Genomic DNA, 144,179 nt, shown 5'->3' with positions numbered 1-144,179 from the left:
TGGAAATGGTCTAAACTCACGGTGGTGCATGTCAACTGTGGATGAAAATGTGTTTGCTTTAATTAGATTGCAGATAGGAAACCCTGTCTATCTAGCTGGCATAGGGTCATTTTTAATCATTGATTGATTGATTGACAGATTATCACTTAAAATTCAGGACATTTCTCTATATACAGTATATTTTCCAGCTTAATTCGGGGATATGTTTAACTGTAGGTGCTTTTGTTGTATGTATATACTGTATGTGCACATCAGCTACATCAACCCACTATCCCTAGGAATCACATCCACATTGAATGACTCTGTACCTCGTGATTCACGTCCACATTGAGTCTTGATGTAGGGAAGTAGTGTGCCCCATATGTAGGAAAGTAAGGATGTTTTAAATAAGGTGGTGGAAGGACTTCTTAACTTTCTGAATTTGCACTGCATCAGTGCTGCAATGAACATTTACCTTTAAATTAAACACAATGTTTTAGTCACTTAAGCTTAGTAGCTGCAATGTGCCCATACCATAGAAAGCAAGAAAAAAAAACCCAATATCACTCTGTTGTGATATTGGGCTATACAAATAAAATTGAATTGAATTGAATTGGTAGGGTTGCCTTAGTGTATGTATGTGGGCCATAACAGCAATATCAGTGACAAAACTGAAAGCGAAGCCATTCTTTTACTATGAATATGTACAAGGACAATATGTGATAATGTTGTTGAATGGTAAGGAACGATAGAGTGTATACTATATACATGCACCATATTCTATTGCATAGAGGTATAATAAGATAATATACAGTGAATATGCTCTATATGTACACAGGTGTGTGTAGGTAGGCCAGTGTATTATGATTTTCAGGTATGTATGGAATACATAATGAGATGAAACTGAAGTGAGTGGTTTTTTTTTTCGATATTTAGAAACTTTTCCCACACTGTTATCACACTGGCTACTGTTGTAGCCACCTTGCGGCAGTGGGGGAAAAAAAATGCAATGTGCTAATATCTCTGCAAACATGTCAATACGTGTTTTATTGTTTATCCATAAAGCATGCCTCATCACAGCTGTTCAGGATTTACTGCGTTAGCATCACAGCGATTCAGCCAGTGAGTCACAGCTACAGCCAAAGCACACCAGACACACCTTGCCTTTCCTGTTACAGTACGTAAGCACATTACTTCCCAGCCACAGATGGATCCGAGTCAGAGTAGACAAGTGAGTAAGGAAGGGATCATGCTGTGAGACATGTCATACATGTATTAGCTACTGTGGAGTAAGAACGCAGGTCCAGACAGGAGCAAAATACAAAGTCAGACATTCGCACCTCGGAAAAGCTGATGTGATGTATTTCATGTTACACAGATGAGGGATGTAAACAGGGTGTAGCAGTCTGCTCCTGATGACAGGATGCATGGTGCACCACTGAGTACTTGGGGGGGGATTTGAGTCACAGGTGGGCAGAGCAGCTAACTGGGCTGTTATCTGTGTATCCATTTAACCTGCTGGGAGAACTGGGGAGGGAAGTCCTGAGAGTACCGAGCCCTTCCCCTGCCTGCCATGTAGCAGGCCTGTAGCTCAATAAACAGCTCTCGTCCTTCAGGCAACCGGCTTCCACTGGTCGAGCCCAAACAAACAAAGGAAGTGTTGTGGGAGGAGGGGCGGGATGCTTATTGTCGGACGCACATTCTCCTTTCCTCACTGTAAGACATCCTGAATGCCTCACAGCTTTAATAGCTTGAACCATATTCAGATTCCATCATTTTAAATCAAGGTTTATAAGTAATATACTCATAAGTGAATGAAGAGCAGGGAATTCCTCTGTGAATAATGTGATTTTGCATATTCTGGTGCACTCATTAATTCCAAGCACATCTGCAAAATCTGATATCAAAAATGTGAATAAAATGATGATTTGTTCCACCTGTCAGCAATAAAAAGAAATATAGTTATCGCCAGCGATTTACAATTATCTTTGTACTGTCTACCAATAATACTGTGGTAGTGGTTATGAATAATAATAGTAGTCACTCATGCCATTTTAACAGGGCATGTTAGAATATTATGGGTTCTGGGGCAAAAATGTGGACCCCTACCACTCTCCCCCTGTTTTTCACTGTACAATATGTACGCATTAATTTGCAATTTGATTGCGGTCAAATCATGAAAGCTAAGTATATTCTATAAAAACAAAGGTCTTCAAACTAGTTTTTAACTCAAGACTGCTCTACAACATGGGACTTCTGGATTACATAACCAATGCAGGTGTTGCATAAAGCCCCCTATCACCAACAAAAAGCAATTATTAAGTGTTTGATATGCAGTGAACCTCTGAGGCTCTGAGGTAAGTGCCCTCTTTGTGAGTGATAACAATCAAATATCAGAGTGACATTTGCAAAATTTGGTTCACTTTCAAGTTCAACAACTATTGAGCATATTGACATCCTCTATCGTGAGCTGAATTAAGCACAGAACACGATACTAAATAAAGGGTGTAACGTGAAGAGGAAGCTAAGATCGATGCTGCCCCTCCCAAATTTCATGCAACATACACTATTGATCCACTGCGAGTGTAAAATAAATGCACTTGCATGTGTCTGCGTTGTGGGTGCTTTTTCAGACCGAAACAGTAGAAAATGTCCAAACGGACACTGATCACACTTGTCACCTGAAAAGCTATGAGCTAAAAGAGACGCTCCAATCCTCTGAAGCGTAAACTGCACTATTGCTGTTCACAGGGCTGTCAACTTTTCAGTTTAATTTTCAGTGAAATTGGGTATCAGTGAAGTCAATAAAATTTGTAAAACCCAATCAGGGTATCTGGGGACCTTCCCCCGAGAAAAACGTTCATTTCAGACAGGTTTCCTGCATTCTAGTGAATTTATGGAGTAATGTTGTAGCTGAAATGTGGAGTCAGGAAGACAAGGGAAAGGGGGCATTTACAAATAGGGCTCTCAGTAGAATCTGGAGGGTTGGCAAATAGCTACAGCCACAAACCGTAACACTGTATGAAAAGTAAATGAAGCATAAAAACACATTGTTCAAAGACAGTAGATCCCTCAGCATTTTCTCAACAAAAAAAAAAAAAAACGACCCACAAATGATCTAGATTTTATCAAACTAGAGAGCCAACATACAGATAGAGGAGTGGGACAGAGTTCTGACCTGAGAAATTAAATGTGTGGCATGAATGCATATATAAACTGTAATAATCCAGAAAGAGTTGCACCAAATATGCCCTTTCCTGTCTTTGTGTACTTTTCAACCATTAGGGTTATGTTGGTTAGGTGGTTGATTATTTGATAGGGATGTGATAATATATTAAATTTTGTAATATTGTGATAAAAAAAAATGTCTTGATGTCTGCAAAATGCACCTCAGTATTATTTGAAAAGCCAGACTTTTACATATAAATGAATGTCTGTTACGTTCAAGCCCCACACAATGCTCATTAAAGCCTATCACTGCCAGGTAATAAGTCTGTTTCTCTGTATACCAGAGTTTCAGAGTCCCACGCTACCTCACTGGTAGTTAGTGGTAGTAACCCCTCTGGGTTCATTCTCTGGGGAGCATTAATGTGCTCAGTAATGTTATTTTGATCTACCAATTAGAAATTTTAGCCTGACAATGATGCTGCAGAAAAAGAATTGTCTTCTGGGGACTATTAAAACCTATATCATATTTCAGAGTAATCTGGCCATGTGTTGTTGAGACTTCTTGATCACAACAACAAAGTCTTGGATGGACGGACGGACATCACATCCTTTTTTCAGAAAGTAATCAACTCACTTTCCTCTGAGAACGGCATCATATCTCCGTGAAATGCAGGCGCCTCTGTAGCAGTGCCCCTTTCAAAGATCATTTTCAGATCAAATTGGAAATACAGCAACAAAGGTCTGAAGCTGAATTTGTACTTTACATGTTACAATACTGGGCCAGAAACAGAGACATCCCACCTCTCTTTTTGAGCATCGTGGCCCCTCTCCAGTCCATGGCTTGCAAATAAGTGCCTCTATTGATGTTTGAACACTGCCTGAGCAGTTGAGTAGATGTTTGGTATTTTCCAGTGAAACATGACCTGGAATGAAATCTAAAGTGAAAAGAGGAAAGCTACATCATCTATACCTGTGCTCTCATTCTTGTGATGACAAACTGGAGGTAGAAATAAAAGTTGACAGAAATCTGATGGGATGTCTGAACTGCTTAGTATTGTTCGACATCAAAAGGACGAAGGATTGTATTTGACAGATGTCAGCATGGGATATGTGGTATTCTAAACAACTGCTTATGAAATGCAATGAAAGATAAATAGGGAAAGAGAAAGAAAGGAATCCCATCTGTGTGTTCAGTAAAGTCTGTGGGTGGGACATACAAAAAGTTGACAGTTGACAAGTTGCCCCCTCTCACAGGTTGAACTTTTCATGCTCAAGTCTTGGTGACAGGTCATGAAAGGAGAGAAAGGAATGCTGAGAGAGACATTTATCAGAATCGAAAAGCATAACAACAATCAGGACAGGGAGAAAAGAAGAAGATGGTGACAACAAGACCGGGTTAAAGGAAAAATCTTGTGAAAGTGCTCATGACTCCAGGCTTAAATGAAATAAGATGAATAAGTTAAAGCGACTCTTTTATTAAGCAACAGCCTTTTAACCATCCATGTGGTGGGTCCACAGGGCCGCGGCTCCACGTTATTCCATCAGGCTTGGCCTGGCCGGGCCCCATGGATCCAGGCCAGGCCACCAGGCAAGGGAACATTCTTCTTTTGGCTCTGCTTCATACAGGGGTTTTTTGAATCACTCTGTCTGGTCTCCCCCCGAAACCACTGTACCTTGGCAGACCCTACCAGGGGGTATAGCTATAGCCCCCTACAACACAGCCGCCAGGTGCACAATCTCCCCCACCACGATAATGTGGCGATTCTTTGGTTCTCTGCCTGAAAATGGTTGATTGCCCAGAGTTGGGAGCAAGTTGCTGCCCCAAGTGAGGGAGTTCAAGTATTTTGGGGTCTTGTTCACAAGAGAGGTTAAAATGGAGCGCGAGATGGACAGACAGACTGGTGTGGCATCAGCAGGCGCTGTACTGGACCATTGTTGGGAAGAAGGAGCTGAGCCTAAGGGAGAAGCTCTCGATTTACTAGTCGATCTACGTTCCAACCCTCACCTATGGTTATGAGCTCTGGGTGATGACCGAAAGAACGAGATCACAGATACAAGAGGCCGATTTTAAAACACTGTATTCACTGTATCAAATTCTGCATAAAAGTTTTTTTGAGTCTGAGATACTGCAGCGGAGACACTAATGGGATTATCACGACACATCATGTGGTGATGTGGCAGCTACACTGATGACTAGCCCAAGGCTGTGGAAAACAATTATTGTGTAAAGCCACTATGGGGAAAAGAGGGACCATTTAAAAAAAAAAAAAAAAAGCAATGCATTTTCACTCCCCACATCTTCATAAACCTGTGTGGAGCGGGATGCTCAGGAGCGATGTGTTTTAATAGCTGTCACAGGATGTCACTCATGTTTCAGCAGTTTTGACAGCTCGCACATTATCCCTCAAGCCACAAAAGTGTCGAGCAGCACGCACATCAGCGGCTACTGTAAAGTTGATGAGCTGTTAAAGTGACTTATTATGATTTCAGTAGCCTTATCCATTATGTCAAGGGAACAGGATTTCAATTTAACGGCAAATATAACTTAACAACATCTCCTACCTATAAAGTGCATTTTTCACACTTCCTTTGTTATATGGCGGCTATTATTAAGCAAAGCTCTTGAGATGAGGAGTAAGTGCTTCTCTCATTCTAATAATCCTCTAATGTTGTGAAATGTCTAGAAATAAAGCGCGCGTCTCTTCTCGCGCGCACTGTGGCTGCTGCTGTGGCTCAGAGGTGGAGTGGGTCGTCCATCAATCGGAAAAGGTCGGCATGTTGAAGTTTCCTTGGGCGAGACGCTGAACCCCAACTTGATCCTGCTCCTCAGCGTGCGACTGACTGCGTGTGAAAGAACAGTCTCCTCCAACTTAGATTCCTCCGGATTGTGTGAATGAGGATGTAGCGTTATGATGCCGTGAGTGGTCGAAGTGACCAGGAAGGAGCTACACAAATACAGACCACTTACCATTTATCACCTTTTTCTGTGTGGGATTGACAGTTTTGATTTCACATGTTGGATCAGACATGTAAGAAGATGTGAGGCACAATTGTTTAGAGATTCAATTATCTGATAACATTGTATGGAGTATAGCTTTTCCAAATACTGTAAATATGTGCGGTGCCCTGTCTTGTTACTCCTGACTCCGGTCAAGCTTTCGCTGTCTTTTCTGAACATCTTTTGGATCATAAACTGATTGCTATCTTTATTTCATACCGTGTCTGACGTCTAAGACCTCATATTTATCCTCTTAGTCACAAATCATACTGTCACTTTTTTATTGCTTCTATCTTTAATTCCACATTGTCTGCTCCCTTCAGGTCCTTCTTTGAAATAAGACAAAACTAATATGTCTGATCTCAGGGGAACAGACTAAGGTTACTGTCATGTAATGTAGAGGCAAACTCTCTGACCTACTGTAGGCATTAACAAGTAAGGCTCCTGAAAGCTACAGCCCTGTTGTTCACAGTTTGCATCTTTTTCAAAAGGGTTTGTTCAACATCAGTGGTGGAAGAAGTTCTCAGGTCATTTACTTGAGTCAAAGTACCACTGTTATGCGGAACTAAACCGGCTGAACCCACAATGCACAAACAGAACAACTGGGTGGTTGGGAGACAGATGGGTTTATTTACACCAACGGATAGGAGCGAGGTCGGGGGAAAAGGGGCTAGCGGGGAGCAGGACCGGGGTGGGGACCAGGGAAGAATACCAGGTGGAGCAGGGAGCAGGAGCGGGACGAAGACTGAGGAAAGACAGGCTGGGGGAACAGGGAGTAGGACCAGGACGGAGACCGAGGGAAGACAGGCTGGAGGAGCAGGGAGCAGGATCTGGACGGCCTGAAGTGTACCAAGTGCAACGGACAGTCTGGCAGAGAGCGGTGATCTGGGCTGGGCTTATGTAGGCAGGGAAGGAGTGGGTGTGGGTGGCTTGATCTAAATAAGATATATTATATTATATAGCATAACATATGCTATATGTATTATTATATTACTAGTTAGTAATGTGAATTTCTTCTCACTTTACTTCCTGCTGGGTAGCTTGTGGATTTAACTAATAACCGCTTGTTGATATGATAATGTAATTCATTTATTGATTATATTTTGTAGTGCTAAACTGAATCTGAAAATTAAAGCTGTCAGATAAACGCAATGGAGTAAAAAGTACAGTACGTGCCTCTAAGATGTAGGGGAGTCAAATTATATGCAGTAGAAAAATAGAAATACTAAAATACAAATACCTCAAATTTGTTCAGTACCTGAGTAAATATACTTGGTTAGGTTCCACCACTGTTAAGGGTAAAATCAAGGCCAGCACATGCCAATTCTGGGCTCTCAGCCATCGACCACTAGGTTGACCAGGTGTCCTGCATTTTTAACCCTTGTTCTGTGTCCCACATATATAGGCGGATGTCCTGCATTTTGATTGGCTCAGCAGTGCATGTTGCACTCCAGACACCTTCTGTGCCCTTCCACCATCAGCAGGACAGCCAGTGCAAGATCAAGGTGCTAAATGCAGTTTTCTCACGCTGTTTTCTCCCTGTCAGGATGCTCAATCCAAGGAAAAGTATCTCTAACCTCGACACCTACTGAATAACTAATCAAACTTTCATTCTTATAAAGCACTTTGAGTGATGCACATTGGAATTTATTTTGCATCATCATTATCATTATCATATTATTATTGTCTCTTAACTGCATATCAATTATATCTTAGCACCTGCAACTTCAAATAGATGTGTTTAGTGGCAGAATTGACAGTCACAGTCTGAAAGCCAATGTCTGCTTTGGTCAACCGCTTTCTGAAATCAAGGATCTATTGTTTCAAAAATGACTACAATTTGGAATGAATCCGCCTCCATTGTCATTGTCAGCTGCATGCATGTCAGGATAGCATTACATTTTTGATAGTCGTAGCAACAGTAACTAAATGGGGCAGGCTCAGGCCAATGGTCAACCAGCTGGTTTGCACTGGGGGAATTTTACAAGGTGTCTAAAAGGTGGGCAATCATGAAATGTATTACATTTATCCACTGTAAAGATTGTTTTCAAAAATTACATCTCATGTGGTGGAAATCACCTGCTTTAGTGTGAACCCCTACATGCATTGTCTCAAACCTTCTCTTTCTTTCTGACACCCCATAACAGCCTTTAATAAACCCATTACTGGTTCCTCTTAGAAATGCTTATTGGTATAGTGGAGGGATTTATGCATGAAACGTGGAAGGTTATGGGCTTCACACTATTTCACACTGGATATGTTTGGTGACAGCAAGCTGTAATGGATTGAAAGGTGTGAATCCGTATGGATTTACTATAGGGAAGTAATAAAACATGTTGGCTCGCTCTTTCAGGGGGAGTGGGTGACCCAGCTGCCGATCTCGCAAGATGAACAGTCTTTCTTTGCTTTGCAGGAACATAGGCAGATTTCACATAATCACAAATGTGTGGTTTCAATCCTCACATCCCATCAAAGACATTAAAAATAGAGCTGCCAAGGTTTTAGGGTTCTTCTTTACAACTTTATTATTAATCAAAAAGTTTCTCCTGTCTCATTTTTCTACTTTTATGATGTTCACCTAGGATTCAAAATAAATGTTTCACCAATGTTAATGTGTTAATTTGTCCATCTTTATTTCCATATCATTTTAGTGACTGTGTGAAAAAAGTCCACTCTCATATACTGATTTCCCAATTACCTGTATCTCTGTTTAATCTCACTTTAATCCTTCCTTTGTGCTTGATTGCTTATTAAACTTTTCTTCTTGTCTTTGCTCTTCTTCTTTGAAATGTTTTTTCAAAAGACCATTGAGGTCTCTGTCTCTCACCCACACTATGGAGCTAATGTGAATTTATTCGTACATACTGTATGTGTGGGGTGGCTGTGGCTCAGAGGTAGAGTAGGTCGTCCCTCAATCGGTGGTTCGATCCCCGGCTCCTATGAGTCAGCTTGTCAAAGTGTCCTTGGGACACTGAACCCTGAATGTGTGTGAAAGAATAGTCTCCGCCAACTTAGATTATACTGTATGAATGGATGAATGAGGATGTGATGTAAAAACACTTTTAGTAGTCGAGATGACTAGAAAGGAGCTGTACAGATACACATCATTTACCATTTATTACAATGTTATGCCGAGTACAAACCAGTAAACATGTAAAGTTGTATGTGGCTAGATAAGAAGAAGTGGAAAAGTCATGTGAGTTCATTATAACCATCAGTTCTATAAAAATGTAAAGAGAAAAATGAAAGCCATGACCTGCAGTTTTTTTTATATTATCCATAAAATCTAAATGCTGTTAAATGTCTGTTAAGGTGTTATTATGTCAGCCAAGGACATAAATTATGTGTTAAGTTACATATTTTCCAGTAACATCTAATACATTTTTACATTTTACACTTTTGTATCTATTGTATCTTTCAGACTGTGAGAACGTCTCCACTCGTCTCCGTCCTCTCTGCAGCCTTCCCTCCCAACTCCACTCTGTATTTACATCAGAGATCAACAAACAAAGTCTTCTGTGGTTCTGACAGCCACATGAAACCTAAAGTCACGCAAGTTAACAAGTGGCACATTTCAACATGCTAATTCAGTTGCTCCGGGAAGTGGGCATGCAAAAGTGACCTCTCTCTGAGTCAAAGTATGCCACTGGCATAATAATGCCAATGTAAACATAGTCAAGTGCTACATTACAACGCTATAACCACTTCTTCTACATAATAAAAATGATAAACTGTTAGGGCTTGATATTTGCGTCCGATGGAGTGTTGTCTAAATCTGAAAGGTCGTTGTGGTGAGTTCAAGCTATAATTGTGAGCAAAGCTTAAGGGTACATCTTACATATCTTTCAAAGAAAGAGTTGGAGCAGGCACTGTATCACAAAGTGACCATCACACTCAGAGAAGATCAGAATGAGAGCATAGCTAAAGTGACAATAAGCAGCCCCACCATGCATCAGGCATCAAACATACAATGACTAAACTTGCAATACTGTGTGTAGTGTCGCTGCTTCATGATCCTTTTTGACAATACCATTAGCTAGCAAACATGCTAGCACTAAATTAAGAACGACAAATACGGTTCCATTTGAACCATCCCGAGATGGATCCCGAGGTGTTCCCAGCCCAGTGGGACGTGCTGGTTAGCCCCCTCCCGGGTGGCATCCTGACCAGATGTCCAGGCAACATCAACTGGCTCCTTTCTACTACTACCACTCCTACTCCGAGCCCCTCCTGGATGTCCGACCGAAAGAATTAAATCACGGATACAAGTGGTCGAAATGAGTTTCCTCCATAGGGTGTCTTGGCTCAGCCTCTGAGATAGGGTAAGGAGCGCAGACCTTGTTGAAGTGGTTAGGGCATCTGGTCAGGATGCCTCCTGGGCACCTCTCTTTGGTGGTTTACTGGGCACATCGCACTGGGAGGAGACTCCAGGGCAGACTGAGAACTCGCTGGAGGGATTACAAATGTCATCTGGCCTGGGAACACATTGGGAACCCCCAGGAGGAGCTGGAAAGCATTACTTGGGAGAAGGACACCTGGAGTGCCCTGCTTAACCTGTTGCTTCCTGACCCCTGATAAGCGGAATATAATGGATGGATGGATGGATGGAGAACTGAATTTAAATTGTGAGAAATTAATGTGGAAGTATAAAGAATGAAATTTATTTTGTTTCAAGTTTGTTTGAATTAAGTTTCAAAACTCGGTTTCAAATTATTTTATTCAGATTCAGTTTTTCAATACACATATTGAAGTTCGATAATACAAATTCAAATGAAGTGATTCAAATTCCGTTTTTTAAATCAATTATTCAACTTCAGCAGTTCAAATTCAATTCTAAATTATTTAAATTCAGTTTCTCATGACACATATTTCTGTCCATAGTTAAATAGGCTACACAGACTGGGAGAAAATGCAAAAGACATACTGTACCATGTAAGCAGAGGCTCAGATTAAAGTGGCACATGCTCTATCTATTCAGGCAGATCTGTTCGTCCTCTGCTTCAAAGCCATGATCCACTCAACATTTCTCCTCCAACCAATAATTATCCCAATCAGAAGATGAAAAAAGAGTGCAGGGGCCGGGGCTAGATGTGGGCCGATCCCTATAAATCTTACATAATCCCCTTTGTTTGCCTAAAGGGCAAAAGGAACTGAATCTGGAGTCAAAAGGGCACACATGGTGTTTTAATGACAGAGACGAGTCGCAAAGTTTGGAGCTAGCCAGTGGCGTCTCATTAATATATACACAGAGGATGGAGCCAATGTTAAAGGATGACTACCTGCTCCCATATTCCACCTCAGTCAGTGTGGATGTACTGCAGCTGAAAAGAGTGGTGATGAGGAAGGAGCTTAAGAGAGACAAGTGGCGATTGATGTTATAATGATAGCGGGTTTCTCCCAAGGCTGCTGCCTCGCTGCTGGAAAGCTGTGGGCCTGACTGAAACCTGCTGAGGATTCAACACATTTTCTTGGACTCCTCAGAGGATGAAGACTTTTTTTGGGGTCAGATGTATGACAGAAGCCTGCGGGACCGGAGTACTTAAGTATGGTCTTGAGCACAAAACTCTCTTCAATTATAATTCATGACACCTCGTAGCAATTTTCTGTTTTTACCATGTTTTTTTCTGTTTGCTAAGCATCTGCCACATTATGCAAAGGAGTGAAAAGGATTATGAATATTCTATACGTGACTAAAATTGATTTAGAGATGTGACAAATTCATTGGACATCATGTAAGGACACTTCCATATTCTTATTGTTAAAGGAGAACTGTGGTATTTTTAAACCTATATATATATATATATATATATATATATATTTAATTTTTTTTGCCTGTTATGACACAGCTCCAATTGAAATCTTTATATATAAAGATTATTTTTGTATGTAAATTTCATTTTAAATAGTGATCAATTACATGTGCAATTGGTATCCAATTGATACCAAATATATTTCAAATTAAACCTTCATAGCAGTGCAGCTACTCCTTCTGGTCACAGAAGGAAAGAAGAAAAAAAAGACTATAGCATTCTTGGCACTAGGTCTGATACTAGCGTGTACTAAGGTCTTGCGTAGCAGAATGTCCGGATGATTCGCAGAGCAAAAGATTTTTGAGTTCACGGTTGCATCCTGACTTGTGTATGCCTCTCAGCAATATTTGTGGATTTCTCTGAGTCAAAAGAACACAGGCAATGAACTTTACTGCATGTTTTTGGTATTTCCAGGGACATTAATATATTTTTATGCCGACGGGTATGCTAATTGTGCATGCCTCACTACAGTGTAGTCATTTCAAAATGGCCTTTGCCTGTTGGATGTTCTTACAAAACAGAGAAAAGCACTAAATTTAACTTTTTTCTCCAGTGGCAAAATGCAGCAAAAATCAAACGTTGGATAGCAGAGCTGGACACATAATTTAATTTTCCCATACCTTCAACAGCATCAGCTGCATATTAAAAGGGTTAGCCCATTGTGTGGGCAGCTGATTAAAAGAGCAATTGTAAAAAAAAAGAAAAAAAGAGGACATCTATTTCTCAGGGGTCTTGAGTGCCAGACAGGCAGCATGGCTGAAGGCTATGTCTGGGCGGAAGACAGCCACTGGACAGACTGCTCGGGGAGACGCAGGCCAAACATTGCCTAAACTGGGAGCTGTCAGCATTGCAGCACAGGCAGCTGGTAAAACAGTGAAATAAAACACCTTTCTCCTGAACATCCTTCAAATTCAAGGGGGCCACTTTCTTCTCTTTCACGCCATGGAAACCCAAACGGACACCGTCGCCCTGTACCCCAAACGCTGAGCTCTCAACCGAAGAGGTTCATTTATAGGAGACAGTCATGTAACTCGACACTGTTGCTACATTTGGATCTTGATGATATACAGTATACTTAACAGCCTGATGTGCTCGGTACCTGACCGAGGCGATATGAGCCCTGTGGAGCCTTGTTAATCCTATTTCACTTTGTAAAAGGAGATTTATAGCTGAACGAGCAGCTGTGCGATCCTATCAGTGAACTGCGTTTCCAGTTGTGACCTCGCATCTCCAGTTGTATGGAACTTCAGAATGGCCAATATCAGTTCTTATTTCCAAGTTTAACTAATTTATTTATTGTTTATTTTAAAATGCCCCATTCAAAATGTAATTTTATTTCACAAAAGCCTGTTTCTAACTAAAAGCAAAGCATTTACAGCACGTACAGAAAGGTTGCTAATGCTATGATTCTGGTATTGAGACGTAGATGTGTATAGTTGAGTGTGTATCAATGCTCAGGCTTTTAATGACTCCATGTAATGAATACAGAGACGGGCTTAACAGGAGCTCGGTCTGGAGGAAAGTAGAGTCGGACTGATCTCAGAACTCACACACAGTTGGTTATACTAGCTTATTTCAGCTAACTTCTGTACAGGCAACAAAGAAAACCAAGTGGTCATGATGAAATGGAATGATGATGCAAAGCAGATCAAAAGAACTTAGGCCGTGTTCCATTTCGCATTATCACTTTTCTTTCATCTGGTCACCACCACCTCTCACCACCACCTCACCTTTCTACCAGCTTATGCAACCAAAGAGAGAAGCTCTCTGTCAGTTTGCTCTTCAGGGAGTTCGCTCTGTGTCTTTCTCTGAGGAACATCTAAAAAATGTACAATGATGCCAAGGTCACTCTGAATTCTCCAGCTTGCCACTCCCATCAGCACTGGCTCTTTACTTTGATGCTGAGTAACACTCCCAAGTATAGCTGGGAAGCCTCTGTTGTGTATGTTTGCTGTTGCCAGTTGCTAGCTACTTCTTCTGGCTAAGAGAAGCTATCTGGTTGAATTTGATGTGAGTTCAGATTGTTATGACAGATAGGGCAGGTGAGATGACCGGGATTGGTGGCAAAAAGTCAATATGACGTTAAGCTGCCACAGAGAGGCGACATCCCGCCCCTTCCAGTGGACCGCCATGGGGGAAAAAAGCATGGTAGTCAACCAAAATTACTAAATAGTAATTTTACACTGAATGACCAAGCACCATGGCCACTTCAGGGATGCACAGGGATGTCTGTAATAAAGCTTTAAAACAAAACTGTGGCCGTTTCCAACTTTCCAGAACTTGTTTCAGCTTCACTGCTGAAACGGAAACTCGTCTATATCAGAAACATGCTGGTGTGCATTGGAAAAATGAAGCATTATTTTTTTATCAATGCAGTAAATATTAAAATGAATTATAAAATGATCATGTTTTTCATCATGTTGTAATTACATTTTTTTGTGTACAGAGGTTTTTACCACTGTATATATTATATCATATTCTGCTATTTAATTTTTCTAATTCTATTATATTCTGCTATTTAATTTTTCTAATTCTTAACTGTGTGCTTTTATTCTTTTTGTCGGTCCCTTTGAGCTGCTGTAACAGCAAAGTTTCCCCACTGAGGGATCAATAAACAAATCTATCTATCTATCTTTTTGAAAGCAGTCATATATATTGCGCACACATTACTCTACTCAGTCTTATTATTCTTTATTTTATAGTGAAATCACATAATTCTTAAGCACTGACACTTTTCAAGTTCCATACCAGCATCAGCATATATTCTGTGCAATGCACCGAGCTCTAATGCCATGTCACGCCGCAAATACGCACAACAACCCATTGTCATAGCATGCATACACTTGTGAATAATGCCATGGAAGCCCGCGTTCCTTCGTGTAACCGTCACACGTGTGCTAAAACAGGCGCTCCTGACTTCCTCCTCTCCTCGTGTTTACTACGGGCTTGTTTTCAGACGTCTTTCTGTCTCGACTGTGGGATTTCTGGGCAAACTGAGGAAGCCATTTTAATCACCTCTAAATAAACAAACAATACTCTTGACGGCGGAGGAGCCAGTCGTGCTGCCACGCACAACTGACGTCGAGTGAAACTGACCACATGTTTCCCATAAATGCAGACGTCTGGCTATCTTCATTTGTCAACAACGATTCCAGCAATCCCACAATTGCACTGAAAAGAGCTGTGACACCGGCAGTCATGAGACTAGCACACTGCGGTGTAATATTTCACAAACTGAAAGGGAGTTTTGTGCGAAACCTCTGTATGAAATCAAAGTGAATGTAGAGCCGTGATCCTGGAATAATTTGAAATTATATATATATATAAAAGCAGTGTCTTATGCCAGCAAGGCCTATTAATTAGCACTTTAATTAGTTTTCATTTGCATGGAAATATCAAACTGGAATTAAAAAGATTGTCTTTACTTATGGTTGTCTTTAATGTGGCTACATAAATTACTACAGTTGCGTTTTTTTTTTACGAACGGGGAGAATGTTGAGTCATTCGAGGCTCCATTAGCTCTGTTTGTGTCTCATTTTACATTCCGGCTGCTGTTCTTCCTGTAATTACAGCCAAAGAAAATATTTTTTCTTCTGTACTGGGGCAAAAAATTAGTTAGTTATAATATCTTGTTCGCTCTGAAGTTGCGATGTCACACTTCCCGTGACCCATTAACTGAGGCACAACAAACCAGTCTTCTGCTGTACCCACATAAAAACTGGAGCAACAAAACCAGACAGAAACGTGCTTAACAAATATAACTGCAAAACTTCTCTCTTTGAATCTCCTAATTGGATCACAAAGAAATGCGGATTTGTGGTGTACTTCCTTGTCTCCTGATGAACCAATTTTCATAATTGTGACCCAAGGCACATGTGAGTTTAAACACAGGGGGAATTTTGTGTGGAATGATTACTCTTTCTCCAGCGCTTTGCATTTTAAAACTTAACTGCAGTCGCAGACAGACTCCGGCAGGAATGTGATTATATCAACAAAACGGTGTCAGGTGCAAATGGCTTTGAGCTGCCCCACAACAATACCAGTTGAGTTTTCAACACTTGAGATTTCCTCTGGGACAGCCATTCCATATTACCGATCTATAAAAAGAAGCAAATTGCCTGCTTGCACAACCAAACTACCATTTGACGGGGCCTCTGGGCTGCTTCTCATGGTCGCTATTAAAGCTCTGGGTGGTGTTTTCCTCCAGGGCCTGACAGGCAGACATCAGGCTGCCCCCACCCTGCCTGCTGGATGCCAGGATCAGCCCCGCCGGCCGTGGATGGCTTGTTCGCTGCTGGCCAACACAGCCTGAGAGGTGCACGGGAACAAGATACAACTGTGTACATAAGTATTTCCAACTTCTTTTACACATCTCAGCAGTCTGTGGGACTCTGTCTAAGAGGTGTAATTCGAGGCCGCAGGGAGGAAACATTGGGAGGGAAGTTAAGTGCTGCCTGCTGATGAGGACACTCGATGAATGTTTAACAGATCTCTCTGGACAGGAAGACAAACTGTAAATGTTTGTCTATGCTTTATTTCACTTAAACTATATAGTGTATACTTGTGTGCCACTTCTTTTGAGAAGAGAAAGACCTTTAAAAACATTTAGAGCATCGCAGGACACCAAAGATGCAGACAGGATTTGACTTATAGAATTGTTTTGACTGTTTAAGCATATTTTTCATTCACAATATATCTACACTGTTGCCCATAAAGTTGGAATAAAATGTTTTTCACCTCTTCTCATAAAATGATTGTGACAATGTGATTTATTCTTGATAAATAAAGTTTATATCTTCTCAACTTTATTAATCAAACTCTTCCAAATATATCACAGTGAAACTTAAACCACAATTAACCTTTGCAGACTGTGTATTCAGGCTTTAACTAAATTGGGGGTATTGAACAATTATTCCAACTTTATGGGCAACACACACACACACACACACACATATATATATATATATATATACATACATACATACATGAAATAAAAGGCAGTGGATGGATCTTAATATTAAGATAATACTCTTTTCATGTCCATTCTTACATGAATATTAAATCTCCCTGCAGGATGGTTATATATGTATATATATGTAAATATATGTATATATATATATATGTTTTCCTGGAGTGCTATGAAGACACCTTTTAGACAACAGTATTTAAAGAATTCAGCATTTATCTAGTATATTCTATCCCTACCCCCCCTCTAATGTTTTCAGTGACCAGTCATTAAATGCCTTCAAATGCTGATTTTCATCTTTAAAAAGCACAACCAGAGGAGGCTGGACTGGTGGGAGGGTGATCTTAGTTTTACTCAGTCATTACCTTTTAATAACTGTGGGTCTGTGGTGGATCTGTCACTAAGCTGCCGCTGTTAACCGGTCAGCTTGTTATGTGCTGTTGGCCAAAACGCACACACTCGCTCGTGGGAACTCATGGGCCCAAATCCACCATGTGCGGAGCGTGGTCCTTATCGCTCTGTGCGTGACCCACTACATAATACCATCAGAATACATCAAATAAATCCCATCAAGATGAGGATAAAGGAAAGTCAGTGACATAAAGGGGTCAGTCTCCAGTCAAAAGGGCCAAAGGAATCAAACAGCAGCGTTAAATTCTTCTGGGGCAAACTACATCGCCACTTGCGAGGGCAGAATTAAGCAAACAATTAAAGCTGTTAATGATGTTAGTAGCACCAGTCTTTCCATCAAGGCTTTAAGATGTACAATAACTCGACAACATGCTGTTCAGGCTGGAGTTTGTTTTACTAAGATTGGTAGGGAACAAAATACAGAAAGAAAACCCAATGATTTCTCCTAAAGTCCCGCAGAGTCGACACCCGGCGGAGCCTCTGAGCTGAACTAAGACATAAAGGAGCTGTTTGGTGTATTACTGAGCATCCAACATGAAGCTGCTGGTTAAAGAGTTAATGCTGAAAATACAGAGACTATTTTTTTTATGCACAAAAATATGGATATAAAAAAGAGTGTGATTGAAGTAGCGTGCATTAAGAATGTTGCTGTTACGCAGGGAAACTATTGTAGTACTATTGTTGCTCTAACACAGGGGTGCCCAATACGCCGATCGCGATCTACCGGTCGATCGCGGAGGTAGTGCGGGTAGATCGCGTGACATCAAAAAAAAAAAAAAAAAAATCGAATTTGCGACTTGATTGACGCCAGTCTGAGATCTCTTCTCTGCTACGGGTCGCCGGCAGGGACCTGCACGCTGTCAAACGCGCTGGCTACCGCAAAACTCTGTGATCAGAGTAAGGTAGTGACCATAAATGTATTAAATGTTCCAATTACTCTTGTTACTTGTGTGCAATATTGATGGTTCCATCACTGTTTGGCACCCATGTGCATTACTGCTGTGTAATACCACCAAGGGTTACATTAGTTGCAGTGTATGCCAACATATATTGTATATTTAAAGTATACTTTAATATATATATATAATATATATATATAGAAATGAATTTAGCATTTTTAATGTAGGTAGATCATTTTGACCTGGTCATTTTAAAAGTAGCTCACGAGCGGGAAAAGTGTGGGCACCCCTGCTCTAACATATTTAATGTTGATTATAAAGGGATTGATGGGTGGCAAATCCAAAACTGGTGATCCATTTGAACTGGTCCAGTGATGAAGTCTACACCACCGGGGAGGCCTTAACACACTGGATGCATTGGGTTGCGTGTCAGTCCACGGTGTACAGTAACACTTTGAAATCCGCTTCTTGTTGCCACGGCTGCGTCTTTTTTTACGGCCACTCCCTCGCCACTGTCGCCTGTCATGACACAGCTCCAACTGAACCTGACGTAGCTCGAATAGGCTTTAAAAGTGTCACCCTAACTGCCCGCCTCTGACCTTCTGACATGTCGTGCGGTTACATTTTTGTGTTAGCCAATCAATTCGGCAACAACAGGGCAAGACAATAGCAGCTTCATTATCGTCAGTGCGGAACATAATACCTTTAATGCTCAGTGTCGCTTCCATATGTGGATAACAAGGAAGCTCTAATTAGAGGATGCCATGGCAACAGTGAGCATGCTTAGATTAGGCACAATGAGGTGAAACAGACAGCTTCCAATTTAGTGAGATATCTCACATTAGTCAGGCAGTTCAAGTTATTGTTAATACAGTCAGGGTGTTAGGAGAATGACATAATGACAAACAACGAGGATACATGAGTACTAAGATGTCTGCCAGGATTCATTTTGTCCTTAACTTAAGAAAAAATCAATACTCCAAAGAGGAAGTGGAACCTGTGCGTGTCACATTGGAGGCAAAGAACAAATACAAACAAATAGTGTTTGTACTGTACCACTGTTGCACGCGCTTCAAATGATAATTCCTCTTCCTCAAAACGTGGGTCTTAATACAACAGTGCTGGCCATCTTTCCCTCGGGGAATAACAAACACCATATGCAGCAGTTGCTGGGATCTAGGAATATGGCAGTATTGCTAAGAAGAAGTCAGAGCGGGCAAGAAACACATGCGGTCACATGATCAACAGCCCTGATTCTGTAACTTCACAGCCAGTCACTGAGAGCGTCGTGATATCTGTTAGGGACTGTTGAAAGTATAGACTCAACACATGACAGGTAATCCTGTTAGCAACATGATATCAGTAACTAAAATAACGTGTTTTTGTTGACCAAGGCGGGTCTCTTCAAGTCCGCGCAAATGATGAAATTAAAAAAATGTCACAAAATGTCTTCGGCACTCACTGACTGGAGTTGTGTTCAACAGCAGCGCCGCTACTGGTGCCCCCCCCCCCGAGATATATTACAGCAACACTGCTGAATAAAATGAAACGTCTTCTTCACATCTTTGGGCCACCGTGTGCAACACAGAGCGCTCTGCAGAACGTGGTTTGTATTGACTTCAAGGGGAACAGACCTTTTCTCGATCATATCGTTCTTGTTAAAGCGCAACGTCTGGTTACACTTTCAAAAGCCAGGATGGGAAATATTTCACATGACAGTCACACCGTTCTTTGTGTTTAGGCACCAAAACGACATTGGTCAGGCTTAGAAGGAGATGATAATGTGGGATGGTAGTTATGGAAGCGTTAAAAGGTACATTGCATATGTGATGTAAAGTAAAATAACAATTCCCTTCATTCTTTGCTGCTGTCATTATTGCCCTCTGCTGCGACTGCATGTTCATGTGTTTAACACACACATGTAATTTGCGGAATTAGGCAAACGAGACAATAACGCGGTATCCTCTAGGGGGTTGTTGGGTCTATTACATGCTTTGGTATGATAATGGCCAGCAAATTTAAAGAGCTGCACACATTGACACATTGTATGAATACACATTGTATAATGTTGGTTGGTTGTGGGGTCATTTGGACATTTCGGGGGCGCTGCCTTTAGGCGAACATGATAAAGTTTCAGATCCCACGGAAACCAATAGTGTCGCGTTTCCAAATATCAGCAATTTCTTTGAAATACAGGATCGTGAACAGGACCTTAAAAATACTGAGGTCACGGATCCAAACCCCCCACCAGTGTATGCCCAGTCCAGTACCACCATTCAAGGTAGACCATTCTGCAGAGTTCCACTTACATCCAACATCAATATTCAGAGCCAACGCAGGAACTAGAACAATTTGAATCCTGCTACCATTATTTAGCAGCCTCTGTAGAAAAAAAAAAAAAAAAAAAACATATCAAAAGGACTTTCCCTAAATATTGGCAGCGAGTTTTGTAAAATCATCCAATATAAACACGCCGTCTGGCAGTACGGTTGACGGAGCCAAAATAAAGTTCATCATTTACATAGTATGACTTGATTTGATCATTTTGTCCGTTTTTCTGTAGTGACGGTCGAAACAGTGTTTCTCCTCACAGCCAAGAAGTGAGTTCTGGAGGACAAATACAAAATCCCTCTGTCTAAAAACAGCCACACTGAAAGATCCTGACTCTAAACATGATTAAGATTAAGATCACATTAAACCTTAAAAACACTCCGTGTACTTTGTAATAATAACGGAACGTCCGCTCCTCCTCTGCCCCTAAGAGGCATTGCCGAGGATACCGGACGTCACGGCAACCTCAGCCCTGTTCCACTTTCCACTATCATGACTGATGGAGACGACGGTCCAAACAGTGAAAGAATGATTGTAATAACTCAGACTGAATCTAGAAGGATGTTCAGCCGCTAAGATGTTGTTATCATCTTGTCCTCAACTCTCAAGAAAACACATTTCCAGAAGGATGAGCTCTTCCTGTGCCTGTCACACAAAGGAGGTAAAGCCAGCTGGGATGGAGGAACACGCACTGATGAATATTCAAACGGCGCTGCCTGGAAAAATAAAAAAAATCCGTGTTTGTGTGCGTACAGTTTAACTGAACCCTCTGAAATCCTGCCCCTCACGCTGACGGAGCCTGGTGTAATTCAGGGTGTCATGAAGACAGTTTATGAGAAAGGTAACATTAATCCAGATTAATTCAACAATCATTAGTTATACACTTCCATGCAGGACCTGACTGTATATCAAGGGCAAAAGGGATTAACGGCAATTTGCATATTAAACAGGCCAAACAAACAAACAAAAACAGAAAAAACAGAGGTAAATAAACCTTGAAGTGAGTCCTTGTCTGCTTCTGTCCATTTGTATGTACACAGTTTATTAATCAATATTTGTTGGCCATAATTACAGCTGTTTTGCTTGTTGGGAGGTAATGGAGATTAATTAGTGACCTGCAACAAACGCTGTATGTATGAAGGGATAATGAGCTCCGCTTTATGCTTTAATTTTTAAAAGATATGCCAAGTCATCCAAGAAAGTGGGGAGATTAACTTTCGACTTTTTAATTGTCTTTTTGTTTATCTTTGTTTGTTATTCAGGACCCCCGACGGTTCCATCTTTACAGTGAAAACCTCTCAAGCAGCAGAGCAATAATGAATCAGGTTGTGTCGCCTCAATGGCCCATCTCAAGGGGACTTTCCCTTACTTAAGGTCACCTTCCACAGATTAAAAACACCATTTAATGTGATGCCACCGAATACTATATTTGGCTCAAACATTAAAGACACTGTCATGGAGTAGGATCCAGGTGCAGAACAGAAAGGCTCTGAAACTCCTCGACTGGGTTTCGTACAGCATCTTTGCGTTTTATTTTGTTAATATTGTCATTCTATTCCTCCCTCGTGTATTTCACTATCCTCTCATAAACCCCCTCCATTACTCTTCCTGAGTTTTCGCCGTTTCATTTTAATTTTACGTGAGTTTTTCCTCATGTGGATCGAGGGTCAAAGGACAGGGGTCGTTGTACGTCGTGCAAATTGTAAAGCCCCGTGGGAGAAATGTGTGATTATGTACTTAAAGAAATAAAATCGACTTGCGATTTGACTTCTGTCTCCGCTACTTTTGTGCTGATGGTGACGAATCTACATCCACCCAGTGGAGGAGGTGCCATCCGGGGGCTGATTATTGTGGCTTCACAGAGCTGAGTGTTTTGGGTCTCTGTTGCCTCACACACACACACACACACACAGTATGTTCAGCTATCGTTGTGGGGACTTCCCATAGACACAAATCATACTGTAACTAAAATGTAAAACGACCCTTATCCTCACCTTAACCATCACCAAACTAATATTTTGTCACTCTTAATTTCGCCAATAACAACAAAAACAACGAAGCCGGAGAATTCTCTCGAGCCATTTGAGAAGATCACCAGATTTGGAGATACGTGGGTTTTCATTGGACGGGATGGGAGCGAACATTTGGAATCTGAAAAGTAACTAAAGCTGTCAAACAGATGTAGTGGAATAAAAAAAAAGTACATTACCTGCCTGTGAGATGTAAAGGTTGTGGAGTAGAGGTTTGAATTGCATAAAATGGAAATACTCCAGTGAGGTAAAAGTACCTGAAGTTCTTATGGTAGCACAACACTTAAGTGAGTAAATGTACTTAGTTACATTCCACCACTGCAAAGAGACATTTCTACTCTAAACTTCTCAAATGGTTAAATAACAGTCTGAGGCCTAAACACGTCAAATGATCCAATATTTCCCCAAAAAGGCAAAAAATGAGTGAAAACATTGGTAAAATGAATAAAAAGCTTTGTCTTCTTTCCTCTGCTGTTGATCGACACATGACCACTCAGATTTCATCTCATCTTTTATTGTCCTAACTGACAATTTGATACAGTTTTACAAAAATATTAATTACTATATAGTTATGACACATACATAGTGTGTTTAAAATAAAATCAGACTTACAGACAACAACAAAGTTTGCATCTGTGACAGTGGGGCCAATCAGACGCCTCCCTGATGGTACTGATGATGGATTAGTATTTCTCAGCATTAAGGACACCATTAACTCTGACCAAATCCCCAACTCCATTTGGAGAAATGCAGCCCCAAACTTGCACTGAACCTCCAGCAGCTTCACTGCTGTCCGCTGTGTCTACGGTCCTCAACGTTTCCCGTTTCTTTGTGCTTCTTCAGAAGAGCTTGAACATCCTGAAACCCCAGTGTGCTCTGAAATCTCTGCCTGGGGGAGACCTTGCTGATGCAGTAGAACCACCTGGTGTCTTGTTGCTGTGCTCAGTCTGAACATGATGACCTGTGACATCAAACTGTCTTCACCAGCCTCACCTTGGTAGCAGAGTTTGGCTGTTCCTCCCCCAGTTTTAATCCTCCTACAGCTGTTTCTGTTTCAGTTTAATCATGCACCTGAATATGATCCTACAAAATCCAAATACAAAAAAAAAAAAGTGTACCTGGAAGGATTGATGCTATTTTGAAGGCAAAGGGAGGTCACACTAAATGTTGATTTAATTGTTTGCTCACTTTTCATTTTGTAAATTGATGGAAAAAAAAAAACAATGAAGATTTTTAAAGCATTCTTACTTAACAGAATTTCCTCACACCTGCCTATGACTTTTGCTCAGTACTGTATATATATATATATATATATATATATATATATATGTGTGTGTGTGTGTGTGTGTGTGTGTGTGTGTGTGTGTGTGTATATATATATGTATATATATGTGTGTGTGTGTGTATACATTTATATATACATTTATATATATACATATATACACTGTTGCCCATAATAATTGTTCAATACCCCCGATCTTGTTAAAGCCTGAATCCACAGTCTGCAAAGGTTCATTGTGGTTTAAGTTTCACTGTGATATGTTTGGAAGAGTTTGATCAATAAAGTAGAGAAGATATAAAGTTTATTTATCAAGAATAAATCACAGTGTCACAATCATTTCATGAGAAGAGGTAGAAAACATTTGATTCCAACTTTATGGGCAACAGTGTAGATATATATATATATATATATATATATATATATATATATATATATATATATATATATATATGTGTGTGTGTGTGTGTGTGTGTATACACATATACATATATTTTATACATTATTTTATATATATATATATATATACACACACACACACACACACACACACACACACATATCTATATATATAAAATAAGTAAAAGATAAAACTAGAACTGGTAGCAATAACAAAGGTCCCTGTTCCAGATGAAATAGTTCTTGTGATGAAAGTGGGTCTCTGATCTAAACTGAGCACTGAACAACGTTTCACAGGCAGATTAAACCAACTTTTAAACTCCAAACACTGTGGAGCTCATCGTTTTCCAGAGGAGCTGTTTCAGGGAAGGCTTTAGTGTGTGTGTGTGTGTGTGTGTGTGTGTGTGTGTGTGTGTGTGTGTGTGTGTGTGTGTGTGTGTGTGTGTGTGCGTGCGTGTGTGGACTGGAGCATCCCTTGCCCTTTTCCCGAAGAAAACCAAAAATAGGTGAACCAGGTTCTCACAACACTTCCTCCACCGTGCATCCCCCCCTCCCTCCTCCCTCCTCTCCTCAGACCCACACAAAGCCATCCCCCTCCGCTCTCCTATTGGCTCTCCTCTTTCATGACGTTTCCTTCTCCCGGTCACGATTGGACAAGCCCTCGCCCGTCTCGTTGACTGACACCGCCGGGGCCACAGTCTCCTCCCAGCGGCAGCAGAAGCTATTTGAGTGGGCACCAGCAGATTGTTGTTCATAGAGCCGGCTCAGAATCGTCAATGGGAAGCACGCGAGACTGTGGCAAAGCGAGTTACGGGCTATACTGACATCCACGGCGGCAACCATGCTCTCCAGGTCCCCCGGTCTCCGTCTCTGGATTACATTTTGCCTTCACATATGCTGTTACGTGGACAGCGGGGAGGCACAGAACGCCAAGGAAGGTAAGTTCTTAAAGTTTGGACTCTTCCATCCCGTTTGAGAGACATCCTCCAGAATCCACGGAGACCTGTCCACGCAGGCTGCCTCGCACTTTTTCTATTCCCTCACTAACATTTCACGCGTGTTTTTTTCTTTTCTTTTCTTCACTCGACACACGGATGTTTTATCCACCCCCCCACCCCCGAAGTGCGGCCGGATGAGGCCGGAGCGCGGGGATGACAGCGCCGTCTGATCCCGGGGCTGCTCGCGATCGACCTCTCGGAGGGCTTTTTTACGCACGGAATTTAGACGCCTTAGAACGCGGATTAGACCTGGGGAGGCGGGGTGGGGGGGCTCTTGTTCTTATTCTGCTCCCTCGGCCTAACTAGAGATGTTAGAGACGAACAGTCTCTCATGACAAACTAGGTAATATCGGCGGATCGATCGTCCCAGCTCGGCTCGCGTCGCTGGAAGTGAGCGAGCCTGTGGTCTGATCTGGACGCAGTTGTCGGACGTGCCCGTTTCCTCCAAAGTGGCCTCGGAGAACAGTGTGCTGTCCAGTCTCGGTTGTTGTGTGTGTGTGTGTGTGGGGGGGGAATAAATAGAAAGAGATTTGATGCGGAGCCGTCATCTGCAGCAGACGCGCTCCAAACTAGCTAGAAATCAGCAGAATGAGAGGGGAAGCTGAGGACTGGCACTTTTAATTCACCGGATTCTGATTCCCTCAGTGACAACATGTTAGAAACATGAGAATCACAGGACAGGCGTTGATTTTTTTTTTTTTACTCATCACCAAAACTACGAGCTGTCTTGGATGGACTAGCTGCCAGAAACTGGAAATCCTCGGTGCTTAAATGCGGGATTTCGCAGACCTCCATATCAGACTGTCTCCTGTGAAACATATCCACAGCATATTTTTTTTTTTTTTTTTTACGGCGGCGCGTCTTGGTTGCTGCCCCCCCCCAGCACCACCCTCCTCTTCCTCCTCCTCCTCCTCTTCCATGATGGAGCTGGCTGCTGCTGCTGTTATTAAATATAATTAAAACAACTTAATGTCACGAAAGCTGCCGCGGTGTCGCCTTGCGCGCCCGCACGCACTCACGCTTCCACAACATAAAACAGGCTGGTTTAACACCCCCCTCCCTCCCCCTGTCTCACACACACACACACACACTGTAACTGCGAACAAGCCGCTTGTTTAAACGGCCTCACTGTAGCTTTCGGGCCGTTTAAAGTGAAAAGATTCCCCGAGTTTACGCGCATGGATTCTATGTGCGTCGGGATTGAAGCAGCAGCAGCAGCAGCAGCACCCGATGCTTTGACCTTAACGCAGCAACTTCCACTTCAAAAAAAAAAAATCAGTTTTAATCCTCTGCTGCGTGAAGTAAAACCTACATTTAATTGAACAAATGTTTTTTTGTATTTTAAAAATCATATGCGTAATGATTCCCGTCACATTCCTCCACGTGCTTGAGTCTTTATTTCTCACTGTCAGTGTCTTCATTTGTCTCGCAGAAAGTCCCCCCCCCCCCCCCCACTCAGACACGAGGACCTGTCTGCTGCAGTGAAAATATTCTTATTGAATGTTTTTTGCTTTAAGCTGCTGCTGCTAGAAATTAGGTCACGGGTATATGCGCTATAGATATTGATGTGTGGCCTATCAGTATTAGCCAGCCCCGGCGCCCCAGTGAGATTTAACCACCTGCTTTTTCGGTTTTCCTGTCACTAGTGATTCTGCTGGACTCCAAGGCACAGCAGACAGAACTGGAGTGGATCTCCTATCCTCCCAATGGGGTAAGTCTGCACAACCTCTGCATCGCCGGCACACTCGGATGCTGCTCCATATCTGGATTTCTCTCTCTTGATTGTCTGGTGTCACGTCTGTGATAGGAATAATAATATTTAAGGCAAGAAAACGTACAGGAGAATAAGAAGCCTGTGTTTCCCACCTCGCCGAAGTCCATCCAGAATGAAAGATAAAGAATGCGAGAAGGGTTGTTTCTGCGATTGAACTCTTCTTGCTTTAAACATTCGGAGCACAGAGGCCTCCAGCAGACCACTTAGTTGCAGCTCTGAGAAACTTCTAAATAAACTTAAATAAATACTGGCAGATAAACTGAAGCGCAAATCACTCTTTAACGATGTGTGTTATGTGGGATAAATTGCAACCTGCTAATCTCCTTTCATTCCCTGCAGTTTTATGTAAAGAGCCACAGTCTATATTTCATATATATGTCTGCCATATTTATCCAGTTAGAGTCCCAATCATCGGATGTCTGTTTCAGCTTGATGACCTTCGTGTGTAAATTCAATGTTCCTTAAGGGCTGCGTTCATTCACAAATGCATTTCTTCTTCTGTCAGTGGGAAGAGATCAGCGGCTTGGATGAGAACTACACACCCATTCGCACATACCAGGTTTGCCAAGTTATGGAGCCCAATCAGAATAACTGGCTTCGGACTAACTGGATAGAGAAGGGCAATGCCCAGAGAATTTTTGTGGAACTGAAGTTCACCTTGAGGGATTGTAACAGCCTACCCGGTGTGGTGGGCACTTGCAAAGAGACGTTCAATCTATATTACCAGGAAACAGATTCAGAGGTGGGCAGGAGCTTACGGGAGAACCAGTACGTGAAAATTGACACGATCGCGGCAGATGAAAGCTTCACCCAGGGTGACCTGGGCGAGAGGAAGATGAAGCTGAATACCGAAGTGCGCATAATTGGCCCCTTGTCCAGACGGGGCTTCTACCTGGCCTTCCAGGATGTCGGGGCGTGTATCGCCCTGGTCTCTGTCAAAGTGTATTACAAGAAGTGCTGGTCTATCATCGAGAACCTGGCCACATTCCCGGACACCGTGACGGGATCAGAGTTCTCCTCGCTGGTGGAGGTCGAGGGCATGTGCGTGAACGACGCCGAAGAGGAGGCCGACAACTCTCCCAAGATGCACTGCAGCGCTGAAGGGGAATGGCTAGTGCCCATTGGGAAATGTATATGCAAAGCTGGATTTCATCAGAAAGGAGACGCGTGTGAACGTGAGTACCTTTTCTGTTAGGACACGTTTTTAGCGGTGATTTAAGTGATTCATTAACATTACCGGGGTTGTTTCTTGTTGAATTAACTTTTAAAAACCACTCAGGTCAATCCTGGATTTCACAGAAACAAAAGGTGTCCTGAAAAAACAAAAAAAAAAAAACACAATGAACTGGGGAGTATTTGTGATTTGATTATGCAAAGCAGGTAAATGACAAGGCGCTGCCTTGCTGAATAGTAATAGTTGTGTTGGCAAATGGGATTAAAGCAGCTAATCTGACAGCAGTAAAGATGGATGAAATATTGCGGCCGAACATACTCGGGGTAATAATTGGAATTCGTGTTAATTGATTATGAGGCTCTCAGTTTATAGCCACAAATCTGTTGACACTGGGATTAAATAATAACTTGAGTTTAGCTCCTCGGCTGAAATACTCCTCTCTTTCTCACTGGCAGCGAGCCAAGACAGTCACTAGCAGAATACACGGGGTCTAGAGGAAGTCCAGCCAGTCTTTCAGTATCTCTCCACCCCGGCCAAATGACCCTGACAGAGAGGGAAAACAAATAGCCGCTGTACTGTGGCATTGAGTCCTCAGGATATTTATGAAGGAGCCCAACAGGAAGGGCAAACACAGCCTCGCCGTGACTCGTTCTTCTGTTGTTGTGGTGATTGTGCCACTAAAATTAAAAATAATGTGCTTACTGTCACTCCTATAAACTCAGAGGATTATTTTCAGTGGACATCTGACTTGAGAGATATAAATCACTCTGGATTAAAAGTGGGGGTCACAGAACATAAGTGTTAACCTGCTTTGTCAGCCAAGCCGCTTTTTTTTCCCTTTTTTTTTTTTTTTTGGCAAAGTGGGCAACCTCAATCTAAGCAGCTTATGAGGAGCAGCAGCCAGTAATAATTGAATGGAATGCGTCTAAGAACAAATTAGTGTCCCTGGCAGACAAGCTTTTATGCCACGCTGTCATCCATTAGGGACCCCACTGAGGGAGGTGTGTTAATGAAATATATTAGGCCATGTAATTTAGAGCAACACAGCTCGCCTCAAGTTGTGTTATGTCTCTAATGTTAGCACGCTATCGCTGATGCAACCCCACGGAGCTCCTTTTTTATTGTTCTTGTTTTTTTAATATGCGTAGATGTGAGTTTCAGTTGTGCCCTTTGGTGGAAAGAAAGCCTTCAATTTATTTCCACGGGGGGGGGTGGCAGTGATGCAGCACAACAACCAATAGCTCTGGCTTGTCTTAATAATTTTAGATACCTTTTTTTTTATTATGCTGTGGTGCAGAGCTCTCAGGAGACTGTTGCATCTTTCCATCAATTAATCTGTTCACGTGTCACCTAAAAACAACTACCCCAGGTACAGGCAGCAGGACAGTGGCAGAACCTAGTCTCAGGTTGTGTAAAGCCCGAGAAAGACGGCTCCTTAATGTGTATGTGGATCAAATTCCAGGCTTGACACTGCACCTTTATGAGCTTTATCTCCACTGAGGCATGAGAAGCCTTTGTATTAAGGGGTAGTTAATCTAAATAAAATGAGAATCACGGTGCACCATCAGCACTTCTTCCAGCAGCTCCACTGACATTAAATTGTCCATTCAGTAGTTTCCCCCAGCACAATCTAAAAGCTATTCAAAGTATTTCTATCAGCTGAACAGCAGAGCAATAAGTCCAAGTGGCTGTGACCGTTAAAAATCCTGGCATTTGCACCTCAGAATGGCTTGTCCTCTTGTGTAAAAGTACATCTCTATAAACGTGATGCCGCACCTTCAGTGTATAAAAGGTTAAATATGCTACAAACAAAGTAGTTTGTACAAAGTGTGGTCTGAACACTTCCAAAGGCAAAAGTGTGATATGATCTGAGTGGCCAAGCTGGAACACAGAGTGAAAAGCCTGCTGTCATAGAGAGAGAGAGAGATGGGAGGGGGGGGGGGTTTACAAATAACAGTGCAACTTTCCAACAGTCTGTCCCGAGAAGCATTCTTGGTGATGCACTTGTCTGTACACTTAAAGTGCACAGACACCTACTTCAAAATCCTACTTTCACACTTCCTTACACTTGGCCAATGAAAAATTGCCAGTTTTGGAAGGTTGTTGCGAAGCCCCCTGATTCTATCCTTGGAAAGTGCGCTTTAGACGCTGGTGGACGATCCCACGGGCACTTTGTTTGAAGAAATCGCAGACAGTTGCCAGGATTCTGAAATTCTTGACTAGCCACCAAAAACAGAAAAAAAAACATCTTCATGTAATTGTTCAAACATATTTTTTTGTCCTCCTACACGCTCAAGCGGACGAGCGTTCACATCGTCAGACTTGACCTCCTACATTTTGACATCGGCAAAGGCGTGGGGGGGGCAGAGGGTTTCAGGCGCCGTCAAGTGATCCGACAGTCCCTTCTGTTTAAGCACGCAGATGAATTAAGACAGTCCTTAACTGGCCTATTTTAGTATCCGCGGCGTGCTATGATTATAACATGGCTGCTGGGTAAAATATTCAGCCGGAGGGCGGGTGCAGGTGGAGTTAAGCAAGTTGAGCTGTCAGTCATGTCATTTGAGCAGCCCCCTCTGTGGATGCAAAGGCCTCCTCTGAAACGTGTTGTGATCCACTCATTCATCACCCTCAGCAAAGAGGGACCCCTTGTCTTTCAGGCCTGCTCCCCCCCCCCCGCCGCCCCCTCCTGTCTCCCTTTAACTCTTTGTGAGGCAATCTGTGGCAGTAAATGTCACTCTTCTTCTCCGCCCGCTGTGTTCAGTGGTCTCAGTGTAATGGATGTTGAAAAAGGCCAGTTGAAGTGTCCCTGCAGCCTGCGCCGGGCTTCATTTCGCGAATAAGTGCGTGCTGTGAAAATAGCGTCCATTCATCCGCTGGTCTTGTTTAGCGCTGGCTACTGGTTGCAGTGGTGCCACAGAGTCGTTTAGGCAGAGAGAGGGCCCTTGTGGGAGGACATTGGCGTCTTTGTTTCGCTCAATCCCGGGAATGTATGTTGTCCAATTTTGACACATCACATCATTGTGGCTCTAAGTAACCAGTGCCTGAGAAATGATTAACTGTTGACCCTCAACAAAAAAAAAAAAGGGAGAGGCCTCTATCTGGTGGAGAAGATAAAACAGGTTATATCTGGCTGCCATCGTTGCATGCTAACAAGAGAATTCATTAAAGGGTACAGCATCCTGTAGACGCCGCCACCATCCGTCTTTTCTGTCAAGGAGTTGGCTGACAGAAGTTTGTCGGAGACTGATTGATGATTGAACCCCCCAAGGGAGGGGGCTGAGCATTTGGGGTTTGACCACATCAGCTGGACGTGCATGGAAGCCACCGGGCTGGGCCCCCAGCGCAGCCAGCTCCGGGCCTGGAGAAAAAGCTGCACTTAGCATTTCAAATGAAGCCAGGAAGCCAAGAGTCAGGAGGTCCTCATACATCTTGACGCTCCCCTGATTGATAAGGTGTGAATTTAATACACCAAAAGGCTGTCTTTTACAACTGCTCCGGAGCTTAATTATGCAAATGACAGGTGTGTGCCAAATCCACGGGAGACACAAACGGAAACCTAAATCACTCAAGACTGAAATAAATTGGTGATGGATGGGAGCTCGTCCTGACATTGCCGGTGTCTGCTTCCTGTGAATAGTAGCATTCTTCCACAGCCCAAGGCGCTTCCTTCCTGTTGTCTTGGCCTGGCAGGTAGCAGTGTGACACACAGATGTGGTATTCTCCGCTCAGAATGATACCACCAATACAGTTGACAGTGTCCTAAAATTGATCACAGAGGAGAGGACTTCAGGGGAGACGTGAGGTTTGGAGACACTGAAACGCTTAAATGCTTGGACATAACAAGACATTTGACAAGACGTCGGCTTAAACTGTGGTGATGCTATTTTTTTTTTTATTACTATTTTATGACATGTCACAACCTAAAAAAGAAATGACTAAACAAACTTATTTACATTTTACTTTCACTATTGTTTAATAGACTAAAATGTTTAACTGTTGTTAAACTACTTAAATATATGTTAAATGATTGTCCCAGTGCCCACCAGTCCAAACCCCAAAGAAGTTTGGTATTCTACCAATAAATGGATAAAAAAAAATAAATAACACAAAAAATACTCACATTTGGTTCACTGCATTCCAAGAGGTACTGTGTGTCCCCAACAAGTATAATCGTTCACCTTCTTGCCGCACCCACTGTCCTAGAAGTTGCCCTGAACTGTCTCCCCCTTTGTACTGATGTCCTGAATTAGAGCATTTTCAGTATTGCTCTTCAAATAGGTTCTTTGCACTCTATATGCTGCATGTAGGCGGGCAAAACAAAGATACTGTGATTTCGTAGTAAGTTTATGCAGCAGAGAGAGCAAATTACAAAAAAAGCCAATGCAAAGGTTGTTCCATTTCAGCTGATGCTGCTCTGCCGAGCACAGATGCAGAAGATATTACTGTATTACTTTGCAGTTCTTTTGGTCTAATTCCTTCTCATTAGTACAAACTAAACAACAGTTGCTTCCTCGGAGGATGAAGAGATTGCGATGTGGCAAGCTGTAATATAGAGAATTTATTTTTCTCCCGCATCCACTGCCCCCTTTTTGAACATGTACTTCCAAATGAGAAGCAAAAGCAAGAACAACTTGTTTCCCAGGATACTCTTGCCTGAGCCGGTGCCAGCACTACTTTCTGTGGGATTCGGCTGCCCTGTCAACATGTCAAATTAAACACCAATGCCTCATTTTACATTTGAAAAAAACTTTCAGTGGGAGGCTCATTCACAAAGTCATTTGGCTCAGCAAATATTTGTCTCCCAAGTTATGTTTATCTAGACGGCACCGATTCATATCCTGAACAGAAGCAGAAAACTAGTTGCCCGTCGTGACCGATTACTTGCTGGTTACCAGATTCACAGATATTTCACCGAGATGAAAATGGATCCGAAACACGCAATCTCAGCACGGAGAGCTGAGCTTAAAGGAGGACTCAAGGCTGCCGGTGTCTGGTCACTGGTAATGGGTTTGTCTCTCACCTCTGCTGATAAGATACAGCTACTGACTCATGCATACATGAATATCAAGCAGCTGATGGAAAAAGCTCAGTCCACTCAACTGTTGTAATCGAAAAAAACCTTGTTCAGAGAACGCGATTAGTAGCATCAAAAACAAATCTCATGGAGCTATTTTCCAAATGTCAGTAACCTCATGGTTGAACCTGTTTTCGCGCCGTTGTTTTTTTTTCATTCTTTCTCTGTAGGCTACATTAGAGTGCTTTGTGCTGATCTGGGAATATTTGCATGGTGTGTTTGTGTGTTCAGTTGTGACTCTGACAAGAAACGGTGTGATTTGAGATGCAAATTGTACCAACCACTATTTGATGCTCTTTCAAGTCATCAAAAAAAAAAAAAAAACTTGGGAAAGATGACTTCTCAGTATCCAGGTCTTGGAATTTGACCTGGCAGTTCAGATTTGAGACCCCGTGCGTTACATCACACGAATAGACAGAATCCAAGTAAACGGACCCCCGTTCTCACACAAACAAAGGCATATGGTCAGTTGTACTGGTAAGAGACATTGTTAACCCTCCAAAAAAAAAAAAAAAGGGGGAGACCTCAGCGCTTTTCTGTCAGATAGCGTTGTTTCCAAGGTGACACCGGAGTCTGCATTTGGCCATGCACCAGGTCAGTGAATATTAACTTCATTTACACATGGCTGCAGACCAGTGTCGTGCCACAATGGAGCCCTGCCTGTTGTGTTTAGTAACATGAGCGCCCCGGCTGACAGGACACTGTCAAGAGGGAAGATGGATGATCGCGGTAGTTGACCCCTGATCGCCAGATGAGTCACCTCTCTGGCCCCCTCTCCCTGCATGACAAAAGAGCCCACCCCTTGGTGCGCCGGCCTTCATCTCCACTTGCACTAACAGGTTTAGACATCTCCATCGATCCCCGCTCCCATACCTCTTGCAATTCTAAGCTTTTGCCCTTTTTAGCTATCCAAACTGTGACACAGATGTCTTTTTTGTAATTGCTTGCCCGCTGACTGCTGGAGAGGGATGTGATCAGACAGGCGGACTGCATGTTAGAAGACAATGTCTTTGGTTTGTTGGGTTGTGTCCCCGTGGCATGAGGGTGAAAGTGATATGTGACTGGGCCTGGGGTCTCGCCGCCTTGAGAGGCGGTGTGTGTGTGTGGGGGGGGGGCCCGTTGTCAGTGGAGCCCCTCCTCTGAGAGGCTCTGCACTTCAATCTTTCTTTAAGAGGAGAATCAATAACTTATTACATAACTTCACACTTTTTCCCACTTGCATCCAGAGCAGAGGAAGCAGAACTTAAAATGTGCTTTGGATGGTTGTGTCGCAAGCAGTTCTGCAGTTTCTCCCAGAGAGCTGTGTTAAAATGAAGACGGCGTGGCAAAAGGTCCAATAAAGTATCCAGTGTTTGTATAATCAGAATGAGAGAATTATTTACGATATGATTATCTAATTATCATATCGTCTGCCATTGATTTTCTAGATTTTCTTTTTTTGTTGATTGGTCAATAAAATGTCAGAAAATAGAGGGGGGAAAAATAGACCATTACAATTTCCAGGAACAATGATTCACTTTCTATCGTCCTATCCTCGGATGTGTGCATCACTTGATACTTCAAGGTGTAAATCAAAATAAATCTTTTAATTTGAGTGAACTGACCCTTGCAGTCCAGCTCTGCACTCGTGGGTATCTGAGGCCAAGCCGGTGCCTTTGTGTGTCAGGGGGAGGCCGTGGGGGCCTGGCCACAGCAGTGATGAGCGGCTCGTTTGACATTGTTCTATTCCTTTCTGTCACAACTCTGGGACCAGGGGGGTGGTGGATTGGGATGGGCGGGGGCTGGATCAGGAGGGTTGGTAGGCACTGGCACAATTCAGAGATAATGCTCAGTTGCTGACCGGGGACATTTTCAGTGCTGATTTCGCTTGGGCTGCGGGGGGGCTTTGGATCGCCCAGACCTTTGGACCTGTGCTTTTATCCCCAGCATGCAGAGAGTCCTCCCCTTCATCTGCAGTGTCTTTTAGCAAAGCTCCCTTTTTTTTAGAGCTGACCACCTCATCCATTAAAGGTAGCAGCCCCGCCGGCCTCAAGGCCCCCTCTCTCTTGTTTCCGTGCGAGTTAAATGAACTAAACAAAAGACGATTAGGTAGGGACATTTTCCTTGTCGTTGGGAATCCATTTCAAAAAGCTCACGCCGCGTGATAGCAGAGAAGAAGCACAGACCTCGCGGAGGGACTGTGCCGGATCTAGGCACAGCCCCTGCTTAGCCAGGGGGAGAGACTGTAAATTCACTCATGTAATGGGTTTAATCTTAAATTGTCCTTCCTTTTCCTCCTTCCTACGCAAAGTTTCTTACGGATTAATACACATTTGTAGCTGTAGTCAATATTTACAACAGCAAGGTGAATAAGTGATTGACTAAACCTACCTACTAAATTTTGGTATAACTTAATCAGCGTCTGGCTTTGATCTTAGCTGTGAACAACCAAGCAGGCACTTCCTTTTGGGTTTTCTCTGCTCAGAGGGCAAAGCTGCATGCCCTCCAACACAGTGTAAGGGAATGCTAATCTTCTCTTTGTTTCTCATGGAAGCTACTTATCTCCCGCTAAGCACAGGTACCTTGGATGAATGGGTCGGTTGTCTGTATGTGTGGAGTGCAGCAGCAGCCAGAGAGAGCCATTCCAAGTATGTGTGGGGTGAAAAGGGAGGATCCGGTGCAATATGACATCAGTTTCTTCAACCATTTCAACTTTTTGGCTTCCTTTTTATCTTTTATTGCCCTTAATGTAGCTACGCCTGAGGTTTTGCTCTTTTCTTCCAAAGCCCACAGGAGACAATGGCGTTGGAAGCGAGTTTGTTTAGAAGGGGTGCGACGCTGAAACTCTCCCATCCTGTAAAGAGATTTTCAGCGTGGCCACAATTGCACGATCTGCAACTGTTTCCCAAAGCTGGATAGGCGCCTCGCCTCTCATAGGTATGAGATTAACATGTCTGCAGGCCAAAAACCCAGCTGCTGAGCATTTCTGTCTTTATTGAAAGAAAAAAAAAAATGTAGAGCAGAGCAGGGCTCGGAGGAAAAAGAAAAAAAAATCAGCAAATACCTGCTGCTCCCTTTGTTTCTCCTGTGATCAGACTAAAAAACAAAAACACGTTTGAATTATGAAAAAAAGAAGAATATTATAACGTATAATAATATATAGAATATATATACTGCTTAGATGATGCAAAGCTATAAACACAATGTCAGCAACCTTAATAAATTACTTCTTGATTTCTCTAAAACCTACCAAACTCCACACATCATGCACATCAGATGAGATCAATTGAGCTATCCTTTGGCTCTTCAAGTAGAAGAAATAAAGTCGGCTTCCCCAGCCTGCCTGCCTGCCTGCCTGCCTGCCTTGCTCTGAAATTACTTACAAGATGTACTGCCTCATACATTGCAGGGGAAAACACCACAGGCTTTAGTCCACAAAAGAGATGCAGCCATAGTTCAGAATACATAAAATTTCAGTAAACAGAGCCTGATGAATGTCCACAGCGAGGCCTACTATTTATTGAGGCAAAGAACATAAGTCAAATCTAATCAGAGCAACTCACATAGGCCCCAGGCTACATTAATGCATAAGAAATAAGCTCTGTGTGAGCTATTGACATCCCTCTCTATAGTCGTAACGCACGGTCATGGTCCTAATCGTATGCCCTGAAAGTAAAACCGAAAAACATAAAGCAGGAGTTGGGTTTTTAAACAGCATTTCATGGTTGTCTGAACATCCAGCTAGAAATAGCTGACAGAGAATGTTTACGGCAGTATTAACAACGGATCGCAGTGCAATAGAAGCGATCAGACGAGTTTTGGGGGGGGTTCCTATGTTTTTCACAGGTATCACTGGGAGGCAGGAATATTTCTTTTTTGCACCAATTGAAATGTGTCCGGAGCATGACAGGGTGCTGCAGAACTGTACCAAAGACTGAGATTGAATTTCTGGTCAGATTATTCAATCTTGTTAATTAAATTGGTTGTTCCTCATTTAAAATCCATTTGTGCTTACTGCTTTTAGACCGTGTTTTGTTTAGGCAAATTTCTTGTATGGGGGCGTACGTTAGTGCATATTCCCAGACTAGCTCAAACTACTTGACACACAGTAAAGCTGGAGCTTTTGCGGCCACTGGGGTTCTTTTGGCTCAGGGCTGTTACCTGCTCTGCATGGTTTATAGTCCAGTCTTGCATCTGAGCAGTTTGGCTTTTTTGTTGTTGAATGAACAAAAAAAAAAAAGATTTGTAGAAAAGCAGTAGGGACAAAAATCAAGATTCGTTAGTAAGGTGTTTAGTAGTAGTAAGGTGGCCCTCTTATAGCTCAGCAATAAAAAAACATGTTAATATTCATTTGAAAGTAGCATTTTGGTATCAGCACCAAAACTCTTTAATGTCTCTGTTACTGGCACAAGAATACAAAAAAAAATAGAGATATAGGAATATCTGGAAAGATACCCAGCCAGCCCGTACCCTCAGAGATATGCATAGAGGCCAGCTGAACATTGGATGTCAGCATTCTGCAAACGAAGGAAACAAAAAGGAAACATACTCGTCCAAACCACAGGCGACAGGTCCTCATTGTACCAGGCCTGTGTTTAGAGTTGATATTTATAAAGACGTTTCCCTATTGGAATGGCGGTGGCTGTGGTGAGCGTTTTTACAGGAAAGCAATGGTGTTTTTTTGAAATAAGAAAATAAACTGTTTCCTTTATCACGCTTGACCTGTTCCACCTGGCATTCATCAGTGGCGGGGGCCTGCATGTTGGTCCTGTCGGCTGCTCTCCTCCCTTTGCCTCTTTTATCACTCTAATGGGGTGCTATCTCCAGGCCGCTCTCTCCGGGTCTCCACTGCCCTGCCCGGCTCCCTCAAGCACACATTCTTTCCACATCCATCCCGACACACGGTCGGATTTAACACATAATCAGACTGGACGGGAGGGCAGTCGGAGAAAGGGGGGAGGCCCGGCCTTGACAGGACTCATCATGCTAGGACCGTGGAGACAGAAAAAGCCCACACTAGTCACTCTCACTCTGGCTCTGGTAGCCGGCGGAAAACAGAGGGAATCTTCCTCGTCCCCACACTGCGGCTCACTTTGAGCCTCATCCACAGCAATATTGAGACAGACGGTGAGACACTCAGTGTCCCGGCTGCCCTGCTTGGACCAAACTCCCTCCTTTGTGCTCAGTGGTTATAAGGATTGTAACCTTGATTGGATTTGTTGGTTGTGAGCAAGCAAGGAAGGTCAGTTGCCACATTCTCAAAGACAGGATATCGTTATAAGTGAATGCTGGCACAGATGAGTCCCAGTGCCGATAACCAGACAGTACCTTGTTGATTTTCACATTGTGATACCTAACACTCAAATGATCATTTCTACATTCGCTTAGACATACAGGTAAAACGTTCTTGTGCAGACACCCAGTGTGGTATGACCTGAATCAGACCCGGTCAGAAGCTGATCTATCTAACTATCTCAGCTAGGTTTTTGTGCCAGCGCTGAAACAATGATTTATCTGACACATTTTGATCCCTAAACCCCCAAATCTTCTTCCCGTGTCTGCAAAGCCACGAGGATCCACACGATCTAGATACCGCAATCTGCGCTTCTTGGTCATTTCCAATACTTTCAGTACCAATCCTACAAAATACATAGAAAACTAGAAACTACACTGAAAGCTAAAAGGGCAGATTTAGAACCCGATCTGACAGCAAAGGCACGAGATTAACTGAGGGAAAAAAAAACACCAAGTGCCATGGCGTCACCCCCAGACAAGGGAAATAATTATTTTCTATTTTGGCGAGGAAGGGATATGTCAGGCTGTCGCATAAGGAGTCACTGGCGCTCTCCTCCCCTCACTCTCTGTCCCTAACCCGGAGTGTCATGACACTGTCAAAGCGTGAGAGAAGCTGGATGTAATTCAAGAATGTTAAGAAGCTCAGCGCGAAGGAAAGGGAAATAAACTGAGATCTTACAAAAATACAGAAATCCGTTTTTCTCCCCCTTTTTTTTTTTATGTGTGTCTGCATAAGATAAGGAGACTTTGTTTTATTCTCTGGGCCAGTGTGTGCTGTGATTGAGACACTATAGTCACCGGGGCCTTTGATTATCTCTATCCCACTACTCTGAGGACCTCTCCTTTCTCAGGCTCCTCTTCTTCTCTCTGTATAAAATTGCTGACTGCAGCTCCCCCCCCTCTCCCTCTTGCCCAACATCACTGAATAAAAGTGCTTGACCACTGGAAGGGAAATTACAGATTCTGGCTCTGTAGCCTGCCGTGGAGCTGCCTGGAAAGTAAGACTTGTATTTCTTTTCCTCTCTGCTTAACCTCAACCCGCTCCTCTAAGGACCAACTAATTTCTCTGTGTCGTAAATAAGCGGCTGTTGTGTCTGCCGCTGAGCTTTTTTTTTTTTTTTTTACTGGCCCATATTAACAAGCAGAGGCCATTAGTCAGCCTTTTTTTACACCCTTCATCCGTATAAATGTAATTATGCAGTGGACTGCAAGTCATCTTGTCAAAGTCAGTGTTAGTAATAAGGAGTTTGGGGTGTTCTTTGTGTGCTAGCGTTTGTCACTGAGGTGTCATTTTGTTAGTTAAGGAGGCTACTTAGTGAACAGACTCGGCATAATTGCTCTGAAGATATTTCCACTCAGATGGAACATGTTGCTGCGGGGACGGCTGACAAAGACCTTCTCACTCACTATCCTCCCATTTTGGTGTCTCTTGAATATGAGTGTCCCCTCAGCATCTGGTGCCAGGAACGGAAAATCGCCAGCAGCGAGTCAGTTCTGCTGCTGCCGCTGCTGCCGCTGGGACAGGAATGCTGGGCTGGGACGGCTGTGTTTGTACTTGTCACTCAATGCGCTGCCAGTGGCGGGGAGAGCTGCAGAAACACTTAGCTGCCTATGTCATGCAGGCATTGGATTTTTTTTTTTTAGGCCTCATTCGCTGCGTTGTTGCTTCTGTAAACATTTTCCGGGATGCCAAATCCAGTCGGACTCGCTGATAAACACACGTGCTGAAGGAAGCATAGAAAATGAGCTGTGTTTTTGTTTGAGAATGCTTCAAAGGGAAAGTCCGGCTTATTACAACACGGGTCCCGCTTCTGCAGTTTCGGTCACCATTTCTATCAGTTATGATGAATACCATACTGCTAATGTTTTAGTCACACTCCTATTGTCAGTGCTGTAGTCACTGTTAGTATGTTGGCTGCTCTCTCTCTCTCTCTCTCTCTGTCAATCCTCCACCCAATATGGACCCCTACAGAAGCCGCCCACATCTGAGCCTGGGTCTGTTTGAGGTTTCTTCCCGTTAAAGGGGAGTTCTTCCTGCCACTGTTGTTGTCAAGATAATCTCTGATGCTGCTCATGTGGGGATTCTTGAATCCTTAATTTTGAATTCCTGAATCGTTGGGTCTCTCTCTTAATTAAAGAGTTTGGTCTGGACCTGCTCTTCATGTAAAGCGTATTGAGATAACGCTGTTGTGAATTGGCTCTATATAAATAAAGATTGATTGATTGATTGATTGATTAACGCTGAACTCGCTAAAGTGATTCCAGAGAACGTGGCAACAGTGGAGGCCGATGGGGCAAGAAACATGGGCAGTAAAGCGATCAGACATTAGCGTGGTTGTTGATTCTGAGTAGTAGCAGTGTTCTGGTAGAGCTAGATTTAGACATAGATTTAGAAATTTTAGTATTGCACGTTAAATAGCTTAATAAAAGAGAAAAGCTCCGGAAAAAAAAGGAACTACATTATATTGATTTAAGACAACAAGACACCGTGGAAAGCTCTGTTGTTAAGCAGGTCAGGTAAAGGTAAGATTTGATGTGCAGTTACAACCTATTAAAATCTGCATGAAGAGAGAAAAAGGCATAATATATATAACCAAATAAAAAAAAAACTATGAAAGCTGTTAAAGTAAGAGTGAAATGTGCAGTAATAAATCAGGGTTTTCCAGTAAAGTTGTGTTTACTGTCAAAAGCTCTTCCCTCCTTGTGCTCATCTCGATCTGGGCTGTGAATCCCCTTGTCTGCTGGAGTGGTGGTCTGGTGGGAGGTAGGCTCGGCCCCTGCCGGGCTTTTTCCCTTCCGCACACCGGCCACCCAGCAGATGAGCTCTCAGAAACCCAAAGGCAAACAAGACATGCCTGCTTATCAGAATGTTTAAACAGCCCGGCATGGCGGGACAAAGCTCGGTCTTAGACGGGATCTAGCCAATCTTTAACCTGCTGGAGAAAGCCCTTCAGTGTCATTATCAACATCCAGAGGGGGAGTGTTTACACTGTGTGTCAGATACTGCAGCTAGACATGGTTTCCTTTGCTGTTTGTCAAATGTTATCGCTCACCAGAGCTTCACATACAGTAAAAAGCAGCTAAATATGACGAGTAAGCACTCTGCGCCTGTGTCTCGCCTGGTCAGCATTAAAGACCCACCACATGCAGGCCCACTCATGGCTCTGTTTTCAATTACAGGCTCCAAATGGTAAAGAAAGATTAGAGATAAAATCGTGTCTTTTTTTTTTTTTTTTTCCTGGAAAAAAAGGTCTTGTTTCACGGAGTTGTGGCGGTGCGATAAATGGAGAATGACAGGGCTTTCATGTAGCTGAAATGGGGATATCCTGAGCGGCGGCCTCCTCTTCGTGCCGCTCTGTAAGTGATAAAACAAGAAAATCTGGATTCCTCGATCCTTCTTATTCTGGACCTGTCACAGGAGGTGGTGTCCAATAAATTCCCCTGGAAAGAGGAAATAAAAGAAAGTGTCCAAACCAAGATTGGAGGGGTGGCTGGTGGTGGTGGTGGTGGTGGGGGGGGTATGAAAATCATTGCTCATTTCCCCCCTGTGCCTCATGAAAAATGCATTTTTGGAGTAATTTGATAGTTTGTATGCAGAGCTATTCACAGAAGTATAGATTTCTTGCAGATTGTTAAAGAAATCATGTGCCCAGAATGCAGCTTTTCACCGGGCTTAGCTCTATTTTGTACATACAGCTGGTCACTGCAGATTACTTGAATTCGAGACTAAAATAGCCAGACCCAGAATTAGACGCTTTACTTCTTAGCGGTACTTAAACATTAACTCGACAAATGCATGTGATTCACAGTTGAGGGCTGCTATGAATCACTGTGCTTTTATTTGCCAGTTATTCTGCCTTTGTCATTACTTGTTTAATGGCTCTTTGGGGACCTGGGAATCATTTAGACTTTTAGAAGAATGGTGGCTGGGTGAACTATTTGAGTTTAAGAGTATAAAATGACTATCTCACCACACAGGCAATGACGAGTCCTTCTCGATTAGTCATATCAGTCTGAGGTTTGGTTACTCGGTCAAAGGTAAGATGTTGAAATGATTCATGGTGCTTGTGCTCAATATTGCACGCTCATCTCTCCGCTCTACTGACGACTGTTTCTTCTCGGAGATAAGACTTGTTATAAACAAGTCAGACCTCTTTGCTTGACCTGAGGATTCGTCGGAATAAAAATAGCCTCGTTATTTTCCTTCAAAATGAGAGGTGGTAATTTATCCCTGGGCGAAGGCTTCAACGTGCGGCGTTCTTGGCACAGCCTCCTCGATGAAGCCAGAAGGAGCAGGATCATGCAAATACCGGCTGCCTTTTAGATGTGAAAACAATATTTTGTTCTGTCATGCCCTTTCCCATGATGGGGAATTCAGGTGTGCAAGCGAAGACTCTTTCAGGCCGTGTTTGCACAGGCCTAATATCACCTCGAGACATACAGTGATTTGTAATTACTGCTGAGATCATCAGTGAATATAATCCTGTGTGAACCAGGCTTAGCTGGGGTTTACTAAATAAACTGCTCATACCTCATATACACGTGAAACCTTTAATGAGGGGTTGCAAACAGACACTGAATCATTTTAAAGGGTCAGCGCTGCCCTACTCAGTCGTCTGTTAAAGTTTTTTAAAAATGGAATTTGACAAATTGTGAAATTGAGCTCTGCACTGCACCTGTTTTTCATTTTAGCAGATTTGATCATACAGAAATGTGTGGACAGCTGATGAGTAGCACCAGATCCCCGTGCGATAATGTCTGTGGCAAGCTTCGTCCTCCTTGTCTCTGCCTCGGCCTTACTCCTTCTTCTTTCTTCCTTCCTCCTGCAGCATGCGGCCGTGGCTTCTACAAGTCTTCCTCCCAGGACCTTCAGTGCTCTCGTTGTCCAGCGCACAGCTTCAACGACCGCGAGGGCTCCTGGCGTTGCGACTGCGAGGATGGCTACTACCGAGCACTCTCTGACCCTCCGTCCGTGGCCTGCACAAGTAAGTCTGCCATGCCGTTGCTAGGTAAACACAGCGCAGATCACTTGTCGGGATTTGAATTTAAACAGCCGCACATGTGAGGGGAAAAAAAACACAGACCAACGCCAGACCTGCTCAGTCAGTCTTCAGCGGTCTCATGAAAGCCCCAGATGTGTTCCATAGTAGTTCCTCTGCCTCCCAGTATGTCATTATAATTATGTTTGCAGGGTTGCATGTCTGTTTTCTGTCTTAACTGGTTGCTAATGATGAGAGGAGCAATTTGCCATTTCCCGTCTGAAAGATTGCAATTACAGTCAGCAGCGGCAGCCCAGGCAGCACCCTGTGTCTTCATCTGTCCTGGCCAGTGTAACAGTTATGTGACAGCCATTGATGGCTTATTTACACAGGCTTGGGGATCCAGAGGGTGGGGCTGATTTGCTTGCAAATCCATTCTCAAACGTGTTTCTTTCAAGGTGCTGCTGGATGTTTTTCTGTTTTTTTTTTTTTTTTTCCCTGTTGCCTTCAGCTACTGTGCACAGGGAGTGGCACACCCTGGTGGGGCAATGTTAGCACGCTTTATCTCTGGAGGTAAACAGCACCCCTAAACATAATCTCTGCACCTTATCTGTGTGCCTTCATTCTGCTGATAATGTATCACGAGACTCAGTGGCCCACAGGCTGCTAGATACACACCTCTGCTATTTTTTCCTTTGACATATCTATTAAGGAGAGTAGATGAATTAACATTGCAGATCGTGGTCATTTATTTTGTACCATTTTCTGGTAATTAAAAACAACAAAAAAACAGATCTATGGTATATGAGGGGAAAATCAGCATACCTCGTTAACATCCTGAGCAGTGCTGCTTGTTCCCTGAACGCCCCAAAGTAGGCCAAGTCAGAATCTCAAATCTGTATATGTGTGTGTGTGTGTTTATATTACAGAGAGAGAGACTGCAGCGGAGACATTATGCAAATAGTAGAATGTTATAGCACTGCATTGGCTCATTTTTGCATTAAATCAGAGAATCAAAGTGAGGATTATACGGATTGGAGATTTAATGTTGTAAATATCATGTGAAAATGAATCTTTGTCATTTATAGTGGTCCGTAAAGCAGCTGATTAAGCAGCAGCAGCTCTGTCTCTGCCTGCCCCAAAACTATTTCCAATTCTTTTTTTCAACATGTCGTCGGTGCACAGGTGTGCTATGGGCTATGGGCATGAATTATTTGGCACAAACCTCAAAGGTTTGCACCTTTTTGTTAGATTCTTTAATTCCACTCTTGTGGGAGAATAATGTTCTTCCCTGCTTATTACAGAACAGGGGAAAATATTTGAATCGAAACCGTGTGAAAGATCGATTGTTGTGAGCAAACATTTTCTCGATCATCATTAAAGAGCTATGATTTCCCATGCCCGAGCGCTATCTGTCGTCAAATATCAGCCTTCTACTTTGCATTTTAGCTGGCTGTTTTCCTCTCCATGCTTGAAAAATTTGGCACAAGTGTTTTCAGTCTTCGGGTCAGACAAGCTCCTTCAGTTCATTAGCTCGTGGGCTATCCAGAGACTCAGCCATTTCTTTTTCGCCCCAGCGCTGAGAGGCTGATTTACGCTCTTCTGATTTATGCTCCTCAGAAAAGTCGCAGAACTGAACTCCTGACTGCCATCAAACACTATATTACTGATTAAACCTGCAACAGAGTTTCTGTTTTCGGAGCCGTTTTGTCCGCAAGATTATGGAAAAACTATTTGTCCGATTTTCATGAAACTTTTAATGAAGCATTTTGGAGCAGATATGGATCCAAGTCACAAATAAGCAGGAATAGCAGATCTGACTCATGGAGCAGTAACATCGGATCCATAGTCTTGGGAATAGATCCAGACATATATAGTAGTAATGCTTGCAAATGTGCCTATCATAGAAGACTGGATTATTGACCTAGGTGGGGGTCTGTGCTCTAGTATGGTAGTGGGGGGCCCTCTTGTCTGTTAAACTGGCCATGGTCATTTCCTGTTTGTTTATGTGACACCATTATGAAGCGCTTATCACACGTCACACACATCAGTTTCCCCACCTCAGTGACCTCATGCATTACAACGTAACACGATTCCCTACATGCTAAAGCACAGCAACCCATGTGTCACAACCTTTCCTTTAAAGAGCTTGAAGGCACCATTGTCACCTCTCAATCACACAGATGAACATGTCAGTGGTTTCATCTCAAAAGTAGAACAAGGCGTAAATGTGCCATCTACTATCAGTAGACATTTGTGGTATGTCTGTGTCTGCTTGTGGTAAGATTCCTTTTGCTCTGAGTCAGGCCTCCCAATGATGACGGCTTTAAATCAACTGACGCTTGGAAAATTAAGTGGCATCATCCCATGATTGCCACTTGTGGTACAGTGGGCTGATTTAAAAGTTTTAAAAACTAAATTAAAAGGCTTGATTCGGTCTAGTAGTTCAAAAGCGGTGTAAATGCCAGAAGCAAAAGAATCTCTCGTGAATGAAATCTGTTCAGTTTGAATGCATTGGAGGTGTTTACGGGACTCCGTTCCCATCGCTGTCTGACACGAACAAGGGGATGACTCTAAGCTAAGGCTAAGCAAATCTGAGGATGGCCAATGACCACAAACCACCAATCTCTTTGTGCGCCACGGAGGCAGCCACATAGATCCTGTTCTAAAAGACAGCCCCATTACTCACTTCTCCAACCGTCCTAATCGGATGCTAATGCTTCATTCTAACATCTCCCACTGACCAAGGGCAGGGCTTACATGTGATGGCGAGAAGAGGAGAAAGTTCCCACTTCATTGCAGTGTCCTCTGGCTGTTCCCTTCTGGATAATCACCTTGGCCAAGTAGCGCAGTAATTACTGAAGTTGCCTAATGCACACTTTCCATTATTCATTTTCATTAACTTTGGGTCTACACTTGATGACCCCATACCATTATATGTAAATATGTATTTTTAACTTCGCCCTCCTCCTCAGTCACCCAGCACAATTTTTGCACAGCTTTCTGTACGTGCATTTCCTCATTCATCGCTGGATTAAGTCAGTGTGACCAATAGTCACTGTGATTTCCTTTTTTCAAGCCTTATCCAGACCAGGAGTGAATAGTAATTGAAAATGAATTTGCACTGCCTGAACAAATAGCTTGATTGACAGATTTTTTAAAATACGGGTTTGTAAAGCTACCATATCGTAGGCCTTAGCAAAACAGTGAGATGGATCTCTGGCACACAGAGATTAAGAATGTGTCTATGAGGATTTGAGACGAAATGAGATGAAGATGTAATGTGGGGACATGAAAAGGCAAATCCGTGCTGAATAAAGATGAGGGAAGAAGTTCCAAAAACATAGCTCCAAATACATTGTTTCCCATGTGGTATGTGTTGTGGGGAGGGGGCGGGGGTACCGTTGTTTGCTGAATGTTTGTACATGGCATTCATATGCAAACTTGCGAGAAAATACACGTGGTCAGCCATGGGGAGGCGTTTTCTCCAGAGGCAAGGCACAGACTGGAGTTGACAGTTTGGGGAGTGGGCATCAATCACGCAACAGCTGAGGGACTGAAAGGGCAGTTGTGAGCAGTCATCTGCTCCTCCTCCCCCCCCCCCCCAGCCTCAACAAGTTGACATTGGTCAAAAGGGTCCATCTTGCCTGCAGTTGCATGGTGGGGACTATGAAAGAGTGGCAGGATGTGGCGGCTGGTGTTACTACCAGTGAGCAGAACTAGTTTTAACATCTAAATCTCAAGCCCAGATTCACTGAAACAGGAAAGTTCCACCTGTGTCTTATTTTCAATATGTATATGTAATCAGTTTTAGTCAGTCTGCTGTGTACTTGTCTGATTGCGTGACTGCTCGAGCCCCGTTGTCTAGCAAAGCCTCCATCTTCCCAGTGCCGGTCAGGGCTAGATGCACCGATGAGGAGGAGAAAGTAGACAAAAATGAACCCCTTTTATGTTATATTTTGATTGAAAGTGGTCGTGTTTAAGAACATGCCGTGTAAAAGCTGTAACTGCTTGTTAAGATTTTGAAATTAGATTTTGAGACGAGGCCCTTTGATAAGACAGGATCTCAAGAGTACAAACTGCAGGAAGCAAGCGGTGGTATACATACAAATGTATATGCTATTATGAACTGCAACAATTGGAAATAATGCTGATCAAAGCACGAAACCTCTTTGTCTACATCCTGGTCTAGCACGTGGAAATTAATGTAAATTGCTGCGTGTTTTTTTTTTTTTTTTTGTTCACATTGTATGAGGCCGTGCAGATAGGGATATGGATCAACCACTCGGGTTGGCTTTGGTTATTATTCCGAGACTGATTGTTTCGCAGACATGACATGACGCGACAAATATTGAATGCAGTGTGGTACTGAAGTAGCAGTGGGAGGCCCCTTCGGCTAAAAAAACAAAAACAAAAAAAAACCTCTTCTTCGAGCTCTTCTCTTCTGCATGGCCTACCCTCGCGCAGGTTCTGCTGCACCCACATCATTAGAGGCTGGGTCACAGGGTCACAACACACATTTGTAGAGTGAGGATTACCTCATGGGTGATTTGAATACCACTCACCCCTGCCGCCCCTCTCCCCAGTTCCCCAATTAGAGCGCAGCCAGCTAATAGGCTGTGGAGGGTTAAGGCAGCCCCGAGCACCTCTCGAGGCCGATAAGCGCTGGATTCTTCTCTCCTAAGCTTGGATTTACTCAGGTCTCACAACTCTGCACAGAGTAGAGACGGGCTTTGAAACATGACCTAAAATGATCAGCTACTATGCTATGTTTTCTACATGGCTGATTATTAGATGTAGGGGATACTTCTGTGCAGGGAAATGCTTTTTTTTTTTTTTTTCTGTCACCGCTTCTACACATGGGAGTTCTTTTTATTCCACAAAAAAATCACAGATGCTGCTTTAAAATCTGTTTTATGTTAACATGCAAATTATGTAGCAGGAAACCTAAACTGTGCATGCACATATTCCACATTTATGCACAACAACAAAAATATCCTCACACACACACACACACACACACACGCTTACCCAAGCTTGGTCACAGTGGCAGCGTTGGAGGGAAGCAAGCAAGTGATTGAGACATTTCAGGCTGTGGGGGCTCTGGCAGGCTAATCCGTGAAATGAAACCTGACTGGGAGGAGGGGTGAGAGGAGAGAACACGAAAAAGATAAGACAGAGTGGGGGAGTGAGAGACAGAAAAAAAAAGTAAAAAGAAGAGGGAGAGCGACAAGCCCTTGAGCTATAAGGATGAACAGACAGACAGCAGAGGGCTCGAGATGTGGTACAAATCTGTGTTATAGGTGGGGGCAGAAGAGTTTCCTGCTCCTGAGTCCAGACAGCAGATTTGGTGAAACAAAGTGGTGCAGAGGCAGAAGAAGAAGAAAGAGAACAAACCAGGCCATATGATATGTAATCATACCAGGTTTAAAGGGAAAAAATATAAGTGGTCACACTCAAAGGCAGGATAGGTCTCTGTAGCCGTCTCCCGTTGCCTTTATCTCTCCCCAAGAAGAAGATTTTGTGTGACGCAACAAATCATATACCTCCAGATAGTCTCTCTTCAAAAGCACCCATGGCTTTGCACATGCCATTGTACATATGAAATGGGACTAATGATATACAGAGCTTGAGAGAGAAGCTCTGCGCACATTGACTCGTATGAAAAGTCACAAAACTCATCAAACGCAGCCCCAAACGCGTTCCACCAACCAGAAAGGGAGTTTCAGATGCTAGATGCTAGTTGATCCAACGAGCACTTTGTTTTGAGGTCTCCAGAGGAAGAAAAGGCAAAGGCTTGCAGGACGGTGTGCATCTGAAAAACGAGACAAAAGACAAAAGGTCACAGAGATCCAGGGTCAGTCTAATCTAATTTCCTTTCACCTCTGTTGCCAAGAAATCATCGCTTTGATCTGCAAGCACCTGAGACCCAAATGAGAGTGGCACGAGCAGAATGAGATGTTATCGTCGCTTACCGTGACCATGGAAATACCCGAATAAAAGATCGCTGAGGTTTCGGCTGGGAGGGTGGGAGTGTGTGTGTGTGTGTGTGTGCGCACGTATGTGTGCGTGGGGGTCTAAGCGCGCACGTGCTCAGGCATACCTCCTCTTTGTCTGGAGGAAGATTGAGAGTGCAGGTCGAGTGTCAATGCCAGGACTGAAGTCGAGTGGCGCTATCAACAGTCACTCGTCTCCACTTCACCTGCCACAGGTGGCTCTTTCATCTTCCCAGTCCACAGCCTGTCTCTTATCTCAGCCGATAATCATGAATATGGATGTCTCCGTTGAGCCCTTGGTTCTAATAGGTGGAACTGGGGGGGAAAAAAACAACTAAGTGCCGTATTAATGAGCCCGAATATTATGATAGCGGTTTTGGCTCTATGCATATGCATGACCTATTTTGTTAGTTAATGTGACAAATTTAATGAGTTGAGAGGTCCCTCCCCAAGATTTCCTCAAAGAGTATTTCCTGAGAAAACAGAACAGTTAAAATCTCCCAGAGAACAAAATGAAGAAGGTTTCTTAAAACATGCGTAAACACAGGATAAAAGCCATATAATCTTTACTGCGTGAGGGGGAGTTTATTTATATCAGCATCTGGGCCGTAAAGCCAACAGCCTGGAATTTGAAAGATGAAAGCGGCAATTTGTTATTCATTATTTTAAGAGATGAGCTAATTTCTTTGCCATTACGTGAACATTTCCAGGCAAATGGGACTGTGGCCCTGTGCACTTTTGATGCCTCGGAGCTAGTTGTTCTTGTACGTCAAGTGATATTGTATATGGCAGTTACAGGGCAGTGATAATCCAGGTTTAAATCTTGTTCATAAATTGTGTGGGTGAGTCAGTTTTTTTTTGGAAGACATTAAGTTTAAGTGTCCTGCTGTCTACATGATCTACCTTTCCAAGGAGACCCAGTAAAGCCACCGGCTCCAGCTGGGGTAGCTGTATATCACTGGAGAACAGGAGGAAGACTTAGAGTGTGTTGATCCTCAGCTCCTGAATCCTTTTCTCTGACCATGTAACCATGTCTCAATTATTTCGATAGCAGCTGCAGATTTTATGCTGTTTACAATGGCTGTACAAACAAAGCTTTTAGTCTATCTGGATTAGTCACCAGCTAATGTTTGCATACATGACTACGCTTTAAAAGGCGTCAGGTTGGTTCAGATGTAAAATACGAGGACCCAGACTGCCTTATGGCCGCACTAATCATTATTTTTTACATTAACAATGGATTAGATGACCGCGTGTAATGTGAAAAGGGTCACTTGTGGTAGAAAACCCAAAGAGAATGAGCGAACCCTCGGCTCCGTGGAGCTTCCCTCCCCTGCCCAGCACTAAAAGAGAGAGAGAGGAGGATAAAAATGAGCTGATGAACAAAGCAGAGCTTTGAGCTGTCACAGAGGCAGGAGTGGGTAGAGGCTAAAACAGATCTCGCAAGAAAGTGATGAAGAATGACATTCGTCGGGTGGTGCAAAACACATGTTCAAACCGACAAGTGGCCCAAAGAAAAGGCAAGAGTGGCGGTGGAGCTGTGTGTTAACTGAACTAATACTGACCAGCTTGTTCAGTTTGATTGGACTTAATGTAAATGAATGAGAAAATTAATTAAATACTCCAAAAAACACAGAACTGTTTAGTTACATTTAAAAGAGTCGCTAATAAGGCATTACATTTTTCCGAAGAATTACAGTGGGGCAAAAAAGTATTTAGTCAGCCACCAATTGTGCAAGTTCTCCCACTTAAAAAGATGAGAGAGGCCTGTAATTTTCATCATAGGTACACTTCAACTATGATAGACAGAATGAGAAAAAAAAAAATCCAGAAAATCACATTGTCTGATTTTTAAAGAATTTATTTGCAAATTATGGTGGAAAATAACTATTTGGTCAATAACAAAAGTTCATCTCAATACTTTGTTATATACCCTTTGTTGGCAATGACAGAGGTCAAATGTTTTCTTTAAGTCTTCACAAGGTTTTCACACACTGTTGCTGGTATTTTGGCCCATTCCTCCATGCAGATCTCCTCTAGAGCAGTGATGTTTTGGGGCTGTCGCTGGGCAACACAGACTTTCAACTCCCTCCAAAGATTTTCTATGGGTTTGATATCTGGATCTGGCTAGGCCACTCTAGGACCTTGAAATGCTTCTTACGAAGCCACTCCTTCGTTGCCCGGGCGGTGTGTTTGGGATCATTGTCATGCTGAAAGACCCAGCCACGTTTCATCTTCAATGCCCTTGCTGATGGAAGGAGGTTTTCACTCAAAATCTCACGATACATGGCCCCATTCATTCTTTTCTTTACACGGATCAGTCGTCCTGGTCCCTTTGCAGAAAAACAGCCCCAAAGCAAGATGTTTCCACCCCCATGCTTCACAGTAGGTATGGTGTTCTTTGGATGCAACTCAGCATTCTTTCTCCTCCAAACACGACAAGTTGAGATTTTACCAAAAAGTTCTATTTTGGTTTCATCTGACCATATGACATTCTCCCAATCCTCTTCTGGATCATCCAAATGCTCTCTAGCAAACTTCAGACAGGCCTGGACATGTACTGGCTTAAGCAGGGGGACACGTCTGGCACTGCAGGATTTGAGTCCCTGGCGGCGTAGTGTGTTACTGATGGTAGCCTTTGTTACTTTGGTCCCAGCTCTCTGCAGGTCATTCACTAGGTCCCCCCGTGTGGTTCTGGGATTTTTGCTCACCGTTCTTGTGATGACCCCACGCGGTGAGATCTTGCGTGGAGCCCCAGATCGAGGGAGATTATCAGTGATCCTGTATGTCTTCCATTTTCTAATAATTGCTCCCACAGTTGATTTCTTCACACCAAGCTGCTTACCTATTGCAGATTCAGTCTTCCCAGCCTGGTGCAGGTCTACAATTTTGTTTCTGGTGTCCTTTGACAGCTCTTTGGTCTTGGCCATAGTGGAGTTTGGAGTGTGACTGTTTGAGGTTGTGGACAGGTGTCTTTTATACTGATAACCAGTTCAAACAGGTGCCATTAATACAGGTAACGAGTGGAGGACAGAGGAGCCTCTTAAAGAAGAAGTTACAAGTCTGTGAGAGCCAGAAATCTTGCTTGTTTGTAGGTGACCAAATACTTATTTTACCCAGGAATTTACCAATTAATTCATTAAAAATCCTACAATGTGATTTCCTGGATTCTTTCTCTGAAGTGTACCTATGATGAAAATTACAGGCCTCCCTCATATTTTTAAGTGGGAGAACTTGCACAATTGGTGGCTGACTAAATGCTTTTTTGCCCCACTGTATAAGCCAAATACAATGCATGCTGGGATACCAATGAGATAACAATTATTTTTTTAGTTGCAAGACAAGTTCATTCATGAACGTGATAACTAGTCAATGTAGGTGGATCTTACTTTACACTATAAAATCTCATCATTCAGGTAATGATGAGATGTTATGATGGAAAGGATGGTGATGAGGGGAAACGGAAGAGGGTGGGTTAGATGGGGTATGCTGTCCGGATAATGACAACACATATAAGCTGTGACATAAAAACTGTGTTGCATGAACTCTGACCATGAAATTATTCTCCCTTTGAAACTCTGGGCTGCACTCCTTGATTTCACAGCCTTCTAACACTGACCTTGGTACCTGCCAGAACTGACTTCCTCTCAGTGTACTATTTTTTTTTTTCTGGATCTGAGTCTTATTAAAATTGAGTGTGAGTGTTTGGCTCCAGGGCTGGAGCTGGCATGTCCTATAGTTTTTTTTTTCTCTTTTTTTTTCTTTCTTTCTTGGAGAACAGTGAAAATACAGATCCAGTCAGTGCAGTCTCTTGACTGGGCTGTCACTTTCACCCGGATCCCGGTTATTTAATTCTGGCTCCCTCCGTGTCCACCTCTGACAGGACCTCCCTCAGCGCCACAGAACCTGGTCTACAACATCAACCAGACCACCGTTAGCCTGGAGTGGAGCCCGCCAGCCGACACAGGTGGCCGGAATGATGTCACCTACAGGGTTATATGCCGGCGTTGCAGCTGGGAACCTGAGGAATGTGTTCCGTGTGGGCCGAATGTGGGATACTCTCCTGCACAGTCAGGATTAGTGGACACTTACGTGACCGTCATGGACCTGCTTGCCCACGCCAACTACACGTTTGAGGTGGAGGCTGTCAACGGGGTGTCAGACCTGAGCCGCACGCAGAGGCTGTTCGCGGCAGTCAGCATCGCCACTGGCCAAGCAGGTAAGGACTCTCATATCCACAATTAATGACAATGTTGATTTGTACTTGGTTTCTGCAGCGTTTCTCTGTGGGGCAAAAGTTCTTTTTGAGGAATTGCTATGGTAGGAAATGTGAAGTTTTTATAGGGTTTAGTTTGTCTTCTGGACTTTTCTGGATGTTTGAAGAGTTTATCTCACTTTGTTTCTGTTCCAAGAAATAGTTCAAAGGTTTTGAAAATATACTTAAGATTTAATATCACTCTTGTGCTTGTGGTCAGTGTGGTCAAGAGGCAAACGGCCTAGCTTAGCATAAAGATTTAAAGTAGGATCAAAGAGCCGGACAAGCTCTTCCAAGTGTTTAAAAATACATCTTCCAGTGCCTCTGATGCTTACTGACGAATGGTGCGTTCACATGCACCGCGGATGGTGAACACACCAAAGTTGTAATGTGGAAACAAAGTGGAGGCTACAAAGAAAATTTGTGGTAACCTGTTGCTCACAGCATTTAAACACGACCTAGACCTATTGCCACATCAGTACATTCCCTACAACTCATCTAGGCAACTCTACGTATACCAGCAGTGTCGGTGAATTGAGTTTTATAGCGGATTTTATAGAGGAGATTCTTTTTACATGTGTGTTTTCAGGTGTTATTTCAAAGCACAATGTGTTAACGAGTGATCTGACCTCAGTTTTATACTTAACGCACGAGACACGAGGTTGGTATTGATCTTTCTTGTCTGACTCTCAGAGAGAAAGTGAACAACTACATTTCCCCAAGATCGTTGAACTGTCTCTTTAAAGTGGAGGCTGTTTGGCTCACACCAGTCTACGCACAGTTCACCCTTTGCTACAGCTGAGAGAGCATTAGGGATAAGGAACATGGTGATTGACTGTTTAATTTTGAAAACCTCTCATATATGCAAACATTACAATAATGATTCCCCATTAGCGCTAATGACTATAGTATGATGTGACCCGTAATATATCCAGTATGCATATTATCCTTATTAATTTAACGTGTATATCGGCACCACTGTAGCAAACATTATTAGCTTAGCAATGATGCGGACTCCCAGTGGCACCGAAAGAGCCAGCGCTGTATTTGCAGCTCAGTCTCAAGGGAGTCCTCCATAATTAAAATGCTGTACTTTGTGGTGACAAACTCTAACGCCTTTTTATTCATTATTTCTATGGATCCACCCAACAAGATTCCTCTTTCATGCTTGAGCATCCGTGAAACACAGTTGGCCCAAAAGAGTGTTCTGGCTATGATGATTAAAAGGAGGCTGCAAAGAGAGCACTTCAGCTTCAGCTGGATATATAACCTCTGGCTCTTGACTAACCCTGCCGTGGGACGGCCAATCATCATGTCCTGCTGCTTTTACATCATCAGCGCATTAGTTTAATCATTCATGTCGTGATTTTTAGTGTTAAGTAAAGCTGCTTGGCTGCCATTTTTCTCTTCAAAACGCACATCTCTATGGAGCTCATTTCCTATCACGTTTGCGCCCGTTAGAGAGACAGAAAGAAAGAGGCATGCAGCTGAACGGATGTGTGCGGGATGCAGTGTTGGTGGATGATGTATTTTGTGATGCTCGGCCCGTGACAGAGACGGGCGCTGGAAAAGTGCAAGAGCGGTTGTCTGGCCAAGGACATGGGGATAGCTGGGAGAGGACAACCTGCAGGAAAAAGCCAGAAAAAAACAATTAACACATGCCCTTTTGGAGTGCCTCATAATTACACGTGGCATGTTGACAACGGACAATTACTCTGTTAACCCGGCGGAATTTAGCCATTAACTATTGTGAAAGAGAGTGGCGTGCCCGGCCAAAATGGTGTCATGTTTATTGTTTTGTGTAAAGTGGCACCGTTTAAAGCGCTATAGCCCCATAATCAGTGGAACCACCCAGGATGGGTCAGGTTGCTGATCATTTTGTTGATCAATTTCATTAAGTTTTGATAACTGTGGCAACGATCGGTACCAATCAGTTAGCCAAATTGCATAGTTTTTTTCTTTTTGTCAGTAATTGCAAAAACGCCTTGAATTTACCCAAGTGTTAGGCTGGTGCTGACAGCCGTGCTGTAGGGCTCATTGTCCCTCTAACTGGACCCTCACTGTGTCCAGCGTTCTCAGGGCAGTCTGGGATTACTTCAGCGCCTTGTAATTGGAACATCCTAAAACAAGCGGCCCTTCCTGTGCAAGCATGCAGGACTACTCATTAAGGAATGACTGCATTATTAAGCTTTTATGGCTCATCATTCAGAATTGATTAACCTTTTGCATGGAGAGGTGCTGGAGCCCCATAGCATTGAAAGGACCTTAAAAAGAGAAGCTATCTCCTCTCTTCCTCCTCCATCTCCACCTCCTGCATGATAATCAGCATAAACATAGGCTCATAGCTGGGGAATGGAGGAATGAACATGCAGTGTGTGAATGCAGATGGTGATCCATCTGATGAGGAATTCACACCTCCCCTAATTACTCCAAAGGAAATGTCTGGAGCGAGGCTGCAGCCACAAAAGGTGCTGAGTGCTTATTGTTCCCAGAAACCTAATTACCTCTCAGCTCTGTCTTAAATGAGTTTAAGTAGAGCCTGCGAGTTCTTAAGCTTGATTTCTCCAGCTCCGTCCCCACAGTGGTTGAATAGAAATTTGTCATGTTGAGGATTTTCGCCGGCTTCAACCATCAGCCAATGCTGGAAGTTAAGAGCGTGTTTCAATCATCACTCCATTGTTAGTCTTCAGAGCCACCGAGCTGCACTCGGAGGTCCTTGGAGGCCCTCCGTGCTTTAGCTTTCCTTAAGCGCACTTGTAAACAAGGCCTTTTGTTCTTCTTGCACACTTGTGAGTGGGCGCCGCTCATAGAATAACCATTAATATTTATTCAAGCGGGTGTTCATTTCTCTGAGCCAGAAAAATCACAGCGGAGAGGGACACAAAAATAGGAAATTAGCAACGGGAACGACAACAGAACTTGTGTGTGTGTGTGTGTGTGTTTGTGTGCACGCGCTGCTGTGTTTGCATGTTCAGCTTGAGACCGTCGAAGTGGGGTTTTTTCGCGCGATCAGCAAGAGGCATAAACAATATAATGAGTGAAAGGAAGAGTCTATGGAAATCGATTTTAATGTTGACTGCTTGTAGCCAGCAGCACAAAGCCTGTTACACTCAGATAGCAACTTTTTGCAATAGTTGAGCTGTGCTGTAAGGTATCCACAGGCTCCACGGGTGAGTCAGAGCAGAAAGCAAGGGGTGTGACTTAGAGCAATACATTCTGGGCGTTCTGAAGCATTTCTAGTCGAACTCACCACAGTCTAAATAATTCATCTGCCTGTCTTTCTGTAACACCCTTTGAGACATGGAATACCTAACACTGCCGACTTTGTCTACCTATTTCAGATAAATATGTCTATTACACACATTTTCGTCACAGCAGGACATTTACGGAAGCAGCCATGAAACTCACGCAGGCTGCATCGCTACTTGATTCTGACATGTATTCGCCGGCGGAGGTTTGAAGAGCGAGTTGATGCTCCGTCTTAGCCCGAACACTCCCCCTTCACAAATGCAAAAACACGCATACGCCACAGCCGGCAAGCAAACCCACACCCCCGTGCTACCTCTCTCACGAAGTTGCTCAGGCGCTCATTCAGTCATAAAACCAACATGTAACAGCCACTGCATTTACATAATGAATCGAATGTCTAAAAGGAATGACTGGATTGTCTCAGAATGCCGAGAATGCCGTGGCTGTTATTCCAAAGCATACATGATGAACGCACACAAGATAAAATTGAGCCACAATATTGAATTTCATATCAGGTTTTTGTGTAAGATACGAGTTTTCATGCTTTTTTTTTTTTTTTAGATCAGATGAATACATCTTTTGTGTTTATTTTGAGTCGTTCTTTGCTTCATTTGTTGTTGCAACGCTGTGAATGTAGAGTGGGTCCCCATCTAGTAGGAACCTACTTTAACATTCAAACAGAACAACAGGCTATTCCCTTTAGTACAATCTCTCAATGCAAAAGGAAAAAAAAAAAAAATAGTACTGAGGCACACAAGAATGTAAGCTAAGCATCTCGCTTTGATCTGAAAAGCCTCTCTCTGCCCTTGCATTGCGTGAGAAGCGAATATTCCCATTTTGTTTTTGCTGTTTCAGTCGATGTCTGCTTTCGCTGTCCTCCAGCAGTTCGGTGCGGAGTTCAGAGAGGAAGGCGGCAGAATTTTGTTGCACGATTTGATGATTATTTATCTGTACAAGAGAGCAATGATCATTAAAATATTAAATGTTCATGGGTGCAGACTGATAGCACGGCTCCTCAGCGGTAATCTATACGGCCACTTTATTGACACTTTATCATCACTAAATGGATATTGTTCAGTGCATTTGTGAAAGTGACACTTAGGGAACAATAAAGCCATTGATTTATCTCTTTTTGTGCTCTAATCTGCCATGGTGGCCTTAAACAGAAGGATTGATTGATTCTGAGCAGTCCCCGCTGACCAGTACCAGCCAGTGTAATTTTCTAGTTAAGCGGATCCTCCTTTGTAGCATTTGTCCCTGGTTTTACGTTACCTGGGAGCCCATTCTTTTCACTACCGCCCCCTTCACTCCACATGCTCGCGGTAATTTGATGAGAGCCGGGCAAAGCAGTAAGATTCAACAGCTGCAATAAAACTGTGGTGGTCTCAGAGCAGCAGCTCGGAGCACTTAACCTGTAGCTTTTCTGTAAATGCCTCCTGATTTGTCTGTCACCCAATCCGTCAGCAATGAATAATTTTCATGGAAGGTGCACTTTAATTACTTTCCCATTTAAATGGCATTATCGTGGCCTATCTAGGTAATTAATCTCACCAAGTATCCTGTTTCAGCCTTTTATTGCTGGCAGACGAGCTCCCTAAATCCCCCCGAATCTGCCGTGCTTGAATGAGCCCTCCCTCACAGAAGCTGGCGTTGCCTCTTTCCCCTTCACTTGGTCCCTATCGCAGCCGTTGGACAGTCCTTTCTCTCAGTGCAGGCAGCCTGTCAAAGCAACGGCCTGTTTCACTGCCTTGGAAATGACACAAGGCAGACACATCCGTGCAGGGCTGTAGTCAAGAATGGGTCTCAGCCAGGGAGTTTTTAGAGGGCTGCTGATATTTTATGTTGATTTTCAGCATCTATAATTTCCTCTGTATCAACAAATTGTACGAAAAAGCCCAATAATGAACACATCTGCTAGTGTTGTGTGTGTGTGTGTGTGTGTGTGTGTGTTCTTCTTCCTCTGCTGTCCAACAACTAAACACATCAGTGAGACACACAGTCGGGAGTTGAATTGAATATTATGTAACGTAGTATGTTGAGGATCGCACTGACTGAGCCCATGCTCCTTTTGGAGGACATCTGGTGGTTAACATAGAGCAAAACCAGTCGTGTTCAAAAGAATCAATCAGAAAATCTCAATGATCTGGAGCTTCTTTGGGGGGGATCACAGAGATACAGGTGTCCGCCACAGCTCTGCACTGGAGCCGGCAGCATGCAGCTAAATAGTTCAGAGAATCAGAAAAAAAGGGAAGCCAGCATACAGATGTAGACCAAAGGAAAACCGAGGCATCAGCAGAAACTGTGCTGTGATTGAAGACGTGTAGTTCAGGCACTCACCTGCACTGAAGTATCCATATTCCTTTGTTCCTTTTGTTCCAACAGCCGAATAACAGGTGGTTTTTTTTACTGGTCGGGCAACCAGAGAGGAAGAGTTGTTAGCTGACGCTAAAATCGCACCCAAGAACCTGATAAATCCACTCGACATTTTGTTTTCTTAATATCTGATAATGTAGTTTACTCACTAGTCACCTCAGCACATATTATAACACCAATCAGTCCGTAACATCAGAGGTGTCGCTGTTGTTATTCTAATTGCAACTCCAATATTTCTTTATTCCTTTTTGTGTTTTCATTGATTCTGCCTTATTTTCTGTAGATTATTTTTGTTTACTCGCAGAAAAGCGCCGTCTCGATCCTGTGCGTTTTGTGTTCGGATGCAGCGTTATTAATTTGAAGAAAGTGTAGAGAGCGATGTTATTTAATGCCGAAAACTGTCTGAAAAGTTGGAGCGTTCTGATGGTTTTTTTTCGGGCTCAGCTGGGAATATGTGGAAGTTGAAAAGGGAGCGCTGATTCACATTCAGCCGCATCCTATAGGCTTGTGTTCCCCCACCCCCGGAGCAGACACAGTCACGGCTTTAATTATTCAGACCTCTGCGAGGCAGCAGAAAGAGACTGAGGCAACGTTTTTCTAGCAGTCAATCTGCTGTTTACTTTCCTCAGCTTTTCAGTCAGGCCCTCACCTTTCCGAAATCGCTCCTTTTTCTTCCTCATGGACATCAGCCGCTCTCATTTATCAGCCGAGACATTTGACAACTCATCCTCAGCAGAAGTTGGCCACTAAACAAAGTTTCCCAGAGCATTGTTGCACTTATCATCAATCTTTGGGGTATTAAATATGTGTGTGTGTCTGTGTATTTTATGATATCTTAAACCGTTCTGTTAACAAATAAGGATTTCTCTGCAGACACAAAGCAGGAAGCTCAGACACTGAAATGTTTGACTAGCCTATGTTGTATGGTTACACGTTGGCGACAGGCTGGTTGGGGTGACGGTTCACTGAAGTAAAGGTTGCAAGTTCGGCTCGCACAGCAGTCTGTTGAGGTATCTGTGAGCAAGACACAGAGCTTGTCACTCTGGGTGAAATAATCAGCACCTAACCCTAACCCTAAGTGACAGAAAGCAACCCCTCTGAGAAAACACAAGCGTTTCATTTCCAAACTGAAAATGTTTCACCACGAATCAAGTTTGATTTTAAACGCAGAACCGTGGAAGATTGACCATTATGATACGTGTTCTATCTATAACAATTCCACCTACATGTCAGAACTTTAACCACAAACAGTTTTTTTTTTAATGCAGATTTTGACCTGAATTGCAGGAAAATACCAGGATCTCAATTCCCAGCATTTAAATCCGGTTTGAATCAGAACTACTTTCTGCTAAAAAAAAAAAAAATAATAGTCCCTATAAAAAATGACTGACAGCAGTTCTGTGGATTAACAGGAAAATTAACAGTTTCTGGAAAAAGACGACATATTTCCTGGCTGCGAGCAGCATGATTAAAATCCCTTTCACCTTCTGTATTGTGTTGGGGTGGAGGCAGAAATGTATGTATGTAAATTGAGTAAACCAACCCTTTCATGTATTTAAATTGGCTTGCTTTGTGAAAAAAAACATTTGCAAGATACATACATGCTTGTGTCTGGGTTTAGATTGTACTCTCTGTCTATATGTACCAGTACGGGAGCAGATTAAGGTATGAGCCTTCTCCCCGCCGCCACCGCAGGGTGACAGATCACGAGCGGAGAGTATTCACTCAGTGAAATTACAGACCTGAGGGGTAGTTGATGAGAAATGTCACTGTCGACCAAAATGGAACTCTAATATATTCCATCTCAGGTTTGTTGGACACTTATTAATGTCTCTCAGTGAGTGCCACTAATTAAGGTAGTCAGTCTGGTGAAGTGTGGAACAAATAACAATGTGACCCGAGAACAGAAGAGCTGTGATGAGAATATACATATTTAGCAGCAATATGAAGCACTTGGAGCGCACAGCGTTGTCAAGTTGAGCTTGAAGCCCTCATTGTGGAAGAGCAATGCAGCTGCAGCTGCTGCTGATGATGATTATTATTATAAAGGAGTTTGGAGGCCTTTGAAGCAGGGTTTTTTTTTACCGCTAGGAATGATAAAATGCATCAGGTGTAAAAGCCAACACAAAAAACTAGAGATGAGTGGTAATTATATTATTATTATGGATATTATATATATTATTAAAGACAAAAACACATGTTTACCCCTACAGAGGAAAAACTTGAATCAATAAGCAATAAATCTGTGGGAGGTTTGCTGCTACAGATATGACCAGCAGCACATGGGGGCTGGCGTCTACTTTGCCGTTCTGCTTTATGATTCTCTACTTTACTTCTACTACTTACCACTATTGTATCACGCGTTTGTTGTGTCCTACTTGTGGTTCCATTGTGCTCAGTGTCTGTAAAGCAACTGGGAAATACCGTGTGGTCATTTTTCAGCCTCTCCTCAAGCACATTCATATCACAATGATAATAATCATATCATTCCTGTTCTGCAAATGTAGGTCATCCAAATGAATGAATCAGAACTTAGAAGCTCTAATCCAAACTTTGTATTTGTTACTGAAGTTTTACCCGTTGCTTTGTCTGACAATTTGATATACAAACATGTTAATTCTGTCCGTTAGCTCATTACAGTGGGGCAAAAAAGTATTTAGTCAGCCACCAATTGTGCAAGTTCTCCCACTTAAAAAGATGAGAGAGGCCTGTAATTTTCATCATAGGTATACCTCAACTATGAGAGACAGAATGAGAAAAATTCATTCATTCTTTCCTTTACACGGATCAGTCGTCCTGGTCTCTTTGCAGAAAAACAGCCCCAAAGCATGATGTTTCCACCCCCATGCTTCACAGTAGGTATGGTGTTCTTTGGATGCAACTCAGCATTCTTTCTCCTCCAAACACGACAAGTTGAGATTTTACCAAAAAGTTCTATTTTGCTTTCATCTGACCATATGACATTCTCCCAATCCTCTTCTGGATCATCCAAATGCTCTCTAACAAACTTCAGACGGGCCTGGACATGTACTGGCTTAAGCAGGGGGACACGTCTGGCACTGTAGGATTTGAGTCCCTGGCAGCGTAGTGTGTTACTGATGGTAGCCTTTGTTACTTTGGTCCCAGCTCTCTGCAGGTCATTCACTAGGTCCCCCCGTGTGGTTCTGGGATTTTTGCTCACCGTTCTTGTGATCATTTTGACCCCACGGGGTGAGATCTTGTGTGGAGCCCCAGATGGAGGGAGATTATCAGTGGTCTTGTATGTCTTCCATTTTCTAATAATTGCTCCCACAGTTGATTTCTTCACACCAAGCTGCTTACCTATTGCAGATTCAGTCTTCCCAGCCTGGTGCAGGTCTACAATTTTGTTTCTGGTGTCCTTTGACAGCTCTTTGGTCTTGGCCATAGTGGAGTTTGGAGTGTGACTGTTTGAGGTTGTGGACAGGTGTCTTTTATACTGATAACGAGTTCAAACAGGTGCCATTAATACAGGTAACGAGTGGAGGACAGAGGAGCCTCTTAAAGAAGAAGTTACAGGTCTGTGAGAGCCAGAAATCTTGCTTGTTTGTAGGTGACCAAATACTTATTTTACCCAGGAATTTACCAATTAATTCATTAAAAATCCTACAATGTGATTTCCTGGATTCTTTCCCCCCATTCTGTCTCTCATAGTTGAAGTGTACCTATGATGAAAATTACAGGCCTCTCTCATCTTTTTCAGTGGGAGAACTTGCACAATTGGTGGCTGACTAAATACTTTTTTGCCCCACTGTATATCTCTACGCTTGGGCCTCTGGTTGATTCAGTAGCACACAGCGAACAAGCTGCATTTCCTTTTCTTTTGTGTAGTTCCCATCATAAGCCTCCTAAATCTGCATAGCTTCTTACTTTGTGCCACCTCACAATTTTCCTCGTACGGCGTGGTGCAGGCATCAAAGATCTTGACAGATTAACCTGCACTTGACCGACGTGTGCACAGTTTTGATCGACATCAAACCCAGCTTGGTAATGACAACCTTCCCTTGTTTCTTCACAGCCATTGGATTAAAGGGAAATTGTAGAAAAGTGTCTGTCCTGCAGTGGTTTGATTTTTGAAAGCTGGAGCCGATCAAAATGCATCTTATCATGTGTGACTCAGACAAAGGATAACAATACTGTGCAGACACATAAAGCACATAAAGCGGGACACCTGGTCGGCCTATTCGCTTATATGGGAGTTTTGTATACATAATACATGCTGTATATACAGCATGTTGGCATTAGGAAATATCCATGTCATTGGAAACAGAAGTTTGACAAAAAAAACAAACAAACAAAACACAAACCACAGAATACAATACAGTCACAGAGTCATAGCCATCTAATGCTGAAACAACTAGTCAATTAGCGGATTACATGATTGTCAGAAATAAAAAAAGAGAAAATGAATCGTCAACAGTTTTGATAACATACTGATCACTCAGCAGAAACTCCGACATTTACTCATTCAAGTGATTCAAATGTGTTGATTTGGTGTTTTTCTATGTTTTATATTATTTGAAATTTACTTTTAACTACGACATTTGAAGACATCATCCCAGGCTGAGCGAACCTGTTGTCGACACCCGACTTACCATTCGCGCTATCTGTTACTCAAGCAATCAGCAAAGTCATGAACAGGTTAATCAGTAATAATAAAACTCTTGTTAATTACAATGTCTCGTTTTCCTTCCTGAAAAAAGTTGGAACTGAAAAGTGAACTTCCACATTTAACGTTGCCCTATGTGTTTTCAAGCATTGACTGGGCAGCGAAAGGCAGCTGGCTCTGGAATGCAGCAGCTCTCCGTTTACTGCCCACGGGTGACTGTAAGGCCTCAGTAAACACCAAAATACTTTCTTTCCTTCTCTCTCTTTATCTACCCACTTGCTTGCGCTCCCTCTCCGCGCTCCCATACATTCAATCAAACACATACGCACATACCACACACACCCATGTCGGCATGCACCTGTGACTCCCAGAGCTGCTCTTTATAGGGAACACATGCTCAGGAATGTCACGGCCCCGGCTGCAAATGGCCCCGGCACTTTGCAATAGAGCCATTCGAGTGTTTCATTTCCTGCCGAAGGAGTTAAAAGAACTCCCGAGCCAAGGAGGGGTTTCCGTGGGTGCCCAATAGCGGTGAATTCTCCATACTGGACAAAACACACACACACACACACACACACACACACTCAAAGCAGCGATCCCCAGTCAATAGCTAAACTTTGATCGCCATTTCCTCAAGGCAATGGTATTTTGTCTGGTGGTGCAGAGGGATTGTTGGAGCCCAGAGAGTGTTAGCATGTTAGCCGGAGAGAGAACATTTTATCAATCACGCACAGGAAAATAGCAACCTCTGCCTGGGCCTGCATCTACTGAAGAACATGGTAGAATGCAGTGAAAGCCAAAGTAAAAATCCTTAATATTTTTTTGCACTAACCAGTGGATCCAATTACCGTTGGAATGTGACTAGTGTTTCGAGGACATTCATGTGATCACTTAAAAGCTGCTCTTAAAGGCTGCTCCTTTAAGTGGTGTAAGTAGGAGGAAGCTGCTTGATTAATTGGTCTTATTCTTCGCTTTGCACTGTTGGCTCGTCTTTCATGAGGGTGAGAAGATGGCCGTGGTGATGAAGATGGACCCCCTTGTGATATATTTTAGATCTGTTTGTGGTGTTTCATTCATTTCTAGCACTTTGCCCGAACATGACCTGGATTGTGTTTGCTAGAAAGCAATTCCTTTCAAAAATGTTTGTTTTTTTTTTTTTCTTCCTCTCTGAGGTCTCCGAAATGCTTTACGGTTGTAGAACTGGCAAAGGTCTGCGTTGCGTAACACAGTCGGGCATTGTGGTTGCACGGCATGTTGGGATTTTTTTCAGGGTCTATGAGCATTGCTCACTGCTGTTTTGTGAGATGAAAGAATCGGGGGGGGGGAAAGATTGACAGCTCAGCTTTTTTCTGTCTTTCATTGTCTCATCAGCATACTGTCTCCTGCAGTGAGGAAAACTAATTATGTGTTCAACCCCCTGCTTCACCCCCACTCCCCTTTTATTCAGATCATCACGCTTGGAAATCATAATGAGTTTGTGGCGGACCACTTTGGCTTCAGAGAGGGGAAGGGGGAAAAAATTCAAGTCCATTTGCCTCCACTCAAACAGGCCACTGGCAATTACGGACGACCTTTTGACCCTCGAAAGCTGTTGCCTCAAATTCCTGACCAGGACTTAGTTAAGTCTTGCACACCTGCTAGCTTCCTCAGCTGTACTTCTACTGCTTTAAAGCAGCACTGTACCAAAATCCTTTTGATATCAAAGCGGAGGGAGTGTGTGACAGCCATCTGGTAGGATGCTTTTAATTATTTTGTATGAAACAATAGTAAAAAAAAAAAAAAAAAAAAGATATGGCAGCTGAGGATCCAAAAGGACGTTGGTATCGGCTGCGGAGCAGATGGGCTTCACATCTGGACTAAAGAGGAAGTTAGTGAGGGCAGGAGGGATGCTGTGACAAGGTAACATGGCCAAGAGCTTTTGCAAAGTCTTCCAGTCCCTTTGTATCAGACGCTCTCCCTCACCCATCCGTCCTCTCTGCTCATTTTGCTGCATCCTTGGACAGCTGGGACAAAAGAGTTAGTGGAAAGTGTTTGGGTCTGACTGAAACACTGTGTGAGTCCTGCTGGGAGAAAAAAGTTGCCCATTTAACCTTGTGATTTCGGAAATTGTAGACAAAATGCAACAGTACAACATGTTTTACAGCTTACAGGCAGGTGGTTGTGGAGGAAAGTTATGTTTTAGGAAGGATAGTATTCGCATAAACTACTGCTTGGACACTTCCAAGTCGGTATTTCTGCAGTTTGCGGTTCTATTTTTCACTCTGAGTTGAAGTTTTAGAGTCACTGTCTCATATTATCATAAAATACACCATAGTTTGATCATCATTGAACAGTTTTTTCCAAGGAAATGTCAAACATTGCCAAGTTGCAGTTTGTAAAAAAGTACTATTTGATATTATTAAATATTCAAAATTATATTATAGACCAAAGGTGAATTGATAATCATCGCAGCCCTAAAACATACTGTACATTCTACAGCTTTGGCAGTGGAGCAATTGTAGTGTGACACTAATCTATCATTTGGAAGCATTAGTGTTTCCTAGTAAATCGCTGGAAGAGTGGAGCTCAAAAGCTGTCGGCGTACGTGTGGAAACACAAAATGCTTAAAACCCCTTTGCACATGGAATCATCTTTGCTTCCGTTGGGGATTGAGCCCCACTACAATGTGCTTTCACGTGTGCATCATGTCAACACACTACAGGTGTCAGGAAGTCTTCCACAGCTTTGGTAGTTGCTCCCTATCAATGGACGAAGGAAAAATATCTTCAGCGGTACCAAAAACGCACCAAACCGTGACCCATGAAATGGAATTAAGATCAAAAATATGAATTAATTTAATGTCACCAACTGTGTGTGTGTGTCATTTTCACTGTTTTTCTGCCATTGCTCTCTGGAAGTAAGCAGCCAGTGGGTGCTGCACGTCTAAGCTATTCTTCTCTGAAAACAGTGTGTGTTGAAATGTATTCTCCGAAGGAAGATTACATCTAAATGAAAGTTGGAAAGAGCTTGTGTCCTTAGAGACCGAGCTAATTAAATTTGTAAATTCCTCCCCAATCATCTCCCCATCACACTGGTGACTCGCCGTCGAACGCTGCCAAAAAGTATGTCACAATGTGTTATGACCAGTTACTTTGGCAGTAGATGTCTAGAGGAGAGATGAAATGAAAGGTCTGCAGAGATCTGTGTGTTTTCAGCAGGTTTTTCCTTTTGTAACGACACGCCAGTGTTCAGAAGGAGAGATAATCACTTATTAATGTCATGACGTTATTTGATTGTGTCTACTGCGCCAAATTAAATTACAGCTAGCTTGCAAGTTTCAGTGACTTAATGCGTCGACTGGATGTATTTCAGCTGTACGGGCTTGTTAATCCGACATGTTACAGATAACATCCTTGGCTTTTCTGGCTGAAATTAAATCTCAAGCTGATAACGCAAGATGAATTCAGTCTGGAAGTCCTACGTGTGCAGCATCTGACAGCCACTGAGTACGGGAGCGTAAAGCCTATGCCCCCCCACATGCTCAAAAAGCATATGTGTGGAGCGCTGCAGGAGGAAGACTTCCTCCACAGCCTGCCAAATTACGTCTTTTTTGCTATTATGTCACCTCAAGGTAACGGAATGCAGCTCGCCTTAAGTTGTGTGAACATGTTTGGTATTTGCATTAGAATAACTCAGCACTCTCCAATTAACTGGTGACAAAGTGGATTGGAAACTCGCTAAGTAAACACAGTGGACGTCTGACACAAAGAGGCAAAAGCCACTGTCTTGTCATTGTTCAGGGGTAATTGGGAAGGGGCTTGGGAGAACATCAGCACCCTGAAAAACAGACTCTTGCCCTCCCACTAAGCCTTAAGCCTGCCTCGTCTCCCACGTCGCCTATCAGGCAGAAATCACCAATTACAGTAATGGCAAATCCCGTGACGAATCACAGAGGCTGACATTTGTGCCACACCTTGCCGACTTAATCGGGACGTCTGGCTTCATCTCTCAATTTGCGAGCCCTCTGTCACTTGCTTTGGCACACAATTTTAAGCTCCTTTGGCCCCATTTCACATGGTGCTGTTATCCTGTTTGGACTTTGTTAGGAGTCTGTAAGGGAATGTATCTGTGTGTAACTCAGATACAGTAACTCAGATTGTATGTATTACATGAAAACTTTGTACAAATTTCTACTTTTGTCAGATAGAATAGCTGCCATTGTATTTTAAGGCCTAATGTTGACATTAAAAAGTCAAGTCAGGTGAGGTCATTGAGGCTGGGCAGGGTTTCATTTGAATAATAATCACTTCAGTTTATCCCACATTCTGTATGTGCGTGTTTGAATGAATGTGTGTTATAATTGGACAAATATGGGCTTTTGTAGATTCCAACCAGTACACACTTGGGTTTTTGGTTAAAGCTGCTGATAGCCCATATTTTTGGCCAGTGGTCAATATTTTTCCATCTTTTTCACTTTCCAGGCCAATTAGAAACAATCCAAGTGGTGTTTTATTCATAGATTCACGTTATGTTTGTCAGAGATATTTTTGCCCATTACTGATGTCAGGAAAACATTAAAGGCAGAGTCGTGTTATGTTAAAATGACTTGAGTTTTTGTTAATGGACCCTAACCCTAACCCTAACCCTAACCCTAACCCTTAATGGAGACTGGTGGCTTTGACAAGAGTGACATAACGGCTGTTTCTGTTTCAACGAAACGGGTCTATCTCTTTCCATAATGTTGTCAGAGACTAAGAATAACTATCTGAAACTGTCAGTGGCATAAAAAGTACTTTTAGTTGATGTACATTGATCGGGTGGAGTTGCCCGCAAAGATTACATCAGACATTTCAAACCCGGAATATATAAAAAAATAGGAGAAGTTACCCTTTAAGTCTGTACCGAAAAAAAAGTAAGAAGGTTTGACACCCAGCCCTAATTAACACCAGTATGAATTAAATTCCTTATCAATGTCGGCAGAGGCAGATTGATACCTGTGCCGACGGCTGAGTAAAATCCTAAAGCTCCTTCCATCACGTCGGCGGGGGGACGGCGCTGACAGGCTCACGCTGGATGTGACTTCTACCTCGGCCTGATGTACTGACAAACCAGCCCACTGCATGAGTGTGAACGCATGTGTTTGTGCTCCACGCTGCTGGTGGTCCTCCACTAGGAGGGAATCTGCATCACAAACAGCCAGCCAGCCCCCACCACCCCCCTTAGACCACCACCCCCACCCCACCCCCTGCTGCTACTGCTTTCTGAAGCTGAATCCACACAGCCCTGCTAGGCTGCGGCGCTGCACAGCCGCCTATATAGACAGAAATGGTCCCACCAGCTATTCTGTTGAGTTTAATAGTGAGGGATCATGGCGATTCAGACAGATTCACAAAGGACGGACTAGAGCGGCTTTTTTTTAATTGTCCCTATGTGACTAATGGCAATTGCGTTAGGAGACAACACAATGTGTTCAAGGCATCGACTGCTGATTATTTCCATGTGGAGGCTGAGAATTTATTTCACCAGAGCAGATGTATTTGCAGCGGGGATAGAAGATTAAGGAGCAGCTTTTTTTATTCCCCTCACTTTGACTGTGTCTCTATGTGCTGTACCTGCTTCCTGTCCTCTTGAAGAAAATAGAAATATGATTCCCGGCAAAGAAAAAAAAAAAAAAAATGTAGTTAAGTACAAATTGAGCTTTTTTTTTTTTTTTTTTTTTTTCTAGTTGTCTGGCCAATCTTCAAACTTTAATCAGTCTGCCGACTTCAAGGCGGCACAGCGCTTTCCACAGGCTTCTTTCCTTCCCAGCAGGGAGAGCGATTCATCTGCTCTGCCCACAGTTTTTATATGACCATTCCCCGCTTCTGTCGTTTTAAGCAGCTCTCCATAAGCTCGCCACAAAGCCACGAAAACAGCCAAAACGTGAAAGCATTATAAAGCTGTTACAAAAACTACCTTTCTGGATTGCCTAATGCCAGGAGGTGCCACCTTGAGCGCGCTTGGATGTATTATGTTGCTCACCTCGTAGTGGTTTGAAGTCCTTCTCAATACCATAGTTATTTTCTCCTCAGGTTCACTCGTGATCTCTGACATCTCATTTGAGTGTCTGTTATTCATATTACCCGCGCTAAGGCAAAGTGATCACGGTGGATATTGTGAAGTAAATTTCTGTAACCAGCCAAAGAAGAAAAAAAAAGAGTCATTATCAAGTCCAATATATATTTGGCAGCAAAACAGAGACACTTTTCTCAGCGGAGAAAGTACAAGCTATGAGATTGTTTCCCAAGATACATTTTCAAGGCTAATTATCTCGCAATAATGACATCATTATAATTATAATGATAGTGAGCCAGGGCTCAGGCTATTGAAGACTAAAGCTTTGTTCTGGAGACGCTCAAACATGCTGCCATGGACACACGCAGGTCTCTCCAAGACAGCAATACGTCTCAGAAAATAACTGAAACGATTCCTAGAAGTGGCAGTTTGTTTTTAAATAAACATTTTGACTTTTCCTCTAAAAAGCTTTCAAGGAAAATGTCACGCTCCAATGTCCTTGCACCGTTGTATTTGTCAAGCTGCGATGTCCAGTACATTACTGAATATATATATACTGTGATGAAATATTGAAATTCATTCACGGATATCCACAGTTTTCCTTGACCTGCCATGAGTAAGGGTTTTCCTACATTTATGACAGCTCTCTGCGAGGTGGTGTGAGCTCATTGCTTTCAGCTGTGGGTTTAATGCGCAGGTGGAGAAGAGCAACGGTGACAGAAGAAGTGAGTCATGACCCTGACTGAAATAGTCTTGTGCCTACAAGGGATTCTAGTCTCTGGCTGAGGTCTCCTCTGTGATTGGACATTTTCATCATTTTTTGAGCTAATTTCTTTTTATTTTCATATTTAAACAGTAGCATGACAACACAGAATTCAATGAGACCCCCCCCCCCCGCGCGCTCCCTCCCCCCATAACGAAGTCACATCACCGTAACAAATCACAACAGAGACTTTACATAGTGACTTTACAATCAATCACAAATTGATTGTATCCGTTTCTCAGAACCAAAGGAATGCATTCGTTCATTTCTGAGAACCGTTTTGAGAGGACAAGCTACGGATTTTCTTGCAACGGCAAGTGCAGTCTCATTGGGAAAACAGTATTGCTACTGAGAATAAACATAACTCAGGTTCAAACAGAAAGGAGACCCCTGTAATAGAGGACATGGCATCACACAAGTCATTCCTAAAGAGCTGTAGTCAGGAGCGCTTGGAAACCTACCTTCTGTTGTGCCTCGTCTACGACAGTGACTGTTGTATTTCTGTGGCTTCTGAGGGGCGAGATAGAGCAGTCAGCTAACACTGTCCTGACACACGTCCCCATGTGATCGTTGGAAGCTGGTGTAGAATAGCAGCTGTTGAGATATGACACAAATCCTGATTTTATCTCTGAAACACTTGGTACCACTAATTATGTGCATTTGATCCGTTTACTTTTGGATTAAGAAAAGCAAGCTATGAGTTTTTTTGGCCAGATGTTAATGTTTTTGGAGATGCATGTTCTTGACAGGACAGCAACAACGTGCTGTGTTATTGAATTGTATTGTTTTATTTTGTAACAAAGAATTCATTTCATAGCTGAAAAAAAATAGTCAATAGATTAAGCAAATAATGAAAAATAATTATTAGTTACAGGCCTGATTTACACTGTGAGAGAAGATTGAAGCCTTATTAGCGGCCCCCTGTGTAATAAGATCCACAAATGAGCTGATAGAGCATGACCCACTTCGTTTTTATACTGCACGTTAACGGTGGAAATTTCCTTTAAATTTTACAATAAATAAAAATATCGCATGACATCAAAACAATTGACCATTTTACCCAGTTAGTAATCAAGTATAGCAAAGAAACAAGGCACTCCTCCTGAAAACTGCAACACCGCAGATGCTTTAACCCTAACCCTAACCCTAACCCTAACCCTCACTTACACTGGAAGCTGGTGCTAACTGGAGGTGGGGTTGGGGGGCGGGGGACAAAGGACAGTGGACGTGCCTTTGCTGAGGGGCTGAGTTCAGGTTAGCAACCTGAGAGCTGGCTTTGCCCCCACAAGCAGCCGATCACTCAGCGCAGGTTTTGGCTGAAAACAGTTGAGAGGCTTAGAGCTCAGGCTGTGCTGTCTGGAGTCTGGGAGTAATCAGCTCTTGTTAGACTCTGCTGCTTTTTATAACTACACGACACTTTGTTATAAATTATACTTATGAATTTGATCTAAACAGATTGTTACAAGGCAGTGAGTTGTGGCAAACCGACTCTGAAATTGCTTCAAAAGCACGAGGTTTTTTTTTTTTTCATAATCCCATGATATCTATAGGCCCTACAGAGATGGAGTCTCTGGTTGTGTCTAAGCAGTCATTAATCATAATCAGTTAGCTGCTTCCATAAGTTAACAGAACGTAAAGAAGAAAAGACGTGGCTCAGGAGGTCATTTAAAGGAATCATTTTAAAAGGCTCAACACTTTTCTGCACGGTGACACGCACACGAGCTGCCGTCGCTCCGAAGTATTCCTGCAGGACAAATATGTTCGGCGCGTGTTTGTGTGAAGCGACACGCCCAGTTGCAAGCGTTCATGCACCGCCGTCTGGTTCCCTTCACTCCCTGTCATTTGCTCTTTGTCTGCGCATAAAGAAGACATCAAGTGAGCTCATGGCAGACGGATGAGTGATAGAAGAGCTCACCGCTGATGACAGACACAAAAAAGCCAATCCGCAAAACTACAGTCAGCCACTAAGTAGACTTTTGTGCAGCCATATATTTTTTTTTTTTCCTCCCACATACCGTCTGGCTGGAGGCCTGTCTGGAGTGTCTGGCCCGGGGGTTACTCATCACGAGCACGGCTGCCGGCATCAGGTCGTCCCCTTGATTACAGGGCTGCTGCAGAGTCGGCTGGGCGTTCCAGTCTTATCACCAGGTGCATTTACTCCATCTAAGCGCCGCTAGATTTCCTGCAGTTGAGTCAAACCGAGCTCTATACTTCCCGTGCAAGGTCATTACCGCCATCCAAGTTTGCCTTTTCTCAGGCAGAATTAAATGTTGCAACGTGTAGCTTTGAAGAAGGCATTTACTGGATCAGTGATGAGATTCAATGAAAAAACTGTCAGCGTATAGCTGTGTGTGAATGTGACCTTAATACCGTGACCATTAATACCTTTCACCATGAGGTATTTTTTTTAAATGGAGACATTAGAATCACAAGGGCATCCAGAGTCACCTCTTCATTACAGATGTTACAGTATTGTATACAGGATATTCTGTATTAGCTTGTGAATGTGAGCCCTGGGTGCATGTTTTTATGGCCAGATAAACCCACGAGAGGGCTGTGGGGCAAAAAAAAAAAAAGAGCCAACGTCTCCCTATTGCCCCCCCCCCCCTTCCACAAGCACTACCACACTCATCACAGTATCCCAGAACACATATTTGACATTTTTACGTTACTTGTTTCATCCAACCAATCTTTCAGAAAATTTTGGAATTAGTAGTTTTGTGGCATTTTTGCTCAACTTTGCAGTTTTAGTAGATGGAAGTGGTTACTGAGTCGATGCCATGGGTCCCAATTTAAAATGTCACGCACTATTAGTGGGGTAGGAGTAGAAGTCCAGAAACAGAAGAAGCAGCTGAAGTGTGTTTGTGTGTGTGTTTTTCTTTCTAAATGTCTTGTTCATCATTTTGTAAACACATTTCCCAGCATTCACCCTGACATACTCTGTATGTTTTTGGACATGTGGGATCTAGACAAGAACTTAGAATAATGGTTTGAACAAAGCTTGCCCACACAGCGTGACAGGGTCAGCGGGATTGAAAAGGTCAAGAGGACTTATCTTTTGGTCGTTGTCGTCTCTGACTGGTTTATTTTCCCTTTCAAGATGAACGGGATTCCCCCTGGAACAAGGTGTGTTTGTACTCTTTCAGATTTTTTTTCCCCCATTTGCTCTCTTTGCACAATGGAATGTCAAAACACTGAGGTAACCAAACTTAGAAAGTGTGGTTGTGCTGACAGATTCAAGGTGCTTAGCAACCCCACCATAGCACCAGGTGAGAACATCCCTCGCCTTACACCGTCCATAGCAGTACGAGCGGGGTCATTTTCAGTGCTTGTCGGACTTGTGTCCGGGCTCTGATCTGATTTAACCGCATGGTGTCTTGGAGAGCTGCAGGCCTGGCCTAGATCTGTTGGCAATCAGCAGCGTGTTGGACTAGAGTGCTTTCGTACAAAATTACAGAGGAGGTTGGTGGGGCCTGGGATGGAGCCTGTCCAGTGCTGTGATTAAAGAGCATATGAGCACTGATTAATATGATCATCTTCCTGATGACGGATATTTTTTTTTTCTAATAAATGGATGTTTATGATGCCAGCTGTCAGCGATCATATGTCCCCACACTCTGCAAAAACGGTGGAGGTGGTTTTTGATTTGAAAATCGTAATATTTCTCATCCTACGCCTAATATTAGACATATTTGTTGACAACAAGGGAATGAGAGCAGCGTTGGGAGCAGTTGCCTCGATGTGAAATGTGGCCGTAGCGTTTGAACCCTCAAAATAGCAGCAGCGCCGCAGCATCGTGACCTGAAGTGTGGCATCAATCTGCAGCACAGTGCATTTCCGGAATTATCTCACTTATCAATCCCCGTAGAGCTCAGATGTCTAATCAGGGTTTCAGATTGGAGCGCGGGGCCCTCAGGCTGTGCTTTGACATTTAAGGGAAACAAAGAGGTAGAGGGCTGTTTGGCTGTTTAGCAGCTCCTGTAAATATCCACAGTCACCGCGCTGGGCTGGCGCTGTAATCGGCTCTGTGCCTTTTCAACGCGCAGCCTTTGTTTTATTAAGATAAACGATAAAGCCACTGTGTATGCAAACGCACATCTCTGCTTAGCCCGGTCATGTATTTGAAAAGACATGCCTTGCAGCTGCTTGTAGCAGAAAGGTCAGCGAGGCAGCGGATAAGCAAAGCCAAGCGTGTACATTATAACAAGTACCAGTGCTTTCATTTCTCATCTGGCCTGCGCCTGCTTGTTTCACAGTGTACTCCCTCCGACAGTCCTCGTGCTGAGCCGGAGTTAGATAGCATCATTATAACACGGCTCACCATGAAACAGGATATGGACGAGCGTGGCGTATTTTTATGACCTCATCAGACTGTCCGGGCGGCGGATTCTGCAGAACTCAGGAAATTCAGCAATTAAGAATGAGGATATCAGGCTTTTTTGACCCAGTCATTTATTCGAAAGCCACCTCCCTGGAAACAAGCCTGCACACCTCACACACCACATTCCATCCAACACACACATGCAGGCCCGCTGTGTATCGTCACTATAATTATGATTGCCAGGATAAGTCAACAAGTGCAGCCTCAGACATTTATTACAAACAACTGGGCCCCAAGTGACTTATGTGAACAGTTAAGATTTTAAATTGAGAGGCTCAGTTTTATGTCTATGTTAAATACACACTTTTAGCACAATCAAGCTGCAGTTTATTTTCCATGTCGTTAGCGCCATATTGCTGTGTCCCATCTGTCCAGCTAATCATTTTGACCTGCTTAAATATGACCTGGTTTCTGTGGGATGATGAAGGAAATTGTACTTCACACCTGCGACTATTGAAATATGTCTCAACTGATTCCTTGTGATCATGTTTGGAAAACTTTCGAAAAGAGAAAACGTGCATTTACAATTGGCAAACATAGAGAATAAATTAGCCATGTTTCCCTGTGCACCTCAGAATGTCTGAATCTGAAAAAGTCCATTGAAATCGTCCCTCTCAGGCCAATCGGGGCATCGTGTAGGATATTAGTTTTGCATTGCTGTTCAAATGTTCTCTTTACTCTCTATCAGTTGAAGTAGATTTTGTTCTGTCCTCACCACTGAAGCCATTTTTTGTTATCTTGGGCGATTTGTGAGGATATTTACGATTTGTCAGCTGCCAGAGAATTTGCTGTTCTCTCCTTTTTAATATCTCACTTTGTATATAGAGCTACCACGGACGGTGTTGTATATTCTAAGGACTACTTTATGTCAACATTTGATATACAGACTTTTTGTATTAATGTGATGAACAACTCACACGGCTGTTTTATCTTTTACCAGTTTATCGATTCGATTGATGTTGCTATAATTGCCTATAAATTGCTAGCATGATGAGGAGTATGATTAGGGGTATGTTTCTACATATATACAGTATATACATAAACATACATACATTGTAGAAAGTAATGTATATTTGTGTATGTATAGATTCTAGTTTTCGGTCAGAGTGCTGTCAGGTTCCTGTTCTGTTCCATGTGGTGCCTCACGTCCGGCAGGGAAGGTGCGTCACCTGCGTGGTAGCGCGAGTGACGTCACACCGTAGTTAGCAGCGTGGCGGAGTTACGCTAGGTCGAGGAGAAAGTCCGGAAAGAAATCCCTGTTTTGGCGTTTATTTCGCCGTTGTAAATTGAGTGTGAAGTTGCTGCTGCTCTACGCACGGTCGATAGTTCGGACTTTCACAATAAGAGCATGTTCATATTTCAATAGGAAGAGTATTTTAATTTGTGACATAAGAGGAAGTGCTATGCTACGAGAAGCACCGGGATTGTAGCGTCTGATTGCGTCTGCTGTATGTATGTATTTAGATGTGATTGTATTGAGAATATATTGTTCATTCTCTTTTCCTGTAGAAACCACAACAACAACAACACAACCGTAAGAGTTATAAGGGAAAATAAACATATATACATATATATATATATATATATATATTCTGTCAGTATACTGTGGTGCACTCAAAGGACCACCTCAAGATGCATTTCAGTGCCCACTGTGAACAGAGCCATCATTTCACCATTACCGGTGTATGATTATGTAAATGCAGGCGATGGTAAAATAGAATCAAGATGACTATTCTTGCTCTGCATGAGGGGAAAATAAATGTGGCGATTGCACACCCTATTCTAGCTAACTTGAAGAAATCAGGGAGTGCGCTAAGAGCCGCTGATGATAGGCTGCCAGCCCTGCTCCCTAATTTGGACATTGACACAGGAAAGCTGAGTGCTTCTTCAATAAGCGGTGTCCCTGCTGGCTTAACAATTATGTAACAAAGCTGACCAATGATTTCTGCATCTGTTACACTGCCGAATGGCATTTTGATATTATACGAGAACACATGGCGCGGAGTACCACTGTGGGTTAAAATGAACTCCCTGTCAGGAGGCATTGGAGGGGCAATCATGCACAGTGCGCCTTGTGTGTGCATGTCAGTGTAGCATGAATGCAATTTCCCTCGCTGACCTTCCACTGTGATTCTGATTCCTGGCTTCATAGGAACACACAGTGCTATACTTAAGCTGTCAGGTGTGGGTGATGCACTCAGAGAATCACACACCAAAAAGCATTTACTTGCTTGAGCGCAGGGAGAATTCAAGGAGGGATTCTATTAGCTCCAGAAATTCACATTGACATCTAATGTGCTCCTTTTATAGCCAAACACATCCCACTGTCATTTGATAAGCACGTCTCCAACAGGCCTCACTGTTGACTGTTACACTTAAGAGAAAACGACACGGAGCAAAGAGAATTGGATTTGAGACCTCTCTTGCTGATCCATAGATTTGATGTGAATGTATGATAGTGGGGTCCACGAACTGGAAAATAATGAGGGGAAGTTTGATGGCTGTATTGAGATGTTAGTGGTGAAAGCATCAGATATGTATTAATAATCCCATCACCTCTGGAGCTGTCAGCCCTATAGAACATGAAAGACCCAGCTTTGGTCTCCTTCAAATCAGACCTAGCTAATTGCTTTCAAACGGAGCCACCTTTGACCCCCCCCCCCCCCTGCATGTTCACTAAAGGTGTCCCTACCTCGACCGGGCATTGTTATGCAGAGAGCACTCCGTCCTCTGCCGGGCTCTTTAAAACTCTATTTTCAAACACACTTCAAGGGTATCTCATGTACCTCCACCTGAAGTTCGTGGTGAATAGGAATCATCGGGCTATCAAAATGTTTCCATAATGATACCGTCAGCCTTTGATGGGAGGGACACGCCGCAGCTTTAGCTAAGTCCGGCCAATATCCACATGATCTGTCTTAACGGAGAGCCTGTAAATGAATTAGACTGATCAGACTGAATAATATAGATACCTGCGAGGTTTTACCAGCCCTTTCTCCCTGAAAACAGTTTTCCGATAGGTAATTAGAAAGAAGTCATGTGATAATGTGTCACTTTGAGCAACACCTTTTAGCTTTGCACATTATCTTTTGATGACAAAAGTGTGATAACATCTTCGGGCGAGGTCTTGAAATTCTCTGAGACACCGTTAGATGTGGTCCACGAGTTAGAGCCACGGTCCCCTCACAAAATGAAAAGTGGTAAAAGACTCCCATCAGTCATTCTTCCTTTTTTTTTCTCCTTGCTCCGCTGTAAGCAGAGGTGACTTGGCCCTGGGTGGCAGCAGCAGGTGAAATGCAACGCCGTGCAGTTTCTCACCACCACTGTCGAGACACTAGCTCTCCAGCCTAAAAGCAACAAATTAACCACCCCAATTTTGACAGTTCCCCCTCACATTCATCAAAGCCCGGGTCTATTATCATCCCTCTGACTCACTGAGCGCGTTTTGAGTGCACACGGTTATTAAGGGGAGTTCTGATTTTAATTCAGAATGCTCCAGGTGCACTGATCACCCAGCGGACGAACGGCCTTCGGAGCCGAGCTACAAGCTAGTTTCAATCAGGGCAGCTCCACAGACAGGTGGAGAGTAGCTGGCGGCAGATAAATCCACCCACACATGCACACTTTCTGCTGGGTTCACACAGGCAGGCAAACGCCCACGCACAAACATGCACAGGCATTCCAGCTGTAAAAAGCAACTGGGTGGCATGAAATTGGTGAAATGATCACGCTGTCTTAAAATGCAAATTGCATCCTCTGTGCAAAGAGAGACAAATGGCTCCTACTAGGAGAGGATTACATGAGGAGGAGACAACTAGGCAGGCTGCAGTTTTACACTGAACTAGAATGGTGGAAAGTTCAGACTGCGTCCGTGTTTGACTTCGAATTCAGCGACCCACGTACAATTCTGAAATCATGCAAGCAGTCTTTCTGAGTGAAGTCTTTATTTTCAGCTAAAGTGGTTTTCATTTAACCACGAGCAGAACATAACCAAACCACCAAGCTTTGACCTTCGTAGGGGAAACCCACCAATTTTAAACACGGAAGTTAGTTTCCTAATCTTCTGTGGGACTAGAGCAGCTTTTTTCAAGCCTGAGGAAGTAACTCCTGACGATGTCATCGAGGTTATCTCAGCTCAGATTTAGAGACTTCCGTTAAAGATGTAATAATTCTTTTTTTTAAAAAAGTCTCCGGTACCTGCAAATGTCTCCGCTGTTTTATTTCACATCCATTGTTTGAATCGTAAGAAAGATGTGCTCTACATTTGCTTATGTGCCCATATTGGCCCTAAGGGTTTTTCTTCTGTGATTATTTTCTCAAGAAGAAAATTCTAATCTCCCGTTCAAATTAAAAAAAACCTGTTAAAAACCCTTAAAACTCCAGCAGTCTTGTGCACTTCAACAAAGGTGGTGGCATAGGCACCACGATAAATGAGCACATCTCGAAAACAACAGCAATCGATGTGGATTCGCAGCATTGGTACAGCCCACGAGGCAAAGCATCGGAGGCAGAGAGAAGACACCTATGTAATGAACTACCTCCGCTCTGCTATTCGGCTCACAGTTGAAATCACCCGGCTGAAAGAAGAGGATATTAAAACACACCGTCTAATGTATTCCTAACATATTCAAATGCAGCGCACGGTGGCGACTGGCTTCTGGATCAGTTAGCTTTACAGAAGAAGGTGTTCAGGGTCAGTAACACATTTTCTAATATTGCAAAATGAATGCACAAATCCCTTCCAAACAGTCTCTTTAAGACGGGGACGACAATTATACAATTTTCTGCTGTGCTAAGCCCCACAGGTATGTTAAAGTTGAAAAGAGTGGCTGACTGCTTCTGGTGTCCATGATATCAAGTCAGCCGTTAATGGCTGTCACACAGTGCTGCCTGAGTGATCCACACGGGACACGGGGAGCCAAAGGTGCAGGTTTTTTTTCCTGAGAATTAACACTCAAGTCTGGTCTTTATTGACAGCCCCAAGAAATGGAGAATGGGTGCTTTGCCGGAGTGATCACCTTTTAGCCCGTGGACCACCGCATCCGCTAATACTGTTCAGTGGTCTCGTGATCTCTGTGGAGACACAATACCCTGGCTCTCTTTCACCAGTTGCCGGGTTAGGAAGTGGAGCGTGGGGCCAGGCCAGGCTGAGTCATTACTACTACAGCCGTGGGCCAAAGGGGGGTAAAGAGGGTAGACCGGGTGCCTAAGCCTGTGTCACACTCTGGAGGGAGAAGAAGCCGTGTGGGAAAGTAGGCCATGATGCTGCAAACTGGCTCTTGGGTTCAGGCAATGTCTCCACAGCTACTTGAAAACCTGTAGCTCTGACAAGTATGCGGTCTTCAGCATGGTCTCTCAGTAAGAGCCATCATTTTTTTTAACCATTACAAGGGGGACGAACTACACACACGTGAATATAGGTTTTGAGACTTTTCTTTCAAAGAAAAATACTAAATACAAATAAAATATGACAAATGGCAACAGGAACTAGTTTGAGTTTTCTCTGTGGCATGAAGCAATCCAGTGTTTTTGGAGCATGCCCTGGATTAGTAGTTGAGAGACGCTGTTCTGACCAAAGACACGGCCGACTGCATCATGGGAAGTGTAGGATCCAACATGTTTAAAGCTGGACGATTCTATCTCAAATATTTCAGGAGAGCAAAATCTGGTCCTGGCATTAGTTGAAGCCTACCCCATACAGGGCCTAAAATCTGGTTTACTCTCAGGCCTCTGCCACATTAACTTGGAGGCAGACAAGACTAAAAAGGGGATACAATTGTGCAACAGGAACCAGCTTACATTATGTTTTGCCTACAACGGGAAGCAACACAGATTTAAGTTGTTGTTGTCCTTTTTCTGGCTGCTCCCTTCCGGGGTCGCCACAGCAGATGATCCGCTTGTAGATTCTGGCGTTTTTTTACACCGGATGCCCTTCCTGACGCAACCCTCGCCCATTTTTGGTAGCCGGGACTGGGAGGGAGTCGAACCCGGGTTCCCCAGGCCGATGGCATGCGCAATTATCCACTGCGCTACCGGCCGGGTAAGCACACAGATTTATGTAAAGCATTTAATTTAGAATGTCTCACCAGTAGCATTGAGGTGAAGAAATGTCTTTATTTTTGCACAGCATGAGGGCCCTTTTCTTTTTTAATGATTGGTTTTCAAAAGACAAGTTGAAAGTAGAAGTAGAAGTAGAAAAAGAGTAAACATACATCATACATACATACATAACAATAGATACTCATAGTGGTCCTGAAGGAAATGTGTGTTTGATGAAGCATGTTGTATAACCTTTAACCATAAGCAGCAGAATTGGCGTTCAAAACACTAATTTAAGATAAGAGAGATTTGATTCGTCCCACACTGGGGAAATTCACTCGTTACAGCAGCAGAGAGTCAAAGAGACAGAAAAGGTGCAGAAACAAAGGGTCAGTAACAGAAGTAGCAGAAGTAGTGCTAAAACAAGGGATATAACGGAAATAAAAATAAATACAACTATAAAAATATGAGAGAAATCTAAAATACATGCATGTGTGCAGTGCACTGGAGAAAAACAAATGAGTAATGACAATGTGCAGGTTAGCGGCTATGATATTGTCATTGTTGGAGATTTATGTAACGCTCTTGTTAAACAGTCTGACGGCAGTGGGGATGAACGACCTGCGGCTTCTTCTCACACCCGTGGGTGTATCGGCCTGCTGCTGAAGGAGCTGTTCGGGGGCCCCCACAGTCTCATGCAGGGGGGGCGAGAGGTGTTGTCCGTGATGGATGTCAGCTCGGCTAACATCCTCCTCTGTCTGTTGAGCCTCTCCCTGTCCCCTCAGCAGACCACAGCATAGAAGATAGCTGAAGCTACCACATATCACACATCGAACCGGCATTGATGTGAAGCTGGTTGAGCTCACACCAGCCGACAAAGTTGTTGACCTCCCTGTATTCCAGCAAGTCCCCCCCTCAGAGAACTTCTGGATGTGACAGTTTACAGTGTTGTGTCCAAAGTCTGAGGTGTAGAGTGTGGAGAGAGAGAGAGAGAGAGAGAGAGAGAGAGAGAGAGAGAGAGGAATCCCTGGGGGGCCCCTGTGCTGCAGACCACCACATCAGACACGCAGTCCTGGAGCCTCACATACTGTGGTCTGTTTGTGAGCTAGTCAGTTGTCCATGATGTCAGGTGACAGTCAACTCCTGCAGGCACTGGAGAAGTCAAACAATGATCCTCACAGTGCCTCTTGTGTTTGTCACTGTATCACATTTTAAAACAGATCTGACAGAGATTAACACAAGTAACTTTAGATTCAAGATATGTCACAGACTAAAACTTCGAAAAACGAGAAAAAAAAAAAGAAGGAAGTTGCAGGTCATAAGCTTGGAAACAGACCACGAGGCAGATATGAAACTAAATATATCCATTCCTCAAAGTCAAAGAGTTTGTAACAGTGCAAATATACATCCTGAAGTAATGTTTATGCAGGCGATGAAAGCAGAAAGCACAGACACGAAGCATCATTTAGTGTCTATAAACCTGAGCCAGACCTAGGATTGGGGAGAGAAAGTTCCAAGGACGGGTGCAGAGAAAGCAGCCAAATTGGATGAAGTTAAGCTGCACTAACTGCTTGTTGTGACTCTGGAGAGAAAGCTCAATCGTCCCTTTGACTCGCCGAGTGCGCTGAGAAAGGATACATTGTTCCCGTGTTTTGGGTGGATTATGAAGAGACATGTCACAACAGCAGGTTTTTGACAAGGTCTTGGGTGTCTGCTGTCGTGAGCATTACTGTCAGGAATGCCGATGAGGCCTAATGAGGTTTTAATCCAGCCGGAGTCATTAGTGGCAGGTCATTTTAAAACAATCTAGGGTCAGGCTGCATAAAAGCTACAGAGGTCCACTCACACTGGGTCACTGAGCATGGCACAGACACTTCGGCAACTTCTGCAAGTCCAGGGAAAGGGGTTTTGTCTCTTAAATTATAGGATATCTCTTGTTACTTGATGCATAGTAGAGACTTAACAATTTGCAGGTTTTGGAAAACACTATCATACCACATGGGATGTCAATAGAAGATTGTTGGATCTATTTCATCATTTGTAAATTGCTCTCAAAATGATGATGATGATGATTAAACTAAGAATTCACATCTCAGGTGTAAATTCGTCACTCACAAGCTTTTCTCTCACTTATAAACATTTCTCTGATCCATGAGAAAAAAAAAAAAACATGAAACAGAAATTAAGCTCCAGCTTCTGAAAAGTGGCTTTTACCTTGGAATTCACATCCCCCCCCCCCCCCCCCCCCCCCCCCCCCCGGATGGCTTTTCAAAGTTGCTAAGATGTGTTAATTAATATGTTTTTCCCCCCAAGAGAAGCATGAGTCATCGAAACTTCACGTTATGTTTGGCACTTTTATAGACTGCAGATGTACAGTAAGCATATATTTTGAAAGCGTCATCTCCTTGGCACCCTTTAGACCACAAAACTCACTTTGGTTTTTAAGGAAGATGATTACAATCACGCTGATGATGATAATGACGTAAAGGTAAAGGGACGTTGTATCAGAAGCACAGGGCACGGCCGCAGGATTTGTAGCATTAGTGACACAAGCAGAGTCAGTCGGTCCATGTTTACGAACACACGGATTGAAATGAATGGCCAATGTTCGTGTGTGTCAGGAGAATGTGTAGATAGGAAACTGCTTGCTAAAACACTCCATATGAGTGCAATAAGGAGAAAATATGTCAATTGATGCAACTTTAACTGCAGACACAAGCACTTTTGTCGTCTCATTAAAACGCATTTAATTACCGCACAAGTAGTAGTTACCATAGGTGTCATTTACACAGGGGACATGTCACCATCACTTTTTCAGGTGGCTGATTTTGTCTCCAATCACTTTTTAAAAGCATAACTTGTTAGAAATGATCAGAAAAATAGCATTTATCAAGTAACAGTGACACTGCGTTGTTCAGCTGACATGGTAATGCAGCTGCGGATGTGATGCATATGGATAACTGTTACTTTTGCAGACGATGCTGTTGTTTATTAGTATTTTCATATTGTTGACTCTGAAGTTGCCTTTATGCTCTTTTGAGGTGCAGTTTTGTTCCCACCATAATTATCTTTCTCTGACCTCATTCCAATCCCCAATCTTTCTTTGATTTGCATGTAACTGTAAAAGTAGATGCGCTAGCAGTAGCTACAGGAGGAGTGGAAGCAACACGTGGCATTATTATTATTATTATTATTAGCTAAATCAGAGGCCCAGTGCAGGAACAGTAGTAGAAGTTTGTGCTACATCAGTGATAGGAGTCACAGTAAATGATGCAGCTGTGTGTTTAGACTGTACATGGCACCAATGAAGTCTTAAACTCCGTCACTGTTTAGCAAATTTAAATGTGGTAGCACTGAATCCAGGCAGCCAGACACTTCAAATGAGTCCTGCAAAGAGCCAGAGATAATTTGTGTGCATAAGGCTGGTGTCAGAAGGGTACAGGTACACCCCTCTCCTTCTAAGAGGCTTTATAAATAGTTCTGTCAGGAGGGAGAGTAAGTGCATGCTCGTTCCACTGGAACTGTTGGAATTAACTGAACTGAATTGTCATTCATAATCTACATGTTGCAGTTTTCCTCTGGCCCTGGGTATTGCTATCTTCTGCTGTTTGCACTGTGATTGAAATTTTGATCATCAGTTGTAAACGCTTAGAAGCATCCCATGACTATTGGTATGCTTGCAGGAGCTGCTGGGTGGAGGAATGGGTGTGGCTGGTCAGTCTGGTTGTATAAGGGTGCTTGCAGAGCATTTTGCCCTCAGCTTATTGACTTGTTCTTTGTCTAAACAGCTCCGTCCCAGGTCAGCGAGGTCATCAAGGAGAAGGTGCAGCAGCGCAGCATCCAGCTCTCCTGGCAAGAGCCTCACCAACCCAATGGCGTCATCACGGAATATGAAATCAAATATTATGAGAAAGTGAGTTTACAGGGAGATTTGCTTGTGTCCTTGTCTCTTTCTGAAAGCCTTTTCCTTCCATTTCTCACTTCACATTCACTTTTGCCAACTCTTCATTTTGTATTCTATGTGCATGCTGCTCTGAGTGGAATTCACAAGATTCTGCAAGTACCTTCTTTGTCTCATAATTGCAATAATGAATGAGATGCTCATAAGATTTTAATCAGGCTGTAGTCCTTCACAGCCGCCCCCACACACATGTTAGCACACACACAATCCGTGGCTGCTGCGCCGCCAGAATTAGCAATCTGTTACTGTTATCTCCTTTTCCCTTCCACATAGATTATACGGCTGCTTCCCTGTGTTTCAAGTCTGAACACATCAGCTTTTTACAGCGGGGTTTAATGGAGCGAATTTAACCCTGCAAATCAAAGGCAGGGCAGCAGAGCTCTGATGCCAGTCCTGCTGGCCACAGCCCCTCGCAAACACTGACAAATCAGCCTCCTATGTCACGTACTGTGGCTGTGGTCTGCCCAGCTGTAAAAGTGGAAAATTGGAAACAACAACTACACCCCTAACAGACCCTGGCATTCCATTTGGGCTTTTGCCGAGCAAAACATTTACAGATCAACAAGAAAATACACAATGCGTGCAAGCCCGTGCATCCAAATTGATTCCTTGATGGAAAAAAAAAATATCTTTATATGTGTTTATGTTGCCTGATGGTAAGCTTGTCCTTTCTTTTAAAATTAGAGATGTTCTGTAATGTAATATATATGATGTAACATAAGGCATTTAAATTTGAAAAAGAAAGGTTAAGCTGAATTTATTTTGATACTACTGTAAATTCTCAAATAAAAGCATATTGTACTTTCAGTATAATGGCCATTTTATTTAAATTGTAAATAAATTGAAAATAAATTAATGAATTATAATAACATATATGTGTGTGTATATATATATTATTATATATAAGTATGAAAAAACTCTACTACAAAAACAGGGAAAATTCTAACTAAAGGCCTGTCTGCACTGACAGCTTGTTTTAAATAATGCCCCGTGGTTCTTTGCAGCTGAGGTAAATAAATTGTTAAAAACCTGTACACTGTTTTAGAGTTCATCATATACAGTAAACTGAGTATTCAAATGGCTACTAAATTTGAATGGCTTCATCTTAAATTGCTACACTGTGTTTCTAGTCGGATAAAACATTGTTAAGCTGAGTTCATTCCATTTACAAAGGGCAGGTAATTACATCCTCTGAAGTGTATCTGCAGTATTTTGTGAAAAAAAAAGACATTAAGATAACACTTCAATTGGACTCAACCAGACTTCAAACAGCGGTTAGATGTTATTTTCTTGCCTAAATGGTGAAAATGTTTCCCTTTTAGATAAAAGATTTGTTTCTCGTACAGGATCAGAAGGATCGGATCTACTCCACGGTGAGGTCCAAGTCCACGACAGCCACGGTGAGCAACCTGAAGCCCAGCACGGCCTACGTGTTCCAGATCAGGGCCTTCACAGAGGCAGGGTACGGCACCTACGGCCCCAGACTGGAGATAACCACCAAGGAAGAGGCCACAGGTAGGATTTATGTGCAGGCTACCGAGGCACGAGCGCACACTTTTTCAGTCACCTCTGCTTTAGTTGTGCATTTTATGTTTTATGTCTAGTAGGGATGTAAATGAATAAGAATGTGTTAGTCGGATATAAACAAAAATAGGCTTAGACATAATTTTGTCAAAAAATGAGAGTGAGAAAATGTTTAGCCGCACCATCCCATTCACCACGTCGCAAAATTTGATTATTTCATGTTTATGAGTCAGACCTGAAGAGGTTCTGAACAGAATGGGTTCAACCTTGGCTCATCCTATGCCCTTTCCACCACGTTTCATGAAAGTCGTTCCGGTAGTTTTCCGTCATCCTGCAGACAAACAGACAAACTGCAGTGAAAACACAACCTCCTCTTACGACATTTTAACTACCTTACATTCGTCCAGTCTCAAATTTTTATCGAGGAGTCACGAAATACGGACCATGTTTTGCATGGTTTGTATTTAGTTAAAACCCCCTGGAACATTTCCATTCTTTTCATTCCCACCCAGACCATCAATACCAACACACCTTTTATTTAAACTCAGTTTAAATTTGTATTTCAATAAATACATTGAAAAGATATTTTTGATTAATTTGGGTGCATTGTTTGAACATTATGTTATAGAGGTGAGTGTGAGCAGCGAAACATTAGCGGGAAATAACAAAACTCAGAGAGGGAAACGGTACAGAGAATTTCTAGAAACTTAGCTTTTGCACGACATCTGTAATGCATAGAATACTGTGCAATGAGTGTATTTTGCATGGAGTATGTCTCCAAATGCATCAATGCCAAGCGCTGAACAGAGGCTGCTGTTTGACCACAGCAGTATTTCAGCACATCATGTCGGAACACGGGCTTTCAGCTCCAAATTTATGCACAATCTGTTAATGTTTCCAGCTACAGTGGTAATAGCCTAGGGAAATTATTTGCTTTCAAGCAAAGCAAATAGAAATTGCTTTGACTTTATGCTGACAGCACGTCATGGGAAAAATCACTAAGCACAAGGACAAGGTAGTGTAGCGTCATGAGGATAAACTCATTTAAATCTAATCAGTTACATTAGGTTTGCCCTGAGTGCCACAGTGTGTTATTGTGAGTTTTGGTGAAGGATGCTGCTGTGAGGTGTTGGTGTCATGGCCCATAATGTCTGGGATTATACAATATCATAAACGTGGCTACACATGGGATTAGTCAACAATTTCTGTTGAATTTTTCTTTTCTTCAACTCTCAGACTTCCATAAATTAAACCAGAACTACTGTTGATGACCCATTTTATTTCGGTAAACCTTTCCAATAAGGTTTCCTTTTGGGAGATATCCTTGATAATGATTCTTTTCCCCAGAATGAAATGATGAGATTGAGATCAATATCATGCCTCTGCATTATTATCAGGAGGTAGTTAGGCTAATTTAGCATTAAGACTAGCACCTGTTGCCGGATTTGGTTTGGTGGCAAAGGGTTTCGGTCTCTGTCGCAGTGGTACCAAATCTGGGAAACACCACGGTGACACTGTGGCACAGGATATGATTTCATTATATATGAAAAGATATATATTTTTTTCCATTTAAAGTTATTATTATTTATATCTTTTATTCCTTGCACATTTTTGAGTTGACAATCCCCATTAGTCAGTATTTCATTAAAGTCTCTCCAGTTTTGAGCCACAACATCCAATTTAGCCACCCCAAACACGCCCCCGCCCACCTTACGTCCAACATTGCTGCATAAAAGGACGCATTAATTACTCATACCACATGCAGCGGGTGTCCTGTAACAAGGTTAGAAGTTTACAGTCCAGTCAAAGTGTCCTTGTCCAGCACACTGAACCACGAGCCTCCTCTGTGACAGCCTCAAGAGGCAAACCTGCAAGTGTGTAATGTGACAGCTGACTGCTCTTAGTCCCTCCCAAAACATCCGCTTGTTGAGACATTGAAGCTTGATCGAGTAACAGCCAACGCTGAGTGTTGCCACATTTTTCAGACACCCTGTGCCTCAGAGAAGTCACAAAAAAAAAAACAGTCTCCTTCATTTATACAGCACAGATCCACTTGATTTAAAATGCATGAATTTTCCCCTTCATACACCGCTCGCGTTGACTTTATACAACGCTATGGCAAGTCATTCTTCTGAGCAATCGGCAGTTTGTCAACGCAAACGGTTTAAGCACCGTGAGAGCTCTGAATGGGAAACAATCCAACCTGAATGTGTCTTTGTTTGAGATGAAGGGCATTGCCATCGCCGTCTGGGACTATTAAGCCCACTTTCTGAAACAGTAGAGCCGTGTGTATAAGGACGGCTCAAAAATAGAAGCGTCCCTCCTCTACTCTCTCAGAAGGGGAGGAGGGGAAGGGAGGGGGGAGGGGGTTATCAATCTCCACGCCTCTCATTGGGCTCAATTATGTCCTGCAGATCGTAGTCTTTGATGTGCCGAAGTTCACACTGAGCATTTCTGTCTTTCTGCATGTCTGTCCGTGTGTTATATGTGTATCCGTCTCATCAGCTGCGATTGTCTCCAGTGAGCAGAACCCCGTCATCATCATCGCGGTGGTTGCCGTGGCGGGGACCATCATCCTGGTGTTCATGGTGTTTGGCTTCATCATTGGGAGAAGGTACGCTCTCGCGGGCCCCATTGACTCTCCGCTCCTGTGAGTCTGCGCTTGTCAATTAGCCTTTCTGTCACTCACAGGCCTCCACGTCTGTGGAGTCGTCACACGCACACACTCGTGCACCCATCATCTTGTGGCATGCTGTGCTAATGGGTTGTGATGCATCATTTTTTTTTTTTTTTTTTTCCCCTCCCAACTACATTTTTAAGCTATTTTTGCAGAGCCATTATGAGAGAAGTACCCCAGAGCGAGAAAGCTTTGGCTCTACATTCCTGTGTTTGAGTGTGTGAGATCCTGAGGGCAGGATGAAGTACATACAGGATTTTTTTTTCCACCATCAAAAAGCAGCCTGCCCATTGTCATTATCACCATTTCCTCATATACTTCATCTGTGTTCTCATCTGCACGGATGGCATTTCATCAGAGCTTCCTTTTAATGGTTGATTCTTAAGAAGTAGCTTTACTTAATGTCATTTCAAGACTTGGTGTGTTTTGCGTAAAAGATTACGCCCCCCCCCTGTCTGTGTGTCATCACTTATGTCCTAATTGCAGTACCTCGGGACTTTTAGTAAGTAATAACTGTGGAGGTCAGCTGTGATCTTAATTCTATGCAAATCTGCCATGTAAAGTAAGTCCCCCCCCCAAAAAAAAAAATCACCTACCATATTTTGCCAAACACACAGGCCATGTGATGTTATAAGTCCTGCGCGAAGCGGCATCTCGGCAGGTTTTTTTTTTTTGTTTTCTGTTTTTTTGGCCTCTTTCCCAGTTGAGAATTACGGAGGGTGCGATGGCAATTATAGATAAAAATTCTGACAGCAGTTTGGGTGCAAACTCAGGAGGCTCATCTCACTACACAGAAAGATGCAGGTGTTATGCAAAGCCTTGACATCGGATCTGGGGGATAATGTCAGTAAAGTTGAGCAAAATGCAGACTTGACTAATCTCGTGCGGGTAATTTTTTTTAATCACAAGAGGTCTCCAACATTAGTTCCTTGGCGAATAGGGCTTTAGTCAAGTCAGTGCAGCTGTCATCCATCCCACTGGTATCAGTACGATCAATTACCTCTTAATTTAGATCACGTTTCATCGTGCAGTTTTACAAAAGTCTCTTATATACTGTATATATTATATAGAATATTTCAACTTTAAGCTGCAAAAACTGGGCTCAGTTGTAGCCCACAGCTGATTCACTGAGTCTGTTGTATCATTACACTTGTTATTTGCATCATCCAAGTGATGCAAATAGAACTCAAAACGCATCAGTGCGATCTGGGAGGGGGAAGCTGCCTTTTTTCTTTCAGGGGATATCCTCACTCTGGTAAAACTTCAGTTCTGAAAAAAAAAACAACAACACATACTTCTGTTAGTTTCCTGTGGCACTTTTCAAGTAGAATTTTAAACTCGTCATTGGATGCACCTTGGAAGCTGTGATTAACTCTTCTCCTGAAGTTTTAATGTGCATTGGTCTTTCTATCAAACAGCCATTTGAGAGTTTAATGCACATTTAAGCCTTCAGTTGCACCGACTGTCAGTTAACATTGTCCATGCAAAAAAATGGGAGTTTTACTTTGGGAATGATTGGCTTCCACAACTCCCACTTTATTAGAAAAAGACCATATGTATGACACATTCTGTGGACATTTGTTTGTTCTCAGTCAATTTTTAAGAAGACTCAGATTGAAGAAGACTCATACTCAGCTCCATGCTTTTTAGTAGTTCAAAATACCAAGGTATGACAAAAATGTGGCATACCTAAGATATAGTGACAATGCCATTGGCCTGTGAATAAGTGCGTTTAAGCTGTAAGTGTGCAGTATGAACAGTGGAGACCTGCTCCGCAAGTGTGTCACCTTATCTGCAGCAAGTGCACGTCCATCACTTGTGGCTTATTCTTTTACCTTCCCATGTTATTCCTTTTTTTTTTTTTTTTTCAGTTTGTGCTTTAAAACCAACGTTGTGCAGTAAATCACCTGCTTGAAGGAACCTTCAACATGTTGATATTACAAATGAATATTGCATGGCACGTTGAACAGTCCTTTACAGTGCATATATTATTTGATATGTTCCATGATTAGACACTCGAGCTACTTTCCCAGGCTATAGGCTGTTGGGTTCACAGCTCCTGCTGGGTTCACAGCTCCTGCTGCTCAGCTGGGTTTCTTAAGAGATTTGTCATGCACAGCATTAGTTGCCGCATTAAAATTCTTGTAATTTAGGGAATTTATTTTCTCTACACAATCAGTTGATTCTGCCACTCTCTTCCTCTCCCCCCATGCAGGCACTGTGGGTACAGCAAAGCCGATCAGGAGGGAGACGAGGAGCTCTACTTCCAGTGTGAGTGCCTGCATTCATAAGCCCAAAGTGCACACACATATAGTATGCATGCACACACACACACACACACACACACGCAAATGGAGACATCTCAATCACTGCATACTGAAAAGGAAGGGTGCCTTAAAACCTCATCAGCACCCACAGGCATTACTGTTTGATCCCAGTCCATTTGATTTGTGTCAAAGCCGGGAACAATCGGGCCAACATCTGCTGCTGATTGGCTAGACTCAGTCTCTGGAGATCAAGAAAGTTAGAAAGCTACAAACGCATGAATTTGACAGCTGTCAGGGAGGGTGTAGAGGTTGAGCTGCAGAAGAAGGAGCGTTCTTTAAAAAATGTAAAAGCCACAACTCAGATGTTTTTCAGAGAGCGACAGAGTTGTACACACAGTTTGCTCCGTCATCGGGGTTGCTTCTAGTCTGGGTTCTTTCTATCACTAAGAGGGTTTTTTTTTTTTTTTTTTTTTTTTTTCTAACACTGATACACCATCCCTAATGATGCCCCTGGAGATGCAGCAACAGACAGCTTCCCCAAGTGGAGCCGTAATGATCCGCGCTGTAGGCAAACTGCTGATTTGGAAACAAAGGGTCAGGGGTGTCACAAAGTGTAGGACTAAAGCAGAGGTAGTGACGGTGAGCCCGGGTTGGCTACTGCTAAGTATCTGACAGGTCCACCTCAGCTGCTCACACCTGCTGAAAAAAAAAAAAAACTAGGAGAAAACACACAAACAAGGCAAGGTAATGAAAGGATCCGCAATATCAAATGACGGAAAGGCTGCCGAGGCGACAGAAGCCAGATAGCATGCGAATTCAACATGTAGAACCAATTTGTCTGCCATGTAGCAGCGAGGAAGTGATGATAAGACATCTCCTATCAGATCCACTGACATCTTGGATGGACAAAGCAATTGTGGGAGCAAGTGGAGGGAGATTCTAAACCGCCGGTGTCCCCCTCGCCAGAGCACAATGTATTTGTTGTGTTTACACTGTTGCATTGGCAGCCGTGTCTTTCCTCCACGTCTCTTCAGCTGGATGAGGCCACAGTTCTTGTCTCTTGCTTTGGCCCAGTGTTTGTCCAGTGCATTATGGCTGTACTATCTCATTAAATTCTTAAGTTGACAGGTTATATTGTTATCGGAGGAATTTAAAATGCGCAGTGGAATCGGCCCCACGAGTGGTCCGCTCACCTAACAGTGCATAATACTGTAATTTGCTGTTAATTTGGAGCACTGTGCAAAGTGGTAACCCCGTACCCCACCTCTGGCCTTTCTCCAACTTTGTTTGTTTTCCTTATTTTTTTCCTACAAAATGCTTCCGCTCTCTCTGCGTGGATATTCATGAGATGTTCCATATCAGTGTTAATTGAAATTGCATGGATGTTATTTTTAAGAAAATCCCAAATGTCTTAGTTTTAATTAGTTTCCGTCTTGTCCTTCCAAAATCTCTTAGTTTACTATTGTTGAATTGTTGCACTTTGAGATTTGTAGTGCATTATAAATAAAATGTGTTATTAAGAAAAACAAGCGTAGTTTACTCACTGATACTTAATGATAGGAAATTGCTCATTTAGTGCAGATACAAATACATTATTTTATTTTTTTTACTCTATTTAGTTTCAAATATTACACATTGCTACTTACAAATCCAAATGATTGTTTTGAAAAACACGCTTGTACGATTCCCTAAAACGATACCATGTGTCATAAAAGCACTAAGCACGATAAGTGTGTCCACCAACATGAGACAGATTATTCCTCATTGAGGCAGCTCTCAGCTGCAGGGAGGAGAAAGGAGACCGACGGTCTCATAAAAGCACCTCACGCAGGTTACTCAAATCTTTGCTTCCCATTTCTGAGGAATTTTCCTCTGTGAAAGCCCTTTTTGACACCGGCCGCTGACTGTTCAGCAATTCCCTCTGAATCACTGGTCTTAGTAATCGTTTGCCTGTCAAGCGCCTGCTGGTGTGCAGTGTGCATATTAAATTGTAACAGTAATCCTCTTACCTTTCTACAGTTAAATTTCCAGGCACCAAAACCTACATTGACCCTGAAACCTACGAGGACCCAAACAGGGCTGTCCATCAATTTGCCAAGGAGCTGGACGCCTCCTGCATTAAAATTGAGCGGGTTATCGGAGCAGGTGAGCCCATCCTTTTGCTGTTTAGTCATTCTGCGCTCTCATATATCACAGTGACAGCCAAATATTTACAGCTTGAATAGGGACACAGCTTTGTGCATTGTATATTGATAGTGCAATTGTAAAGAGGGGAAGAAGTTCATTGCAATTAATGTGTGGGCTGCGTCTGGTAGAGACAGTCGCACAGATTCCCGCAGCTGAAAAATTGCTGCCACATGGGTTTTCCAGAGGCGGTCAATGACAGTATCTCTGCATCTCTAGCATGTCTTATTATAGGTCTCGGTTACACTCCCCTGAGTATAACGAGATGTCGCACTCCAATTTGTATTCACCACTGCACAGCTGCTTTGTCTCAAAATACACTAATAAATTTGTCATTGTGAAGTGCTTGATTTTTTTTTTTTTTTTTTTTAAACCTACCCACCCCTCACTCATGAATGGTTCCATCCCACTCAGGAGAGTTCGGGGAGGTGTGCAGCGGCCGACTCAAGCTGCCTGGAAAACGGGACGTGTCGGTCGCCATCAAGACGTTAAAAGTGGGCTACACGGAGAAGCAGAGGCGGGACTTCCTGTGCGAGGCCAGCATCATGGGACAGTTTGACCATCCCAATGTCGTTCACCTGGAAGGAGTCGTGACGAGAGGTAACCACACACACACAATAGAACACAAAATGAAAATATAAACTGTAAAAAATCCAGCAAGATTGATTAGGAGATCGGGATATTTTTAGCTTTTGGGAGGTAAAAACGCCGCCGCTAGAGTGACATTATATCTGATTAGATTAGCCACACTCCCAGTTTAACATTTTCTCATTTAGACAATGTAATAAGAGGAGCAGATGGCAACTTTTAATCACAAGGCAATGAAACACAGCTAAAAATAACTTTGAAGCAGTTTTGGCATAGTTGTTTATTGTGAAAAAGTATGTACATATTAGTGAACAAAATCAAATATTCAAGTATCAATAAATCATCTTTTTTTTTTGTCCATATTCTTCTCTCTTTTTTTCTCTTCAGGAAAACCAGTTATGATTGTCATTGAGTACATGGAGAACGGATCATTAGATTCTTTCCTCAGGGCAAGTATCACCTTCGAAGTGCAGGAGGCTCAAAGCAGCATCTTTTGTAACTTTTCTTTGCATTCGCTGCAAAGCGTCCCAGACAGCAGGCTGTCGGCAGCAGGATCTATGCATCGCATAAATATCATAAATCATGTGCAAGAGCCGCCGCAGTGCCTTGACCTACATTTCCCTCATGGTCAGCGAAGATGGCTGACCTGCCTCTATTTCTCTGTGCCGCACAGAAACACGACGGTCAGTTCACAGTCATCCAGCTGGTGGGAATGCTGCGAGGCATAGCAGCGGGAATGAGATATCTCTCCGATATGGGATACGTCCATCGAGATCTGGCTGCGCGAAACATCCTCGTCAACAGCAATCTCGTATGTAAGGTGTCTGACTTTGGCCTGTCGAGGGTGATAGACGACGATCCCGAGGCTGTCTACACAACAACTGTGAGTCAATTAAAGCACTTGCCGTCTTTATTCAGATGTCGGTCTGAATTCTCTTGTCAAGTCACAGCCGGCGCATGAAAATAGAGAAGTGCGTGTGCACACCCAGAGCAGTCTGCACCAGTTTTAACACGCATGGCGAGCTATCATCACGACTGATCAGGCACTTTTCATGAAGGCTGTATAATTTCTTACTAATACCTTAATATTATTATGGAGAATAAGTAAGTTATTAATGTTTTAGGAATGAATTGTAAGCCATAAATTAGAATCATGTTTGACTGGGAAATCTCTGGTTGGTTAACATATGTGCATCACATAACATAAGTCCTCAAGAGAAAATATTGATTCAGTACTGACCATGACTGTTTATTACACATGCAAACAACATTTGGGTCACACCTTTGTCAACTGAATGATTGGTCAGTGGTCAGAAATTTAATCACAGAATATTTTCATAATTAATAGTCATTCTTTAGGCAAAAAGCCATCTACTGTGCAGGTTCTGGCTTCTCAAATATGAGCTTTTATCTTTTTTTTTGTAGTTTCTTGTTTTAAATTGAATAACTTGGACTGCTGGGTGAACAAAAGAAGCAAAAAATATCTCCTCAGGCTGTGATGCTTTTAAAAAATATATATTTTCTTATATTCAATTGAGTAAATGACTATTTGATTAATCCTAAAATCAGTTACGGTTATTCAGTTATTTGGCTTTTGTCCACGTGTGTGTCATTCCATCTAATGGTTTTCGGGGAAAAGATGCAGGATACAACAAGTTTTATCTGTGCTCCAGCTAATGACCTTCCATTTTATTGAACAGGGTGGCAAAATACCTGTCCGATGGACCGCACCTGAAGCCATCCAGTATCGGAAATTCACCTCTGCGAGTGACGTATGGAGTTATGGCATCGTCATGTGGGAGGTCATGTCTTATGGAGAACGGCCTTACTGGGATATGTCCAATCAAGATGTAAGTTATCACAACTTTTATTAAGAAAACATTTGCACTGATGATTCGATATGTCCAAATTGAATTCGGTCAAAGGTTTAGGTCAAAAGAAAAGTGGCCTTAGGGTTATAGGGTTGATATAAAGACTCAAAATGGACATCTTCTCTTGATATTTGCTATCTTGACACTTATTTTCACCTATTTCCATCTAAACTCCTATTATTTGCATGTGCACATATGACAAGAATCTTTCCAGTCGAGTCACATTCAGTTCAGTTCGGAATATTTGATTTGGAATCAAATAGGCAACAACTACCATCTAAAATGAGACATGAATTGTGAGAATGTAACATTTTCCCCAGATTTATCTCATATCTCTGATGAAGCGTAGAAAATGAGTTTGTGGTTCGTCTTTGAGATTTTCTTGCAGGACCCTCATGAGGACAGCTCAGCGGGGACGGTAACCTTGGGCTTAATTAGTTCAACAAGTCTTGCCATAATCATGCAGTTTGAATCCATTTAAAAAGGAGTAACAGTCCTGAAATGGGACAATCATAAAAATGGATTTGATGCTGGTATTAATATGAATAACAGGAGTGGAAAACACTTGTCATGCAGAATGCTTGTAATTCTTTTAAGAGTTTGTAATGACTTATGGTAATGTGAACCATTGTGAGTAACAGCGTTGAACCAATTACACAGCAAGCAACTCATGCGCATTATGCAGTTTGCATTGAACTCAGTACTTTGTATTAGACGTAGAAGTCGTGCTTTAAAGACGTAGATGTGCTTTGACGTTAACGGGGCACGTCACCAACTTCTAAAAGATCCATGTGGCTGATCCTGTGGTTTTGGCTGAGAAAATAACCCAGAAAAAGAGGAAACATACACACCATAAACAATCACAGTGCTTCAAAACCCCTTAATGGTTTTACCACCTTGCTGCTGATATTATTAAACTCAATGCTAAAGAGCTAGAAGCGAAATTTGGGGGATTCTATCAGGTGGTGTCAGTAATGTATCTTTCAGGTGCAGAAGGATGAAGCTGATTTTCTATCTGAGATTCATGTGGGTAATCATATTCATAATCAAGATGATAATGTTTTGCACCAATCCTGCCTTTAATCCTGTTGGAAGAGTTGACCCCTGACATCGCCTGCACTTTTCTTGCTCAAAGAACACATTTACCCACACTTCTTTTTTTTTTTTACAAATGTCACAAATTGCTATAATGATTGACTCACCCGCAGCTCTCTGAGTGCCGTCGCCTGCTTTTCCTGCCAGCTCCCACCGAGGGAGTCCAACCGCGCTAGACCACTTGAAGCTGTTCCTCATTGTCGGACACTTGACACATTTTGATTGATGTTAGAAGGCGAACGAGTTGTGGCCTTAAAATTCCTATATGTTGCTCGTTGTTTAGCACCCACAGCATCGGGGCTGAACATGATTAAGATTCTTGAGGGGGGGGGGGGCTCCGAGAGGCGCAGAGGCCTGCTGATTGAACAATCAGATGTTAGAAATGCGAAAACAAAGATGGACGGGCATTAAAGTGGCATATGCGGTGTTTTGACGCTCTGCTGCTTGACAGACATCAATGTCAGAAATTTTTTGCACTTTGTCAAAATGTCAAACATCCTCCAGGAGAATGGAGAATTTATTATTTGCATTTTTTCCCGACAGTTTCGGTGTTTTTACACCTTTTTCCCCCTGCGTGACTCATTCTTGCCTGAGCAGCGCCCCTGATAGGAATAGCTGATGAACATATGCAGCAATGTACACAGCTCCTTGAACACAATAAAGGAAGGGGAACTGGGGCTCAAATCAAAGGGCCTACTGCACCTACTATTCTCACAGCATTAACATTTAATGAACTCAACCGCTTGCGTGATGTGGAGTGACAATGGATTCGGTTTGAAGGCCCTGCGGAAAATTCTTTTTTAAGTATTTATCAGAGATGTATAAATATAGCTTTTTGTTGAGACACATGAGAATGTGGGAAATGAATCTCAGGTAAACAACTGCACTGTCGTTACATAACATACCAAACATCTGCAATGTAAGCAGAATTTTGACACTACGGTGCCTTAAAAGGTATCAGTAGAATCTTAAAATCAATCCTAGAGCTCGCTGTCAGCCAGTAAAGAGAGACACGGGTGTAATACGAGCCCACCTCCTCAGGAGTTGGTTAAAACCCCCAGCTGCAGCATTTAGCACTAACCGATGGCAAGAGATTGCTTTGTGAGAGAAGAGCTACAACAATCATGCCAAGGCAAAATAAAAGAATGCATAACCTTTTCAGGGTCAGTAAATGAGAGAGAATAGGTCTGATCTTGGTTTTGTGTCTGAGCTGAATAAATTACACAACCCTTTAACATGACCAACAAATAAATACCTCATTTGTTTTTGTCACACAAACTATTTTTAGGGTACTTTTTGGGAAGTTAGCTCAACATATGACGTATATTTTCTATCAGGGACAGCTTTGTGCTCCACCTTTGAGCGTGGCCATTCAGAAAAACTATAACCACTTTCGGTTTCTGAAGTCATCAGACATCATGTCTCACTAGCTAGTTCTGTTCTAGAATAACCAGTCCATTAATACGCATCTGTCCATTGTCATCTTTAACTATTGCAGAACTACTTACATAAATGCAGTTTATCCTATGCAGCAAGTGTTGTAGCTGACATTCTGGGTCCATTTACATTCACATTCTCTTCCAAGTAAGTGGTCTGAATAATTCGGACAAACTGTTTAAAACTTGTCAGAATGTATTAGCACTTGTGCGTTCCTCTCTGGACTAAAACTGTATACAGGCGCCATTGAACCCCCGGATGTCATCAAAATGGTGAATTTAATGTTACCATAACTGATGACGGGGCAGCATGGTATCAAGACCAGTGGCTCAAGAACATGGAGGACTCAAATGCAGGACACCAGGACGCTTTTAGTCAGTTTAACACAGGTTTTAATGATACACAAGATTTCACAATACTTTCAGAATACAAGGCAAAGTGTAGCAATACTTTCCTTTGGCAGATGGATCACATGAACACAAGACAAGACCAGATGATCTGGCTCAGGACAAAGGGAGACTCAGACTATTTATACATGAGGTGATGGGGAACAGGTGGAAACAATCCGGGCGGGGCAGACAATCACAAAGGCGGGAAAACACACAAGGGCAGGAAGTTAGTTTTCAAAATAAAAGGGTTAACCCTAACCCTATAAAAGACTAGGCACAAGTGAACTTGACAAACTTAACAGACACAACGAGACATAACACATGGTGGTGCTGTGGTTAGCACTGTTGCCTCACAGCAAGAAGGTTCCAGGTTCGAATCCCGGTTTCTTTCTGTGTGGAGTTTTGCATGTTCTCCCCATGCTACCGTGGGTTCTCTCCGGGTACTCCGGCTTCCTCCCACAATCCAAAGACATGCACATTAGGTTAATTGACTCTAAATTGCCCGCAGGTGTGAGTGTGAGAGTGAGCGGTTGTCCTGTGATTGGCTGGCGACCAGTCCAGGCTGTCGCCTCTCGCCCAAAGTCAGCAGGGATTGGCTCCATCTCCCCCACCCTGATGGATAGGCGGTATAGACGATGGATGGATGGATGGATAACTGATGATGAGAAATGATGGGCAATATGACTAAAACATGACATTTTATTGGGGCTGACCAACAATTCAGTCTTGAGTGTCACATTAGAGATGTGCATTTCAAGCACATCGATAGTTACTGCCAACTAACGTATGCACGCACGGACGCACACATACCACCATACTACATTGTTGGTTTTTTTTTTATAACCATCAAATGTTTCACCTTTACTGCTGAGACATCGCTTTACTTTGGATTAAAGCAGACGAGTCGAACGCTGCCCGCGACGTCTTCCGTCCACCGGGACCGAGCGCTGCAGCAGGAGGGGGAAATCATCCCGGGGAGGAGAGATCAGAACTATTCTAACCCGGCTGCTTCTAGCCAAAGTCCGGTCGTGGAAAGATGGGCCGTATGAAAAGGGACTCAGGCTGCCTGAGAAACAAAAAAAATCTGACTGTTTGTGCCCACATCTGTACGCAGAGCTGGCTTTATCCCAAAGCTGCTGCTCCCACAGGCATGCTACCAGTGAAAAAGGAAAGAAAATATGCTTTTTAAAACAAAACAGTAGTCATATAAACTATTCGATTTTTGTTATTATGCAACTAATATTCAAAAATCATGGCCCATCCCTAATGCTTTTTCAAACTCCATGTCCCCAGTTTGCAACATGAGCTTTCTGTGAAGGATCTCAAACTGAAATACTTAGGAAATGTCACATGGATTTTTTTTTTTTAGAGCCAGTGAAGACCTACAACAGGGCTTAATAGTAATTGGTGTTGACAGAAAAATATAAACTTGGAGAAGTGGCCCTTTAAAACCGTATCGTTCAGGCAGTAGTTTTTTTGCAGACAGGATTGGCAGATTGAAATGGAGATCATTAAAAGCTGTAGCAGGGAGGCGGGAGAAGGATCTCAGCAGCCACATTTCAATAAAGGAATGAAATGTGTAGCATCTAAGAGGAATATTGGTGTCGTGGAATGTCACCATCACTGCTCAAAGCTCGTCAGCCCTCATGTTCCCATTCACTGTCACACAACTGGCACACAGTCATCAAATCTGGAGTCTTATTCCTCAACAATCTGTTGTAGGTAACCAAGACAGGATTAAGCTCCGACTCTGCTGTTAACAAACTTGGCAATTAAAGGATAAATTGCGCATGACGAGCGGGAAATCATTCACATAGTCAAAAAGGGTGATGCTAAAGATGGATGCTGTGCTCTCTCTCGTTCTACAGGTCATAAAGGCGATAGAGGAGGGCTACCGCCTTCCAGCCCCAATGGACTGTCCACCGGGCCTGCATCAGCTAATGCTGGACTGCTGGCAGAAAGACAGAGCTGAACGTCCCAAATTCGATCAGATAGTCGGCATCCTTGACAAGATGATCCGCAACCCTAACACCTTGAAAACCCCAGTGGGAACGTGTACAAGGTGAGGAAATAAACCCACGAAATGAATCATTGTAAAATGCGGCTTCGTGCAATAAAGAATTTTAACTTTTATTTTAGTACATTAACGGACGATTCAAAGCGTCCAGTGGATGAGTTAGTCTCTGTAGTTCACAGATGAAAGATAAGTCCCAGGGGGGATCGATACCCCAAAGCAGCTTTCATGGCTTTATGGTCAATTGCGGGGCTTTTAAATCAATCTCTATAATGAGTTCCTGGTACTTTAAAGTGCAGTGAGAACTCCAGACCTCACTCTGACGTTTTGTCAAATGAATTCTATTTGCAGTCAGAACATAGTCTCCAGAGGTGAGACTCAGAGGCTACAACTGGTTAAAAAGTGCGTTATTCTATGGAGACGGCGTGGGGTAGATGTTCAGGTTGAAAAGGTAGTGATGTGGGGAGAAAAAAATCGGAAACAGAAAGCTGACATGCTGCATCTTTTTGTGAATTTCCTGTTGACTGAAGCCTTCAATCAGCTAGTTTATTCTTTTTTTTTCTTCACCCTTTTCACAATTTATTGCGCCGCTGGATGCCTTTGGTCGTCACTTTGTCTCATCTCCTGCTTGATTGTTTTCAGCGGAACGTTTCCCTCCTCACACAAGACATAAACATCTTTCTGTGCTCATTCCGCAGACCAATTAGTCCCCTGTTAGATCAGAGCACACCAGACTTCACTGCTTTCCGCTCAGTGGGAGAGTGGCTGGAAGCCATCAAGATGGAGCGATACAGAGACAACTTCACAGCAGCTGGCTACAGTTCCCTGGAATCTGTGGCCAGGATGTCAATTGAGTAAGTAGATATGAAGCCCTCAAGTGGTTAAACATTCTATAGAGAACATTAATACCACAAGCCACAGTCACATTACGCTCTCACCTACATTTCACTTGTTCCATCCGAACCCGAGTAAAAGAAAAAAAAAAAAGAAATCGACTTTGAACTGTGGCAAGGACGTGAATTCAATAGTCACAGTGAGCTATTTGAAGATTCTTCCTTTGTAAAGCTTCAATCTTTCATCTTTTGTAATCTGTGACTATCACTTTGATAAATACAATTCAGTCTTTAACAAAACAACAGCAAACAAATCTTTGCAAAATGCGCAAGCCTTCATATAAATATATATGTATTTTATTTGAGATCATTACACAACAGAACACTAAACACCCACAAGTAGAGTTAGTGGGGCGCTACTGTTCTGGGACACCTATTTTCACGTCATGTGTCGTGTTTAAGAACTCAAAAACACAAGATATGGGACAAATTACAGTTTGTTGTGTCTCTCACAATTCCATATCAAACGTTCTCCTCAAGTGCTTCCCCATCTTAAGCATCACGAACTCGTGTGAACTGCATGTTTATTGCATCCTTAAGAGCAACTTTGATACGAGTATCTGCCCGGACGGTGGCCTGCCCTTGAGTCGTTGCTCAGAACTTTCAATGACCGTCAGTCGTCGGCATCCGTCACATCCCCACACAGACCATCTCAGCTACAGCATTCTTGAATTTGAAGTTAAGATTTACTGTTGAGATTCATGAACAAGCCTGCCGCGTTTAGCTAGTTTTTTGGTACTACATACTCACAATAATGGAAAAAGCTGAGGCTGTAAATCTCACTTGTTTTGCCCCTTGCTGTGGTCCGGCGCATTGATTGATGTGTTGTCCTGTCTTCCAGGGATGTGATGAGCTTGGGGATCACGCTGGTGGGCCATCAGAAAAAGATCATGAGCAGCATACAGACTATGAGAGCCCAGATGCTGCATCTCCACGGCACAGGCGTCCAGGTGTGATGGACTACGATGGGCCGCATTGAACTGGGTGAAAACAAAAAAACAAAACAAAAAAAAAAACAGAACTTATCTGGACCAGTGCCTGGGATGTAACCGGGATAATCGTCAAAGTAAACGGACATGTGTTATGTCTGACTCTTCCGGCTGTGTCTGGAGTGAAATCATTCCTTTGTTCCTCAGTGAAGGATTGTGGGCTGCCTCTTCAAAAAGGCACTAAAGAGAGGAAAAGGGCAAAAAACAGCAACAAAAAAAGAAAACTACCTGGGCGAGATGACTTCCTTTTTTTTTTTTTTTTGTTTCTTTTTAGAAATTTTTCAGAGGCGCTTATGAACTCAACTACATATCAAGTGGCGCATAGGAAAGGAGTTTGACGCTTCCATTTTTAGAACTTAATGAACGATTTAAGTGCACATCATGAATATGGATTTCCTTTAAAAAGAACAAAAAAAAACAAAAAAAAAAACAGCTTGTCTACTTGCGGTGGTTTCACTTGTTCCTTTTTCTAAATTGTTAATTTCATTTGTATTCCACAGTGACATGTTGTGGCCCAAACAGCAGTTTGTTTGTTTTTTTTTCTCTTCTATTTGGACTTGACAACAGGGTAAAACTCTTATCCAAATGCAGATGGCACTTTTTAGGTGCAAATTCAAAAGGTATTTCTTGTGGTGAGATACGCTGGACTGTTTGAGGTGTTTTGCAGTGACTCATGTGTTCCTTCATGTGATGTTTAAAATGAAAATATCCTGTGCTTGTTTGCAGCCTGCAGGAATGGACTTTTGACTTGGTTTCAACCTTTCAAATTTTTTTTATCAAGGCATTTTCTGAAGAGTGCCGCACTGAGGAAACACACAGGAGGCAAATTGTTATTTGAATCACCAGACTTTTATATCAGCGTAGCAATATCCTTTGTCTTGTATTCACTACAGGAAACACAAAACAGTCACTTGGTTATTGAGGAGAATGTTGCAGCACTGTTGAAAGTTAGTATTGAAACTGAAGCCACCGCAAATTGTTTTGCCATGATTTTGCCTAAAATGTTGCACATAGTGTTTGTTTTGATGCATTGTTCAGCTGCAAAGATGTTTATAAGGGGTGGATCTGAGATAGGTGTAGATGTAATATTGCCTTAAAATATGCTAGATTAAGTATTGCCGCTATTTTAGGCACTTGAATGGCAATGCTTTCTGCGGTTCATTTGAAGAGTTAAAGGGTGGATAAGCTCCTTATTTATTAATTTTCTTTCCTTATAGTGTGATGTCTTTTTTTATTTGGAATTAGAACTTGTGAAATCAAGCGCACGGACACGGTTTAATGCCACGATTAACAGAGTCAGCAAGGAAGAAATAGACTAAACAGAGCAATAATTACCAGGTAGAAATGGTCCTCACCTGTGATTTTTAAGGTGCTAGGTTTAATCGGACATGTGTGCTTGTGCTGCGACATACCCTTTGGAAGGATTCAGTCACCGCCGGAAAGGAAAGGAATGTACCTCTTTGACCTAAAAAATGGTTTTGCAAAGTGCTCAGAAAACTGCCGTGCCAAGTCATCAAATGAAATAATCATGTCGTATTTTGCCACTATGATATGCTAAACGTTTGATGGAATCTTAAATGACATGGAAATGTTGAATTAAGTGGCTGCAGAGATGAAAGAAGCACCATTTGAAACACTACAGAGGTGCCAATTAGCCATGCTGACATCATCCTCTGACACCAACGAGCTGCCCGGAAATCAAAGAGCCCCTTCAGGGTTTCGGGTCTGAAAATGCAGAACCGAATGACGGGGCCCGAGTCAGTTGCAGATTGTGCTGTTAAATCCATCGTCCCGGCTCTGTAGGCAGCCATACAGCTCCCTTGTTTATTCATGCATCTCCGCCGCTTATCCCCCACAGGCATAGATGTGACGGAACATGCATTAAAGTGTCTCTCAAGATTGCTCCTCTTTTCTTCCGTGCAGCTTTTGTATGGAGAACGGAGATGAGTGAGCTTTGCAGAAGATGTGCTAAAAGCCAATCAACCTATTCAGTGCCACCGGTCTCCACCTCAAATGCAAAAAAAAAAAAAAAAAAAGAAAGTTTCCTTGTTGAGTATGTTTTAGTGCAGTGTTCTTTGATAAGAAAATGCAGTTATTCAGCTGTCCTGTAAAGAGAAGTGGTGTTCACGGAAGAAAACCATTATAACTTCATTCACTGCTGCTGTAACCCGAGAGATAAATCTATATTTTCAAAAAACGACGGTACTTTCTTTCAACTTTGTCCATCTCAAATGCATAGAAAGACCATAACCACATCAGGAATCAACCTTGAGCTCACAGACAAGCAGTAAAACCATCAGTAGCCTTCTTCATCTTTCCATTATGTCTGCATCCACATTAAGCCAGCTACATTTGAAAACACATCTTTTTACCTCTCTGTTTCGGCCCGCTGTCCAGACTATAAGCTGGTGTGGGGGCTTTTGATAAGGGTCTCCATAGTAGATCAATCTGAAAAGGCGAAGGGAAATAAGGAGGGTGTAAGCCTGCCTGGACGCTATCGACTTGAAGTGTGTCTCCTCTAAAGAGGGTAGCAGTGGTCCTGAAATGAATGTGCACAGCAGACAGGCGCGAACGCAAAGACGGATGTGTTCAAAATTGATTTGGGATGCAGCTAAGGAGTGTTTTCACTATCAGTTACTTTGCAAAATATTTTCTCAATCAATTGGAAAAATATTGGAAAATAGTGAGAACTGTCCATCACATTTTCACACATTACACGCTTACGAAGGAATGACTGTCTACCTTTTGAACAGCTCATTTTGATGATATGATTACTATTTTGCAGTTGTTCCATGTCAGAACAGAGACAGAATGGTAACAGCTAGCTTAAAGCACTGTCTAAATGAGAACCTAGACATTTAGCTAGATGAGACCCAGCAGACTAACCAGGCATTGTTCAACCAGATGTTGGCTATTCCCCCAACTAGAAGAAGATGAAATGTTACCGTATTCCTGTTTTCCAGCTGCTTAACGAGGGCAGAGATCTCAGTGAGAATGCTAATATCGATGCATGTCGTTTTTAAACGAAAACTGTGTTTTCAGAGTTATCCGGCTTAGTGTGGACGTATGCGCAGATGCGGTTCACTCGCCATTGTGAGGAGACACCAGGAATTAGCCCTGACCGGTTCTGAGCCCCTGTGTGACACCCACCCTCCCTTTATCCATACAGCAGAGCTCAGCAATTGGGCCTTGGCCAGACCTTTGAATTGAATACTGGCATAAAGTCATTCAGTCAGCACAAAACTCCCCCGTTCACAGGCACCACTCTCTCCTGCCCCTACTCCCCTGCTCTGATTTTAAAACCAGGCCCCTGGAGGCCTCTCACACCCCAGGGTAGAACGCCTCTGTCCCCTTGTTCCTGTGCTGAGGAAACAGCAGGTTGAGCCAAATTGAGATTAAGGCCAGGATACGTCGATTCAACATCCAAATCACCTGTAACCTTCACCGACAAAAGTCACTTTACTGTCTTTTCCCAGCTTGTTTCATCCACAGTTTAAAACTTCAGGTTGCTCAACTCTGGACAAAAACAAAAAGAAAAGAGGAAAAAAAAAAAAAAAAAAAAGCTTTGTTGTGGCTCTATTTCAGCGAAAAAACACAAAAAGAATATAAAACATACACAAAAAGACAAAAAAAAACAAACAGTCACCTGCAGGGTGCAGAGGGGTCGGTTGGAATCAGTAATAGCTGACAGAGTATGAAGTTATTTTTCAAATCTTGTGATTCAGCAGTTGGAAATTAGTCTCACCGCTTTGGCAAGGCGGTGGATGATTCCAAAGAGTGCAGCACTGTTGATTGTGTCAGAAAGAGCAGAGATCTGAGGGAATCTTTGTATATGTTCTAATTGTAAAACTTGTACATTTTATTTATATTGTTTTTTACACATATTACTCAGTAGAGAGCTCTGAATACATTGAAAATGCACTATATTTTTCTATCTTGCAGAAGAATTATTGTCACCCACAAGATTTCAGTTGTACATATTTTTTCATTTAGGACCAAAGACAGCTGTTAGGATTTCCATCTTTACTCTGATGTTGTTTTGATTTTGCCTTTTAGTTTGTTGTACAGTAATACAAATTTGTCAATTTATTATTTATTTTTCTGTGATGAAAGTATTGAGAATATTCACTGGTCAAAAGTATTTTCCCCAACAGCAGAACGGTAAGATCATTTAATTAGACAATTTCTTGTTACATAGACAATTCTTTTTGCTTTGTAACCTTTGTAATAGACTGTACATATATTTTTGGAAATATAATACAATCTCTATAGAAGTTTTGGGTGTCCTTTGCAGTATTTTATATTTTTTCATGCTGTGTCGATATTAATATCTTTTTTTTTGTTTTGTTTTTTTATTTCTACTCTACCGGTGTTTCTCGTTTTTCTGAGATGATAATACAGTCTTTTTTTCTCCAAATTCAACACGATATGCCACCTTTAATGACTACTGCAGTCACAAAATGATTCAACCCCTTCTTGACAAGCATCCTCAGTACAGAGTAGAGCACCCTTTTGCTGTTATGACCTGCTGCAAACGTGATGCACGGCCAGACACCGGGTTCTGACAGCGTTCCTGAGGAATCTGAGCCCATTCCTCATGAGCAACAGCCTCCAGCTCTCTGATATTCTCGGATTTGCGTGCTGCAACCCTGCCGCCTTCTTCAAATCCTACCAGAGATTTTCTATTGGGTTCAAGTCAGGCGACTGTGACGGCCACTCTAGTATCTTCCAGGACTTTTTCTGAAGCCAAGCCTTGGTGGACTTTACGGTATGCTTTGGGATCGATGACACCCAAGCTTCAGCCTCCTCGCAGACGGCAAAACATTTTCTCCTTGGATTTCCTGATCCTTGATTGAATCCATCTCGCCCTCCGAACGCTGCAGGTTTCCAGTGGCAGAAGAAGCAAAGCAGCCCCAGAACATCGCTGAGCCACCTCCATGCTTTACTGTAGGCAGGGTGTTCTTTTCAGCGTCTGCCTCATTCTTCCTCCTCCAGACATACTGCTGATCCATAGACCTGAAAAGTTACAGTTTTGTTTCATCGCTGCACAGAACACAATCCCCAAACTTTTTATTATTACGGGTTTGAACATACTGGAGCCGACTTGTCTTGTGCTTTTGGGTCAGTGGTGGTGTATGTCTTGGAGTTCGGGCAGGTTTTTGTCGACCTGCCTCCTCAGAAATCTGGTGGCAGCCGTTGATAGCTCCCTCTTTCAGTGGTCCTTTAGCTTTGAATTTGCAAACTATGCTACCAACAGTATCTCTGGGAACATTCAGTGCCTTTACTGTCTTTCTGTATCCTTTTCCTTGTTTTTGACAATGATCTCCTCTCTTAGCTTTCTGGATAATTCTCTGGACCATATTTCTAACATGCAACCAAACATCACTGTGAACAAACCCCTCGTCAGTCTGGGTATTTGATACGCTTTATCTCAAGCAAACCTGATGCAACCAATGAGGCCCTTGATTAGTTTCATCAGATGTGCTTGAAACACCTGATTTGCAAAAGAATGCTCTTATGACGGACTCTATTCAGGGGGTTGAATAATTTTGAGACTGCAGTAGTCACTAAAAGTGGCATTTTGAGGTGATTTGGAGAAACCACCCCACACAGTAGTTGTGTTGAGCTATTTCAGTTGTTCTGGTCTAAGTTGTGTATGTGTGTATATATATAGCGTTTTTGTGTGTATTTTTTACTATTCATCTCCTGAATTACACTCACAACTAGCATTGACATTTGTGTGTGTGTATGTGCACGTTAGACCGTGTGGACATGCTTGCAAGCTTGTTTGTACATGCATACGTGATAAGACAGCCAGAACTGTCCAAACAGTCCTCCTAACTTTCCAGTTTTGTGCTTTAATCTGCCATTCCAATTCTTTGAAGAAGCTTGAATGGAATTCTCCTGATCACATCTTTCAGCAGTTTTAGTATTTATTTTGGTAAGTCCAGTAGAGTCGCAACATGCTGTCTCCAAGCCTGCTGTGAGACTGTCTCTTTGAAACACAGGCCTGGTTTTCACATGATTTTTGGCATCCTCCCATGTGCTTCTCAGTGGCTACTCTTCACTTCTCATTAACTTAAGCTGCATAGTCTGATCCTGCTTAAATGTTAGATCATCTGCAGAAGTATTGCAGAAACAGTCTTGACATGCAGGTAGAGGATATATACAGTAGCTCTGGTGCTTTGTCTTGGGGCCTGGCTTTAAAATCCAAAAATGGATACTTACAGTAGCTTAATCCTCAGTAGTTAAATGAGGTACTCTTAATCTGTGATCAAATATAACTTGCTGTGTCTTCTTTTCAGTTGTTACTGTCACAGAAAGCTCAGGATGGGAGAAATTATATAAAGCCAAGAAACTTTGGTTCATCCAAATTACCAGTGACACTGAAATAATTGACAGAAACAGAGATAATCATCAAAACAAACAATTTTTAAAGGGACTCTTTCCTAGTAGTGTCATCCATCACCCATTCGAGGGTTGTAGAGGGACTGGAGCCAATCCCAGTTGACATTGGGTGAGAATACAGCCTGGACTGGTTGTCAGGTAATCACAGCCGCACCAACACATTGAGACAGGCAACAACTCGTGCCCTCATTCACACCTACGGGCACTTTGGAGTCACCAGTTATCATAACGTGCACGTGTTTGGATTGTGGGAGGAAGTACCTGCAGAGAAGCCGTGTAAGAAGGGGGGAGATCTCCACACAGACCGGCACCAGCTGGCCGATGGGCTCTAACCTGGAACCTTCTTGCGGTGAGGTCACAGTGAGGTCACAGTGCTAACCTCAGATTTTCAATTTTTCATACGCATTAAATCAGGTAAATGAAACACTCATCACTCCCCAACTCCTAAATGTGCCGAGCCTGGTGCTTCCTTGTATGGAGTAACAGATCCTAGTAATCTGAACAAGTACAATACAAAGAGGGCTTTGTAAGGGTGCTTCTATGTACTATCCCTCATTACCTTCCCCTGAAAACACCTTTTTCATCAATAGGCGATTTCTAGATTTTCCAATATTCATTGGAGCAACTCAGATATTGATTGGACACTTCACTTCAAATTCGGCCAATACATCAGTAGGTGATTTGGCCGACGTTAGTTTCAGTTATATTCCACACGGTAACTGTTTTTGCATTCTTTCATTGATTTTGTGTTACAGAGTGACAATGGGATGGCCCACTTTGGTTCATTGCCAAATATAAGACTAGACCATACTATTGACACTAAGACCAGCTCTTGCAGTTCCCTTGTGGTATTTCTGTATCTGTCGCAGCCCCAACATGTAATTTAATTTTTGAGGAGGTGCACATCAGCTACAGCATAGCTATGGAGCCTACGTAGCCATTGCGGATATGACACAATCCCTTCGTTCAGAAGTATAAATCAGGCTTTAGTTTACTGCAGATGTATTGGTATTCGTGTTTATATTGGCCCAATAAGTAAAAAACAGAATTGTAAAACAGTAAAGCCAAAGATGTGTGCAAGAACATTTAGAAATCATATCCAATCATATTCTCCTTTAGATTTACCCTCATACATAAAAACAATTATTACAAATATGCAATTGATATTATATAAATACTACATCTGATAGATCAAGTATTGGATCTTCATAGATCAGAGTACAAAATGTCTTCATCTACATTTCTACATCTGTTCAATACAATGATGTTATGCCACAGAAAAACAACCTGGCAGACTGCCAGAGGAAGATAACAGGGAAAGAAATCATTTGTATTTGGCAATTCTGCAATAATCCTGAACCCCGCTTCGCTGTTATTACAGCATCTGACATTTTGCATCTAATATAGCAGTCAGATATGGAGATGAATGGTTTTAAACTGTGTAAATTGATTAGGGGGAATGTGCAGGCCTGACTAATGGTTTACCTGTTTGACTCCACAGGGAAACAGATCATGACCCATTTAGAAAATAAAGGCTTTGTTTTTCACAGTTCAAGTGTATCCTTTTGGGAAATATAATGTGATATTTACAGATGCAACAAAGTAGACTTTTCACGCACAATGTGTTGGCCTTGTCTTGATGAAAAATAGAGGCGATTTGTGAAGAAAAAGGGACCCTGTCACCTAAAGAAAGAGTTGGTGCCTCTTTAAAAGTTTGGCCATTGAGCGTCAATCCAATTTTCATTATGTTGTGGATAACGCTTTAAAGTTTAGGATTTCAAAACCAGACTAAGTTGTAAAATACATTGCTTTAAGGTTTTGTTTTCTTTTGTTGTGTGTTTATGTCATAGTCCACATTGTTTCTAGACAATTCAGCTTGCAGAACATTGATCCTTCCAAGAACGGTGGTTGCAAGGCCCTGTGTGAATTTGCAAGGAGACGATCATTGACATGTTGTACATACGCATGCGTCCCATATTACAGCACATGGCAAGATTTCACTTGAGTGCACTTTAAGGCGCTATATGCACTCAATACAAACAGTAGCGGTTACATTTACAATTTCCAAGTACCTTGTTGCTACTTTCAGCTACACCACATTTCAGAGAGAAACATACATTATACTCCACTACACAAATAAATGGATAGGTTTTGAACATACTTATTTGAAGTTCACAGGCTTGAAATCCACCCTCAAAATATGATTCAAGGCCCTTTTCAACCACACCGCTCAACCCCTTGCAACTGTTTTTTTTTTTATTATTTTATTTTGACAGCCGTAAGAAGGAGGAAATTTAAGGTTAGAGTCAAGTTTAACCTTGTACTTCCTGGTTTATTTCAAATCCAAGCAGAGGGCTAACACAACAACAAATACATCACTATCATAACTGCACTATTTTTATCTCAGTGAAGCTCTTTCAAATTCCAAATATCCCTCTCACTATCACTCCCACTCCCACAGTCCAGCTACCTGCCACCCGAGCTGTTCAAATTCACCATGTGCAGTATTGAAAAGACTGGGTTCCATCTGATTCTACAAACAGCAGAGCTTTGCCTTGATTTTCCCTCTAACAGTGTGTGTTATCCTGAGTAAAAAGCTCCTCGGGGTCTATGTGTCAGATGTCAACTAAATAATCAGAAAATCAAACAGTGTCTCTTGGCTGAATTTTCTCCCCAGCTTCATCATTAGGAGGGTACATTTCCAGCACAGCACACCCATATTCCCCTTGATCCAACGCTCTTAATCTACAAATCAGAATAAACCATTATAGTGGAGGTAATTAAGAAACATGTGTGACAGTTGCGAGATCATCTGAACGGTAACTCTGGTTTTAAGAACAATTTAAAAAAGGAAGCAATAGATTCATCTTCATCAGATCCAACCTTCTGACAGTATATTTATATATTTATTTTTTCCTAAGGAGCTGTTGGAGCAACAACAGAGCTTAAACAGAGCCTTGCTGTCTCACTCTGTCACATGGACACACGGACAGCAAGACATCAGACTTCCACTGTTTTTCTGAGATACTTACTATCAGGCTCTGTGTGAGGCTCCAACACATCAGACAGGTGAGATATTACACACATATTGAACGTTCATACAGTGAAATTGTTTGACTAAGCAGACATCCTGAGCTCCAGTATAACCTCAATCAAGGGACAATCGAAATGTTCTGTCTTATCAAGTCTGTTATTATAGGGAGTTTTTCGGTATTGCTGCTAAAAGTGCACATTGGAGCATCCGTACACTGAATTAACCTATCCTCATTATTATGGTAAAATATACAACAGATACAACAAACACATTTTACTGTGCAATCATTACACTGAATACACAGAAACGGTGGTGTGTTGTTGGCTAAATCATGGATTTAGATAATAAAATGGCTGAGAGCATATTTGGGGTGATATATATAGTAATAACTGGAGTTGTATTATTATTATTACACCTCAAATACACTGCAGCCTCTTTCCTTCTGGTCTGTTTAAAGGATCAGTTGACCCAACTTACAAAAAAAGGATTTTTACCTCATCTCTCATGGCCCTGGATCTATTTGATTTATTAATTGTGACTTTATTTGTCTAGATATAAATATGTCTCTGATATTTCTTCGTGCTCTCCATTAAAAAAATAATGTGCGTTTCTCACAGTAATGAAAAAGCATTTAAGAAACAAAAACTCTTTCCAATTTAGAGCTCTATATATAGCGCTATATGACTGCATTGTCCACAGATTCAATGGGGACTATTTTCTGCAGTCCACAGTGAATTCAATTCACTTGTATTGGTTTGGAGGAAAGAATCTCAGAGAGTGAAATCAGGCATAACTCAACTCCCGGACAAATGTTTCTCAACCACAAGGTCATTCTTCATAAATCTTGAATTAAGCTGAATAAAGCTCCAACTCCTTTAAGATGTATTTAAGATCATCTGTGCTGAAAACACTAAACGCTAATATCAAAAGATTTAATCAAAAGACTGAAGTCTGTGCCAAGAAAGCAGCTCTGTTTGCTGTATCGCAAATATTCGACCACATAATTACCAGACGTGAATGTTGAAGTGGACAATTCTGCTGCACTTGTGATTCCACATTCTTTTTTTTCTCTTAAAAAAAAAAAAAATGCTTGCTTTGTACAATATTTGCATGTGACAAATACGGTATGGTCATCAGACGCCACTTTTTTTCTAGCTTGCTACAAAAATGATACAGTACTTCCCTGCATTGATCCTGCAATGGGCAAAAAGCACGAGGTGCAGAATGGTCTAGAAGACTAGTTTGATGACATTTTGACACAGCTCATTATCTCGACAAGCTTCAGATCAATCATCTATCTATCTATATATCCATCTATCCATCCACCTATTCATAAAGACTCTGGATAATAATAGTAGTCTTTGTGCTTCTATTGACAATGATGCTTATATTGAGATATTGTTATTCAGAAAGAATAGTACAGATAAGTACACCTTAAGTTGATTTCAAGTATTTGTTCATCAAAGGAAATATGTTTGTAATGCAAATCTGACTACCTTACCTTGAAGAGCACTACCGTTCCGCTTCTCTTCCTGAAACTAAATTTCATCTTGATTAAGTGTTGCAGCTACAGTCAGAGTCATCAAATGACGCTCTGTTTCCAGAGTGTTTCAGGATGCTTTTGGGCTGATCGAGAATGGCCTGGTTGCCTTGGATTCATGGGGTCCTTTTTACGGCCGGGCCTGTGGCACCTTACTGCATTAAGTATTTAAGGAGGCGGTAAAATATGGTCCCACCCTCTCTGGTCTGCAATCCCCAAGGTAGATGATCACAGGCTGGCAAATGCCTCTGTGGGAAAGGGTGATGGATTTGGCAGATGCAATGCTTTCTTCAAAGACACAGTGGAACAGAATGAGTGATGGTGCTGCTGCCATCAGCTTGCTGCTCTCTGAGAGTAGCTCTGCTGCGTTGCCAGCTCAGGAGAGGTACCTTAAAGAAACTACCACTAGAAAACGACATGGAAAGCTGGATTCAATAATAATTATGACCAGAAATTCTTTAATTACATTAGAAGTATTATCATGCCATTATAAGCTCATTGTATTATATTGTTTTTTTCATCTTTGCATAAACTGTCCCATATTCTGTTCTTTATTTTGGATATGTGTCATGTAGTGCATTTATCTAAATATCTAATGTATGTATCTGATAGAATAAAACCTCACCAACCATCATCACTCTTGAATAGTTTTTTTTTAGACCAAAATGGAATGGTTAAAATTATATTATATGTGTTTTCATATACTGGATGGGTTATGAAGCATGACAAATAAGAACAGGTGGCATATCAGAGGCCTATTTTATGTCAACTGGTTTGTGCTTGCATTATTGAAAATTTGCTTTGCAATATGCAGGACTGAAGCACAATATCAACAACATGATGAAGGTCTAGTCTGATGATTGGTGTTTTTGTTACCTAATCCTGAGTCCTGAAGCTGTGATGTCAATAGGCTTTCTGCGTAAGACCATCGTTAGTTCAGTATTATACTGATAATAAAATCTAATTTTACCACACAGCAAATCTGGTGCCAGGTGGTTTCCACCATCATAGAAAACATGTGCACACTGCACAAAGAGTGGGGTTGGATTAATAAGAGCTTGGCAATTCATTTTGCCATCCTTAAACATTATTGTGCTTGTACTGTAGCGGCAAAAACAAGAGCATATGGAAAATTTAATTTGTGTGATTCCTGTAATCTTGTAAACATCTTGAAGTAGATACAGATATATAGCAGTCTTCCACCAATAGCTTGCAGAATAGCCTCTGTTTATGATCGAGCTGAATGACTTTTGTAATACCACGGAGTGTTTTCTGGAAAAGTTCAACAGATTCACTTGGGTGGCAATAATGAAGTGACATTTGGCAAAACTGAGTAGTTTCTGTGTTGCTATTCACTCTAATTACAAGTGCTGTGTGTTTGGTTTGATTCAAACCAAAGTGGACTGAATGATTTTTGTGAAAACCCTCTTGATCTACAACAGCACAGTCTGGTCTCTGTGATAATAATAATAATACATTTTGTTTATAGGTGCCTTTCAGAACACCCAAGGACACCGTACAAGACACAGATAAAAACAAACAGTGAAAAAACATTTAAAAGTTGTCACAGTTAAAAACTGTTTAAAAACAGTATAAAATAATATGATTAAAAAATAAAAAGTCAGAGACAGTCAGAGCGAATAGGCTTTTTCGAACAGGTGTGTTTTGAGGTGTGATTTAAAAATAGTCAATGTGCTGATGTTACGGATGTTCGGTGGGAGGGAGTTCCAGACGTGGGGGGCAGAGCAGCTGAAGGCTCATACGGGCAGGAGGGATGGTGAGGTTGATGGAGGATGATGATCTGAAAGTCCGGCTGGGTGTGTTGATACAGGCTAGTCTGCCTGAATCAGTCAGAAACACAAGACCAGGTCTACTGTTTATTATGCTCATCAATTTAATTTAGCATGCTAACATTTTGTAAGTAAACAAAGTACAGTCAATATGCTGATGAGAATGTCATTAGTTTTGCAGGTATTTAATCACAAACTAAAGTGGACAAAATAAATTTTCGTTATCAGTTGTTATCATTAACATTACCAAAGCTTTAGATGGGGCCTTCTGTGCATACATGCATATCATGTTCATGTTCTTCATATCATACACTGTTGCCCATAAAGTTGGAATAAAATGTTTTTCACCTCTTCTCATGAAATGATTGTGACAATGTGATTTATTCTTGATAAATAAAGTGTATATCTTCTCTACTTTATTGATCAAACTCTTCCAAATATATCACAGTGAAACTTAAACCACAATGAACCTTTGCAGACTGTGTATTCAGGCTTTAACTAATTTGGGGGTATTGAACAATTGTTCCAACTTTATGGGCAACAGTGTATATTACTATCAACACTCCCAAAATGACATAGAGTGTATGACCGAGTACCAGCGACAGGCATACTGGAACTTGGTCGTCATGTCGCAATAATAAACACACAGTTAACGTTATGACAGTTTGGTTAGGTTTAGTCACCAAAACTATGTAGTTAAGTTACGTAAAAGATGATGGTTTGGTGTGTTACTTATGGAAATGAACAGATGTGACAGACGTGACATACCTGAATGGATGGGACATGTGACATAGCTACTTATCGTCCATGATGTAAGTTACATCAGCTAAAAGAGAGAATAACTCAGCGTAGGTTGCATAGGTAACAGTAGCTTTAGTAGGCCGTATGTATTTGGGACAGATGTGTGACCATTACGCCTATTCAATAGCCGGATAACAGGGAGATGGGCTGCCACATGTAGCCAAACACAGTATTTAATGAAATGTCAAAGACAAACTGATTCCATGGTCAGATCAGTGTTTTGGAGGCAATACATCGGCCATTAAAAGAACCCTGGAAAGCTTCAGGAGAGGAGGGAGACACTTAACTAGGCCAAGCGCTGCCTCGAGTATGTAGCTGAAAGCTCATAAAAGGTTGTAAATAGACCTTGATTAGATATTATGAAACACATACTGATCCAAAGATCAAGAATGGCCTTGTATGCTCAGGACTCCAGTCAGTTGGAAGGCTTGATCACCTTTGACCTGAACGTAACAATGACCAGGAGGTTGTTTCAAATATACATGTATATGTAGGAACATATGAAGGACTCAAAAAGATAATGGGAGCCAAATGCCAAGTCCGGGATGATTCACGTCGTATTGATTTCATTGTTTTCACTGCAGGACAGTTTGAGCAACTGCTTCGTTAAAAGCAGTTCATCGACAATGCATGCACTAAATAGCCGGGGACCGTCCCTAAAGGCAACACTGTATTCAGCATCTTGGCCGCAAAGCCTCAGGAAGTGAGCAGACCAGTCCAATCAGGACTGATCAGTAGCACCCCGGCAGTCAGAGGTCAACAAGAGTGATTTATGTGGGTGTGTGCCTGTGTAAGGTCAGGACGTGGTCCTCTGCAAATCACCCTCTCACTGGGCAGAAATGTGAGGCATGAAGTGGCGGGGAAATCAGAGAAAGGCCTATTGTAAATTGTGCTGAGCGGGAGATGTGGGGCCAGCTTTGTGACACTATTATCTTTCCATCTGACATGAGATGTGCCACATTATTCGTGGTGAATGAATAGATGGATGATCCCAACAGCTTGGGTGAGTGGAGACGGGGAAACAAAACAATAGATGAGTATTTATGCAGTTGCTGTAGTGGAAGCGCTGCCTGGAGATTACTTACAAACAGATATATAACATGCATGATATGCCATCCCTTTAGCAATGATTAGACTGTGCCGATTTGCAGATTTTCCTAAAACAAACAGCAATTGCTAACATCTGTCCCTTCCCTGCTTTATTTTGTGCGAACAAATTTGCAGATAACATTTGAACGCCTCTGAAAATCAGCCACAATTCATTGCAACTCTTACACTGAATGTATAATAGTCCTGTGCTACCGGCAAACAGCTGCTTGGCCGTCCTCTCACAGAACGGTTGATTTTGATAAACACAGCTGATAGGGGAAAAAAAACAAAAAAAAAACGGCATTCAGTAATCACTATAATAATAACAGTGTTCAGCTAGAATGCATGAGAGGTTAGTAATGTGTGCGATGCACCTTTAGGAGCTGCAGCTCCATGGAGAGGGATGGAGGAGTGCCATAGCAGCTGGTTGGGCCTGTAGGGCCTCTTCTCTGACTGGGTGGGTGGGTCGATGCTCAGAAGCCAGACCCAATAGGGGTCTCTAATGGGGCCTGTATTGATCATAGCATGGTGTTCACCCCATGGGTCTAATGGAAAAGGCTACAAAAAAAAAAAAAAGAAAGAAAGAAAGGAAAAGGGCTCTCCACTGTCCAAATTTGGATCACATATTGGGGCAGAAGTGTTCACTTTGCCGTGCCCTACAGATAGACAAAACTGTTCTGGAAGATGTTTATTCTAGCAGTTGAGGGTAGAGTTGCTGAGAGTAAAGCGTGAAATAGTATAGTGAGAGAGCAGCTGAGGAGGCTCATGCTGGAAAACTAGGCTGCCCTTGAGTGCTTCGCTCCTCTTCTAAATAAGTGCTCACAGCCACCAGCTATGATATATAGCCTACATGTCCCCTAATGACCTTGATGTGGTACATTGAATGTAAACTAGGTTTCAGAGTATGTTTGCACTTAAAGTGCAGTACTTGGTGCTAAAGGGTCATCGTCAGTCTGAAGGCCAGATAAACAGGCAGCCCTGGTTTGATTCGGATCAGGCTTGGGTACCATGTTAAGTAAGGCGTTTCCGTCGGTGTGTGGCACTTGTTAGTCCGGTTTCTTGGGGGATATTGGACGATTTACGTCTGACGCCAACATTTAATGTAAATGCAGGGATTAGTGTTTATGTAGCAAAGTGTGAAGTGAGGGTATGGAGTTCAGGGTGGTGGAGAGGCAGGTAGTGCAATTGACTTTCATGTGGGAAACCACAGGTAGTATCCATTTACAATTCAAGATAATTATTTTTCAATGTGAATACATCACAAATCCGGCAAACCCATTGAAAGCCACAGTAGGACTCTTGTGATGTTATTAAGAGTTATCATGGAAGGTAAGTTCATTTTATTTATACAGCCCAATATCACAAATTTGCCTCAAGGAGTTCTGTGTAACATTCTGCAGTCTGTGTAACATATGACGCGCTTTGTCATATGACGCATGACTCAGATAAGGAAAACCTTCATTACAAGTCCTTTTAGCGAGGAAAGAAAATAAAAATGGAAGAAACTTCAGGAGTAAAGCAAAAGAGGAGGGATCCCTCTCCCCAAACAGACAGACTGATATGGATATGCGAATATGGAATATGCAGTTATGTCATTTTGACCAACAGTGGAACACCTGCGGCGTCACTGAGATCCACAGTGGATTCTAGTGACGACACCGTGAGCTGCAGCAGAGCTTTACTGATGTCCCTGAGAGGTAAAATAGATCTCCACTTGTGCCACTGGCCGTTTTAGTGGAGCTCTAGGAATGTCGCTGAGATCTTTAAGCCCAGTTAAAACCTAAGATTCGTGATGAAACAAGTTGCAACTACCTGCAATATGCCGGTCTAAAACCTGCCAGTTAACAGCGATGTGACAAGATGAAACGGTGCACCGTCTCAGCAGCAATGGCGTTCTGTAATTTTGTGCTAGGGTTAGGGTTAGGGTTAGGGTTAGGTCTTTTTTGTAGAGCTGCTTATAGTCTGTAGTGTCTTCAAACAGGAATGAGGATTGTGATACAGAGTTATTTGCTAAATTACTAGTATTGATCAAACAAAAAATAGGTTTGAGAATTTGGATCGTCCTTTGTGTAATGTGACAACGGGCCGTTTTTTTCGTTTTAGATCAGACACAATAAAACACATATGAAGAGACATAATTAAAGTAGTATGTCAATAGAAAATGAGATGAAAGAAAAGTATTTTGTTTAATGTTTTATCACTATCCACTTCCATGTTTCACACTCAGTTCAGAGAATTCACTTTTCTAATCATGTCAACTTTCAGCTGGGAAACATCCTTTTCTTTTGATTCAATGATAAATGTCTCCCGTTGTCATAATTTATCGCAGCTATCATTACTGCAGATTCACTGATTACCAAATTAACCTTCAGATCACCTTTCAACTGTAATTTGAACAAGAAATGTTTGCCCGCAATTGCTCGTTCTATTTCAGCTACTGACACAGCTGGCAGCTGCGGTGCACATCTGCAGAGAAACTGAAAATATGGGAGAAAGAAGATGCAGCAGCCAGCAGAGATGCTTTCCAACAGAGAAAGGATACCGGCAAACTTTTCCACATCTTGCAGAGTTTGATCAGATCACTCAGTTGTGATTTATGGGAAAGGTCAACGAAATGCATGAAAAAAAAAAAAAGATTGCCTGAAGATTAAAGTGCCATTCTGCTGATGTTTAGTGAGCTGACATAGGAAGCAGAAGTTTTGCTCAACAGTCAACATTACTGCAAGACGGACAATGATTCATTTCAGTTTTATGTTTGGAATTTCCATGTGGTGTGATCATGAAATAACTGGAATACTTTTGTCCAGATGGTTTCACCCCAGTTTGACTGCTGCAGTGATTTTATTCCACCTGTTATCACTCACAATATGTACACAGTTTACTCCCTTGGCTTTTAGAATTTGACATTTGACACATTTCTTTGAAATTTTAACTTGGAAAACTGAACTGAATGTTCAAATGAGCGAACTGTATTTTGCTCACCTTTAAACAGCATATCTGTCTTTTGTTTTTCAATCCTGTTGCACTCGATTTACTTTTGCAGCAACAATCTCACCTTACAGGAAGCACTCAGTGCCAGTGCAAGAAGTATTAGCGTGTTTATACAATGTTGTGCAATGTAAAGACAGTTAGGGTGTTGCAGTGTTTGTCTTCAACACCACTCTTCCAGGGCACATATTAGCCACATTACAAACTTAGCAAATTGAAATATTGGACTGAGAAATGCTGCTTTTTTATTTCTATTCATAAACCTAAGTATAAAAACCTGTCCTTTAAGTTAAACAGTCTTAAATTTGACAAAGTGGATTTGTTAATGTTCTAGATGATCAGTGATTATGTACAGATGCACCTAAAATTATTCAACCCTCCTTGCAAATTAGGCGCATTGGCAAAATGTGCAAACTTTCAGCTGTGTTCAATGAACAACTCAAACAAGAACAGTTGAAATAGCTCAACACAACCAATATTATGGGTGGTTTCTCCAAATTGAACACAATATGCCAGTTTAAAAATTATTCAACCCCTTCTTGAAGCATGTTTAGTTTTTCGAAGAGCACCCTTTGGCTGTTATGACCTGCTGCAAATGTGATGCATAGCCAGACACCAAGACAGCTTCTTGAAAATTCTTAGCCCATTCCTCATTGGCAATAGACTCCAGCTCTCTAATACTCTCAGGTTTGCGTGCTGCAACAGTTTTCTTCAAATCCCACAAATGATCTTCTATGGGATTAAGGTCAGGCGACAGCCACCCTAGTACCTGCCAGGAGTTTTTTCTGAAGCCTTGGTAGACTTTGAGGTATGCTTGGTATCATTGTCTTGTTGGAAAGTCCAATGATGCCCAAGATTCAACTTGGGCTGGGCTTATGTATGTATGTTATGTGTGAATTGCAGGTGCATGGGCAGAGTGACCTGGAGTGACCTCTGCTCAGGTGGCAGGTAGGGGGAGACAGCACGGGAGGGAGGAAGGGCAGGGGAGACAGAAACCAACAGGATCCTGACAATGACTTTTTCTCCTTGGATTTCCTGATACTTGATTGAATCCATGTTGCCCTCCAAACGCTGCAGGTTTCCAGAGCCAGAAGAAGCAAAGCAGCCCCAGAGCATCACTGAGCCACCTCCATGCTTCACTGTAGGCAGGGGGTTCTTTTCAGCGTCTGCCTCATTCTTCCTCCTCCAGACATACTGCTGATCCATAGACCTGAAAAGTTACCATTTTGTTTCATCGCTCCACAGAACACAATCCCAAAACTTCTGTGGTTTATTTATATGGTTTTGAACACACTGTCTTGTGCTTCTGGGTCAGTAGTGGTGTACGTTTTGGAATTTTGGGCATGGTAGTGTAGTTATTATGCAATTTACCGTAGGAACTGAAACCTTCCTGCGGGTCTTTTGCAGAGGGTTTTTGGCCTCCTGCCTCCTCAGAATCTGGTGGCAGCCGTTGATAGCTCCCTCTTTCTGAATTGAAATTGAAAACTTAACATTTTAAGAAATGTTTTACAGATATGTACACACTAACGCTTTTAAGGGAAAAAAATCTAAACCTAAAAATTATCTAAATAATCAAGGAAGCACTGCATTCCTACATGTTTTTTGAGCAAAGAAGAAATAGTTTGTATCCGTACCAAACAGCTGAACTGGAACGGTAGAGCAGCATAAACTACTGGAATAAAGCCCCATAAATGTAGCATTTATCACGCACAAAGGATAGCTGATGATGGATTGAGTGTAAGGAGCAACGAGAAGAAACAGGCTTCTTCCTGATCTGTGTGTCAGACCATCAGGAGAGGTGAGGAATGGATGCAATTAACACTGTGTCATTGGCTGTATTATCATAAATATTGCAAGGTGAGGGATAATTTATATGATTGATAGAAGGAACATCTGACTCCAAATGTTACCTCCCACATCTCCCCTTTGAAGTTGAAGGCCAAATGGGGACAAACAATATAAAATATCTCAAATATTATCTTTATCTTTATCACTGGGAAGTCTTAATCTGCTATGATGATTAATTTAACCATTACATCATTACATCTAAACTCCCATTCTAATAACTAACTAAGTCTGAAAGAGTGACAGTAGATGCACTGTTTTCAGTTAGTACACGTTTGGGTTTAAGTACATTATTTTAATCTTTAATAAGAAGGTGGAGTTAAGTTGAGTTTACAATACTACTGACTCCAGATCACTTCTGGTCTTCTCTATATGCTATGTTTGGGACATCTCATTCATGAACATATCAATTTCACATTTCATATTCATATTTTGTTAGGGTTAGGGTTAGGGTTAGACTACTGATGTGTCTACACAGGAGGCAGATCTGCCACCCTATGTTTGTATTCCAGTCAGAAAGTGGAGGAAAGTTAGCCAAGCTTGCTAACATTAGTTACTTTCCGCTCATGTTGTTCCACCACCTGCATCAGCTCCTATATGAAGTGTTACGTTTGTCCTGTGTTACAGAAATGAAGGGCTAGCTAGTGCTAGCTGTCTCTCGCGAAAAAAGTCATAGCCACTGGACAGCATTAATGTAGTGGGCACCGTCACTGCAGACACACAGAAAAATATAAATAAAGAAAAAAATGTGCCTCTTTAGATCATTCCAAGGTTGAGATGTAGCCAGAACGGTGATGTTGCCTTTCTGTCATGGATCCCAGACTCTGAAACTAACTACCTGCTGAGCAATAGGATGAGTTTTATCCTTATAATCTACTATAAAACCCTATTTTCATAAATACTCTAGAGTGACCAGCCATATTTTACTATTACCCTTTGTGGTAGATAAATAAACATCATTATTATCATTATTATTTCTACTCACATACCAACCCAGTTGCAGCTAAACTGTGATCCCATACAGCGAGTACTTGAAAGGGACACTGAACATGCAGACAAGTGAGACAAGCACGGCTGATGAAAACATCATCTTCATCTCCATATGTATATGAGATGATCGTGACATCTCTCACGGCACGTGTTCGGGCAGAAATTAATCCTCCGAATTTTATTTTGTGCATTTGCATAGGTGATTATATTAGTCTGCCGCATCCATATGTTCCCCCTGTGTTAATTACTTAATGGTAGCACAGGGGGACTTGCATGAAGAGGTTTCTTCCTAGAGAAAACCCCCGTGGCGATAGCAGCGTTGTATCCAATCTAAGGTTTTTTTTCTTTGTCTTTTCTTTTTTTTTTTAATGTCTGGAGCTGAGAGCAGAACATCCTTCTCTGGAAGAAGCTACTGACCTTTTTTGTTTTTTTTAGACTTTATATACAAGGTCACTCCAACTGCAGAGCCAAGATCAATTGTGTTCATGTCATTTCTGCTGACGCTGCTGTCTCGCAGCAGGTCAGTCCACTCACTTGAGTTGTCACCGCACACCAACTTGTTCTGATTTGTTCAACATAACCACTGTAATTTTCCCCCTTTACATGAAAAAAAGAACACAGTTTACATATGTCTCTTTTGACATACTCTGAGACGTGGATAGAAAAGGCAGTTTCTGAGCTTAACTCTCGAGTTAGACTGCACTAAAACCACAAATTTCAAGGGACAGAGAAATCTGTTTTTGTCATTGCATTTTTTAAAAATTTTTTACATTTGGAGTCTCTGACAATACCGCAGCTTTGTATAGAGTTGTTACGTGGGTGCCCCTTGGTCCCTGAAACGTTTTTTTTTCCTAAATCTGTATCATTATTTCAATTTCTATCCTTCATTGTAGTCCTCAGTGTTACTTACACATAGACACAGTGGTTGGCAAGATAATGTTGATTTATTCAATTCTTTCAACTTAATTTCTGAGAAATGGGGTTTTGTCAGCAGAAAGCTCTAAATACTACAATACCCATCAGACTGCTGTGGAGAGAAAGCCAGTCAAATGCATTGATTGAAAATGTTTGAATTGAATGAATGAATTCATAAGCTCTAAGGTTAGAAAGAGGCCTTTCATTGCATCTGTGCTCAGGATGGCCGTTTCCTCATAATCTGTGCAAGCACAAAAGTGACCCTTGTGAATCAGTGTCCACTTTGCTTTATACATATTGTAGCCATGGTCATTTAAGTTATTCCACTATAGTCCTACAAGCAGTGATTCATATTTAATCATTATTTGAAAGGTCAATTCACCCATGTTACAAAAAAAACAAAAAAACAATCTCATATAAATATAATTTCAAGTTCTTATATCCTTTGTGTCTCAAGGATACTGGGTACAGTGTCTGCTTTTTAAAAAGTTCTGCTTTGACCCTTGTACAATGGAGGTAAAAAGAATTTTGTCTGTGCTGCTTACTAATGAATGACATTTTTCCACAGAAGCCGGGGACACAAATATGTCCACTCCTTTAAGAGTCAGTAAAACATGTTTTTCTCATATTTTGGGTGGGCTGGCCCTCTAAGCAGTGAAGATTCTCTGAGCATGAATGCTTATTTTCAGCAACATTCGCACCTGAAAGGTATCCCGTACAACCACAGTCTAATCTTTTGGCAGTGGGCAGCTTCACAGGTGAGGAAAAGGGCCAGCAGACAGCTTTGTAGTTGATGTTTCGGGTGATCCATTTTAATTAGTTAATTTATGGCTTGATAAGCAACTTCATCTTGTTGTTTCAGTTGCACAACCACCATCATCGTTGAGCTAGTTCCACTCGCCTAATACAACCCCACTTGTATTAGAAACTATGTCTCTCCCATGTGCAACTAACTGCACCTGAGCAAAGGTCATGAGCTGAGTCACAACCCATAATGCTACTTTGTAAGAGTCATTTCTTTTCTAATGGTGGATATCTCATTTAGGAATGATGCGCTTCATTTTCATGAGATGGTGTGTTCACTGACGTGGCCACAAGTGCTCTCTGTAGTTAAGAGGGGCAGAACTAATCAGTGAAGATATTTGGTAACTTTATCCTCCTCACAATCCAAATGAGGAATCACACACTGCTGTCCAGTATTTTTCTAGAATCGAAACATTCAGTTTTAATCGTAGACTTACATTTTTCAATGTATGTACAGGTTCAGGTCCATGATTAATTATAATTATGATCAATCGGATCCAAATCAGGTCCGATGCTATTACTGTGTATTTTCAGGTTTGTTTATCATTATGTGTAATACCTGAGTGGATCCGTAAAGACCCTTGATCAGTACAGATTCTGAGAAAAATACATAAAGGCAAGTACTATACTGGCAAGTCTCTGTTATTTTGATTTCTTTTAATTAGACTACATGTTCTTTTTTTTTTTTTGGAAATAGCACAGCATTTTTTGAAGCTATTTCAATCACTGGGTTTGTCAGGTCCTAAAACAGACCTGAGACACAAGAACCCTCCTCCTGGACCTCTCAGACAGTTGTTGGGGTCTGTAATTTTTCATACAGAATCTCCTGAGCCCGTGAAGGAAGACCTCTGCCTGCCACTGTTTGATGGTCACAGCTGATAAAGCTTTCAGCACTGTATCTGGTGGAACTGCCTGCCAGCTCTCCTTTGCAACAAGCTAGCGAGGCCAGGTAGACCCCCTTGGAATGATGCAATAAAATAGCTCTTGTGGGTGATAACGAAAAATGAATAAAGTAAGGTTCCCTGTGGAGTTTTTGTGGAGTCACTATTGACCATATTGAGCAATGTCTTGATGAGTCAGTACATAATATACCAATGGTTACATGATACTCCACTGAAATCCTTGATTTTGCTGCCTAACTTGCTGATGTAAACAGGTAACCGTAGTAGTTAGCTAAGGCCCAAGTTAGCTTCCGGAATCCAGAGAGTTAAATTAGTTATACCGAGATATCAAAAAGCCCATAAAACTGCTCTTAAACTAGAGAGCAGGAAAACTATCAAATATAGTCTGTCTGCTGGCCTGTGTAAAGCCAATCCATTTTTTATGAGAATACAATACTGGCAGGTCGATCAGCATGCAGCACAGCATGCAGCAATGCAAGCTGCTGATCTTGCTGCTATTTCTACCTTTCGCCATGTATAAAGCAGCCTTTCTAAAGCACACTATCTTCTGCTGTGCCGTGTAGGTCAGTCACAGCATTGACTGGGAATGTTTTTTTTGGGCTTATTAAATCCAGTGACAGCTCCTGAGGTCAGTGGGTGTGTAGAAGTCGCTGCATCCGTGTCCGACCGGATCAGGAAATGTTTCTTAAAAGTCAGTGGGTTTCCATTTGCTAACACAATTCCATTACTGCGACTTAAATGTGCATACAGTGTCTGAGAGCTTGTGTGTCAGTGTGTGTGTGTGTGTGTGTGTGTGGTTGATTTTCAATTTAGAACTTTTGAGCGTGGGCGTGTTACTGATGAACGCAACAGAAAAACAAAGAAATTGAGGAATGCTGGCTAAGTAAATCAGACTTAATTTTTCCTCTAGGTTGCAGTCTGAAGGTATCCTCATCTGAAGAACCTCGCTACTCTGTACTGTTAAGAAGTCAATATATGTAGCTTTAATAGACTCCCATTAAAGGCCGAGCCGTTTCATCTAAAGTAAGTGCTAAAATACTGCAAGGCCAGTGTGTGAAAGAGTCTGTTGTAGATCTAGTGACGGAGAATTCATGTCATTTTTTTCACTAAAAGTCCTTCATTGGATGCACACAGTTTGTTCTGGATACAGATGCTAATTGCATTTTAATGTGTCATTAAAAATAAACCCATAAATCAAATGGTAGCACAGTAATTGGGGTTTAGAGACTTAGCAGCCCCTTAGGAGAAATAATCCCACTTTCAGAGGAGAGGGGAGGAGGGGTGGGGGGGGGTGGGGGGTTGAACAGTGCTGGATTTCAGGGCAAACAGAGATAAATGGCCAGTTTTTCTGTCTGACCACAGTATATTCAATGGGGCGCTATTCAGCGCTGAGGCCCAGCTTATGAAGGCAGGGCATGATGGAAGCATGGAAAGGATCCAGCATCCTCCATGACTGAAAACAGACAATGAAAATGCTTTCACCGGGGGGAGATGAGCCAGGATGCCAGGAGCTTTGAATTAAAATATGAATACAATCTGTTAAACTAACAGGGCACATGGAGGTTAAGCTGAGCTGATTACTGCTACACAGACAGGTGTATGTGTGTGTGTGTGTGTGTGTGTGTGTTTAGGGACTTTACACAGATGTTGAGGGGGTCTGCTGCAATGCCGGATCCACTGTCCACAGAGTTTGTCAAAGAAGTGTCAACGCATCAATGACAAACATAGCAAAACATTGGTGTAGTTACTGTTGTCATCTGGCATCCATACATTCTGAGGGCTGCGCCAAATTTAAATGCCGTCTACTACAGAACTATCTTACCCATCTTGCTACATCCTAACAGTGCCCAGCCCCTCCCTGCTAAAAAGACTCTGTTCTTACTCTCCCAAACTGAGCAGCTGATCTATCCCAGGCAGAGCACCAAAACATCTCGCACACAATACCCCTTTCAACAAATTCTAATCTCATGAAACAGCAATAAATAAAAAGGAAATCAAACAAATGTGTTAATTATTAACACATCAAACATTAGACTGAAACAGTTAATTAAGCAGACGAAAAAACACTGTTAGTGCTGGAAAGCAGGGACTATTGAAAAAGGAAAAAGACTTTCATTTGTGGTAATGCTTTCCACCACCACAAATAGTCCATCCATTTTTTTTTCTTATTCTTCTTTTCTGTTGGCTGTGTGTCACTGGCAGTTTCACTTCCCCTCATTCAATTATCCTCAGCCCCTGGTATTACATAATAGCATACATTGCACGGAGGCCACTTAGAGAGCACTGGGAAAGTGGGCAGGGGAGAGGGGAGGGTGTGTGTGAGGTCACTTGTACACTTTCAGCCCAAACCATCCAATAAGGACACACCAAATGCGTAGCCGCATGCATTGCAGGTGATCTACTCCTCTGGAGTGCCCATCATTGTTCACTCGCTCCCCGTAGCCTTTCCGAGGGACAGTGTGATGGGAATTTGCATGTCAGAAGACAAAGAAATGTAAATTCACAGTTTGATCCACCAGGGTGTGTCCCGACCAGACCGCAGAAGAAAGAGGTGTTAAAACATTTGGTCTGTCAGGATGCATCCCGGCCAGGTATGGGAACAAAAGAGGTGTTGAAATAACGTCTGATCAACAGGATGTGTATTCTTTTGCATATCCCAGGGTCTACAGGCCAAACCCCCAAGCCTACAGGTCCCCACCTCATAAAAAGCAACAGAGATACAGACTCAGGGAACTCTGTTTCAGAACTGTTAGACTGCGTGACTGTCTCTGTAACAGCTGTTCCTTTTTGCAAAAATAAATGCGCACAAGAACTCCATGCAACAGACTTTATCTTTCAGAAATTTCCACGACAAACTTGGTGTCAGAAGTGGGATGCCTCGACTGATCGCCTGAGCCGACAGCTGAAGGACGGTGGCCTGATCAGCCTGGACCAGAAGTTCCATCTCAACCTCCACGTAAGAGAGAAAAGAGGGCCGTTAAAGTCGACTCAGGTCCTCAGCGCTGGCATCCTACGAACTCAAAAACCTCCAAATTAAAATTGGTAAAGTAAAAATTTTTTCAATTTCTGCAATTTAAGATAGAATACGCCAAGCCTATTGAACCCTCATTTTTCTCAAGACTGATGAATAGGTAAAAAAATAAGCCTTTTGTTGGTAGTGTGCTAGAAACAAAACCAAGTTTTCTGTTAGCTTGTACCGTAAACGAAGCTAACCCTTGTGAAGACGTTCACATTGAGGTATTCGTATATACGTCCGTGTTTGGAACATGGGAAGTGACAATGGGAGGCAGGATTATAGTCCGCCAAGCGGACCCATTGTTGATATCATGAGAGCAAAATGGGGAGAAAATAGTTTGGCCTGTCTGTCTACATGGAGTTCGAAATATGGGTTCCCAGAGTATGGCTCTTAGTATGAATGAACTGAAGAAACTGTAGGAAAGATTGGAGAAGAGAGGCAAAGGATGGGAGAAGGAAAAGGAAAGTTTCTGTAAGGGATTTAGAAGATATGGAGAAACACATGAAGTGTCTCACAGTGTGGGAGAAGGAAGTGGAATGTAGGGACAGAAAGCGTACAGCAAGTTGTTAAAGTGATCGTATGAATGATGTGAAGCCTGACGATAAACCTGAAGTAACACAAACTTCGCACGCACTTAAATTGTCCTCCCCCATACTCGCAGCCTGTTTCTGCTTTGAATCCGCAGCTCACCGCTCTGAAGCTGGACCCCGACCTCAACACTGCGCCGCCTGTCATCAACATCAAGCCGCCTCCTCCGCCTGCCCAGCCAGCTGTACCACCACAGGACAGACGTGACGGCATCCAACAAGGAAAGCCAGACTCGTCATTTGAGGGAAGTGAGGGAGCTTCAGGCCACTACATGTCCACCCGACAGAGAATGAAACACCGTGAACAAAACTCTGATGATGCTGTCTTCCAAGCACGGATGGTGGCAGTAGCGGGACCAGAGGGTCCTATTGTGGTTTACAGACCATGGACAGACAAGGACATCATAGAAGCCTCTGAACACCTCCCTCCCATGAACATCAATGGAACAGTTTTTGTAGCTCAGTTTAATGACTTTTGCCATCAATTCCAGCCCACAATGCCTGAAATAAAACACCTTCTGGCTGTGAAGACCTCCTGTGTATGCTAGCAAGATTAAATGAAATCCGCCGACAGCTGATGGAGAAGAAACAAATGCAGGAACACAAACGTCAAGCTACAGCGCAAGCTGCAGAAAGCCAAGGACAACATTCACAACACTAGGAGACCTACGAGACCGAAGGTCCAACCCAGCTGGGCCCCCACCCAACATTGCTCATGATGTCTGCTATAAGTGTGGTCAAACAGGACATTGGTCTCGCAAGACAGAGGACGCTTCTCACGTCAACGCCAAAACTTCCAGATGCACCCGGATTCATCTTCCTTTGGTCACCACCAGCAGCGGCAGGCACCTCACACATCGGATTGACATACGGGCGCCAGTGGAGAGGGAGGAGTTCCAGAATCAGACCGGGGAGGGCGAGCCACAGAGACAGGTCACACACACACATACACACAGGGCACACACAACACACAGGGCACACACAACACACAGTACACACACAGGTCACACACAGGTACACACACAGTACACACACACACATACAGTACACACACACAGTACACACACACAGTACACACACATGTCACATACACACACATAGGACGCACACAACACACAGGACACACACAGGTACACACACAGGTCACACACACACACATACACACACACATACACAGGACACGTACACACAGGTACACACACACAGGTCACACACACACACAGTACACACACACATACAGTACACACACACAGGACACAACACACAGGTCACACACACATTGCGTTGCAATGGAGAATCTGCCTTTGCTATGTAACATCTTAGACAACAGCTGACACCTCCTATAGACACACATACAAAGTACAATAAGGAGACATGTTACAGAAAGCCGATGTAAACATCGACCATTTCTGGACATGATTCTCTCCTTGTTAGTTGACTTGGGTGCCACATAGTGTTTTGAAAGTGTATGCTCTGCTAAGCAAATGATAGGTGTCTGCTAAACAATGTGAATGTGACACTGTTGAAACACCTAGCTGAAAGAGACCACGAAGCTAGTCAATCAAAACTTCAATTTGTGAAACAAAAAGTAACATTCCTAGGACATGTTATCTCTTCCACAGGGCAAAATCTCTCTCTCTCAAAAAAAAAAAAAAAAAAAAAAAAAAGAACTGAAGCCATTCACAGGCTTCCCAAACCACAGACTAAAAAATCAAACGATGTCCTTACTGGGAATGTGCTCTTACTGTCGCACATTCATTCAAAGCGTTGCCATTATAGACAAACCACTCCGTGAGCTCACGATAGGCCTTCCCCATGCGCATGCGCCCCTGACCTGGACTGACGAAGCCAACAGCTGACTAGGCTTACCCGACTCGACCCTTCATACAGACTGTAGACGAACGACAAGGTTGCATAACTTCTGTGCTTTTGCAGGACCATGGAGGGAAACTGCGCCCTGTTGGGTATTTCTCTGCAAAACTTGACCCTGTGGCTGCAGCACTCCCTCATTGTCTTCGTGCTGTTGCAGCAGCTGAGAAGGCTGTGCTGGCATCACAGGATATTGTGTTGTATGCTCCTCTCACCATGTCTGTTCCTCACTCTGTATGTAAACTCCTGTACAGAAAACATCCCAGCTACTCTCCCCCCTCTTCCAGATGATGGCGAGCCACATGACTGCGTGGCTGCAGCCCAACTCTGTACCCCTCGTATAAATCTGTCTGCTCAACCTCTAACTAATCCTGACTTGATTCCTTTGTAGATGGCTCAGCTTCCCGGGACCCCACTACAGGACAAAACTGTGTGGGTTTTGCTGTGTGCTCTCAAACTGAAACTCTTGCTTCAGGTTCTTTCCCCTCTCATTTCTCTGCTCAAAAAAAAAAAACAAAAACAAAAAAAAAACAAAAAACAAAATGAACTTGTAGCGCTCACCGAAGCCTGTAAAATTGCGAAAGGGAAATCTGTTACTATACATAAGGATTCCAGGTATGTCTTTGGAGTTGTTCATGATTTTGGTGCCCTCTGGAAACAAAGGGACTTCATTACCTCCTCAGGCACACCTATTTCCAACGCTCAACAAGTGTCTGACCTTCTCAAAGCCATTCTTTTGCCTTCCTCTATTGCTGTCTGCAAGTGTGCTGCTCACACCAGCAACTCTAACCCTATTTCCACAGGCAACACTCGTGCAGATGCAGCTGCTAAGGTTGCTGCAAAGAACAGTGGAAGTTTTCCCCTCCATCTCACCTTCTGACATTTTTGTTTCTCTCCCTCTTGACTGATGATCCACTTCTCTCCATACAGCAGTTTGCCACTGGGGATGATGAGGCATTGTGGCGCAAATGCAATGCTTATGTTTCTCCCACAGGTGTATGAATCAGCCCTGACAGCAAGCCACACCTAACCAATATTTCTTTCCACATTATGCCCATTTGACACACGGTTCTGACCATGTGTCAAAAAGGGGGAATGTTGGATCAAATTACACAGTCTTGGTTCACTAAAGGATTTTCAGTTGCAGCTCAAAAATTCTGTGAAAGATGTATGACTTGTGCCACTCACAACACAGGCCGTACAAAACCAATTCCACAGGCTGCACATCCTCCACCTGATGGCCCTTTTGAACACATCATGATGAACTACATTGAACTCACACCGGCAGAGGGAAAGAAATATTGTCTGGTGATGGTGGATATGTGGTCAAAATGGGTTGAAGTTTTTCCTGCCAAACATGCAGACAGCCAAGCAGTTGCCAAAGCTCTGTTAAAAGAAATCGTTCCACGATGGGGCATCCCAAAATACCTCAGCAGCGACAACGGCCCTCACTTTGTGAACAATGTTGTACGTTCTGTTGGCGCATTTTTGGGCATTGACCTCAAATACCATTGTGCATATCACCCAGCTAGTGGTGGTGCTGTGGAGCGAGAAAATGGCACCATAAAAATGAAATTGGCAAAATGCTGTGCTGAAACAGGCTTAACCTGGCCCCAAGCCCTCCCTCTTGTGCTAATGTACATGAGGACTAGACGACGCGCACGCACTAATCTCAGTCCATTTGAAATATTGTTCGGCAGACCACCAAATTTGGGCATAAACCCTCCCACAAGACCACTTCCACCAACACCTCTCTGTGATGATGCCATGTTACAGTACTGCAGAAATATGTCTACCCTGCTCTCAGAAATCTCACAGCAGGTGAAGACAGCCCTCCCTCAACCTGCTGATCACACGCTGCATCATTTCAAGCCTGGAGACTGGGTAGTCATCAAGGATTTCCGACGGCGTCACTGGAAACACAAGCGTTGGCAGGGTCCGTTCCAGATCCTCCTAACCACACACACGGCCATAAAGATCTCCAAAAGAGTCACCTGGATCCACGCTAGCCACTGCAGAAAGGTCCCAACTCCACCAGAGGACATCTCTCCTCCTGTGCACCAACTTGAAACCACAAGAGAACGCACAGGAGTGAACACTCGCTCTCGCACGAGACGAGGCTGCGTTGATTGTTCCCAACACTAAGTGCGAGCCAAGCGCCGCTTAGTGTTGCACCGGTGATACACATAACACACATACACAATCCAGAGAATACACATACATGAGTAGACTCAATCTGCCAACGTTGGACAACGATGGAACACGGACGTGGACTCCGAGGGAATTTGTGTGAACAGCCTAGGCTGCATGGACTTCATTACACCCCCCAACTCTTTCCAAATGTGCCCATACCCCAGAAAGACAGCATTATTTTCTCATGAATACCTTATGATGACAAACCTTAAATCTACCTGAGGTGGTTTTGTTTGATGTAATATTCTTGATGTTAATATTGTGATTAATGTATAATCAAAAGGGAGGAATTGTGATGGGAATTTGCATGTCAGAAGACAAAGAAATGTAAATTCACAGTTTGATCCACCAGGGTGTGTCCCGACCAGACCGCAGAAGAAAGAGGTGTTAAAACATTTGGTCTGTCAGGATGCATCCCGGCCAGGTATGGGAACAAAAGAGGTGTTGAAATAACGTCTGATCAACAGGATGTGTATTCTTTTGCATATCCCAGGGTCTACAGGCCAAACCCCCAAGCCTACAGGTCCCCACCTCATAAAAAGCAACAGAGATACAGACTCAGGGAACTCTGTTTCAGAACTGTTAGACTGCGTGACTGTCTCTGTAACAGCTGTTCCTTTTTGCAAAAATAAATGCGCACAAGAACTCCATGCAACAGACTTTATCTTTCAGAAATTTCCACGACAACAGTCTCCCCAAGTTCACTCCATTTTTCCAGATGAAATGGAACAACACCTTTAACGGTATTCTGCTGCCTCCAAGTAGCCAAAAAATGTTGGCTATTGCCGACGGGAGCGCCCGCGAGCCCATTTGCATATCTATTTTTCAATGCCGGTAGAATTGCAACCAAATAAGATAGAGCAATAATTTCCTTTTGCATGTAAAACCCGAGGAGTTACACTTTCATATCAGGCATTCAACGTGTCCCGGAGCGCTGTTTCCTTCCACTGATGTGTTTGCAGAAAACCAGTATAAAGTGCACACAACAAACATTTTATAATCCAGCATGAACTATCAAAGTGGTTTTCTTATTTAGAAAAATATGTGTAAAAAAATATTGCACTTTTTAGCAATTTATTTAGTTATTCTGGACATAAGTCTGTACATGTTATTAAAACTTTGGATATAAGGGTTGTATTGATGTACAGTAAATTAAAATGCTCCCAAAAATGGCACCGCAACATGTACAAATGTAAAGATATGCTCTGGCTTGTTCTATGGTGGCTATTAAAGGGTTACATTTAAAAACTGTCAGTATCAGGTTTGTTCCACAACATGTTAGACAAGGCTTTAAAAAAAAAAAGTTAGCATGAGTTAACAGCAGTTGCCACAATGGCTAAACAAAGAAACCACTTAACTCTTAAAACCCACCCTTTGAAACTCCTTAACCCAGGGGGGTCAAACTCAATCAAAGAAGGGGTCAAAATTTAAAACACGATCTCAGTCGCGGGCCAAGCGGGCTCAACATTTATTGAAGAGTCTAAAAGTGACTATTTTATTATAGTATATAATATAATAATATATATTTTATTCAGAAATGTAAACAGCCAAACTTCAACAACTTTTCCTCAATAAAATAAATAATAATAAATAAAAATAAAGCTGAAGTGTCACCATAAAAGCGCTGACGATGTGTTGATCCGCTGATCGGTGTGTCATTATACCTGCGGGAAGAGGGGCTGCTGCACGGGTCCTGACTGGCGCGGCAGCTGTTCAGTGCATTGTGGGATTTGTAGTATTAGTGGTGGGAGTGCTGTTTACCGACGGGCCATTCTTAATAGTCACATGAAATTATCTCCCGTGGGCCTTGAGTTTGACATGTCTGCCTTAACCTGACCCTGACCTTTCAAATGAAGCTGCATATATGCATTTAGACTATACAGTCCTCTTTACAGCCACACTGGAATTTGAATATTTTGACTATTTGGCGTACCCAAATGGAATACAGAACTGTAAGGCCAAACTGGATATATGAGGCTTCATTTGAAAGATTAGGGTCGGGGGTCTGGGTAAAGCTGTGGTCACCGGGGGGGCACGTAGCTTGTAAGACGTCAACGAAAGACGTTGCTTAAATAAAAACAAGAAATCGGCCAGTTTAAATTGAGCAGAATGAAGCCGAAACTTGCAGACTCTATTTAAGAGCCTTCACACATAGACATACACAATCAAACAATCCAGAATAGAGGAAAAAATGGATTTCATCTATCACTGGAAAGGTGGAAGATAAGCTGTTGAAAGCTTCCCGTCAGACGTGGCTGCCCTGATCTGTTGTTTTAACAGAATTAGAAGGATCTGAGGTGGATTATTGTTGGGGCTGAACCAACACTATGTGGGACTGCTGGGCTGTGCTTAGATGTTCCATGCATTTTACACTGTTGTCAGAGTGATGTGACAGGGAATGAAAGGCTTTTCTGTGCACACAGGCTGAGACGTCAGGAGGAGGAATGTAGCATGCTATTGAACTCTGCTGGAGACACAATGATTAAGGAAAAGACATATTACTATTCGCCCCATGAATTAGGGATTAAATAAATTCCAAACTGATTACATTTTGGCAAGAGAAACTTTTTCAATGAAAACTCACATTGCTTTGATGCCGTGTCAAACTAACCTTGTCATGCAACTGTTGAGTGATTTGTTATATAGTTCTTCTTTTGTGGGGCTGGAATGGAATTAAAACTAATCTGACAAGCAACTTCTATTTTACGCAGGCACCTGTACGCTGTTTGAGTTATAGGACAATTCCCACCCAAATATTATGCTGCTCTTCCAAACTAGCTAATGGTGTTTGATATGGGTTTTTTTTTTTTTCTCTAACAAACACTTCCAGGCATTGTTCTCTCCTCTTTGACTTTGTTTCACTGATAAACTTACTATTCTTTTGTCTCCACTAGATCAAAGAGAGTCCCTGTGGGTGCTGTCAGAAGTCATTCGGGGAAATGGAGGACTCCACTACCTGAGGTTAAAGAAAGTCTAGCATTGTGTACAACTGAAGAGAAGAAGCGGACACACCAAGAAGGCATTATGGATAAAAAAAAAAAAAAAAAAAAGTCAGAATGCCTTACAAGTTCAAGAAGTAGATAACTATGATAGCTACTTTTGGCATAGGGTTATGTTCTGTTGTACATATTACACTTTTCAGTGTATGTTTACTGAAAGGAAACCTGAAGGGTGTACTTAACGTACTCGCAATCAGAGATAGCAGGCATCACGTCGGTGGCTGTCAACCGTCTTCATGCTTCAGATTCTCAGACATACCATTTGACTCTTCTGCAGAAAAATCGCTGAATATTTTCTCGATAAAGACGAGAAAGAAAAAAAACATTGCATGCCGCCAATTTCAGTAAAGAGGAATGGGTTGTTATAACTGTTGTTGTGAATAAGGCAAGACAGGAATGCCGGTAGAAAAAGTTAATATATTTATTTTACCGTGCAGTGCACTCTTAGTGCCTCCAGCCTCCAAAGTCTTTGTAAAAATTAATAGCCAATATATCTTCAAACTACTGAAGATGAATGACCTTTCCTGGCTTCATTCTGCTTCGAGGTAGTCATGGGCACTGTGTTTTCTTTGGTGTCACTGTCGGTATTTTACTTATTCTGTTCCATTTACAAACCAGTCAACTCCTGCAACTTAATAGTATATCCTTCAGGGTCGCGGGGGGGCTGGAGCCAATCCCAACTACCATTGGGCGAGAGGCGGAGTTGATCACAGGGCTGACACATACAGGCAGATAAATATTCACGCTGACACTCACACCTACAGGCAATTTGAGAGTCACCAGTTAACCAAACCTGCATGTCTTTGGACCGTGGGGGGGAAGCTGGAGTAACAGGAAAGAATCTACTCAAGAACATGCAAACTCTACTTAGAAAGCTCCCGGCCGGCAGGCTCAAACGTAGAACTTGCTAACCACTGCAATACACTGCTGCAGCATATCATATTTCTACTGAGGACAATTCTAACAAAAAATAAAAAAGAGATATTAGGCTATACAATTGTTATAATAGTCAATTGCAGAGCCCTATTTTGAATTAACTATTTATTAACTCAACTTTGCTGTGCCACTTTAGACCTTGTGCACTCCATGGTTTAGTTTCCAGTGGTGAATGTTTGCTAGTTGTTGTTTTTGCTGCTGTCTGGATGAGCCCACTTAACTGAAAACTGGAAAAAGAACAGTAAATGTGCATTCTTGAAAAAAAGGCTAACAGTTGATAGTGGTTGTAGAGTCTGTTAATATGCTCCACAATAAGGCCTGTAAATTAGAATTAAATGTTGCTTCAGCTGCATAACCACGGACTTTGGAGCTAAAGTGATAAAACAGAAAGAGAAAGTAATGAGATTACAGAGGTGTTTTACTTATCCAGTCCATTACTAAGTATCATTTGAAGCAGGTGTTCACTGCTCTGTAGCAAATGATACCGTGGAAGTAACCTTTCTAACCCTCACCGTGAGTGTCTGGAATAGAATTAAGCCATATAGGCAATGTGGGTCTTTAATTTGTGGTATTACTTTGCTGCTGGTGCTGTTAAGATTATTTTTAACAATAGGATATAATGAAATGCATTTTAGGGTAATGTAATGATCAATAATTAGAAAATTTATGGAGGGTGGATGAGTGAAAAGTAGTCGTCCATGAACGGAAATCAGCCAAATTATGTCTGTGAGAGGAAATAAGGACGGAATAATTCACACAGACAGGCCCTTAATGTCTGTGTCTCTATGTAATTTCCTCTCTTCTCCACTTATTTATGTAAAATTCAAGAGCAAGAGCAGAAATGACTGAAAGAAACTATAGCATGGAGTGGAAAGAGAGGGAGGAGAGGGTGGAGGGAGGAGACAATGTGTGTTTTAAATTCTAGTCATTTTTGTTGTCATCCCATAGCAATGTGTCACTGTCAAATGCTTTATCTGTCAGCTGCACTCTTGCCCGTAGACAGCCCTGGGCCTTGTGGGAGACTTCATGGTGGCTTTTTTTCCCCCTTTTCTCCCACGTCTGCCTGTGGCAGGTGTGGAGTCATCACAACTCTATTAGCTTCACTACAGCAATGAAAACACATTAACCTGCTACTCTGAGGACCTCACTCATTACCCTACTGGGGCTCTGAGGAGCTCTGTACACTGGGACAGGACATCTGCTGATTGGCCAATACTTATGTGTACATGCAGGGTCATATATAAAAGCATTGGAAAACCTGAGCACCTGACCTGACCATCCAAAAGGTCTTTTTTCTGATTGTCTCAGGTTTGTATAAATTCGGGAAATTGACTTTTTCAAGCTCTCCTCATTGAGCTCTTCTCAAGTCATGTTTTTCTTTTCTTTTTTCATTCATTTTTTGATCCTTTAACATCAAGTATCTGCTGATTGTTTTTTTTGTTTTTTTCTGATTTAGTTTTTTTTTCTGTTCTTTAATTTTCCCCAATACAGCTGCACAGCACATACTTACACTGCAGTACGCCTGGATTTAACTGAAGGAAGAAGCCGGAGGAAGACTGTGGAATAACTGTCTTAAGAAAATATATCTTGCATCACAAATTTACTTTGATGATTCCAGTAATATTTTGGACAGTGTGTAGTATGATAGCTGTGGAGGGGAATGGCATTGTAGATCTGCTCTTCATCTCTAGTTTCAATGATAAAAGTAAGGTTAACCATCAAAGTACCATGGAAAAATGACCATGAACAACATGTGATAAATGTGGAAAGAGGGGGGGCTGTTAGGTATGTATACCCAGGGACCCACTGGTTCATTCGACCATAATTCAGACCATTAGTTAAAAACAGTTGAAAAAAATTCATGTGCCCGTGTTTGCAAAGGTCAGCACAGATGTCCATGTGAAGCTCAGAGTTTCTGAAAACAGGGACACTGTACATGTGGACCGACTGCATGTGTTAACGCATCCACTTGTGCAAGTGAAAAGCATCGCAATCATGTAAATTTTGGGGTAAATCCAGTCCTTTATGCTCACATCTTTCTGTCCATGGCCGTATGCCGTTGAATATCTGCTTAATGTAAAGACCACATGGGCTAGAGCTGCCAGCTGCACATCCAACGTAGCATAAATAAAGCTGTGTGCACATCTACTGTGTGGAATAAAGCAGGGCCTTTTACCTACCTATTACCTACATATCTGAGCTACAAAATAATACAGACCTTTATTAGATAACCAACATTTTTCATCTTGTTTCAACTTTGTTTAAATAAAGGCCTTCTTCAACATGTTGGGAGCCTTAGATAACCCTTGTTAAAAAACAGACATTGTAGCCATGATGTGTACCATCAACCCATTTCAAAACTGAATCCTTTCTCCTTTGGGTCTGATCAGGCTCATCTTCACTTGCTGTCGTGTCCATTCAGATCCGGAACTTGATGAGGCCCTTCCTAGGTAAGTCACAGGTAGTATTTTGGACCTTTGAAGGCCTCTGGTATCAAACACTCAGCTGGAGTTAGAGTTAGATCATACTCTACTTTGAGGCTTGCATGGCTGCCTTAGAAATTGATGAAATCCCCCTTCACTCTCCCCACCAGTGCCATCTTTCAACAAAAGACAAACATAATAGGTAGCCACATACCACACTTAGTGCAGGCTTTTCCATCTGCACGCTGATAAAGAGGTCTATTGGTGCTCTTGTTGTGTGGGGTGGAGGTCTGACTGGCTCACCGCAGGGGTTTGTCCACCTCCCTCTCTCGCCTTGCTAATCCCGGTCTTGACAACCGGTGAGAAGACCAATCAGAAGATGTCTGGCAGGTCCTCCAAATCCACCCAGGTCAGGGATAATTAGCCTGTAGATTTCTCTTTCTATCCACTGTCTGAACATGTCTGAGAACAGGCGGGCTTGTGAGAGACACATTTGCTGGGTCTCAATGGAATTATGGAGGTGCAGAATGGTGAGGGGTCAGCTTCTTGTGTCCCAGCTTCCAGGCCTCACCAGGAGACAAAAACATGGCCCCCTCTTTTTTTCCTTTTTCTTTTCATGAGCATCTTTCATGTGTCTGCCTGGAGATTTGGCAATGATTAAAAGCTCTGTAGCTCCGTTCAAGCAAAACCATGTTCTATTAAAATTCAGCTTAACCACCATCCATGCTCACTTATGTCCCGTTAACATGTTGTTTCATCATTAATTGTTTTGGAAAAGCTGATTATAAGAATGTTTAGTCTGGAGGGGAGCCAGCAAGTACAACTGTGATTCTGGACAATCTTAGTTCACCCAAAGCTAAACCAACACGACAAAGGCAGTCATTCAAAGAAAACCAAAAAAACAACACGTTTTTCCTCTCATCTTCTTCTCAACAGCCTTTCCTCTCAAGAAGAAATATGCAAAACAAAATGCAATCCGTTTAAAAATCCAGAAACAAGGTCCACTCACTTGATCTTTTAAACAACTGGACTGTAAGGCCACCATTAGAAGTTTGCTCAATTGACATGGAGATGGATATCTTTCCAGTGAAAGTAATTCTTGACACTGGAAATAGTAATTCCAACTCAAGGTCCACATACTTTGCTTTTTCCTGTGCCTCCCAGTTTGGCTTCAATTTTAACTGCTTTTACAGCTTACACCTCAAACTGACTGAACCATTTTCATCTCTTACTTTTCAACTGGCACTTCAACTGATTTCATCTCTTACTTCAACTGACCTTTCTACCGTACTCTTACTCTTTATCTTCCTCTTTAACCAACATTTCAACTGCTTTCATCTCTTTTCAATGTTTCATCTGCAAATTTCGCTCATAATTTTGCTCTCCATCAATGTTTCCACAGGTGGTGATTCAGGAGCTCTATGTAGGCAAGCATCACTGGGAGGAGGGTTACTGAAGCAACATTACCACCATTGCTATTACCCAACCCCGAGCCCCTTACTGCATTCCCTACCCATTCAAGAATCACATTAAGGTTGCAGAGAGCTGTTTTATTGCTTTTAGCTTTTCAATTAGGCTGGATAATTTGTGTCCACCTCCTTTAGATTAGATTTTAAATGAGAAACATGTTGTGCCATTAATTATCACAATTCTTATTTTGTGAACAAAGCTTTCTAACGCCCAGCTGAAAGAAGAGTAAAGAAAAGGATGAGGAGGAAAAAGATGGAGAGAAGAAAAAAAATGCAAATCTGATGAACAGCACCACGAACTGCTGGGCAGTGGACAAGCCGAGTGATTAACTCAATAATAGTTCGAGGGGCTATGACAGTGATGGCCCTTCAAAGAGCGCGCTGCCTTGCATGGCGGTGTGTCTGTCAGACTGCGTGACACTGACATTTTCCATGCCGTGCTGAGATGTGTGTGTGTGTGTGCGTGTGTGTGTGTGTGCCTGTGTGTGGTCCTGACCTGGTGTGGTGTTGGTGGGCTACAGAAGATATTTGTTCGTTCATCCAACACCCCTCCTTCCCACCCAGCTGAGGAGCAAACACTTCAGTCCTAGTCAGCTGTAAAAGTGGGTCAGTCTCCTGCTGCTGCGGTGTGCCTACAGCACTGCTGCTGCCTCTGGAACATATATATATATATACTGTATATATAGTATATATCCACATATACATATGTGTGTGTGTGTGTGTGTGTGGTATGTCATATCTGTATGGTAAATATGAAACAGCTTAGACCTGTCCAAAGGTAAAAAATACTGATGGAGAAAAAAAGAGATATATTATACTGGTCAGTCAGACCAACAACCTAATCACCTCAATGATAAGTAAACAAGATTGTGAATCATGATTAGTGCTAAAATAGCACTGAGGTTTGATACCCAGCCCCCAGAGTGATTAAAGACTGTGAGACCAGATTTTAGACATGGCCTCTCTACAAGACATGAAGTCAAAATGCAGGAATTTCCACACAATCCTCAACATTTGAGTTCATATTGGACCTTAATTAAATTGACACACAGTTAGAGCAAAAATATATGGAACACAGATGTGACACAACGCGTCTGCTGCAGCACGCCGGCAGTAGAGCACATCAATTACAATCAGCTGAAGCTACTACACTAACCACAGGAGCCGTGCACACCTGCACAGGCATCACACTGGCCATCTCATCTCTTTTTCACTGCTTCGCCCTCTAACAGGTAAAAACTACAAACTACGTAGTACGAGAGCATGCCGCGCAACAGAGGAACTTCGTGGGTGGTTTCACATTGGACATTAAAATAAATAAGTCAGATAAGTCATTGGGTTTCCATGATCTCATAGTTAAAATGATCTTGTCAATTATTTCCGTTCCAGTTTACATAGAATACGCTTCCAAACCCTGCATAATAGCTGGCACGCAATGACAGCTGTGCCAACTCATTGCTAATGATGACCATTGGTTGCAGTTGAATACCGGAAAAAGCTAGTTGCTTGTAGGTAGTTACCTTTGAGTGAAGTTTCAACACAACTGATCGTTATCTGTCAAGAAGATGGGATTTTTGTTTTCAATAATCTTTATACTCCACCAGTAGTAATTACAAACCATTATACCATCACTATTATAAACATTATTATTAACCTTGTGCAACCTGCTTTTTGTGATGCTGAACTTAGTTAGGTCCAACTTGTAAAGTAAACCTGAGTTTGAACTTGAGATAGGAACCATGTCTAATGTACAGTAAATGTGCTGCTATATATCCACATGCTGTGTGCATGGAGTTCTTCTGGAGTCTCAGGCTGCTTAACATGTGATAATAACCCACTGGCTGAATTTGAATCAGATTACTGTTCTCTCGGGACACCCTGCATGTGTCTCTCACATTAAAACACTCTTCTTGTAGAAGCTGTTTCCTGCTGCTGGGGGGGGGGGGATTGCTCCAAGGTGTTTTTGCCCAGCTCCGAGGAGACGACTCACGCATGTTTCTGTTTGAAAGGCAGATGAGATGATAAGCTTTACAAACCAGAGGTGGCTTGACACATGGTGGCATGCACACCTTGAACGAATGGATTGTAATTTGAATATAACACACCAAAGGGCACACTTACTGTATTGCAGCACAACTTTGTACTGCTTGATTGCATATCTGACTGAAAGTGTATTATAGTAAATCTTTTGTGGCGTCGTTCGTTTATTTTTAATGAATTTAACTTTGTTCACAAACCAAAAAGGGCGATTAGATGAGTTGAACCTCCCCTTTGAATTAGACTATAAACCATTATTATACTGTATTGTATCAGCTATTCCAGTTTCCTAACAGAAGAGGCTCTGTTTCATAAGTGGTGCGGTGCAGCAGTCTCAAAAGAAAACACACCCTCAGGGTTTTTTATTTCACGTCCCTTGCAATTCCAGCATATTGA

General features: G+C 42.4%; 1 protein-coding gene across 2 annotated transcripts; it reads left to right on the top strand.

Moving 5' to 3' along the window:
* Window positions 1-25,099: 25,099 nt before the first annotated feature.
* Window positions 25,100-103,128, top strand: epha7 (eph receptor A7). 2 transcript variants are annotated; one of them, XM_070849476.1, is made up of 17 exons: window positions 25,100-25,208; window positions 26,915-26,979; window positions 27,548-28,217; window positions 43,394-43,549; window positions 53,423-53,758; window positions 85,048-85,172; window positions 86,567-86,735; window positions 89,250-89,394; window positions 91,637-91,692; window positions 93,708-93,833; window positions 94,287-94,472; window positions 94,848-94,909; window positions 95,134-95,343; window positions 96,161-96,310; window positions 101,121-101,314; window positions 101,965-102,120; window positions 103,001-103,128. In XM_070849476.1, the coding sequence occupies exons 1-17, from the start codon at window positions 25,112-25,114 to the stop codon at window positions 103,113-103,115; spliced, it is 3,018 nt and encodes a 1,005-aa protein (XP_070705577.1). In that variant the 5' UTR covers window positions 25,100-25,111; the 3' UTR covers window positions 103,116-103,128. The 2 variants fall into 2 exon arrangements, with proteins under 2 accessions (XP_070705577.1, XP_070705578.1); XM_070849477.1 differs by having other exon boundaries at window positions 25,112-25,208; window positions 89,250-89,358.
* Window positions 103,129-144,179: the final 41,051 nt, after the last annotated feature.

This window comes from Pempheris klunzingeri, chromosome 18 (assembly GCF_042242105.1).
Source record: "Pempheris klunzingeri isolate RE-2024b chromosome 18, fPemKlu1.hap1, whole genome shotgun sequence".
NCBI lineage: Eukaryota > Metazoa > Chordata > Actinopteri > Acropomatiformes > Pempheridae > Pempheris > Pempheris klunzingeri.
This window is presented reverse-complemented; position numbering and strand designations above follow the sequence as displayed.

Coding starts and splice junctions, on each gene's coding strand:
- epha7 (XM_070849476.1), top strand. CDS start 25,112: ATGCTCTCCAGGTCCCCCGGTCTCCGTCTCTGGATTACATTTTGCCTT. Junction 96,311..101,120: donor GGGATATGTCCAATCAAGAT/GTAAGTTATCAC, acceptor CTCGTTCTACAG/GTCATAAAGGCGATAGAGGA. Junction 101,315..101,964: donor CCAGTGGGAACGTGTACAAG/GTGAGGAAATAA, acceptor CTCATTCCGCAG/ACCAATTAGTCCCCTGTTAG.